Here is a 144179-nt window from a genome sequence, read left to right as displayed (position 1 = left end):
GTAATAAAACCATAAGCGAACAAAAGAATGCACCCCAAATTATTATTGCTAACAATTATTCTTCTAAATGTCTTTTTTTGCTACATAGAAAACAAAATGCAGGGTCTCTCCAAACATCTTTTTAATTGCACATACATGAAAATACACATCCATGGTTATACACAATCCCACTTTTAATACTGTTTGCTCCTGTCAGCATTTTTTGGGTGGACATACCACATCATTTCCTGCTGAAATCATGCAAATGTTTATAACTGAAATGACCCAGGCTTTTTTTTGCCATGCTATAGCACAAAGCCTGGACACCGAGGTCCAGCTCCGAGGGCCTTCTGGCGGTTCCCTCCTTGCGAGAAGTGAGGTTACAGGGAAGGAGGCAGAGGGCCTTGGTAGTGGCGCCCGCCCTGTGGAACGCCCTCCCATCAGATGTCAAGGAAATAAACAACTATCTGACTTTTAGAAGACATCTGAAGGCAGCCCTGTTTATTTTTTTTTATTTATTTATATATATATATATATATATATATATATATATATATATATTATTAAAGTTTTTAAACATAAATGCAAAGATAAAAAACAGTATAACATATATCATAACATACTTTCTTAACTTCTTTGGACTCCCTCACATCTCCCGCTCCCACTTGCATCATTGTCAATTCTTGCCCGCAATTTATCCTCTTGTTTACAATTTTGTGTCACATTCATTTAACTATAATCTGTTAATTCTCCAATAGGTTTATAATTTTTCCTCAACTTACTTGTCATCTTAATTCCATCTAATTTAGTGGTGCACAATTATTTATGATCTAGCATCCTTTCTTAACATTCAACCAAATTACAATGTTTTTTTAAATAAGTCTTAAATTTCTTCCAGTCTTCTTCAACCCTCTCCTCTCCCAGGTCTCGGATTCTGCCAGTCATCTCGGCCAGTTCCATATAGTCCATCAGTTGCATCTGCCACTCTTCCAGTGTGGGTAGATCTTGAGTTTTCCAGTTCTTAGCGATGAGTATCCTTGCTGCCGTTGTTGCATACATAAAAAATGTTCGGTCCTTCTTTAACACCTGTTTAGGGATGTTTTTGATGTTTGATGTTTTATTGTGTTTTTAAGATTCTGTTGGGAGCAACCTAGTCAGATGGGCTGCACACAAATAAAATAATAACAACAACAACCCCTACAGACAGCAAAAATGTGGCACTATTAGGGAGGTATTGCAGAACAATAAAGCAGAATGATGTGTGGAAGATTCAGTTTAAAGAGAGGCATATCTAGAGGTTGGTGAAACTCTACCAGGTGCCCAGGCCTAGTGGGGAAACAAAAAATCACCTCAGAAATTTGTTTCTAGTTATATGTGTTAGTTCATGAGTTTAGACAAGAGCTGGGAGCTGAGCAGTTGGAGAAATGGCAAGTCAGTTTGAAGGTTATGGAAGACTATGGCGTGTATGCAGTGGTTTTCTTTTCTTTTCAGGGGGTACTCAGGGGTATGCAGTACTGGCACCTCTTTTTTGTTGCTAAAAAGTGTGGAACTTACTGTAGCAACTTCATGGTGAGTACCAGCACCTATTTTTCTAGAAAAAAAGCACGGAGTGTCTGGCGTATATGTGTGTGACGCTGCACCGCTGCTGTTGTGGTGAGATTATAAGCAGGAGAAACTTCCTGTCTTTCTTGCACTATGGTACAAAAGCATGTGAATTTGTTCACCCTTCCCTCCTCACCTTGCTTCCACTCTGGATGCTTTGAGTACCTGGGCTGCATAAAATGTAGTACAGTGGTACCTCCGGTTAAGTACTTAATTCGTTCCTGAAACTGTTCTTAACCTGAAACACCACTTTAGCTAATGGGGGCCTCCTGCTGCTGGCTCGCCGCCAGAGCACAATTTCTGTTCTCATCCTGAAGCAAAGTTCTTAACCAGAGGTACTATTTCTGGGTTAGCGGAGTCTGTAACCTGAAGAAGAAGAAGAAGAAGAAGAGTTTGGATTTGATACCCCGCCTTTCACTCCCTTTAAGGAGTCTCAAAGCAGCTAAAATTCTCCTTTCCCTTCCTCCCCCACAACAAACACTGTGAGGTGAGTGAGGCTGAGAGACTTCTTTTTTAAAAAAAATAATTTTTATTAAGATTTTCCAAATTAAAACAAATTAAATCCAATTTATACACTTCTTCCAATAACCAGGACTTCCCCCTCCCCCCCTCTTGTGTTCCAAATCTTCCAAATAAACAATTAAATTCAACAAGTTCTTATCCCCAAATTACACTCATCGTCAATAACCCAATTTTTTCAAATTCCCATCCCCTAAGATCTGTCTTCCCTTCCACGAGTTCCCCCCTTTCAGATATAGTGCAGATGAAAAGAAAATACAAAAAGAAAGAAAAAATAATTTTACAGCCTTTGGATTCCAAATTTCCCTCCCCTCTTTCCCTGTTGCGTTCCTTATATCCCTCCAGTTCTAATATCTTCCTGGTGTTCCCACATTTCACTAAACCCATATCTCTCTGATTCTTTACCAGTCATTTTTAATCACAAGTGTCCAATCTTAGAAGGAGTCTATCTCAAAAAGGGACTCATTTCTTCTATCCAGATTTTTGTATCCAGGAGTAAAAACTCCAATTTTATTTCCATAAGCTTGTCAAATCTGGATATCCCAAATGTCCCCACTTCCAGTTCTGTCCAGTTCTTGTTGTTTCCTTATTCTTGTCGGTCACTCTCCTCCTTCTTGTTTCCCTGTTCTCCCGCAGAAAGGTTCTTTTTCCAAAAGCTTCTAATTCCTCTGCAGAGGCTTGTTATTCAGGAGCAAAACATTACGTCATGTCCCTTTCATTTTCCAACAGATAAATCCATTGTTTCTTGTAGTATGTGGACCTCTGTAGACAAAATAATGTTCCATTTCTGCAGTTTCCCAGGAGGTTGAAAGTTCTATTCAACTGTTCAAGTTTCCTAGCAAAAACACATGCAATATCCCTCAGCTCCTCTAGATGGATTACGGTAACTGAGTTCCCTTCCAGATCACATCCACCAGTCCAAATAGCTTATTAATCCTTATTTGAAACAATTTGTATCCAATTTATATCCAAATGTAACTGGCAAAGTCCTCAAAACACCGTCTCTATTTTGTTCTTCTGTTTTGACAGCTCTTTGACAGCTGTCAAAACCTCCATTACTCTTCTCCAGGTATTCTCGCAGATCGCTCCAGGGATTCCGGGGGGGGGGGGTTGCTTTTTAATGCAAATTCTCCTTTTCTCCTCCAGCTCGAACTTATAATTTTCCCTCGCGAAGTTGTTAGTTCATCAAGATAGGGTTACACTCGATCTTAGTTGTCAAGTCCTTTGTTTTGTCTTTTCTACAATAAAGGGGGGGCTGACTTCCTTTTTCCACCTCCCCCGTTCGTGTCAAATTTTAAAAATTTATCCCTCTTTTTAATCCATAGTCCAATTACTCACGGGTTTTTCTTTTGGATCCAAATTTTCAATAGAAGAAGCTAGCGCTCTCCACCGAATGGCATGCGGCTTCGCTCGGCAGGGGAAGCGGCGGACTCAAAGCACCACCCCCCCCAGGCGCCCGTTCCTTAGCCTTTAAAAAGGCTCTTTCGCGGGCCGGGGAGGGGCGCAAAGGTGCCAGCCGAGTCACCATGTCCATGGGGCTCCGTGCCCATGGCTTTTGAGGGTCCCCGCGTCGCCGGCGCGGTAGAACCCAACCCCTGCCGAGCCGGCTCCCTCCGGAGCACGGAGGGAGCCCGCCATTCGGCGATGGCGCCAACCCGGAAGTCGAGGCTGAGAGACTTCAAAGAGGTGTGACTGGCCCAAGGTCACCCAGAAGCTGCATGTGGAGGAGCGGAGACGCGAACCCAGTTCCCCAGATTACGAGACTACCGCTCTTAACACTACACCACACTGGCTCTCAAAGCATATGTAACCTGAAGTGTATGTAACCCGAGGTACCACTGTAATTTCTAATGCAGCTATTGCAGTAAAGTAATTTCTCTCTCTCAGGGGAGGCACTGATACAGCTCATTGCCAAAGGTGGAAGGGAACCTAGGTACAGCACCACGCAGAATAAGAATAAGAATAAGAACCCACCAGTTTGAAGAGGCTCTCAAGTTCTTGTGAACCGCATATTCTCAAGGGTCTTCCATTTCAAATTTTGTGGATATTATTGAACATTTAATACAATACAGGGAGCTTGTCTCCAGAATTTAGATGTAGATGCAAGTATCTGATGGGTCTAACTTTATCAGATTTTAAAAGTCTTTGATGGTTTTATATCCATTTTCTACTCCTCCCCACCCCCTCCATCCTATATTTGGTTCCTAATTGTTTTGTCCTGATACTAACAATCTGTTGTTATTCACTGAGCCTCTAGTCAAACTTTGGCATTCACTTACACAAGAGCTATTTTGAGAAAAACGTTGAAATGCAGTCCCATCTTTTGTTCTTTAGCAACACTCCTTGTTTTATTCTTAACTGAATTGTTCTCTGCAATGCAACGACTTTATGTGTACCTGTTGTGCATTAATACAGGGAAGGTTGTAAACAGAAAAGGGAAAACAAGAAAGGAACTGCAAAAAAGCACCAAAACACAATCTTCATGCACTCTTTGTAGGTAAAGCACCATAAAATAGGGAGACATTTGGTAATGTTGGAGACAGGAACTAGTTTTAAAGAAAATACACTTTAGAAATTGCCAGTAGAGACTGAATCACATCTGCTGAAAAGGTTAAACTCCCAGTCCCTAAAACCAAGAACAGAAAAATATAAACAATATTCACAGAGCCACAGAGCAACATCTCTCCCAGAAAAGTTACTCATTCATTGCCTAATATAAGTTAATAGAAGCAAAGTTTTCCATTATTTCCTCTCCTTGAAGTCTCCTGGGCCATCCACCCAAAAAGTCTCTTTGGATGGCAGGGTTAGGTGAATCTCTCAGTTTCTCATTTTCCTGGTCTGTTTGCATTTAAAAAAAAAAAAAGAGTAGTCCTCATGAAAATTCATCAGCATTTACTGTGATTTTTTTTCTCAGTGCAACATGTTTCTATCTAATATACACATATCTGCAAACTAATTCTCACTCATATTTCTGTATGTTGTGATTTATTTATTTGCAGCTAACAATTTACCCTAGAGTATATGCATTCTTGTACACCTTACTTGGCTCTGGAACTACACTGCAAAATGGGTGCCACCGTCAAAGGACTGGTGTGTTTCGGTTCCCATATCATTTCAGGAAGTGTGAATTAGGTAAGGTTGCCTTTAAATGGGGGGACGGGACCCATCCCTGCTGGAGGATCAGGGGGCCTCCTGAAGAATGTGGGAGATTGGAAGGCCATGAGGACAGGGATTCAAGCAAATTATTCTTTTATGAATTTCCATACCTTAGGATCCAAGCCATTATGCACAGATGTCTAGTTCCTCTTCTTATTTGCTTGATCAGCCTCATGCTCTTAGTCTGCTATTTCACTTCTGTTGGTTAGCACTCCCTTCCAGCCAGAGTTACTTGTTCTTTTTAGCTTGACAAAAATCCTTTAGTCTTGCAGCCTCTCATATTGGAGTCTTTCTTACAATTCCTGAAAGAGTTGCCACTAACAACTTATCACCTAAGCACTTACAGTTTTGCACCTGTTTCATACCTGCAGTCTTATGGGGGCGGGAGTGGAGCACTTCAAGGATCTCAGCTCCACAAAAGTGGATTCTGGAAAGATCATTGTCTTTGCTTCAGTGGCCCTTTAACCTCTGCCTACAATTCATTTCTGCTGTGATCTTAACACTGGGAGCTTCCTCCCATCTTATGAAGCTCCTTGCAGCCTAGTACTTATTGCATTCTTCTGGTATAGGTATTTTGAACTTTCCCCATCACCTTTCCCCAAAGCATTTCATTATGTTTTGTTCTAATAAGGCCAGCAATTTATTAATGCTGCTTCTTTAGGCACTGGGTTTAAACTAAACCATACCCCAGTTAAAGTATTGTAGAAGCTCAGAAACATTTATTTCAGAGATAGGAGGGAGGAGTTCTTCCAGAGGAGGAGCTGCACTGCTTTGCATCATTTGGAGATCCTTCTGTCTCCAAGTGCTATGTTCTTCATGCCCTTCTTTACCCACAACCTCATTTCCCTCAGTCAGAAAGCTTTCCTTCTACATCATCTGAGTAAACACACTCCTTTCCTTAACCTTGGGACAGAAATCTTCCACGTTAGCAACTTAAATGTCTTTCTTTCTGGCCGGCCTCATTCATGACCTTACTATCAAAAGCTTTGTCTTCCCTGCTAGTTCTATCAAACGTCCTTTTTTATTTCTCAGAACTATTCTACCATCTCCTGGATTTTGTGCCTGAGACAAAGTCTGGACTCTAGTTCCAGGTCTGATCAACTTTACTCACTGGGCTGCATGAAAGTGTATGAAAGGGGCTGAAACTGTGAACACTTTCAGCTTGGGGAATGTAAACTGCGGTGGGGTTCAAGATGCAAAGGGTGCAAAACTAACCACGCCCTTTTGTTTACGTCACTTCTATTGCCTTTGTTTTAGGGCAAAGAATGGTGGCAGATGTACATTTCTGAGCACAATTCAAAGTGTTGGTGCTGGCCTTTAAAGTCCTAAATGGCCTTGACCCTGTATACCTGAAGGAGCGTCTCCACCCCCATCATTCAGCCCAGACACTGAAGTCCAGCTCCGAGGGCCTTCTGACAGTTCCCTCCCTGTGAGAAGTGAGGTTACAGGTAACCTAGCAGAGGGCCTTCTCGGTAGTGGCGCCTGCCCTGTGGAACGTCCTCCCCTCAGATGTCAAACAGATAAACTATTTGCCTTTTAGAAGACATCTGATAGCAGCCCTCTTCAGGGAAGTTTTTAATGGTTGATGTTTTACTGTGTTTTTAATATTTTGTTGGGAGTAATCCAGAGTTGTTGTTGTTGTTGTTAAAACAAGAGTTTGTTCCGAAACCATAAAGCTGCAGTCCTAGGCAGACATACTTGGAACTAACAAAATGGGATGTGTTGCCAGTACACCTCTGTAGACTCGCATGTGCCTAGGATTGTGCTGCTTAAGGGTAAATTATTGCAAGTTTGTTAATGATTAGACTCTTGTGTGCAGTTCCACCACTAGCCCCATCTCACAGTGGGGTGCCTCTCTCCCTGCCTAGGTAAAGACTATATCATGCCCATGCCTGTTCTAATTTGCAAGATGACAAACTGTATGCAAGCTATTTACACAGGGAAAAGCTCAAAGGAGGTCTCAGAACAGAGCTTATGATGTTTCCAAGACCAACTTCAAAACGGTCGACTTACAGCCATTTATAGGAATAAAGTGAAAGATGAAAGTTTCAACATATGCTTAGAAAGCATCCAAAATTCAGCTTAAAACGAACACTTCTCACTACTGATGAAGTAAATTAGCTGATCGGTTTCAGGAAACCCTCCTCAAAACTTTAAAAACAGTTCCACGGCACATTCTTACCATTGCATAATGTTATTTCCCAGGTAAGTGTAAATTTCATTCTTGCATGCTTGCACGCCAAGCCTAGTTCATAGCCAGACTTGCTACTTGCTCAACTGCTCTTATAATTAGGCTGGTTTGAGGTTCTGTGTTCAGAAGAGGACTAGATGGGATGACTGGGTGAAGAACAGTTTGTGCAGGCAATACTCTTTTTTTTCATGTTTGCTCTCTGAATCAAGACTTAAAGCTTTGGGGCTTGCACTTTTGCTTCCTACTTAATTAGACTGTGAATAGGGTAATCATGGAAGGATAAAAGAAGTCAAGACACAATTAATTTAATCATTCAGGAATTATCTTTAGCAACAAGTGCCTTGCAATTCAAGGTAATTATCCACAAATGACTTAGTTACTGATAAGTATTATGGAGGGTGTTGAAGTGTGTGTGTGTGTGTGTGCGCGCACACACACACACACACACACACACTTTTTTTCACTCTGTCACCACTGAAGACAGTATATTAAGAGGTCAGCATTATAAGGCAAGTTTACATGCCAAATCTGTGATCATTCCAATTAATACCACACACAAGCCTCTCAAAGGAAGAATCTTGAGATGACAAATGCAACTCAGAGATTGTAATTACAGTGACTTTTTGTGGTTAGAATCTGATAACTGGAACTCTTCAAGGGAAGATGGAGCCAATTATCATTTGCTACCAATAACCACTCTTTAATGTCTGCTTTTAATCACTATTTTCCAAGGAATATTTCATACTGTTTTATGTAAACCATCAATAGATTTTTTTATTATTATTAAGTGGCATGTAATTCATGTTGAATAAAACAAACAGACAAAAACACATGCAAGTAACTTAGGCAAAGCCCGTGGAACTCCCTCCCAACAGAGATTAGCCATGCACCCTCCTTGCTGAACCTCAGGCAAGCAACAGAGATTATCTGTTAAGGTAGCCCTTGGGTTTATGTTCGATTTTATGATTTATTTATTCATTGTTATTGTTCACTGTCGGGTTCCTTTGTATGCACACTGCTCAGAAATACAAATTATTAAGTGATAAATAAATAATTCTTTCTGAGCGTTTTGAAAGCCCAAAGTGTCATATCTCCTCCATGCCTATCGATATTTTTTTAAAAAAGGCAAACTGCAGTTATCCTATAGGAAGCACCAACATACCGACCATGCAATTAAATATTAACATCAAGCATTCCCAATATATTAAACAAAGGAATTTGTTCTTACCAATGTAATAGCACAACAGCTTCCAAAGCCAGCAAAAATAAGGATGCTTTTTAGCTAAGTAAATATTGGAAGAGAAAAGCTTTCAGCTCTGTGTGTGTGGTGGGAGAGGGATGAGAAAATACGGTGTTACAAGTATACAATAATGTTCCGATTTTCCACTGTGAAATGTTACAGGATATGCGACTTAATTTGTTTTATTTTTTTAAGAAACACGAAGAGTCTCTTATTAATCACACTAGATAAGGGAACGTGCTAGATTGGGGAACAAAAGCAACATTCGATTCAATTACCAAACACTGTGATCATGAAGACAAGGCCTGCTTATTCCCTAACTTGTAAATTGGTGTTGTATTTAAATTTCAGAGGTGATTTATTTTGGTCCTATCCTTATGCCCTAAATACATCGTTGCATATTTAAAATAGTTCGCAGTAACATAACAGGAATCCGAGAAGATGTAGAGGAAACAACCATAGCCACCTCAGAGTCATTTAGACTGCAACGAAAGTACCTGGAAGTAAGCCCTATTGAACTCAGTGTGAATTCAGAATAAAGATGTATAGGATCATACTGTAATATTTTATTTTGATGACACCATCCTTCTGCAGTTGGACTTTTAGCCACCAACTATTCCCAGAAAATCTAGCCAGATAGTCTAAAGGCGAGTTCACACATACTTTCCAACCATGTATAGTAGGGGTGTACAGTGACCACAAGATTCAGCTTGTCTCTGTAGCACTTAGAAGCAGCCCATTCTGTTCCAGAACCCTACTGTGTCATTCCAATTCAAATCATTATTCAGTCCAAATCTGCTCTGTTACAGTAAATCTGAAGCTTTGTTTCACCCCTATTCATTATAAAACAGAATCTAGAAATGGTTAAACCCAGTGCTATTTTTTTTCTAGAAAAAGAGGTGCCATGAACCCTGGTTCTCTTACAGTGGCAATGGTGCCCACCTGAGAGGTGCCGGAACTGAGTTCCAGGGAGTTCCAGCTGGAAAAAAAGTCCTGGATTTTTATCTTTTCATGTAACCGGATGACATTTCCAGGCAGAGAGGATCCTCGAGTGCATGAAGCCTGCCGAAGTTCAGGCAGACACATCCAGGGGTTTTCATACAAGGAACAATGACATTTGATTTAAAAGAAACAGAAAAGGTATTTCTATTTTTGGTTTGGTTTTTTCCTGAGAGAATTGGATGCAAATTGCAGTCATGACTACCCCTTCTGAGGGGATGAAAACTCAGATTGCAGAAAGATAGGTGCAGCTAGTCTCCCTAAGGGCTTCTTCTAGTGTGAGTGGGGAAGCAGAAAAGAGCTCACAGCCCCTCCCCTAGTTTTATTATGCTTAATAACTAAGCAATTCCTGAATGATGAGATTTCTTGTGGTGCACATGTTTACACAACCCATCCTGTACTCTCTTAAGAGCCAGTTTTGTTTTGTTTTGTTTTGTTTTGTTTAAGAAACCTATCGAGAACTTGGCTTGGTACAAGGCCTAGTAGACAAATATTGACAGTTACCAAGATTTCTTTTATTTTAGGCTTATTGTATTTTTAACACTGTTTTCCTTGCAAGCCACCAAGGGCATATTTCCTATATAGCTTTAATAAATAAAGATCCAGAGTTATTCGGGATAGTTAATAGTGTGTGCACTGGTCCATTTTGGGAGGGGGACGATATTTCCATCTACGCAGGTTTTGATTGTGTTTTCCTTGTGTGGCTCCTTGTTGTTGCTTTATGCCATTTACTCTTGGTGCTTGCATGCAGTACCATCATTCCCATTTCCTGTTTCTTCTAGTAATTCAGCAATCCCAGCACCACCACACACAATCTTTCATTTATTTTCAGCACATCTTATTCGCAGTGTCTGATTAGCTTCCTGCTAGGGATTTTAGCCATCTGTGCAACATAGTTGCTGAGGGAGTGAAAACAAGACAGAGGGAGAGAGAGAGAGAGAGAGAGAGAGAGAGAGAGAGAGAGAGAGAGAGAGAAGGAATCAAAGTCATTAACATGGAACAACAATAAAGGATACAAATTTTGTAAGCTCAGATTTTTGCCTACAGTTTATTATTAATCGAGGCAAGTACTTATTGAAAGCTGATTAAGTGTTTTATTTTGGGGTGCCTAAGGGACTCCAGCAGCTTAACACAGACAATAACAGAACACTTCCAAATTCCACAGGCAAGCATAATTTGTTCTCCCATTTGCCGTCAATGGGTGCATCATAGTTGGGAACGGTGAGTCAGCATAAATAATTAGGAGCACTAAAGATTCTGATAAGTCATCTTTGTGATATTTTATTGAACAAAGCTTCCAAAGCTTTGGGTATCCCAAAACCACTAAGATGTGAGAGGGCATCTCATTCAGCTCCCTTGGCCTAAGACAAGACTATCCAAGCACAATGCCTTCCATAAACAACAATGGAACCAGCCCACACAATCCAGATGGCCCAACAGCCCTCCAGGAGGGCCCCCTCAAGCATCTGCAATCATGGGTGCTTGACTTAAGATTCATAGAACTGTAGAGTTGGAAGGAACCATGACGATCATCTACTTACTCCACCCTCCTGCAATGCAGCTGTCCAATTCGGGGACCGACCCTGCAACCTTGGTGTTATCAGCACCATGTTCTAACCAACTGAGCTATCCAAATGCAGTGAATGCAGATACATGGCGGAGGGGGGAATCATCACTGGTCCTGCTGCACTTCACAAGTCGATGACCCCATGGACCAGAGCACGCCAGGCACTCCTGTCTTCCACTGCCTCCCGCAGTTTGGTCAGACTCATGTTTGTAGCTTCGAGAACTGTCCAACCATCTCGTCCTCTGTCGTCCCCTTCTTCTTGTGCCCTCAATCTTTCCCAACATCAGGGTCTTTTCCAGGGAGTCTTCTCTTCTCATGAGGTGGCCAAAGTATTGGAGCCTCAGCTTCAGGATCTGTCCTTCCAGTGAGCACTCAGGGCTGATTTCCTTAAGAATGGATACGTTTGATCTTCTTGCAGTCCATGGGACTCTCGAGAGTCTCCTCCAGCACCATAATTCAAAAGTATCAATTCTTCGGCGATCAGCCTTCTTTATGGTCCAGCTCTCACTTCCATACATCACTACTGGGAAAACCACGGCTTTAACTTTACGGACCTTTGCTGGCAAGGTGATGTCTCTGCTTTTTAAGACGCTGTCTAGGTTTTCCATTGCCTTTCTCCCAAGGAGCAGGTGTCTTTTAATTTTGTGGCTGCTGTCACCATCTGCAGTGATCATGGAGCCCAAGAAAGTAAAATCTCTCACTGCCTCCATTTCTTCCCCTTCTATTTGCCAGGAGGTGAGCTTTGTTTTTTTGATGTTGAGCTTCAGACCATATTTTGCGCTGTCCTCTTTCACCCTCATTAAAAGGTTCTTTAATTCCTCCTCACTTTCTGCCATCAAGGTTGTGCCATCTGCATATCTGAGGTTGTTGATATTTCTTCCGGCGATCTTAATTCCGGCCTGGGATTCATACAGCCCAGACTTTCTCATGATGAATTCAGCAGACTCTACAAGTTACTATATACAAGATACAGACACAGATCTTAAACTCTCTCCCTTAACAAACTCCAAACGACTCTCAGAACTCCACACTGACCAACCAACTATCCAGCCAAGGAAGGTCATGAGTCATCATGCCTATGTGGGGACCTCGACCAATAGCAGTGCTGTATCCAATGTCCCATATCTCTAGTCAGAATAACTCCCTCTGCCCAGTCTTCTTGGCCTTCGGCCAACTCTTAATTGCCTTTGTGTGAAGCTGCATCAAATGGCACGTAGGCATAAAATCCCAACAGAGGCCTCATAGCCTCAGTTTAGGGAGGCTCCACAAAACAGGTGCCCTTCCACTGGTCATTATATTTTCATGTTGTGAACTGTCCTGAAATCTGCAGATGAAGGGTGGTATCAGGCATGGAGAGTCTTCTCCCCCTCAGGTAGCATCAAAGGCAAGAACAGCAAGCAGTTCGTATTTTATAGTCTGTCCTTTTCAGTCATCCGGTTGCAAGACAAGAATCCATTTCTCCACACAAAGAGAGACGTTGGCTACTCTTCCATCCCCAACAACATTCTGAGCGCCAACAGGAAGTCCCAGGAGTCCCACCCATCTGCCTTCTCTGTTCTGGAATGCTGAGGGTCCGATGGGCCCGTGGAGATGGAGAATCTCCCATACTCTCCAGGGAGGTCTCTGCCAGCTGCGCCCTGACCTCCCCTTCCTCCTCCATTATCTCGTAACTCGGCAATTCTTCCTCAAATGGTATAGCAATGATCTCTCTTTCTCCTCCTGAAACTGCTGTAGACAAGGTAGGTAAAGCTTCCCCCTCCTCCTCCTCCTCTTTGGAGGGAAGCTGATCAGACTGAGTGCACACTTCCCAGTCTTCCTGTTCCGACCATTCCCTGACAGGAGGTATACAGATTTAATAAACAATAATTATAATAATAAATAATAATAAACTTGTGGAAGGTGACGTGAATAGTAATGGAGGAATGGAACTAGTACACTGACCACTGGGCCTTTCCTGCATCAGTTGACTTTGCATGCAACTTGAATGCCTCAAGAAGGCTAGTGCCATCATGAGATAATTGCCCCAGCCTATATGGGGCTTCAGATCCTGAAGCTGAGGCTCCAATATTTTGGCCACCTCATGAGAAGAGAAGACTCCCTAGAAAAGACCCTGATGTTGGGAAAGAAGGGGGGCACAAGGAGAAGTGGACGACAGAGGACGAGATGGATGGACAGTGTTCTCGAAGCTACCAGCATGAGTTTGACTAAACTGCGGGAGGCAGTGGAAGACAGGAGTGCCTGGCATGCTCTGGTCCATGGGGTCACAAAGAGTCGGACACGACTAAACGACTAAACAACAACAACATATGAGGCTTACAGAACAATAACACTAGATGACTTGGGAAGGCAAACCCTGCACTGCAGGATTTCCCAGAATAGGTTGGGTTTAGCCTGGATGGCCAACAAAACCCAGACTCCTGAAGTCAGCAAAACAGGATGTTTATTAAGATGTTGCAAGGCCAGTGCAACACAACCTCAAACTGGGCCCCATTGGGTTTCTGTTTGATACTGTAGCTTTCATCTCCTCCATACCATGGAAAGTGCATTGATGAAAATATGCACGCTGGGGTTTATTTTTAACCGTGGAGATTTTTATTTTTAAATGGACTCAGACACACCAAATGTTAGCCTGATGCAAAAGCAATTCAAGTAATGTGTATTGGGAAACAACAAAAAAGCAGCTGTTTCCTCAGTTCTTCCCACCAATTCCCCATTTATGCTTTTCCGCTCCTTAGAAACAGAACTTCTGTAATGCAGGCTGTGATGGGGTCTCTCCAACCCCCCCCCCCCACCTACCCCTGCTTTTTTGAAATGCAAAGTCTGGCAGAAATTCAGTGCAATTTTGAAGTTTTCGAGGAAGACCGCAGGAGAGAAAGGCTGCAACTGAAAGATAACTTCACAGGGTGCAAACAACTCCTTAATAACCATCCAATGGAGTTTCAAAAAACTATGTATAAACTCTCAGTGTTAACTAGCACTTCTGGGTTCTTCTGGGAATTTCATAACGGTACAGTTTCCATTATTTTTGATTACTGCTAAACGAGCAGCATGCTCATCATAAGCCATGATAGTTATGTTCTATATGTTATATAGGGAACAATCTGAAACTCTATATATATGTTCATCAGCAAATTCCTTATCTACGGTAACTTTATTAATTTTGGGGGTTGATATATTGAGGGTGGATTTCTTGTCTGGCACGACAACATGGGAGGAACTTGTTGAGTTTAATGTATCGGTGAACAATAGGACTGAGAATGTTAACTTTGAGATAGATGAAGGTTATTGTAACATCCTACTTAAAAGGACGCGGGTGGCGCTGTGGGTTAAACCACAGAGCCTAGGACTTGCCGATCAGAAGGTTGGCGGTTCAAATCCCTGTGACAGGGTGAGCTCCCATTGCTCGGTCCCTGCTCCTGCCAACCCAGCAGTTCGAAAGCACGTCAAAGTGCAAGTAGATAAATAGGTACCGCTCCAGCGGGAAGGTAAATGGTGTTTCCGTGCGCTGCTCTGGTTCGCCAGAAGAGGCTTAGTCATGCTGGCCACATGACCCGGAAGCTGTACGCCGGCTGCCTCGGCCAATAAAGTGAGATGAGCACAGCAACCCCAGAGTCGGTCACGACTGGACCTAATGGTCAGTGGTCCCTTTACCTTTACCTTTACCTTTACCTTACTTAAAAGGAAGTGGCAAAGCACCACTCAGTATAAGAAAAGTAGAGATTGCAATACACTTCTAAGTTGTGATAGCTCACACCCCAAACGTATTAGAGAAAACATTCATTATAGGAGCCTCAAAAAAATTAATTAATGGTTCAAGTGATACTAATTATAAAACTGAGTCTGAAAAATTGCATCAAGCCACAACATGAGGGGGTATCCAGGAAAATTGTAAAAAAATGACTCCCACCCGAAAAAGTGTGGATAAATTGAACAGAGAATCCCTTTTCACAACAAAACAAAAGACTTTAGATGAGAAAACATTGAGCAGTTTACCTATCTCTTTAAGACAATTCATCAATAAATATTGGTATATGTTAAGCGATATTGTTGGATAGGCACTCTATATAACTTATAAAAAAGGCCAAAAACATAGGTACCATAAGTACCTTTCTTAAAATAAAATAAAAATCACACACTTTGGTTATCAGTTGCACGGTACATGATAACCTGTATTTCCTCTCACAGAATGTTTTTCACACATAGGTCACCAGAGGAGCAATTCCTTTATTTACTGAAACCAACAGAAAAGTACATCCTTCTTGTACCGCCAAGAGTTTCCCAACTTCTATAGCTTCCCTACAAATAGCTGTTGCCCTGACAACACGGGAGAATGAAAATAGAAGATTTTGGGCTGCCATAGCAGCAAGCTCAATGGTTTAAGTCAGTTTTTTTACCAGTGCCAATATTTTTCAACACATGAAATACCAAAGAGGTTTAAACAGCATGTTAAAGCAAATATCACATTGCAACTCTAATGTTTCTATGCAGTGTTATGAAGACTTTAATTTCATATCGCTTTATGTTTAAGTTTGTGACATTAAAAAACCCATCCCTTTGAAGGTGGCATTTTTATCAGTGCCTTTTACCAGCTCGGGCTGATATGCCTACTGCAAATTTACTTGCATTAGCTTGGTTACCTGTTCTTTGGCACCAGAAGCAGCTCTCTGGCTGGGATGGAGCCACTATCCCTGCAATTGAGTTGCTGTTGCTTACTGGGCTGGGGGAGCAGGGCAAAGCAGGGGGAAGCAGAGCAAAAGGGGGAAGCGGGGCAATGTTGGGTTGAAATAACGACAGACAGGTAGCGAGTGTCATCTGGGAGGCATCTCCTGAGCAAGTCTCAAGGAGCCTCTTTTATTGATTATTACAGCATTGCCACATATGTGCTTATTGCTGATTGGTTAACACAAGTACAAAGCAAAGGTTGCATATAGGCATTAATCACCAATAGATTAAAGGCTGGGAAAAGGAGCAAAGACCTAGACAGGCATGAAGACCTCCTTATTAAAATTTTACTAGTGATTGATATAGCATTCATCCGTAGATGTGGTCAACTATGCATTAACAACAGGTCAGAGTACGAACTCAATGTGAACTGAACATTCTAGGAATGTTTCAGCTTAGAACGGTTTGTGCAGCATCATATGCAGAAGCGAAGCTTAGAAGCAAGACTTTCCCATCAGGCCACAGTCATGTGCAGAAGCAAGACTTTCCTTCAGAGCAAAGCAGGGCAAACACACGTGTGGAACCAATCCAGATCTTGTGCTGGAGCACCATCCTCCTTTCTGCCCACTTGACCTCCCAGTGGCATAGCCTGGGTAGCCAGGGACCGGGGCCATGCAGTGTGGATGGATGGGAAGCCGAGTACACATGCACATTCAACTGTCTTAACGTTGTCCATGCTTCCCGGGAGATCACAGCCATGGAGATTAGAAAAGAATAGTTGTGCGGTTGTCTGGAGAGGTCACTTCCTAGTTTGCATGAATCCCAGTTAATTTCTTTGCATCTCTTTCCTTTTCCCAAGCAAAATATGACATTAAATGGGGGCCAATCCCAACAGGAACAGCACACACATGCACACATGTATATGTAAATTTAAAAGTTGCGTACATGATATAAAGAATGGAGTCAGAGCTACTTAGTTTAAACTGTTCTAAACTGACTTTCAAAGTTTTCAAAAACAAATCTTCTGGGGAGAAAAAGCCAATTATGAATGCAGAATTCTGATATTTGAGACATATTAATAATTTAATGTCCTATAATAATTTAATTATTAATGTGTTTGGAGGTGAGGGAACAGGGGGAGGGGGAATTAAATTTCCAATAGCTCCACTTTATTGATATATTAGCCTGTTGGTGCAAACTCTGCTTCATGAATAACAATAACTGTATTAATATTACTATATATAGAAATAACATTTGCTCTTTATTCATCTGATTTCCTGGTTTGTGGCAGGCAGCTATATTGTATATAAATCATTGTACGGTGACATACCAATTTTCATTCCTTCCTAGTGCATGTATAAAGCAAGCTCAGTAGGCAAATGGTGTGTACACATGATGCATAAGAAATCAAAAGAGAGAACTTAACACAGTGATCATTGCTTCTCACTGTTTGTCCCTAGAAAGAAAACTGGGTAAAACTCAACGTTGCATTTTAGTCTCTCAGTTGGAATTGGTTCAGCTGGAATTTTAAAAATGTCACATATTCAATATATATGCCATTTCTCAGCTTTCTACATTGTTCTCTATGTGAGCTATGTGTAAAGTTACAAATAGTGCTTAGCCCCTCCTACTTCCTTTTATAACAGGTTCCACATTTAAACTGCACACTTTTTGTAAGCGTTTTGTACACATTTGCCATGTAAAGTACACAGTTTTATGTAAAGCATGTGCTTCTCAATGCATTCATCAGTAAAATACACACATTCTGATCTTCAGGCAGGTTCCTAAGCATCAGTATGGGGCAGTCTGCTGCAATGGGTGGACCATATCCAAGAAAATAGATAGGGCCACAAATCAGGGGTAGAACATCTCCTTTTCATGCAGAAGATCCTATGTTCAATCCCCTGCATTTCTGAGAGACTCCCTACCTAAAACCCTGGAGATCCACTGCCAATCAGTGGGCACGGTGGGAGTATCTCTGAGTCCTCTCTAGGAAATTTATGAGACTCTTAGCTTCATCTCCTGTTATGTGCCTGTCTATCAAGGATGCATTGTTGGTTTGACTGCATTGTAAATATCCCATAAGTGAAGAGCAAGATAGACCAGTGGTCAGACTCAGCATAAGGCATCTTCCTATGTCCCTTGGTGGCTTCCCAGCTGGTTTCTCAGAAGGCTTGGAACCAACATTGCTACTAATCTGGTCAACCTTAATTAGCTGTCTGTTGACCTTTGCACCCATCAAAGCAACTACACTTGCTATAAGTAAGAAATCTCAAAGTAATGCTTGAACAGCTCTACCTAGTTCTAGCAAGATTCTACGCTTCCTGCCGAGTCAGAAACAGCAGGTGTGTGTGTGTGTGTGTGTGTGTGTATTTCAAGTGTGCTCCTCCCTTGATTTGGATTTGAGAAACCCCTCATGATAATAATTAAGTATGTATGTATGTATGTATGTACAGTGGTACCTCAGGTTACATACACTTCAGATGACATACGCTTCAGGTTACAGACTCCGCTAACCCAGAAATAGGGATTCAGGTTAAGAACTTTGCTTCAGGATGAGAACAGAATTTGTGCTCTGGCGGTGTGGCGGCAGCAGGAGTCCCCATTAGCTAAAGTGGTGCTTCAGGTTAAGAACAGTTTCAGGTTAAGAATGGACCTCTGGAACGAATTAAGTACTTAACCTGAGGTACCACTGTATGTATGTACTGTTTCTTCAGTAGGCCAGACCTGCCCAGAATTCCCCTCCCGCAGCTCCAAATGGTTTCCTAAGCATGGAAACTGGGAACAAGGCAGCGATGGCGACTTTTGGGCCTTCACATTTTGGTGCCCCACCCACCTCTTGCCTTCTGCCCTACATGGTTGCTGTGGCACCCCCTTGGCTCAGTGCCCAGAGTGGGCAAACTAGTCATGCTCACCCAAATCTCCCTCTGTGAGCAGAATTGCAAGGACACTTCAAGGGGAGCACTGTGAGTTCACTGTGGAAAGGGGGAAATTTACCTCGCATTTCATACATTAAAATACGTTTTGTGGAGCCCTGCACACTAGCTGCTACTCTAGGTGGTTGGTATTGTTTGCTTGTTTGTTTGTTTTTAAATATAAATATATAAAGTGGGCAGTCAGACCACCCAGTCATGGACCCCAAAAGGACTGTTGATTCTGAGGTGGGTCCATGATCTAATCTGCACATTTGTCTTGATGGAGCAGATTGGACAAACTCAATCTGCTTTAGAAACTGAGTGCACTTGATATTTCCCTTATCGTAGCCTCAAGCATCTCCTACTCATCTCCTTGCCCCAGAACATGACCACCCAATTTGCCTTCATTCCTTTGGAGCTTTGCCTGCCTTTTCTAGAACTTAGAAGCTGGCCACTGGTCTAGGGGGGGCCTCACCATTTCCTCAAACCCTACTGGGTCAAAAACTAGATGCGATGTGAGGCAACTGTAAATTATACGCTCCCCCCCCCTTTTTTTTTGCAGAGAGAATAAACACACATTTCCTACATAACAAGAGCACACTATATTTCCATTAGCCTGAGGAATTATACATGGCTCGGTTTGTCAACAGGAGGCTCGTGTGTTGACTGCAACCCAAGACAGCTCCTGAGTCATATACGATCTTCCTGCTACAAGTGGGAAAATAATGGGAAAGGTTGTTCAATTTATTCTCTTGCCATTGCTTGCAGGAAACAACACAGGGAAGTATGTGGATGAAAATGAATTTAAGGTTTGAAGTTCTACTTAATTTCATGACAAAACAAAATCTATTTGGGATAAAAGCGTGGGTGGGAGGGTAACTCGGCTAGGCGCAAAAGCTAAAAACAATAAATTACTACTCTGTAATAGCATAAGCAATACCATTTTCATTCTCATCTAAGGTCCATGCTCCGTCTTATTTTTACCCAAATTCCATAAACATAAATGGCTCAAGAAGAAGAAAAACTCCCACATATTTTTGATGCGTTTTGAGAGAAAACATATTAAAAATATGAACTGAAATGTGAACTTTTGTGTGGATTTTTTTAAAAGTGACCTACTAATTAATGTGAAGACAGAATGAACTTCAGGGTGATCACATGTGAAAGTCGCAAAGAAAGTCTAAACTGTTTCCAAATTCTAATAGCAATCCAAAATAATAGAGTGATGATATTGTGATGGTGACATTAGAGAGCAAAGTACCTCCCCCAAGTTATTTCAGAGTATCTTCCTCTTAAAGATTAGGAAGACCAAAGTTGTGAAATGTCATTAATTGCTGAACACCGGGTATCAATTATTGCACCGGGACCCAGGGACTAAAAGTAATCTCAAACAGAACTTTCTTTGAAGCAGCGGGAAGGTCAGAACATCTTTTCTAGTGTAATAGCTTTCCAAGATGGAAAACCACGACCAGAAACTTTACTTGTCCAAGCTGAGTTTCGCTTTGTCTTTAAATACAAAAAAGGAGGAAAAAATACACCCCAGAACACAGCTTACTGAGAAAGCTGATTAGAGGGGGGAGGACTTTTGACACTGAAAGATGAGAGTGGAGGGTAGCTAGGGAGGGAGAGATGAATTCAGTCTAAAGCTGACTGCCTCTGGTGGAACATCGGAAATGGAATACCAGTGTAAAGATGAAAATGAAACAGATACCCTGAGTGCAGTTTACACTTTTGATTGATGGCGTGGAATGAACGTAAAGTTATTAAAGTATTTGATGGTTTAAAAACCATGGTCTCTACAGAGGGCTGGGTGGGGGACTAGCTCATTGTCTGAAATTGGAGATGGACAAGGATTCTGAGGCATTTTTGTGCAAAGAGATAGGACTTTACTTACTGCAAGATCTGAGAATGTACCTCAGAGAATGTCGAACAGCAGTGACTGTTTTGTCTGGGAAGCAATTGCCGCTTGAGCCCAAAATGTGTTTTTTTATAGCATTTGTGTCCCACTCTGTTCCTAGGCAGCTTAGAGCGGCATCATTGGCTTATACAAACATCTCAGGTGTGTTAGCCTGACAGAGGTGAAGTAACCAGGGAGATGTAATGAGCACCTGCAGGGATGTGGATCTGGTTTGTTGACATTCAGCCCATATCATTCAAGCCCAAATCAGGTGGGAATGGTATTCCATGGCCAAAACAGCCATGGAAGATGTTTGTAAGCAGTTTATTTATTTTTTAAGCATTAAATTCATTCAGCATGCGTCTTAGATGAGAAGTAAAAACATTAATTTCATCATTAGGTGTCATGATCCCCATGGTCTAAATGCAAAAGTTTACCCTAAACAGCAGAGTTAATCATCATCATAAAAAAAAATAGAGCCAAAATGAACTGGCTCTTTTACATTGACAAATTGAATTTGAGTGCTTGTCTTCTTCAATGAATATCAAAATTTGGCAACTTAACTCTTGTGAATTCTGCCATATTAATTTTGCCACATCAGGTCTCATATTTTGATGCATTTCTTCATCCCATAAAAGATGGGCAAGCTAGTTACTTAACGGAACAGAGTTTAACCTACATTTAGGAATGCCACTTCATTGGGGGGGGGGGGGCAAATAAATTTTAGCAGAGGATAACGCAGAGTTTAGCAAGTTTTGCTACTGGGTGCACTCAATGATAAGCAGCTAGAAAAGAGTGGACCTTGAGATGGTGGGTGTTTTATTTTTATGCACACACAAGTGCTGTGTCCATTTGCTGTTTTTCACAACGTGCAATTCACATTTACTTAGGGTGCATTCCCTGGGCATCATATGGGCCATAGATAGAACATGTACACCTCTCTGTGGATGGAGAAGGAGGTCTATCTTCTCAGAGAAGTGTTCCAATGACAGATGGGACAAAAATGTTAGGAATATGTTGTCACCATCACCATCATTCTATTAATTATATGATTCATGGATAAAATCAGGGGAGGATTCCAGTGGCGTAGCGTGGGTTGTCAGCACCCGGGGCAAGGCAAGTAATTTGCGCCCCCTAACCCGTGGATTTTAGCACTCAGAGAGCTGCGAGTGCGAGCGTGCCCCCCCCAGATGTTGCGCCCGGTGCGGCCGGCCCCCCCTGCACCCCCACAATACGCCACTGGAGGATTCAGATCCACCAGATCCAAAGGCTTCTCATTTTCTGGTCCCCCTCTCAAAACAGGTGACAATAGACACCTGGAGTTGGTATGCCAATTTACCTTTCTCAATACGAGGGAGCATACCTCTGAAAATCAGCTGCTGGGAATCACAGGTTTGCAGAGTGCTGTTGAGGTCATGTCTTTCTTGGGGTCTTCCCATAGGTATCTGGTTGGCCACTGCTGGAGTAGTGGCCAACTAGGTGCCTACGAAAACATGAGTACAACAGCTCTCTCCTGGCTAGTCATATGGCTTTTAAACTGTATCAGAATTTATTATGTATTACAATAAAGTTGCACATTGCTAATGACTCAGGGCTGCCAATTAACCCTCCATCCCTACGTGCAGTGTCTCCATCGCCCTGCTGCGACATTGCAATGGTGTGGGTTTGTCTACCAGCAACAGCCAATGATATCAAGCAGGGGCAGAAAAGCTTGATGTGATGATGGCAGGACAAGGAGGAGGCAGTACTCATTCTGCAACGCTGTAGTTTCACCATTATAAACTTCTTTTAAAAAACCAACTCTCCAATAACCATTTTAGGCTACGGTTATTATTGTTGTGACAACAGGCCAGGCTGAACAAAATGCACTTTTATAAAGTCTGACATATTTTGTTCCCTAAATTTCAGCAGCAAGTCAATGGCCTGACCTACTTTAACTTGAGCAAGTGCTGAAACTATATTTTTGCCATGCAATTTACCAATGAGTATTATTGTAGTCCAGGCTTCTGCTTCTTCCAGATAGCACTGCAAAATACGCCTAATAACAACGCACAATCTGTTGCTGTGTCAAACTGTCTGGAGCCAAGCAATGGTGCTCTTGTCATTTTGCTTAAATGATTGAGACGAGCATAATTGTTGTTTTTAAAGGGGGACTGTAAGTGCAGAGGTTGGGGACATTTTGAATTGCTGATATGTGCAGAGTCACATATGTAAGGGGGAATTTGCTGAACTTTGCTCCTAAGCTTAAAATGACTGCTTTAGACAGTCAAGATTGAAATCTTTGCTTTGCTATGCTTTTTTAATAGTTTTAATCTGCTCAAGTTACCATCCTTTTGCAGCAATATTCTAACTGGGGTGGTGCACACTGCCACCTTCACCAGTGGCTAAATCATTTTGTAAGGTACCTATGGCTGTAGCCAGGATGACAACCTTGTTTTCATGATTTTTGAAATTAATTTCCTCAAAGAGCTAGCGTCAGTAATGGAAGTGTAATTGAATCGTCGGGAATTTCGATCAGATCTACCAAATTCCTCAGCTGCTAAAGACAGGAAAGGAACTAGCAATTAAATCTCTAGGACAGATTTTCCACATCTCTGTATCATTTTAAAGTACTGTGCTGAGAGTTTTTTTCAGGGTTCCTACATGAGAATGTCTTGCTGATGTGTCTGTTTTCTCTCTCTCACTCACACACACACACCATAAACTGAACATAGCTCAGGAGTCAGGCTTTGTATTCTGCTCTTGTGCCATCAAATAGGGCACCTCACCCTAGTTATATTAAATTTTAAAAAGCTAAATCAAGTTGTTTATGTATGCTGCAACAGCAGCAAGAATTAGCTACGTGCAAAAATGGAAAGAAGAAGAAGTCCCAATGAAAGACGATTAGTTTATGAAGATGATGGAATATGCTGAGATGGCTAGGCTGTTGGAATTAAAGGGCAAAATGAGGAAAAACTTTTTGCAGAATGGATATATTTTGTGAAATATTTGAAAAAATATCATGGTTATGTTAAAACGTATGCAGGATTTGAAGTATAGCAACAGTTGAGAATTGGTAGTTGAGTAAGTTAAAATTAATGTATACAATGGATAAAATATAAGTAATACAGCAGCTTTAAAAGTTATGAAAAGAACATCATGGAAGGCTGGATGGGAAGTGAATGGGTATGAGAGATTTGTTCTGATTATTGTTTAAAAGAATTTGTAAAATTTGAAAATTTAATAAAAAGCTTATTGGGGGGGTGGAGATTAAAGAAGCTAAAATAAACCCTGTAAAAGGTGGTGGGCATGGTCTTATTCCTGCATTTAAATGAAACTGTCTTTTTCTATGCTGGGTGTCCCCCTAGGCCAGCCCAGGAAACTTGCCATCAGAGTATTCCTGATTTCACATGGGATTCTGCCTCACCAAATCAACTTGCTGTCCCTTTCTACACTGAATATCTTTCATTTCTTGAATCCTGAAATTCTGTTGTTACATCCTGTGAAGCTGGGACCAAGCCCCCCAAAATATAGGCTCATAACAACAGATAAGTAGCCCTGCTAGATCAGGCCAGTGGTCCGTCTAGTCCAGCATTGCGTCCTCACCATGGCTCCACTGGATGCCTAGTAATAAAATGGTTAAAAAGCACAGTCTGAAAAGCCAGGATGGGTGTAAATTTGAGACGCGCCTTTATGAAATGAAGATAAATATGTTGTACCTGGGGAAATGGTATCTTCATAGATTATGTCAAAGTTTAAGACATGCGTAATTGATTTAGCTAGCTAAAGACAAATGAGACACACTGGGAATGAGGGAGATAATAGTTTTAGGGAGAAACAATCATGATTACTATAAAACACAGTTTAAAAGCCATGAAGTAACTTCTTATAACTCAAAATTACTGCCATCATGTTATTTTCACTGAACATATGCATGAATCTCTGGGGTAGATAGGTGTAGAACTATATGGGAATTTTCACAATTTTAATTCTTTAGATGTTTCCTTCTGCGATAATATCCTCATTTGCTTCACGCTTCTGCTTTAGGCAACTCTAGTCCTGGGTCTTAAGAACTCTGCCCAAAATGTGGACAGTTTCTTCACTAGTGCAAATCTTCTTAACAGAACCTGCAGTGATGGTGATAAGCAAATGATTCCCACAATGGCATAGCTTGACTAACAAATAATCTCTCTTGGTGTTTGATGTGGGCATCATGAAGGAATATGTGTAATCCCCACAGATAAATTTGCTAGTCCTATGAACAACACAGGGACGCAGGTGGCGCTGTGGGTTAAAGCCTCAGCGCCTAGGACTTGCCGATCGAAAGGTCGGCGGTTCGAATCCCTGCGGCGGGGTGCACTCCCGCTGCTCGGTCCCAGCGCCTGCCAACCTAGCAGTTCGAAAGCACCTCCGGGTGCAAGTAGATAAATAGGGACCGCTTACCAGCGGAAAGGTAAACGGCGTTTCCGTGTGCAGCTCTGGCTCGCCAGAGCAGCGATGTCACGCTGGCCACGTGACCCGGAAGTGTCTCCGGACAGCGCTGGCCCCTGGCCTCTTGAGTGAGATGGGCGCACAACTCCAGAGTCTGTCAAGACTGGCCCGTACGGGCAGGGGTACCTTTACCTTTACCTTTATGAACAACACTGTTGTTGTTGTTGTCTGCCTCAAAATTCCAAAAATGTTTCACACACAAAGCATATAAAAACGGGCAGATTTGCCCATCTCAAATTACTGTAGAGCAAGAAGAGCTCCTACATAGAAGTGGCTTGCCCCAGGAAGTAAACAACGTATGAAGATTCATTCACAAGCAAAACTTTCTGCATCAAAGTCTAGAAGAGCAATCCAAAACCTCAAGGTGTAGTGCTGGAGGGAGTTTGAATGAGGCAGAAATATTCCTCTGCCCAGCCCAGTCTGGATCACCCAGCCTCTAGAAGCAAAGAAGCTACACTGTAAGCAGGAGAAACACACTAACAATAAGCACCCCAGTAGACCACCCCAAATAGTGGTCTCTAGGGCAGGGGCCAACAGAACTCCTCCCCCAACAAGGCATTTCAAGGTCTATGGGATCGTGAGCCAGCCCTGCTGCCATCATGTGAGCTTTTCCCTGTAAGCTCCCTTAAAATAGATAGTATTTGGGAAGCTTACAAAGAGCTAAGTCCCTGATGAAGGCTCGCTCAAGTTGAACTGCATCAGACTATTGCCCAGGCAGGCTCATTATGTGACCCATGAGAGTAGCAAAATAACAATGGTGATGAGAACAAAATCAGACCAAAGCTCTATTGACAGCAGCAGGCAGGGCAAGGATTGGCATGGCATTTGGGTCCGAGGATCAGTGTATCTTTCCACAAGCCACATGTTGATGGAATGGATCCATCAGGTTTGGATCACCCCAAACCTGTTCCATGGGAGTCGGTCAGTGTTGAACCTTGCCATGGTACAAGCCAAGAAAGCAAGGTCTCGCTGGGTGACCAGGGTGCAGATTCCTACCAGGCAAATACCCCAAGCTTGGAGGTGCTGTGGTCAATCCTCCCCTCAGGCCCATTATAGGAGCTCCCCTATACTATGTTGATCCTGATCCAGTGCCGTTTCCACCCTCAGACAAACAAGGTTCTTCACCTAACAAAGGAAGGCGATCATTTCACAGAGGGAAAGGCAAAAAAACCCCCAAAAGCCAATCAAAAAGTGTACTTAACATTCCAAAACAAAGTGTCTAAAAGCACCAGGGTAGGATGGAAGGGCAAAATATGAAGGACATATTGCTAGTGTTGCAGCCTGAGACATGGGAATGGGAATTTGATCTTCCACTATTGATTGAAGAAAGCTTTCAGATCCTACTTTCTCAGCTCATGTTTTCAACTAAGCGAGGTAATTAGAAATCTGATGAGCTTTGTGCTTCATTTGGGAACGAAAGTTTCAAGTTAATGCCTTTGTTGCACGGCTGGTGCAGACAGAATATTGACTACAGTGGGTGAGACATGATATTTATTACAACAAAAGGATTGGCATTTGCCTCTGACCTCGTAAAAACCATACTCTCTAAGGGAAAATCTGTTTTAAAGAGTGGAATCTAGTGATAATCGATACATGGATTTGGAACCACCTCTTAAAGTCTTATGACCTGAAAGATTACATCATATATCTTCATCTTCATAAACTCTCTCTCTCTCTCTCTCTCTCTCTCTCTCTCTCTCTCCCTCTCCCTCTCCCTCTCTCTCTCTCTCTCTCTCTCTCTCTCCCTCTCTGTTACAAACTCAACTCAACCCATATTGTACTCACTGTTGGTGGTGTAGGAATTCCCTATGAAGACTGTACAATGATTCACCAAAAGCATGCAAAATTTGTGATAGAATTATTACTTTTCTTCCAGTTAATGTGGTTCCAGAACTGTTCATTGAATACATATTGACTCAGATGAGGAATAGGAATGGGTGCAGACACATTCAAGGTGCTCATGTCACAGTTGTTTGATCCCATGTGAACTTCAGCCCTGGGATGACTGTTCTGCTGATATTATTATTATCTTAATGTCAAAATAGGCTTCTAAGTGGTTTACAGAGTATATAAACTCATTACACAGACTCTGGTTGTGGGAAGCTGCTGTTGTATAACAACTGCAAATACACACTCAGAAAATTGTCAGGAGGTTCGCCAGTGCTGTTAATCTGGAAATCACTTGCCAGAGATATGAAAACATTGCATAACAGTTGAACAGGGTTCAACTGGGGGGAAATGGTAGGGTTGCCATATATCAAAAAGTAGAAAACAGTCACTCCGAAAGAGCTTTTTTTTAGGAGGACACCAAATTTGTTGAGCTTTCTTTTTTGAAAACCCAGGATCCAGGACAAAGTGCCACCTTTCAGAAGTTCCCGCTGGACATCAATTCTGCCTTTGAAATCTCAGATGTATGGCAGCCCTAGGAAATGGTGACCTTCTAGGTGGCTCTATGTGGTACACTGGTTTGACATCAACTGATAGGAAGTGCCTACAGAGGGTGGTGAATACAGCACAAGATATTATGGGCTGTCCCATGAATCCACTGGATGACATGGCAGAAGAACGTTGCCTCAGGAGAGTGAGGAAAATTCTCAGGGATGATTCACACCTTGGCCGGCACTTTCTTGATCTCCTGCCCTCGATCAGAAGATATAGAAGCATGATTAGTCACACCAACAGGGTAAAGAACAGCTTCTATCCGTGGGCTGTTAGGCTGCTGAATGAAAAGATAACAACAGGGCAACTGACCTTTGGGTTTGGTGGGTGGGTGTCAGTAAACGAGGGGAATTAAGACTAAGAGAGCTGAGTGGGGGGTGCTCGTGTAATCTCACTGTATACAAGTTGTACAAGTGACAATAAAATATTTCCAAAAAAATCTATCTCTTCCTTGGAACTCTCCACAGGCCACACCCCTTTCCCCAAGCCATACTTCTCACTATTCTATACAAAGATGGCTGAAGTTTACATCCATTGCTCCACCCACTTTAGCTTCTGGCCTTGTCCAGCACTGGAATGCAGCCTTTGGGCGGTTGTCCAAAAGGGAATGTGAGCCCTGGGCTGAAAAATATTCCTCATCCCTCCAGCGAACCATTAGTATGTTTGACAAAAAGAGTAATGCAAGAATAATCAGTCTTCCACACCAACAGACATTATTTGATATGAAAATTATGTCCATGAGAATTTTAAATGATACATCAATTATTTAGACATGTTGAGTTCTTTGAAGGGTTTCAGCCTTTTATACTGACAATCTCTCCTTTTTTTTTTTGAAACCATGTTCCATGTATCCATTCCTTTAGAAACTTCCTCCATTTAAAATGAACGGCTCTAATTCATTTCAGATATTAACTCAGCAGGCACTGATGTCTCAAGGAAATGTGCAGTGAAGAAATGCAACATCTTGCTTCATGGAAAACAATCAAAGTACCTTTTTTAGTGTTTTGCAAACACAGTAGGTATTATTGGACCGTGCAGCAGGTAATATTGGAACATTTAAAAAACAACAACTAGGGGGACAGAGAACCATGATTCTGTATGAAAAATAGATAGTTTTATAAAGGAAAACATATGGAGTTGAAGGAGAGAGGAGAAGGAAGCAGAAACCAAGGAGGAATGTAGGAAGCCTTTTGAGATATAGCATGCCCGAGATACTGGGGGCCAGACCAGTGCTGGATTTTTTGTGGGTGCATCCTGGACTTCTACTTTATTAGTTCTTCTATGATGCTTCCCCAAAGGTTATTGCATTATTACCCTCTGGAGGGGTATTGTTGTGCTATAGTGCAATGAAGTGGGACAAAAAATTAAACTGGAGCAGGTGTGCTATAAAAAGTTTCAGGAGCTCTGTAGGAAGGTACAGGACATGTTGATAGCATCCGTCTGTCACAGGAGACAAGGGAATGGAAGTCAAGCCGTTGGAGAACTCTGATTGGAAATGAAACAATATGCCACTCCTGCAAGCGGCAAACAGTACTGAAAAGTGAGATTGTGAATAACCATCCCATCCCATCCCATCCCATCCCGATCACAAATCATCATGAATGCACAATAAAAAGGATGTGTGGAGGATGCCTGGATTTAAAAACCAGATGATTCCATTAGTTTGTGCTTTTCTTCCACCTACTATCTTTCCCTCTTCCATTACCGATAAATTTTCATCTTATTTTAGAGTTGACAAAAATCTGACCCAGTTCTTCTTGATTCATAGCCCATGGTAGCAGTCAACTCTGGTCCCTTCCTTGAGACTTGCATTGGAACCTCCAACTTCCTTTGTTCTAAGCAATGAGATTTATCTGTATGTCAGTGCATCCCCGAAACTGTATTTTTATAGAGGCAATTATAGCTCAAAGTTACTGTTTCCATTTTCATTTCTTGTCTCCCTTGGAAGGAGGAGTGGCTGGTTTTATAATTCTTTCTATCTGCCTTTCGATCTTTGTGGATTTTTCTTTTTTTTCTATTTTAATGTCTGTTTGAGCTTCATGTCAAGCCAAACATGTAAAATAGGATGTTGGGGGGCGGTGTATAAAAATGCTCAGTGCCGTAATTCAGTGTTGGCTAACAGGCCAAAGTCACTTCAGTTTGACTGATGATCAGCAGTAAGCAGTGGAGACAAGGTAGTTCATCTAAGCTATTTTCATAGCCACATCAACAGCAGGCACTGTGCAGAAGCCTTTGTTATTACAAAATCAACTCTGGAAGATCAATGATGTATTTCGTACGCTATAAAATCTGGGTATTTCCTTGTGTAATATTTTGAGCTCACACAATGACTTTTGGAAGTCATCCCTCAAGCACAAGTGCATGGAGAAGATAGTGCTCAAATGAGTCATCTACATATGTTTTTGAGGACTGCAGCTTCAGTGGACAGGCAGAAAGTCCTCTCAAGAAATGGACAACTCCCCTTTTCTCTTAATGATTTGCTAGGCCTGTTTGTGTACAGAGACGGCCCTCTTCTCATATTGTGGAAGGAGATGGGGTTGGTCTTCAAACTGCTGGAGAAGTCTTATGGTGATAAGAATTTTTCTTCTTTCACCAATTCAAAACATGACAGGGCAAGGGCACCCTTTTGGGGCACCACAAACTGCCATTTCCCCAGAACATTTGGTTTCATTTACAGATGCCAGTGAACTTCTTCAAGTTCTAGCTCAGATCAAAACATTGAGCTACAGCATTTTATTTTAAATCAACATTTATTATTCTTGTCACCGTGCTATTCTTAACAATATACTATAGAGCAGGGTTGTCCAACCGGTCTACTGTGATCGACAGGTAGATCCCCTGGAATTCACGGTTGATCGCGGTCAAACGCGGGATCTCCTCATTGAAAAATCTCCTGTAAGAATGTCTCCACCCCTGCCCCCTCGCTCTGTCCCTCCGTCGCCTCAATTGTGCGTTCTTTTGTCATCTTCTTCCAACAATTGTTGAGACGTTAGTTGGCTGTAGTGCTGCACACGTCTGTTATCGTTGTATGTGAGCGTTTACAGCATCCCCCCCCCCAAATAAAGCTCAACAATGTTGCCTTCCCTCTTAAGAAAAGGGCAACTACTCTTGCCTCCCCCCCCAAAAAAGCTAAAGAACCCTGCCCCCCCCTAAAAAAGCTCAACAACTATGGACAATCGTCCCCTTCCACACACCCACGCACGCTCCTCCTCCCTCCAGTGACAATAGATAGATCACTGCCAGTATTTTTATACTGGGAGTAGATCATAGTCACTAGGGTGTTGGACGTGCCTGCTATAGAGCTACTAATTCCCTTTGTAGATGTGTTGCAGCATGACCTCTTCTGGGTTGTAGTTTTTAAATGAGTTGTCCCAGGGACATGCATTTTTAAATTATCTGTGCACTTTGTTACCATAAATACAGTAAGTTAAAAAAGAAAAAAAGGTGCTAAATATACATTTGATTCTAAGTATATACATAATTCCAACCAGGTCACAATATAGGTCACAAAAGACCTGTCTACATAGCTTGAAATCTATATAGCGCTGTGGGTTAAATCACAGAGCCTAGGACTTGCTGATCAGAAGGTCGGCAGTTTGAATCCCCGCAACGGGGTGAGCTCCCGGTGCTCGGTCCCTGCTCCTGCCAACCTAGCAGTTCAAAAGCACGTCAAAGTGCAAGAAGATAAATAGGTACCACTCCGGCGGGAAGGTAAACGGCGTTTCCGTGCGCTGCTCTGGTTTGCCAGAAGCGGCTTAGTCATGCTGGCCACATGACCCGGAAGCTGTACGTCAGCTCCCTCGGCCAATAAAGCGAGATGAGCGCCACAACCCCAGAGTCGGCCACGACTGGACCTAATGGTCAGGGGTCCCTTTACCTTTTATATCTATCATCTATCTATCATCTATCTATCTATCTATCTATCTATCTATCTATCTATCTATCTATCATCATCTATCTATCTATACCTACCTACCTACCTACCTACCTACCTACCTACCTATGGATATACCAGTGTTTATTGTTCTAGTGTGTACATCATGTGATAATTAATAATTTTGTGCCAAAATATTATCCTGCATTTCCCCAACCATTCTCCATGAACTAATGAGATAAGAAAATGCATTAGAAAATTATCAAAGTGAAATAATGTTTCAGGAAATTCTCATGAGTGAGATGCAGGTCCTCCTCCCTGAGATAAGCTTATCTTATCTCAAACAGCCTACCAATTATATTTTAAAAAGAAAGGAACTATAAACAGTGTGTAGCCAAGGATTCCAAGAATACCCCCAAATGCCATTTATAAAAGTGGCTACCAAAATTCTTTTCTTTTTTATCTTCTTTTTTTGTCTTTTAGAAACACTGAATGCTCTATGTTTGCAAGAACTGGTTCCCCATGCATTTGCATGGAAATTATTATTATTATTATTATTATTATTATTATTATTATTAATAATAATAATAATAATACCCCACCCATCTGACTGGGTTTCCCCAGCCACTCTGGGCAGCTTCCAACAAAATATTTAAAATACAATCAAACATCAAATCAAACATCAAACATTAAAAACTTCCCTAAACAGAATTGTAGATATTCAAGTATGATCTTCTTCAGGGCTTTTGAAAGTACTTTGTTGCAGTGGCAGCTTGAAAGCTTTGGGCTTTCAAAATTCAGTGCCCTATGCGTTGCCATAATTCAGTGCCTCTTACCTTCCGTTCTACATCATCATTGTAACGCCCCCTGAGGCACCATCTTGGCTTGTGCTAGTGAGGGCAAACAGGTCACTCTCCTCTAAATCTGCCTTTTATGGCTGTACGCCTCCCCAAAGAATGATTAGCGTGTTGCCAAATGGGCAGCGGGTGGGATTTCACCAAATATTCTCTGGAGGACAAATGAAATTCTCCAAAATTTCACAGAGGAGCTCATTAGCTGTGCTCCAATCACAAGAGAACCATTTCAGAGCCTTTTCATTCTGGACATAGTTTCAATTTTAAATGTGGAATGACAATAGTGCAAAATTAAGAGTGCGCCCACCCACTGCAAAAACTTCCAATTCCCATTTAGTTGAAACATTAACACACACTCACAGTGTGGTGTAGTGGTTAAGAGCGGTAGTCTCCTAATCTGGGGAACCGGGTTCGCGTCTCCGCTCCTCCACATGCAGCTGCTGGGTGACCTTGGGCCAGTCACACTTCTTTGTTTTTTTTTAAAATATTTTTTATTAGTTTTATAAAATACAGAAAGAAGAATAAAGAACGTATTATAAAAGCAATAAAGAAAAGTTACAAATTTTTCTTACCCTTCTTTCCAAATCTGTTGGACTTCCCCACATCCTCCCAACCCTGCATTCTCTGTAATACATAACGTCTGCAATTTGTTAACTTATTTCAATACTTATTGTATCTTCCTTTTTATCATGTTGCCCAATTTCAAATATATTATAACCCAAATCATGTACATTTTCATTTTAACACAATAAAGTTGTTTCATTATTCTATCTCTGACTCCTTGTACCTTAATTTCCATTTCTTAAATTTAACATTACTGAAGCTAGGATTTCCTAAAAGGTGCATTTTTTAACATTCATACAACTTATAATGTTTTTCCAAATAGTCTTTAAATTTTCTCCAACCTTCCTCGAATGTTTCTTCTCCCAAGTCTCGGATTCTGCCAGTCATTTCGGCCAGTTCCATATAGTCCATCAACTGCGTGTGCCATTCCTCCAGTGTGGGTAAATCTTGTGTCTTCCAGTATTTTGCAATCAGAATCCTTGCTGCTGTAGTGGCATACATAAAAAAAGTTCTGTCCTTCTTAAACACTCTCCGGTCCACCATGCCCAGAAGGAAGGCCTCTGGTTTCTTAGGTAAGGTAAATCTCAGTACCTTTTTTAGTTCATTATGAATCATTTCCCAGAAGGCCTTCACTTTCGGACAGGTCCACCAGAGGTGAAAGAATGTCCCTTCCGCCTCTTTACATTTCCAGCATTTATTATCAGACAGGTGATATATCTTAGCAAGCTTGACTGGGGTCATGTACCACCGGTATATCATTTTCATAATGTTTTCCTTCAAGGCACTACATGCCGTAAATTTCATTCCGGTGTTCCATAACCTTTCCCAGTCTTCAAACATAATGTTATGCCCCAAATCCTGCGCCCACTTTATCATGGCGGATTTGACTGTCTCATCCTGAGTATTCCATCTAAGCAGCAGGTTATACATTCTCGAAAGTAGTTTACTTTTTGGTTCTAACAATTCTGTCTCTAGTTTCGATTTTTCCACCTGGAATCCAACCTTCTTATCTACTTTAAAGACCTCTTGAATTTGTGCATAGTGCAGCCAATCTCGCACCTTGTTTTTTAATTTTTCCAAGCTCTGCAACCTCCAATTGTCTCCAATCTTTTCAATAATTTCCCCATATTTAGGCCAATTGGCTTCCATATTAGGTCTCTTACGTGCCTTGGCCTCCACCGGTGAGAGCCACCTCGGAGTCTTACTCTCCAATAAGTCTTTATATTTTGTCCAGACCATTAAAATTGCTCTCCTGACAATGTGGTTTTTAAACAATTTGTGCACTTTAACCTTGCCATACCACAAATATGCGTGTCACCCGAAAGCATTGTCAAACCCTTCCAGATCTAGGACATCAGTGTTTTCCAGTAAAATCCAATCTTTCAACCAGCAGAAGGCTGCAGCTTCATAATATAACCTTAAGTCTGGCAGGGCAAATCCCCCTCTTTCTTTCGCATCAGTTAGTATCTTAAACTTTATTCGGGGCTTTTTGCCCTGCCAAACAAACTTAGAAATATCCCTCTGCCACTTTCCAAAGCATTCCACCTTGTCCACGACCTGTAGGGTCTGAAACAAAAATAGCATTTTTGGCAATACATTCATCTTTATAGCTGCTATTCGGCCCAACAAGGAAAGTTTCAATCTTGACCATGTTTCCAAATCTCTTTTGATTTCTAACCAACATTTCTCGTAGTTGTCCTTGAACAAATTCAAATTTTTGGAGGTCAGATACACCCCTAGGTATTTTACTTTTTTAACCACATTTAATTCTGTTTCTTTCACAAACTCATCTGTTTCTGTATTTGTCAAATTTTTTACTATAACCTTAGTTTTTTGCTTGTTCAGCTTAAATCCCGCCACCCGACCAAAGTCCGAAATTAATTCTAACACTCTTTTAGTACTAGAGACAGGCTCCTGCAGTGTTAATACCAGGTCATCTGCAAATGCTTTCAATTTATATTGTTTCACTCCGACCTCAATTCCCTGTACCAACCGGTCCTTTCTAATCATGTTCAATAGCACCTCCAGGACTGAAATAAATAATAGGGGGGATAGGGGGCACCCCTGCCGTGTCCCTTTTTCAATTTTAAACTCCTCTGTCACCACATTGTTTACTATCAATTTCGCTTTTTGTTCTGAATATATTGCTTCTATTCCATTTTCAAACCCCCGCCCCACTCCCATCCCTTCCAAGTTTTTCTTCATAAACATCCAGGAAATATTGTCAAAGGCTTTCTCCGCATCAATAAAAATTAACACCGCTCTAGTGTTTAGTTTTGTTTGTAGAAGTTCCAAAATGTCGATGATGTTTCTTGTGTTGCCAAACAAATGCCTACCAGGGAGAAAGCCAGCCTGGTCTTTATGGATCACTTCATTAAGCACTTTTTTAAACCTACTTGCCAAAATGTCTGCAAAAATTTTGTAATCCACATTTAGGAGTGAGATGGGGCGGTAGTTCTTCAGCTGGGTCTTTTCAGTTTCTAGTTTGGGTATCAATGTGATGAAGGCTTCTTTCCACGTTTCCGGTGCCTTCCTCCCCTCCATGATCTGGTTACAAACCTCCAACAAAGGCTGTATCAAATAGTCTTTCAAAACCTTATAGTATTTGGAGGTAAGTCCGTCGGGGCCTGGAGATTTGCCTAATTGTAGGTTCTGAATGGCACTTTCAATTTCTTGCTGTGTAATATTACTATTCAGGGTTGTTCTCATTTCCTGAGGTATTTTCTGTAATCCATTGGTTTTAAGAAATTGGTCCACCTCCGAATCTTTCTGTGGCCCTTGTGAATAAAGTTCTTTGAAATATCTCTGGAAGCACTTTCTAATTTCCTCGGGTTTCTGAACCATTCTTCCATCAATTTCTAGATTTGTAACAGTATTAAGTTTTTGTCTCTTTTTCAACTGCCATGCTAGCAGTTTCCCACACTTATTTGCTGATTCAAAAGATCTTTGTTTCATTTGTTTAATTTTCCATTCCACCTCTTGATTTATCAATTTCAAATACTGTGCTTGGAAGAATTTCACTTCTCTCAGCACCTCCTTCGACTTTGGCCTAGATCTTAATTTTTTCTCTCCATCTCTTATCTTTTCCAATATCTTCTCCTTCTTTTCATTCCAGAATTTTTTCTTGATCGTATTTTGTTGTATTAGAAACCCTCTCATGACTGCTTTACTTGCGTCCCAGATTATTCTTTTTTCCACAGTAGTATTTAAATTTATTTCAAAATAGTCCTTCAAAGTTTTTTGGGCCTTCTTAACAATTTTATCGTCCCTTAATAAGGTGTCATTCATTTTCCATCTGAAGGATCCGGTTGTATTTAGTCTCAATTCCATTTTCAAAGCATTATGGTCGGAGCAGGTTTTTGGACAGATTTCCACCTTTCTAGTCTTGGGTGCCAGTCCTCTAGTTATCCATATTTGGTCGATTCGTGTCCATGTCAGATGAGCTTCAGAAAAGAAAGTCCCTTCTTTTCCTAGGGGGTTCTTAACCCTCCATATGTCAATCAAATCCACATTGTCAGTCATTTCAAAAAAAAGTTTTAGGTAGTCTGCCATCTTTCGTTATGTTAGCGCTTTGCGACTTATCCATATTTACAGACACAACCCCATTCATGTCACCCATCATGATGATGTTGTTATAGTCTAAGTAGTCCAGCATAATCTCATGCAGCTTCCTGAAAAATTCCAATTTTCCTTCATTTGGGGCGTATATTCCTAATATCAGAAATTTTTCTCCTTGTGTCTGAATTTCAATCGCCAAAATTCTGCCGTGTTCATCTTTAAATAAGAATTTCGGTGACAGGCTCTCCTTTGCATATATCACCACACCTCTTTTCTTCACTTTATCCGAAGATATAAATTCTTGGCCTAGTCTTTTGTTAATTAACACTTTTCTGTGGAGCCTTGTCACATGCGTTTTTTGCAGGCAAATAATGTCCAAATGTTCTTTTTTCAATATATGAAATACTTTTCTTCTTTTTTCCGGAGAATTTCCGCCATTTATATTCCAACTAAGAAGCTGCAGCGACATCCTGGTCTAATTGGTGGGTCTACAATGGGGTGTCTAGGCTTCCCCCCGATCCCGGAGGTGGTAGTGTTGGTCCAGATCCAGACGGTGTAGGCTTTGGAGATGGTCCCGGTGGTGGTGGAGGCCAAGAAGCTGCAGCTCCTTTCTGGAGGTCCTCCTCGTGGTCGTGTAGGAACTTCTGTTGGTCCTCCGGTGTTTTAATTCTTACTTTCCTTCCTTTGTAAGTAAATGATAGTCCTTGCGGAAACTCCCACCTATAAGGGATTGTGTTATATCTCAACAGTTTGGTCAAATCTATATAAGTAGTCCTAAGGTCCAAAAGGTGTTTAGGTATGTCTCTGTAAATTTCAGCCTTTTTTCCTTCTGTCTCCAAGGATTTTTTAAAATGTAGGCCTAGTATCTTGTCTCTTTCCTCTCTCGATCTCAAAATAACCAAACAGTCTCTGGACTTGTCCTTCTTTATCAATTTTCCCAGTCTAAAGGCAGTCACAATTTTAAAATCCTTATCTTCCTCTATCCCCCAGAATTTGGAGAACAAAAGTGTCAAAAATCCCTGTAGGTTTCCCTCCTCCAATTCTGGGATAGCCCTTAATCTGAGATTATTTTCCTTACTTTTCAATTCAACCAATGACAGGTAGGCTTGTTGTTCCCCTACCTGTCTTTTCAGAGGCCTTACTTCCCCCCTAATCTCATCAACCTTTTTGTTCGCCTGTTCTGCTTTTTGACAAGCTTCCACCGCAAGCTTATAATTTTCAGTAGTTGCCCCTTGTAATTTTTCAATTGCCTGGGTATGATGGGAAACTTGCTCAGATAATTTGGTGATAGAGGATGTAGCTTGGTCAATTTTTGATGATTGATTGTCCACTTTTTGATTTAAAATTCCAAGTTGTTCCAAAATTTGCTTCAGGACTATTTCAGATCCTCCAGTTGCCATATCTTCTGCAGCAGGCTCTGCAGCAGGCTCTTCAAATTCCACCTCCTGTGCTGTTAGCACAGTTGGAACGGATGATCTTCGTTGATGAGATAGGGTTGTTTGGACAAGTTGCCCTGGTTTCTTTTCTTTCTCTTTAGCTTTAGCTGCTCTTGTTCTCCCTGTACCACTCATTCCACACCTGCCTCTGTTCAAGGTCAAATTTTCTTTTGTTTCATAAGTTAGACAAAGTCCAGAGTGTAAACAATTTAACCACAGAGAGTCACAATAAAGTACAGTTCCCAGGCCTCTATATCTCCACAATCCTCTAGGTGGGGGTATTTCAAAGTTTCAAGGAAGGAGAGAGCTCTTATCCGCCATTGAAGTTCTTATATTCCCTATGTTAAGTCTTTGATAGTTCCAGAGCACAAAAGGAAGTTTCCACAGGCTTTCTTTGTCTTAAAGAGAAGCCACAAGGTGTCAAGAAAGGTCCCAGCAACAATGTTTAAACGTTAATGTCTCAGTCTATGTATCAGTTAAGCTCCAATAACAGTATCAGCAGTTTGACAGCTCCCCTTTGCACACTGACAGCCCGATCGCTGGGTTGTCTCTTTTAACTCCACTTAGCTCAAAATTAGGAAGAAGGTCCCAAAAATAAAATCCACAACTTTTACAGAAATTTCCTGCTTGTCTTTTCACTACAAAGTCTGTCAAATACACCCTTGTTTTACTTTTACAGTCCCCTTTCAGCGCTTCAGCACTCTTCTGCGCAATTGCTTTAATCTGGTTAGCAGGGTCGGGAGACGGACTTCCTGTTACTCGCCTCCCATTTTCAGCCGAATTTCAACCAAATTCCCAAATTTTCCGATGTTTAACTCCCCTTACTCACGGGTATGTAACAGCCAATTTTGATGTTTTCAAGAAGAAAGGTCGGCGCTCATCAGCATCAGCAGCGCGGCTTTGCATCCACGAAAAGAGCGATGAACTCACAGCGCCGCTCCCCCTTTCGCGTTCCGGAGCCCCTTACGGAGCCCCTTCTTCGTTTCCGGGGGGGCTTTGGGCGCCCGCCGAGTCCCACGGCCGCAGGCTCGCTCTGCCTGCGGTTTTTCTTGACGGGTCTCCGCTTTGCCGTAGCGGACAACCCTTTTTCGCGGAGCCCCTCTTCACCAGGTAAAGAGGACCGCCATTGCTATTTTGCGCCGCCTCCGGAAGTCCCAGTCACACTTCTTTGAAGTCTCTCAGCCCCACTCACCTCACAGAGTGTTTGTTGTGGGGGAGGAAGGGAAAGGAGAATGTTAGCCGCTTTGAGACTCCTGAAGGGGAGTGAAAGGCGGGATATCAAATCCAAACTCTTCTTCTTCTTCTTCTTCTTCTTCTCTCTCTCTCTCTCTCTCACACACACACACAGAGCACTTTTTCAACAGCATTGGCAACCATCTGTAATCACCAAAGGCTGTTCTCTAAATCCTTCTCTCTCCTCAGTGTCATTGTCTTATACTTCACTCTCTCTTTCCTTATTGCTTTTTGGTCATTCACTTATGACCCATTCCTCCTTTGTTCTCTCTTTATCTTCCTGTACTTATTTTTAGCCTGCCAGCCATATCTTTGTACATCAAATAATTTTAATTTCCTACCAAAAGCATATTTGTGGCTAGTTAAGACTGTTTATCGTTTTGATTTTTGATCCTTTTGGGAAATGTAGCAGAAAAAGCTGTAACTGCGTGTGTGTAGGTGCGCACGTACGCACGCAACAAAATTATATGTTGTAGATGAACATGTGGACTTTAGAGACATCATTTCATTTAAAAGCAACATTTTAAAAAGAAACAGTAGACAATTTCTGAGCAATCCAAAATTAGCCAACATTAAAGTCCTTTAATCTGAATCATTTCTCTGGACTTTCAGATGAAAGAAGCACAACCAAGTCATGCAAGGAACATAAAACTTAACAAAAAATGGAAGGAAATTAAACTTTTAAAATGAACATGTGACTTTCCATTTCTAAAAGACAGTCCATAAACAATTTGTCTGCTGGTTATCTTCAGTAGCAATGTAGTAACTGTTGTCAAATTTTGTATGTTCGATCTATCAGAAGAAGGGGATATTATTTTTCTTATGTGGAATCTGGGATATTGAATTTGGTATCTACCAAGCCAAGTGCCACCAACCAGGCTTATATGACATAGGATTTGGGGGTTTTTCTCGGAGTACAAAAACAAAAGCAATCTTCAGCAAATGGAAAACCTCAACACATGTATATGGGCTGTGTTTGACCCCAGGGACCACAAGATTGTACAAGTCTATTCTATTTTTTTAAAAAGAAAACAAAAAGATTGAACCATAGGCCTGAAGGGGACCTAAATGCTATCTTGTCTAAGGCCTTGGTTATGCCATAGTCTAATATTTGCTTATACATATACAACTCAATAAATGTGATGTGCATAACCTTATGAAATTCAATGTGTGTCTTCTTTAAAATATTCAGGACCAGCAACCAGGAAATTATCAAGCCCCAATGATTTTCAATGGACATCTGCCAGATTTTACATTCTTGTACCTTTTCAGTCTAGATATGAGACAGCTATTTTATATTTGAGCATTTCTACCTGGGATAATCATGCATGCCCTTGCACACACACGAGAGGGGGGGGGGACACCAACCAGTAGATGACACTGAAGTAATATGAAGGAAATAATTTCCCTCCCTGAAAATCATCACGCTAAACTGAAGATGTTCTTGCAATGACAGTGAGGGTGCCTGCTGTTGCAGGACGAACAGTCTCAGTGCTTCATGTTAGATTCAATTTAATTAATAAATGAACCACCCAATAGCAGTTCTGCACACTGCAGTATTACAGAGATAGTAGTACAGATAGCTGTATGAATTCAGTGTGTCCTCGCTAAGAATCAAATGCCTCCTTCCTCATTACAAGGGGTAATGAACTGTAGGAGGGAGACAAAACACTGATGCAAATGCAAAAGTGATTATCAAGTACAGACACAACACAAACAAAGTAGTTGCCATGGAAATTACCATGGGAACAGAATCAGATGAAGCTACCCCAGGGGGGTGGGAAAGGTTAAGTGAGTCTATATCTAGAGACGTGCAAGCTATCAGTCTCATTTCTTTGCTAAATTGTATGCTTTTAATTATGGTGGAGTTATAATTATCCATCTTTACTAACATGTACACGAGTTTATGGGGTTTAAACACCTGTAATGATTTCTCAAGGGCAGCATATCTTCATCATCAACTGATCTTCCCACCCAAAAAGAAGAAACCCACACCCTACATTCAAAGACTGTTCAAAATCTGCCAGGAAGTGTTAATAGCAAAGAAATTCAAGAAATAGGAAATGTGCCATATGTCGTTCCCCCCACTTTCTTCAGTGTTTCCTTGAACTCGCTGCTCATCAGTTTTGCAGAAGTCGCCTCGTCAAAAACTGGCAAAGGAGGGGAGGGACTGCTGCAGTTTCCCATTTGAAGTCAAGAGAGTTATTGACCAAATAAAATTGGAGCTTTTCCAACTTGTTAAAGGTGCTAATGATTCATGCGTGTCATTTTCAAAGGAAGAAATGAGCCTCCGCAGTTTGACTTTTTCTGTCAGAAAGTCAAGCTGTTCTTTGAGTTCTGTAGTACTATCGTCTTTCCGAATATGCAAGGGAAGGAAGGGGGAAAGCGAGAGCAGACAGATCTGGTGACGCATGTGCCATCTTCAAAACAACTTATCCCCTTATATTCTTGGGTAATGTGTCCTTTGAAAAGCTCTAGGCTTCGACTGGAAATCATTTGCGGTGCCTGGCAAAGCATTTCGAAATCCTAACCGTTGTCTAGTAAATGCTCAGCTTAGCACGGCAGAGGACCCAATGTGCTTTTGATACTCTGCTTCAAAAATAGTTTTCGAGGTGATACACGGGTGGAGAAATTTTGAAAAGAGTGTTAAGGGTGCCCTGTCCATACATTGAGTTAACAAGGAACTGCCTAAAAGATTCTATGAATTGAAAGTGGAGATGATAGATGTATGTTTCCCTGTTTATCTGTTAAAAAATATCCTTATATCCTTAATATAAACTAATTTGTGTGTGTGTGTGAGAGAGAGAGAGAGAGAGAGAGAGAGAACTATTGCTTCTGGGGTTGTGGTGGGGAGTATATAACTTTTTACAGTCAGTTTCTCAACACCCTCAAATAAATAGCACAACTGGGTTTTGCTACAATGTAGCAGACAAATTACATTTAGAATTACCACCACAGCATGCACACACCAATATCTACCTCTCTTTATAGCATATTTCAATCAGTAAGCATTCCAGATGTTTTGCGCTGAAAACCTTCTGCAAATGTCTCAAGGAAGGAGTGAGAGAGGAGCAATAACATGGCTCCAACATCTTCTAAAGCTCAGGGGCAGGGGGAGAAATCACGTGGGGCATAATCTTAGCATATTATGAAAGTGCACATATTGACTGTGTGATTGAAAAGAACACCATGCAAAACAGAGGTGAATTAAATCTTCTAGGCATGATGGTTTGATTGGAAAGTTCCTAAAGGAAATGTCACCTAAATAATTAGGAAAGGGTAAATTACGAAGGGAGAGGGAAGAAAACCACACAGAATTGATGCAAAACCAATAAAAAATGGGCAACTTTTTTTTTTAATTCCCATCTCAACAAGTGCATTAATAATACAGAAATGATAATAGATTGCATATTCTCTTCAAATCTCAGGAGTTCAATTTCATCTTTGCTTTTGCTTCCAATAAACTGTCTTCCAGACAGTGTGCTATTTAAGTGTTCACCTGGAAAAAAGAAGTATTCCTCTAAAAATGTTGAATTTCACTCTTTTCAGAAAAAGAGGAAGCTGCAAGGCTAAAAAATAGAAAGGCTCATAATTGCTCAAAAAGATTTTTTTTTAAATCATAGCACAACTGCTTAGTCAATTACTTGCAGGGGTGTAGCATGTGGGGGGGGGGGAGTTCCAGAGGGGCTGTGGCCCCAGGCATGGATTTTTGAGGGTGCGTGAAGCAGGCATTCCCCAGATAAGCGACCACATCCATCCTCTACTTCCTGCTACTTACTCATCCACGATGCTCCTCACCATCACTGGACTGCCGGCCAATGATAACAACCTCCACAAAGATTTGTAACTCCGCCTCCCCTCCCCTCCCCTCCCCCAAAAAATATCTAGCAGCTCTTTCCTACTGGCTATCATATACCCCTAAACAGAAATGTGAGCTTACTTGTGAGCTTAAAATGTTTGCTGACACAGAACATATAGAGCTTGCCTACCATTCATTTCAGATGAAGCCAGGATCTGAGAAATCTACAACTAAGGCCAGTTCATAAGACTTAGTATATTGGATTGGCACCACAACAGAATACACACAATGGCTAATCCTCTTTGCAGATCACAACTGCGCTGCACAAAGAAAATAAAATTATTCAAAGGAGGATTTTCTAAATGAACAGCTGACAATAAGCTGAAGGGGGGAAAATTAGACCATTTTACAATGTTGTTGCTTGAAACAATTGAACATTGCATTATCTAACAAGACAAAGAGAAATGTGGGGAGTAAAATACACACGAGATATGATCCATATATCTGCCTTTCCCTAGATTTGCATTTCACAGTGTCCTTGAAGTTTAGAGTAAGCAGCAAATGCATATTTATGTAGTTCTGTTCCACTCATTTGTCTAGGGCTTCATGGTGGGTGCTATTGTATATGAATGACACCAGTCATCCTTACATGCTTTATTTCATCCATCGATCTGACATCTCTAGCAATGCAATCTCAGGTAAAGGGAATGTCTTTTTTCCATGTTACAGTAGTTTTAAAAAAAACAACCACAAACTTTTTTTAAAAAATGACAGTCTTCCTTCAAGCAACTCAAAACACTATCTATGCAACTCTATGTTGTGGCAAACAGAATACTTTAGTTTTCACATTCCATGAAAAGCATCTAAGGGTGATGTAGTTGAGGGTATGAAAAGGAAAAAAATATGCCACATAAAGAACTCTCATTGTGGCTAAATCTATAAAAACAGAAATCCATGTCTTGATTTTGAATCCACTAGCATCCATCTGCCAGCAAGGCATACACTATTCACCAGGGGATCCCAGACTGTGGTCTGTGGACCACCAGTGGTCCAATAGCTTCACCCACGTGGTTTGTGGTGTGCTGCCATTAAATACGCAGAGTGATTTTTAATTGCATTTTAATTGTTTCTTTTATTTCATTATATTGCATTTTGCTGCCTAACAATTTGAATTCGGTGGAATTCGCACTGTTGTTTCATCACAGGACAAACTCATGAAAGTATGTTGTTTCATCAAAGGACAAAACTCCACACTTGCTTTAGGTAAAAAGCAAATGACAAGCTAGGGGAAGGTAGAATCCCTGCTTGACAAACTGTGCTATTTTATCAAAACTATTTTCCTTGAGGCAGAATACTCAAATACTCTGGGGGGGGGTGTTGTGTTGGGAATTTTCTTTATTATAGGATGGTGTTAGAAACAAAAAATCAGTGAAAGATGGTTCATTAGAGTGGAATGGGGTGCTGCCCACCAGCCTCAATCTGCCCTCAGCCAACCCCCACCTCCTGCCTTCTTACTTACATCCCACCCAGAGGATGGCCCTAGCTGTCACCTTCACCTCCTTCATCTCAAGTACTCTTTGTATAACCTAACAAGAAGGAAGATAAGGACAGAACTAGAATTAGTCAGTTCTGCCTGTCATTAGCCCAGATTCTACCTACAGTTGCCCTCTTTGCCTTCCACCCTACCAGTCCCAAGGGTCACCAGCCATGGAACCTTCAAGTGTCCATATATTCCAAGGATGTCCCTGATTTAGAGAAGCCATCCCGGTTTCTGATTTGATCCCAGAATATCCTGCTTTTTCTTAGGACGTCCCTATTTTCATTGGGGAAATGTTGGATGGCATGGAGTTATCCAACCCCCGAGCCATTTGAAGACAATCCTGTACAGTCCTACCTCAGGTTGAATGTGCTTCAGGTTGAGCGCTTTCGGGTCGCGCTCCGTGGCAACCCGGAAGTAACGGAGCGCGTTACTTCCAGGTTTTACTGCTCGCACATGCACAGACGCTCAAAATTACGTCACACACATGTGTGGAAGCAGCAAAACGCGACCCGCGCCATCACGTCTTACGTTCCATTCAGGATGCGAACCGGACTCCAGAAGAGATCCCGTTTGCATCCCGAGGTACCACTGTATGGGGAAGTTTTTTAATGTTTTATTATGTTTTTATATATGTTGGAAGCCACCCAGAGTGACTGGGGCAACCCAGGAAGATGTGTGGGCTATAAAGAGTAAAATTATCATTATTGAATGGGATGTCCCTATTTTCATCAGATAAAAGTTGGAGAATATGCAGCCGCCACTGCAAAAAGTGGCATCTTCTATTTTTTAATTGTCTTAGGTAGATTGTCAGCTTGCCTGTAGTAGGTATTTCTGAGACTTATTATTTTTTAAAGGAATCATTATCTTCATTTGCATTTTTTTTTTTAAAAAGTCCTGCTGTAGAATAAAAGTTAACATGACCACCAAGCATTAGTATCAGTTTACAGAGATGAGCTTGGCCTACGTAAATGGATTCCGACCTTGGAATGGCTGCCTGTCGCCACTGACAGAATATTTAGGATTGCAGGCCTAGCTATCCATGTGACTTCACGTCTTTGAAGCTGCTCTTTTCTTCATCTCCACATGCCTTCTGATTGTGATAAACGAGGGCAGCCATCCTGTTGAGGGGAATGACAACACTGCCGAGGATGACAGCGTGGCTGGCACAGAGAAGGAGCTGTGAAATTTTCACACACACACACACACAAAATTCCACCAGAATCCGTTGCTGCTGCAAAGGTTTCACACAATTAGCCTTTTGTGTCATTTGTATCAAGGTGAATACTGAACCTGTCTTCCTGCAAAGTTGCAGGAGGAATAAAATGTCTTCCTCTAAAGGTTTAGAACACTAAAAGAAAGTCATTCAGCTTGCCAGTCTCTCATACATTGATATCTTAAGACAGACTTCTCTCACTCTGGGCCACAAGTGATGTAAAATAACATACTCTCCAACATTTCTCCGATGAAAATAGCGACGTCCCATTCCATTACGATAATTTTACTTTATACCCCACACATCTTACTGGGTTGCCCAGCCACTCTGGGATGCTTCCAACATATATAAAAACATAATAAGACATTAAACATTTAAAAACTTCCTTAGTCAGGATTGCCTTCAGACTGCTCGGGCGTCAGATAATGAAAGCATGTCAAAGTGCAAGTAGATAAATAGGTACTGCTCCGGCAGGAAGGTAAACGGCATTTCCATGTGTTGCTCTGGTTTCTCCAGAAGCGGCTTAGTCATGCTGGCCACAACCCAAAAAAACTGTCTGTGGACAAACGTCGGCTCCCTCAGCCAGTAAAGCGAGATGAGCACCGCAACCCCAAAGTCGATCGTGACTGGACTTAACTGTCAGGTCCTTTACCTTTTTAAAAAACAAACAAAACTAACAACAGGTTACGCAATAGCATAAGGTGGGAAGGTTGGAGAAATCACAAATATTCTATTCTGTTGCTGCAGCACAGTTCAGTTTTGAGTTGGTGTGTCCACAACCATCTGTAGGCAGAAACTCAGCTAAGGATGTTGGTCAGGTCTGTCATGTATTCAAAGTTAAAGCTCTGCTTACTCTCAGTGATGCCAGCATCCCTGTCTACTTGCCTAGTCCAACTGAAAAATCCTCTACCCGCATGCAGGAGAGGAAATAAATTATTCAGCCCTATTGAATTTGAAATCCTTCATATAAGTTTGTAAGCTAGCAATATGTCTCAGCAACAAAAGCCAGTCACGGTCAGCAAAATATTTTCCTCAAGGGCCTGTATTCTTTATAGCAAGGAAGTAAAATATAAAAACCCCCACAAAATTATTCCAGTCATGACAAGGAAAGGCCTATATTTCCTGAATTCTCTGTTCTATGCATTTTGAAGCAGCCATGCTCAGTGTTTCATGTTTCACCTGGAAAGGGAAGAGGCATGGTAAAGTGTCCATATTCTACACTAGGTATGGCCCTGTGCTTTTAACAAAAGCCTGGTGCACAACTCTCCTTCTCCTAGGCATAGGTGTGCAATAGTGCAAGCAATTTTACAGGATTAGTTTTTGCATTTCTAGAGATTACTAAAAGGCAACAGAGCTGGGCCAGTAAAGGAGAGAGTCTTAATCTTTGGCGTGCAAGGCCTGCCAAATCAACACATTTTGCTGTTTGAGTCAAAGAGGCAAATGGAGACTTTCTCCAGCTCTGAATTCTATGGAAGTCTTCATATATGCAACTTGTATGCACAAAGGCATTAACCTACACACAGTGGCACCATGGACACAGATGATGAGAAAGTAGTAAGCAACATTAAGCCCACTCCGTGCTCCCAGGTTGCTGAACACAGGAGCAAGGATTGCACAAATAGAGTTTATTTCAGTGTGGCTTTCCTAAGTGCTAAGAATGGAGCCATTGTCACTTTGGGAACGAACTTCTGGCATTCTGCACATGATTAACTGCTCTGTGGTTAGTCGTTCCCTCGCTTGCTCAGCGGCAAAGAGGAATTTCTCCCAGGTGAGTCAGCTGCAGGCATAACACGCATTCCTCCTTGTGTCCAATAGGAATGATATAAATGTCTCTTTAACTGGGGAAAGTGTGGCACATACCTGCCTAAAAATGTCAGGATGAACACTCATTCAGTATCCAAAGGTATTTAAAAAAAAATACTGAGAAAATGGTCCACTCTGCCAGAACTTTTGGTAGTTGTTTCCCACAGTGATGTAAACCTACATAGTGCTTCTCTCGCCTGCCAGATGTCTGAGTGTTCAGAATGTATGTTCCAAGGGCCTAAAACAGTGTATGGCGATTGCACTTGGTGCTTAATTCCACAATGTTTGCCTTCACAACTCATTCTAATTTGTGTTGCTGGAGGATTGTGTTCACTGGCTTTTTCCCTTTCTTTTTTTAACAGTGCAGCTAATTTAACTGAGGCATGTAATTGGCTACAGTAGCTGAGTTGCAAAAGGATAATGGATGATTTCACTTCATATGAAAATAATATGTTCGGCACAATCTCAAGCTGCTGAAGGAAATTTAATGGAAGTGAGTGGTATGCCGTCATGTGCTGGTCATTCAAGTGAATATCTTATCGCGCCTAATGACACCTTTTGCCTATAAAGGAGAAGCATTCTCACAGCACAAGTTATGGTACGGCAGATAGTTTTCACTCATGGGTTTGCATTTTTCTTTCGGATAAATCCAAACCTGACATGGGGCAGGGTGTAAGTGGGTGTCCATTTTTTTAGTGCAAAAGGGGAGCAAGTTCACATATTTGTTTAGTTATAAACCTATTTATATACTGCCAACTTGCATAAACTATCAAGATTGTACACAAAAGTATATATGAAAACAAGAAAACACAAAAATATGATGAAGCAATGCAAAATAATCATTTAAACTGCCCACTCAAGAAAGTTTAAATAGCCACATTTGCCGCTACAGTGGTACCTCGGGTTACATACGCTTCAGGTTACATACGCTTCAGGTTACACACTCCACTAACCCAGAAGCAGCGTGGCGGCAGCAGGAGGCCCCATTAGCTAAAGTGGTGCTTCGGGTTAAGAACAGTTTCAGGTTAAGAACGGACCTCCAGAACGAATTAAGTACTTAACCCGAGGTACCACTGTATTACCTACATGGCAGGTGGTATGGTGGAAGCAGCAGTGGCGGCAGCAGCGGCAGGTATGTTGCTGGTGGCCTTGGTGGCAGTAGCAGAGTGGCACTTCCTGTTTTGCAGAATGGGAGTATCGTCCCCTGGCCCACAGAACCACTATCAGTCACTGTAGACAGTACTGAACTCAATGGGCCTGTGGTCTGACTCAGCATAAAGCGGCTTCCTTTGTTCCCATGATCCACTGCAAAAGTTGACAGTATGTGGACCATTTTGTAAATGGCACCTACCTGACGGCCAGAATGTGTAAATTTGTCCTAAGAATGGTTCCAAAGAGTAACAAGATTAGGATCGCTGTATTTATTTAACCAAAGGCTAAGGCACGTTAATTATCGAAGGACCCACGGTTAAGGTTCTCAAGAAATGTTTCCCTTTCAATAAATGTCATTCATTGCTCATTTCCTATTGCTCTTGAATGCACTTGTTGAATAATGCAACAGCTTCTGGCCTCTGCTGTCTTTTTTTTTTTTTTTTTGCGCAAAGCATCGTATACAAAATGATGTCAAAATCTTACAGCGTTAAGTAGAAGGATGAGAGGAGCAAGACCAAATGTGAGCATATCATGACAGAACTCAGCAGGGATTGCTACAGGGAATGCTACAAAGCATATTTCATTTGAAGCAATGAACTTTTAATAGGAATTTCATTTTACACATGAATGTACATTGCGTGATAATCCTGAGCTTGTATATTCATCAGCCAGAGTTCAGGATTAGAAGGTGAAGATGAAGAAAGTAGAAAAATATATATAGTTCCAGAAGTGCAAGAAAAGAATGCTGTTAACTCAGTTTGGTTATATGAACATTATAATGTTTTAAAATCATCATCAAAATAACACTTCCATCAACCCATTCCCCCCCCCCCCTTTTAGCAATGGGAATGAGAATTTGCGCTCACAGACCTTTGAACCTGAGCAAAAATATTTATTAAAAAACCACATCTCTTAGGATGGATGTCACAGAAATGTGTGATTGATTATTCAGTTGATTAAAGGGAGACCCAGCCACTGCTCCATCTCTTACAATGTATCATGCTGGGCTTCAGACATGGTAGCTTGCACTGAATTCCTAAGTTCTCATGCAGGCTTACTCAGAACTAAGTTCCACTGTTCAGCTGGGTCTACTCCTTAGTAAAATGTTTCACAGGAACATCAGTGAAAGTAAATAACATTCCCTTTTTGCACAAGGGAAGGAGGCGTGAAGCAATATGCTTCTTATAGGCCTGTCTTGATTTTTGTCAGGAAAATCACCATGGTGTACTAAATCAAGACTCATCCATATTGATTCAGCAACGTACAAGATATTCAGGGGGAAAAGAAGAGCACATTGACTGTCCTTATCCCTGAATTTCAGACAATTGCTCAGCATAACTTGACTTTCTATATCTCCAATCTGCCTTTTAAAATGTACTGCTGAATTTCAGCTCTCATAAAAAACTGCGTCAATAATTTTTGTCATTATTGCATCTCCACATCAAGGAATATCCTGAGATCCAAATCAATGTGATTTCATGAATAGCAAATTCAGATGAGAGAGCGATAGCCATCCGCCATACCTTGTCCTGAAATGAGCTTTTTTCTTTCTTTATGAAAGTTGCAAAAATAAATAATATATAGGTTGTGAACAATATTCAGATGGGATACTCCAACCTTCCAAAGACCAGTATCATTTAGTGAATGGTTGATATTTAAGGAAGTCTGCCTTTCCCTTATAAAAAGGTCTCTAACATTCTGAAGATGTATGAATTGTTAAACCACTCTGGAACTTCTACCTCTGGGAGGGGAATAAGGACTTCTTAACAACTCTCAGCACCCTTAACAAACCACAGCTCCCATATTTGGGGGGGAGGGGACCATGGTTGTTTAAAGTAATATCATAGTGCTTTAAATGTATGGTGTGGATGTCCCTTGATAGGAGAAAAAACTGAACATAGGTCAGAAGGGGCATGGAATTGAGTGGCTGGGAAGGAAGGAAGAGACACAGAGAGATATGAAAAAGTGTAGAAAGAACCATCCAATTGGCTGAAGAGATCATTTCTACTGAGAGGCTATTTTAAAATGACAGCTAGACCCAGTAGAGAGCTATCTCTAGATGTCAAAGAAGAAATCCAATATTGCGGTGTAGCTGGGATTGTGCACAAGGGTGTCCATGCAACCTCTGCCGCCATAAAAAAACAAAGCCAAAAGGAGAGGGGTGGAAACATTCCAAAAACAGCCCAAAGAGCACTGACAATGAAATTGAACCAATGATGGGATAGTGTAGATGAAAGGTGGTGCTATGCAGAGAGGACAGAGCTCTAGTGGTGGTGCTCCTCTGATACTCATGGAACAGAGAGCAATTGCCCTTGTAGGGAATTTATGGACAGAGTATGTATGGCTGGTGTGGGGAATCCTTGGCCCTAATATGCTGCTGAACTGCAGCTCCCATCAGCCCCAGCAAGCCTGGCCAATGGCCAGAGATGATGGCCAGAGTTGCAATCCAGCAACACCAGGAAGGCCAATACCTGCTGTATTGTGATTTCAGTCGAAAGATTTCTCAGTCTACAACCTTTCTCACTAACCTCGCCTGTCATTATAACCTGCATTGATACAGCACAATCTGGCTACACAGCCCATTTTTCTAAAATGCAAAGATTACCGACAGTAGTCTCAGTTCTCAGCATATCGTGCTGCAGGAAGCATAAAATCAGACCTTTTTAAAACATGTGGCAGAATATACCTTAATCCATTTTAGGTTTAAGGATTGCACAGCAAACCATGCATTGTAAAATAAAGTTGTTTAAAGAATGAGAATCTAAAGAACACGGTAAAACCCAAGCCTGCTTTTCATCCCTGCCTATTTCCCCTTTGAGCTTATTAAGTACAATTTATCATTCAACTTATTTTTTTTTACTTTTATTGCTTGATAGGTTCCAATCAAATAAATGACTCATTTAAGCACTTTTTAAAGAAAAAAAAATGTACTGTAGTAAAATGCTTTGCTATTCCCTGAAAATTCAGTTGTCCTTAGCTAGAAAATACAGTTGAAATGCTGGGGAAAGGGGCTACTGAATACAGCAAAGTTCATCTAACCAAATGTGAAAACATATGGCCTCACTTGATTGAAATGTATTTAAAATGCAGTGCATAGTTCCAGTGAGACTAGAATGAACTCTCACTTAATGCGCCAGATGTGTCCTAGAAGAGGTTCTCAAAAACTCTCTTCCATTTTCTCCACAATTTCAGAAGTGCCCTGTGAAAAGTCAACTGAGAGCTTTCCCTCTATGCCCTGGAAGCTTATACAGGGTACATAAAGGGCATGTTTTGTTGTTGCTTCCCTTGAGCTAGGTCCTTTGGAGTTAGGGATGGAGGGAATTTCAATTCAGTTTGCATTTAGAGGCAAACTTAGCTAATTTGCACTTTCCAAAACAATGCTCAAACAGATACACAGTCACCTTTCAAAATTTGCATTTCTCTCAGTTTTGTGATGCAGTTCTCCAGCAAAGTGAGGTGTACAAAAATGCATAAACATGGGTAAAGTGTTAGGAGACACTGGCATTAAGATGCTCGTGACGTATTTTAACACTATTTTTATTGATTTTCAATGATACAACAAATGTAACATAAAAACAAAACAAAAGGATTTTAGACAGACTAAGAACAGTAAATAAGATGAAGCAAGATATCAAGCATGAGAGAGCAAGAGCAGCTGATGATGAATCTTCATGAGGACTTAAAAAAAAAAGTCACAAACTAAGAGAAACTCAAATTGAGAGATTACCTCATCCCTGTTCAGGGATGGCTCAGTCTAGTCTTCTTTTCTCTGACTGGTCCAGATATATCAATTTAGGAATTCTTATTCTTATACTTTAGGTATAGACATGCAAAAGATAGACATACAAAAGAAATATAAAAGAATTCAGAAAGGATCTCTCCAAACGAGATGAGTGGACATTAAAATGGCAAATGCAGTTCAATGAAAGCAAATGTAAAATGATGCACTATGAGGCACCTTCCCCCACAATTTCATATTTACTGTGTTGTAGACTCAGCTGACAGTGACTGACCAGGAAAGGGATTTCAGGCTTATGGCAGATAATTTCATGAAAATGTCGACCCAGAGTTTGACTACTTCATGTTGGGAATCATCAGGAAAGGGACTGAAAACTACCACAATCACAACGCATTTAGTTCCAACAGTAAAGGTAAAGGTAAAGGGACCCCTGGCCATTAGGTCCAATCGTGGCCGACTCTGCGGTTGCGGCGCTCATCTCACTTTATTGGCCGAGGGAGCCGGCGTACAGCTTACGGGTCATGTGGCCAGCATGATGAAGCCACTTCTGGCAAACCAGAGCAGCGCACGGAAACGCCATTTAACTTCCCACCAGAGTGGTAGCTATTTATCTACTTGCACTTGACATGCTTTCAAACTGCTAGGTTGGCAAGAGCAGGGACCGAGCAACGGGAACTCACCCCGTCGCGGAGATTTGAACCGCCCACCTTCTGATCAGCAAGTCCTAGGCTCTGTGGTTTAATCCACAGCGCCACCCGCGTCCCTTTAGTTCCAACAGAGTTCTTGGTTAAAAATAAATACTTGAAAATGTGAAGGAGCGTCTCCTCCCCCATCGTTCTGCCCGGACACTGAGGTCCAGCTCCGAGGGCCTTCTGGCGGTTCCCTCACTGCGAGAGGCCAAGTTACAGGGAACCAGGCAGAGGGCCTTCTCGGTAGTGGCACCCGCCCTGTGGAATGCCCTCCCATCAGATGTCAAAGCGATAAACATCTACCTGACATTCAGAAGGCATTCTTGCAGGGAAGTTTTTAATATGTGACATTTTAGTGTATCGTTCATCTTTGTTGGAAGCTGCCCAGAGTGACTGGGGAAACCCAGCCAGATGGGCGGGGTACAAATAAATTATTATTATTATTATTATTATTATTATTATTATTCTCAAAATACGTACTTTAAGTGCAAAACATGTAGAAATAGGTATTTTTGTGACCTGAATGAGTAAAAAAGAGGCAACATGTGGGGTTGAACCAGGGCACATTTAAATCATTCTAGATTAGGGCTGCCACACAGCCAGAATTTCCCAGACATAGCCGGGATCCATCTGTTGAAAATGGTGTCTGGGCAGATTTTTCCAAAAGCGGCTAAAAGGTCCAGGGAAACCTGGGCGTATGGTAGCCTGATTCCCCTTTTTAAAAAAGTAAAAAACTTCGATTTGGGGGGGGGGGAATACTCAACAACTTTTGTGTCCAGATTTTCACTTTTTGAAATATGGCAACAATATTGTAGATCTCAGCAGAGGATAAATGGAATGTGGGAGCAACCATAACTCAGCCAAACTAGAGTGAGCCACTCTGCTTCTGACAAGGGCATAACTCCTTATCTGAGCCCTCGCTGGGAGACTTCTCAGACCCACCACAGGGCCATGCAACCCCTGGTAGGTGAGTCCCCAAGGATTCCTGCGTCCAGTACCACAGGTCACACAGCCAGGAAGAAACACCTCTCAACTCCAAAGCCGACAATGTTACCAATTTGGCCACAGTCATTACCTTACAGCCACTGCATGCAGTAGGTGAAAAAACCTGCATGACCGAGCCAATTTGAGAATGAACAACAACAAAAATCCTACTCAGCCCCACACAAATAGGCACACTAAGATATGTACAACAACCTAGAGTGGTCCAAGTCAGTGCTAGAAATCCAGGACGATGAGAGAAAGCAGGCATGGGTTTAAATAGCCCTCTAAGCCACACACCCCAGATACATACCGCATCACACACCCTGCTGACCGCAAATGAGGCTTCCAGCTGGCAGTTTTGTGCAAAAATGCACATATTCCTGTAGGTTAATGCATAGATGAGAAGGAACAGTTTAAAGAGTGAATACATGTGAAAGTGACAAAGAGCAGAGATAGACCATTTTATCCACCACTAGATCCATCACGATTATTGCAGTGATATCTTGCCACTTCAAATGTAATACAAGCCCATGCATTGTAATACATGCCCTAGCAAACTTATGAAAGACGTTCCCATGATTGATTTCTGTACACCATTTAGACTGCCAGTTGCATGCAAATAGGGTTTTGTTTGTCTCTTTGATACGTCTTTCAGCCAGGAAGAAAAACTTGAAAAGTTTGTCAAAACTAGTCCCGAAGATGAGAATAATGATGATAGAAAAGAAGGCATTACCATATCTGAACGCTAGATTTTCTAAGATGCTTCTTGGGCTAATCTCTGAAATCCTTCTTAGTCATTCTGTATAAGAGAAAACCTTTGCCCAAATATTTCAAGCAGTTGTTCCTTCAGATACATAATGACCGAAGCAGTGATTTAATAATATTCATACATTTCTTGTTCACTGAGTGATGAGTGACAAACGGGGTGGGGGGTGGGGAGGAGAGAGGAACAGGGAACAAAAGTGTGGCCAACTCAGATTATATTCATTTTTCAGTGACTTGCAGCCAGAGAAGGGAGGGTGGGGGACAGCAGATAAGGTGGATGAGAAACATTTTAAAAGCTGATTCCCTAACGTAAAAAAGAAATGTGTTTTAACATTCCATGATGGGTTTTCTCCTGACAGGAGAAAATACATTTGAGAAGTGGCCAAGAAAGAAGTACTGAAACTTAATCTTTCAACTGTTCTGATATTTCACTAGAGATTTCAGGCTTTGGTGCTTCAAACTTTTTGGCCTGTTTCTCCAAGCAGTGAATCCTAAAGCTATAAATTTGCCATCCCCAGCAAAAGCTGCACAAATGAATTTGAGAGCAGGGAGCAAAAGGGAGACCCTGAATTTACCAAATGTTTCTAGACCTGCACTCTAATCCAACTAGAGGCCATCTGTGCAGGGAGGCAAAGCTGCCATGGTCGCCATTTGGGGAATTGGGCATGAATTCCTTAATCTACTCTGCACCAGCACACACCAGGGAGACTTGAGGATTTCTTTTCATCTACATTTTTAACCGAACCAATCTGGTTCACACTTCCAGGTCTAATACACAGATTGAAAAACAGTTATCCTTCAACTTTCACACATCTCTGAATTTTGCAATACATTTATTGGCTCAAAAATGCTGCCAAAATGTATATTTGGGGGTAAACGGTCTGCAAAAATGTGGATTTTTAGAACAAAATGCAGACACAAATGGGTGCCTGGAGAGAGGGAGAGAGAGAGAGAGAGAGAGAGAGAAACATATCCAGAAAAAGAGATTCCTTTTAGAATATATTCAAAATACTGAAAATTTTCATTAAAAAAAATCACAAATAATGCAGACATGGAAAGAAACAGAATTATGTTCCTGGAAGGTAGTGTTTGGCTCAGGTCAATGCCCCTCTCATTTTGGGGAAACATTTCAAGTCAATCAATCAATCAATCAATCAGGGAACATGACAGGCTGCCAGAGTAGTGTTTTCCTTCCAAATACTGCTGTGGTTTACTCCCATTGTGCCTCCCAACACCAAGACATCTGTTGACTGGCATCATTTACAGGGGCCCTGTGCTATATGGATTTGGGTCCTAAAGCATAATAGCACCATTGCTTATAAGAATTTGAGCAGGAATGCCTACACAGTCAAGTAGTAACAGGAAGATGGACTGCCACATTATGTAACTATGAAGACTTGAAGAGTAGCACCACACAAAAAAAAACGAATTGCAGTATTCAATCCTTGATGTTAAAATGGTAAGTTCTAAGCGTCACCTTTTTCTGATGCAAGGACCCTTCTTGCTTTCAGACTCATTTGCTATTTTCTTCTCAGAGAAACTAAGCATACAGATCTCAGGTTCTCCTAAGGTCTTCTTGTGCTACATAATGCCAAAGAGAGTGGCAAAACACTTGTACTAACTCTGCATCACAGAAATGCAGCTGACAGAGATTTCTTGAGTAGTTTTACCACATGGAGAGGTTTATGGAAGGGGCTGGGGAAGAGACAGGTGCTCTATTTTAGAGCACTTTCCACCAATTTGATCCACCAGTTTCATGAACCCAGATGTGCTTTACGGTTCAGTGGGGCACTGATATAATAATTGAACTTAGTGGAAAGGTCGGGGGGCTTTGCAATTTGCTTCTCTGTCATTCAGCCACTATCAGATGTCATTCAGACATCAAATTTTCCAAGAATTACTGAAGCATTACATAACCAGAATCCTAAACTTATTATAATAGAGTGTCAAAGAAAAAGTGAGAATCACCGAGAAAGAGAGAATACATTTTTTAAAAAACAAAACGAAAACAAAGCAACATTTTAAAACAAGCTGTCAGACTACACATTCCTCAGCAGGATTAGGTGTTAACAGCAACATTTGGGAAACATAAAAACACAAAATATTTCAACTTTAAAAAATGTTCTGAACATGCACACCTAGGTTTTTCCTGTTTTAATGCACAGGGCATTATGTCTCTTTCAACCACTGTATTTGGTATTTTGCATCCTTTCCGAAGCTGGCCAAGTGCCAAGTAGGCTTTGGGAAGCAGGCAGGAGGACTCTAGGACCCTATCAAAGCTTTCATGTCTTCTTCCCAAATCCCAGTGTTTCCTAGGCTTTGGGAATGAAATGGAAAGTGGGCCCCTTGGCTCCTGCACCCTGTGCGAGGGAACCAGTCATGCTGCCCTAAATCTGCCTCTGCCATCGCCACCAGTGACAATAGTAGTGGTCGCAGCAGCAACAGAAAGGGAAGTGTAGGAGATAATTGCTTCTACCCTTCATCTCACTACTTCTGCCACCGCCACCACCCACTACAAGCCAGAAGCAGAATGAATGGGAGAAAGATGTGAGGTGGGAAGCAGCAGCATAGCAAGATGGCTGCTGGTGAGCTGTCACAGCCTGGTCTGCCTGGTCCTCTGCAGCTTGCCTAGGCTGCCCACTGTTTGCTCCATCCTGCCTACCTGGGCTGCCTGCCAGCTGTTATTTTTTGCCATGCAAACTGCAGCATGACAACAACCTTACAATCTTATTATATACTCAGACATAGTGTACACCACAGAGAGATTTTTAAAATAGTAAGAGGTTAGAAATGTTGTTAAATAAATAAATAAAATCTGCCTTCTTTGGGAAGAGATTTGCCATAGCAGATTCAAGGTAGGAAGGCAGAGTTTCACAAATAACAGGGAACTGTAGCTTCAAAAAAATAAAAACAAAAACCCCACCATTATTTCATCTACCACATTTTGCAGTGGTAGCATCACAATGAGGAATAATTGCAGGTGGAGTAGCTTGGTGTCTGTGCACATATGAATGCATTCTTCTAACATGGATGCCTAAAATAGGTTTTTTTCACCCCTCAGCATATAGTATATTTCTATTTTGAATACATGTGTATAATCTGCATGAGGCTGGAGCTCCATTAATCAGGAGACTTAATCAGGGTTGCCTGCTAGCTTCTACCAGTGGGAATCAGGCACATCCTATTTTAAACATATATTTTGTGATTGCATATGCAAGATGGTTTGTAATACACTTGTTATTAAACTGCCAAAATTAGGTTTGGGGCTTTGAGCCACATGGTAATTTGGTGGTATTACTCACCCATGAAATGGCTGCCTTGCATTTGCTTGTAACTGACCAATCTGCAATTGAGGGGGGGGGGGATTTTCCAATAAGAGAAGAAGCATGGCTGCATTAATTTGAATATTATACACCATGTGCAGCCTTGAGATTAAAAGTTCCTTCTTAGAGTGAAGCAAACTTCTTTGTTACTACTCAACATTTAGTTGTTTTATAATCTAGTATTGATCGTTTCTCATGCAAACTACCTACGGTTCACTGTTGTAGCTGCATATTCATTGTTAATTTGGTTATTTACTTGTGAGAATTAAAATTCAAGAAAAAGCCATTACATCCCTTCCTCTCCTTACATATCAGAGTACATGAAATTAGTACATGCAGTGAAAGTCTGTGATAACAGCTAGACTAGCACATATGATTCTGGCTCACTGTATTGGCTCCAGAAAGCAAGGAACTTGCACAGATATATTTCCCCCCACCTCCTTATCTGCGTACACTTTAGACTGTACCAAGTGTGGGAGTCTGCGATAACAGAGTGAAAACTTCCATCCCTCTTGCAGCATTTGCAAACTCCTTTCTTTTGAAATATGGATCTGGGCAAAGAGGATATGAATACTAAGAAGAACTTGCAGTCACATAGAACCTTGCCTTAGCTTTATATATATATAAAAAGAGCCAGTGCACACTGATAAGGAAGAAAGTGTGTGTGGAAAGAGAGAGTTAATAATTTAGAGACATTCCCTTACAAGCAACACCGTAAATATTAAGTGAGCAGTAATTTGATGAAATGCCCTAAATTCACAGCTGCCTTCTAGAGGCATGGGAAGTCAAGTCTTACAGCATTTTTTAAGGATCCAGTTCACATGCGTAGCTGAAGGATGTTGCCTAGAATTATGCCAGAGTCAAAAAGGGGTGTTAGGCAGGTAATTTAGGCAGGTATTCCTCCTGCTCCTCCAGTAATTCTCTTAGGCCTAGAAAAGTAATTTCCCCTATTGGTTCTGTATCAGTCTTCTCTCATTTACAGTCAAACTGAGCAGGATTGCCCGGCTGCCAGCATCTTCATTCCGGATACGCAAACTACTAATGGTTGAGAATGATCCAGGACTCCCTGCCTATTGGTCACAGTTAACCCAAATGCCCTTTCAAAATGTTTTGGGCGACTGGGATTAAATCTCAAATTCCAACTGTGCAATTAAAGCTGATTTGCAGTACTTTAAAAACAAACTCAATTTCCCCCCAAATATCAGGCCTACTGTGATAAGAAAAGCAGTGGGGAAATCAACTGGAAAGCGATAATACTTGCTTTGCCCCTCCAGTCACCCCACCCACCACCGCTGGGGTCATGCATTGGCTTCCAGTGATATCTCACAACATCCACGAGCGTTCACCAGAAGCCAGCAATGCCACAGCAGACACGCAACCCCAGTAAGTGAGGTTGGGGGGGGGGCAGCAAGGACGTCACCTTCCTATTTCACATCAGGTGACAAAACAGGACAGGCCACACCCATATTGACAGCTCATCTAACCTCCCAGCAAATAAGCCAGAATGAATGCTCATTAAATAGCTGGCATCTAACTTTGCCACAAACTTAGCGCAAACATAACCGGGTTGAATGCTTGGGAAACAGGTCTTCTAGAAGCTCTCCTAATCTGTTCCTACAACAAAGGAAGGTGTAGCTTCCTCCTTTGACTTCCAAGCACAGAGTCTAGTACAGACCCAAACTCTCTGGTCAAGTAAGTGGTGCTAGAGACTACATTTCCTGTAGTCACTGAGGAGGTTGGGGAAACTGACCAGTGATCTCTGGGAAAGCTGTTTCTCCCTACATCTGAAAACCTCTGCTAATAGCAAAGATTATCTCCTCCTGATTTCTTTTCTTTTCCCTGCATGTCACGTCCTGTTCTTGCTCTGTGCCTCTCCCCATCTTCCCTCTTTCATACTCCATTTTTTATATATATAGTTGCCTCCATTTCCCTCCCTTCTGAGGGACTCCTAGGGGCTATATTATATATATATATATATAGTTGCCTCCATTTCCCTCCCTTCTGAGCTGACTCCTAGGGGCCGAGGTCACTTCACACACACACCCAATTTAAGCATTTGAGGGGGGGCAGTTGATGGGCATTGCCATTCAAAAGGTGTGTATGCTTGTGATTGATTACGCGAGACGGGACTTAACTGGGACTCCTCAATATTTTATTCAAGTTGGCGCCTCTGCTTCTGTCTCCTCCTGACCCAACAGGAGCTCATCTCACCTGTGGGGCTGGGAGACAAGTATGCAGCACAGAAGACTATCATCCCGATGAACCAGGAGCAGGAATGGGAAAACCTGAAAATTTCTATTTTCTCATTTCTCCAGCATTAAGGTCAGGTCACCACATTTTCCCAGTTTGTGGTGTGCGTTTGTTTTTTTAAGCCTTCATGAAAATTCATCCACATTTTAGTGTGAATTTATCATCATATACATGGGTGGCTCTGTGGTGTAAACCACTGAGCCTTGGGCTTGCCAATCAGAAGGCCAGTGGTTTGAATCCCCGTGACGGGGTGAGCTCCCATTGTTTGGTCCCAGCTCCTGCCAACCTAGCAGTTCAAAAGCACGTCAAAGTGCAAGTAGATAAATAGGTAAACAGTGTTTCTGTGTGCTGCTCTGGTTTCGCCAGAAGCAGCTTAGTCATGCTGGCCACATGACCCAGAAAAACTGTCTGCAGACAAACGTCAGCTCCCTCGGCCTGTAAAACGAGATGAGTGTCGCAACCCCAGAGTCATTTGAGACTGGACTTAACTGTCAGGGGTCCTTTACCTTTACATATTTTTTGCAAAGCAGTTTTGTCTAATGTGATTAATGTGTGCATGTTGTTTTCATGAGATTGAAGTGACCTGCATGAGAGTGGGAGCTGAACTGGGGTCTGAATGGGGCAGCAAGACTCTTTAAAATGTTGGCGCTAGTAGGACTGGGGTACCATTTCAGCCCTGTTTCAGACAAAAGAATACATAAGGGAGACACTGCCAGAGACAGGTGGAGGAGACTTTATATAGAAAAGAAGATCCTAGCTCTAGGCCATGATGGTTTCTCCAGCTTCAGTAAATTCTTACCTTAGTATTAGTGTTTTGCTAATAGCAATAAGTTTTTGAATCAGCCCTTCTGTCTCCAGAGTGCTGGTGGAGCACACAGTAATCAGCACAGCAAATATCCATATAAAAAGTACTAGCCAGCCACCTGCTGGATTTAAATTTCAAGTTGAATTGTCATAAGAATTCTGTAACAGATCTGAAACGTAACAGCTGCTTGAAAGGCCCGTAGATATATGCAGTCATTCCTTTGACGGAGTCTTGCAGGATGACTTAAAAAAAAATCTGCAAAGGAATCTCCCAAAGGACATGAGACAGATAGCATACACAATAAGTGTATTCCCGCCTTGGGGCCTTGTGATTGCAGAATTCTGTCTGTGTCTCATAAAGCCTAGGGAGGCAGTTCAAGCAGGAAATAAATGATACTGTTTTGAGGGGTGCTGGTGGTAATTCTTTGCGTGGACAGGCGGAGTCCCCAGATCCCGAGCGGTCCCCCCCCCCCGTCATGTGGAATAACGACTCAAGACAACGTGCTATGGGATTAAATTGGCCACAACTTTATTAAATTTCAAATGTGGGTAGATCTTGGCTCAGGCATTGGACGTTCTCCCTCCCCAGTCCCCAGCCGGGGACCTAGGGAGCATCAGGGTTATCCAGTGTGTGGGGGGGGTGGGCCGGCTCTGGAGAACATATGTTCAAGCAGAGATAGCCGTCCCCGTTACACCGCCGCCACAGGGGAGAGCAATGACGACCTTTCGGCGTATGGTCAAAGCCTCCCTTCAAAAACCCCTTCAATGGGGAACCCTGGTATCGCCGCCGCAAAGAGGAAGATGGACTAAAGGATTCTGCCCAAGGCCTGATACCGCCAAAGTTGTGACATTTTGCTACGGGAAAGGCGAAACCTGCCAATGCAGGGAAATTCCTTTCCGGACCTTTAACAGCGACCTTAGCGTAGCAGCGCCCACATACCTGTGAAGAAAAGTTAACCTGAAAAACCTATGAAGAAAAGTTAAACTGCAAAAGAAGACATTAACTGAGGGTGGGTAGGGTGGGAGAAGCTCTGGAGCCAAGTGAGGATTCCCAGGTAAGATCCTCCCTCTATTGTGTGGTCAGGTAACCTCTCCCCTGCCTGGTCTCCTTGGCAACGCTTCCCCCAGGTGGGATTGGACAACTGACTGAGGTAGGCGGAGACCTCCAGGTATCCCACCTGAGGGAAGGCAAAGCCTATGCTTATGGGGCCACTCCAGATCCAGGGCTGCACGCGTCCCCGCAAAGGGTGCCCCCCGTTTTAAGCAGGGAGCGGTCATTACCTAGCATGCACAGATGCATCGTAACTGTGTGAGACAGTAGGTCAGCCTCTTCAAGTTCCCAGTTGATCCCATGCTGCTGGTGTATAGTCTTAAACTGTAGGGGCTGTTGCTGTTCCAGCTTCAATTTGTTGCACACAAAATGGATGCACTCTGAAAACCATTGCACTGGGCTTGAGTAAACCATATTAAATAGTCACGCTCTGAATAATATTTTCTTCAGCAATGTTAAACTAAAGAAATGGAGATTAAGGCACAAGAAGTCAGAGGTAGAATAATGAAACAACTTTATTGTGTTTAAATGAAAATGTACATGATTTGGGTTATAACACATTTGAAACTGGGTAACATGATAAAATGAAGGATACAACAAGTGTTGAAACAAGTTAACAAATTGCTGATGTTCTGTATTACAGAGAATGCAGGGTTAGGAGGATGCGGGGAAGTCCAGTAGATTTGGAAAAAAGAACATGAAAATTTGTAATCTTTTTACTTTATTCTTATAATCTGTTCTTTATTCTTTTTTCTGTATTCCATAAACTCAATAAAAAAATGAATAATATTTTTCTAAATAATGACTTGGATCCAGAGATATTTTGTATTGGTGAAAAACTACTTTCACTTCTACAAGACATTTACACATCCTGTTGCAGCTATTCCAGATGCAATTCCAGAGGGTCCCTTGATCTTGGCAGTGAGTTGAAGGGCACAGGTGGCTTCAATGATGGTCAGAGAAACCCCATTGTGCAAGTGGAACCTCACTTGCCTATCTCTGGTTCTGAACAAATATTTACTTTCCAATGCTAATATTGACTTGTTTTATTGATTGTATGAAAATGATATATTGTTGGTATCTAACACCGAGTAAATTGGCAAAAATGTATAAATCTAAATCAAACAGGTGTTGGAAATGTAAAGAGAAAGAAGGTTCTTTTCATCATATGTGGTGGTCTTGCGGTAAGGTTAAAGTTTACTGGGAAACGATATACAATGAATTGAAAAGGATGTTCGAAATAACTTTTATTAAAAAAACAGCAACCAGAAGCTTTTCTTTTTGGAATTACAAGAACAGAACTACCTAAATTGTATAGAAAATTATTTATGTATGCTACTACAGGAGCAAGAATGCTACTTGCCCAAAAGTGGAAAGAAGCAGAAGTCCCAGCAAAGGAAGAATGGATACAAAAATTTATGGAATATGCAGAAATGGTGAAACTTACCGGAAGAATAAGAAATCAAATAACTTTTTATAAAAGAATGGAATGGTTTATTGAATATTTACCGATAAATTGCAAACAGAAAGAAACAGTAGCAGGATTATTGTAATAACCTGCAGTTTCGTAAGAGTATATATTTAAAGTAGATAATTAAATGAGCAAATTAAATGAATTTGCATATGCAGAAGATATAAAAAAATAAATTTAAGGAAACGAAGAAAGAGAGGGAAGGAAGTCAAACTTTGAAATGTTAACTTGATTGTAAAACTAATGAAATGTATAAACTTGAAAAGTATAAATAAAAGCTTTAAAAAAAATTGTATGTCTTTAAGATATAACGTAAGGTTCAGTGCTTAGCCAAAAGTCCTATTTTGCCCTGTTTTTGAATTGTTGATATATAGAAATCTCTCCAAAACCTAACAGAGCTAAGGTGTGGAAATGGAGACTGGAAAGATAATAGCCACAATTTAATATAATGTTTCTCTTGGAGTAGATCCTGGCCACCTGTTAGTTAATGAAAGCACCACCAACTCTACAATATCCCTTCTGAGGGGAGGCAAGAGTTCAAGTGGGGAGAGTGCTGTTTTGCTCAGGTCCTGCTTGCAGGCCTCCCATATGGATCTGGTTGACTACTTTGAGAACACAATGCTGGGTTAGATGGACTTTTGAGCCCCCCGGGCTCTTCTTATTTTCTTACTATTCAGCAATGCTCCATGGCCAAAATCCTCCTACATGTTTCGTAGCTTGAGTTCATAACTGCTACAAAAGCTTTGCAGTTTGCACGTTTGTTGAATTTCATTGCTTCTTGTTGATTCTGGTTTGGGGATTACAGCTTAAAGTCGTTCTTTTTCAGGTGACAACCCCACAGATTAATAATGGATAGCATGGGGAAGAGAAAATTGTTGTCCTTATTTAGCAGCTAATACCCTGCCTCTCGTGGATGTGGTGTCATATCACTAAACAGCAAACTACTCTACCATTCAAGGTAGGGTGTGGGTGTGGGTGGGTGTGCGTGAGAGAGAGAGAGAGAGAGAGAGAGAGAGAGAGAGAGAGAGAGAGAGATAATTTCATAATTTCATATTTTCATATACAGTGATGTGGTGGATACTGGGGGGGGGGGGGTGCTTAAACTCTAGGGGGGGAACTCCAGCCGACTGTACAGATTAGGTCTATGCCAAGGAAGTGCAACTTTCAAGATAGAACATGTGAAAATCTCAAGATGTACTTTCCTACTATAACATGAAACTATAACCTGCCTTGACCTTAAAAATAATATGGAGGAAGGAGATGACTTGGGAGGCTCAAGGAACATTCCTTTTTTTTGCAGGGGGGGCGGAGGAGCTGCACACAGTATTGTGAAGTCAGTTGCCAAGCCAAATGCAAGGCAACAATTCGCAGCTAGATATCTTGGAAAGCTGGAGAGAGGAAACACATAGCCACTTAAAAACAACATGCAAATTGAAGTAAACATGCCAAACTCCACGCTGATTAATACTAAACAAAGTCTACTGAAAGAGTGACCAAGGGGGTGGCTGGGAGTAGGAAACAGCAAGTACTAATAGGAGTTCTGAATCCAGCAGGATAGCAAGCACGGTATATTTCCTATGTATGATCCAGATGCTGCAAAATTAAAAACGATTTCACAGATACATATATTAGTGGCATGCAAGGTTTGTTTCAGTTTGTTATTCCATTAGTTTTCTTATAAAGATCGTCTTTCGTTTTGTTCTTCACTTTTTAGGCATTGGTTGTGTTACATTCATTTTTCCTGGGCTTTTTATTGATTCTGTGGGTACTTTTGCTAACAGCAGCACAGCTGATTTCTGTGGCTGCTCCTGATGGCCACAACCCAACCCCCTCCAATGCTCCAAACTTTGCTTTGTTCCAGAGAATTCTATCATTGCAGACCCCAATGGTGGCTGGATTTTTTTTGTGGTGGGTGCCATTCCCCACCCCACCCCACCCTCCAAAGATCAGAATGATTGTTAACAGATGAGTTCCTTATATGTTATAGCAATGGGTAAGTGAAAGAGGAGTTGGAAAAGGGTGTGGTATGTATGATTAAAAAATGAAATCTTCAATAACATGTTAGTTTAGAATATCTTGTCATTTGACAGCAGCTCCTCTGTAGTCCCAACTCTCCTGCCGAAACCTCAAATGGTATCCCACATGGAGTAAATATAAAATGAAAGGGGATGATTGTCTGAGAGCACCTGTAAGTTAAATGTCTCAGCAGCATGCAAATAGTTAATTAAGCGATCCAATGTGGCACTGCGTCTGCGAAAGCCCTCATGTGTCCTCGTAGCTATGTGTTTGCACAGCTGGCAAATTTAAAGCAGCAATTACCAGTCCATTTCAGAAAGTTTGGGGGACTCTAAACAGCTTTCAAGAAGAAATATTAATTAGAACAAGTATGATTCAAATGTCTTATAGGGCTCTGAGGTACTAATGAACTTAATTATGAGCAATAATCAGGTCTAGACATTGAAAACAGTGGATTAGATATCATGGAATAAGGAGTCTATTTGGTGTCATTTCTTTAAGGTTATTTATCCTCTTGATGCCACAAACTTAATTTCATTTCTTATTAACACCATATTGAAGCATGGATGCTTTTTAGAGGTATCAGATCAATTTTCTTGAAAGCCTACAATGAGGATGGGGAGTGTATAGCCCTCCAGATGTTTCTAGACTACAGCTCCCATCATTCCTAGCCGTTGGCCATGCTGGCAGGGGCTGGTGGGAGTTGTAGCTCAACAAATGGAGGAGCACAGTTTCCTCACTCATGGGCTACAAGAACAAATATTTAAGTCACCCCAGGCTGGTAGGTAGGCTTGTGAAAAATTGTTGTCAGCAATGAGCATCAGCTTCCTGCAGCACTGTTTTTCATACTAAGCACCCTGCCACTTATTATGAAAAATAAGTGATGTCAGGACAGCTGGGGCAGAGCCTAATCCAGCAGCAATATGGCAGCAGCATGGCTTCAATGGCCGTGGGGCTTCCTGCTGCTGCTGCCACCACCAGCAGCAATCAAGGGCTGCTTTCCCACTCCTTCCCCTCTGCAGCAGCAGAAGCAGCAGGAGATGGAGATGGCCACTGAAGCAATGCCATGCTCAACTCCACCCTTGGCCTTGTCCACCCCTTTGAACATTGGGTGGGGCTTTTCCCTCCTCCCAAAAATATTGGGGGCCCCAAAAGGTCTGAGCCCCTAGGAGATGGCACCCCTGCGCACTGGACTGAACCCTGCCATTCTGCAAATTCCACCCCACTCTTATCTTCAGTTCCAAATTTTGCATGCAAGCCTAGATGCTTTGCCCCGGTTTTGAGCATCTCACATTTTATTAAAGAAACTTAATGAAAAGCAATAAAACTGCCTGATGGAAGACTATCATTTTTTAATCAAATGCAAAAGAAATTGCCAAAGGTGCATACAAAAACTATAAAAATCAATAGCCAGCAGGCACGCAAAGATTTTAATAAGGATCCCCCCCCCCCTTCTGTAGCCTTCAAAAGGAGATTTCAGCAGCACTTCACTGTTATGGCCATGCTGTTTAATGTTTACCTTTGAATAAAGCTTTAGTAGAGAGGAAATATAGATTCCACCCCCACCCCCACCCACCCCTGTCTACCGTGAAAGTTATTATTATACACAGATGCTAGGGCTTGAGAACGTGGGCTTCATAATCTGCACTATGAACACAGCAAACAGCAAGGCGGAAACATGTGGGTGAAACTCTACAATATTGCAAAAAGGGGGGGGGGACAGAATAACTTCAATAGGCCTTGAAAGCAATGAGATAGGTGGAAAATGAGTGTTAATGAATGACAAATTACATATACTCCAGCACACCTATAATGTTATGTGCTGCATTGCTTCCTTTTAAAGGAACAACATGAATATTAATTTACACTAATTGCTTCTTTTTAAATAGGGGGAGTGTTTTAATAGTTATGACTCAATCATTTGCTTACATAATCAATTATCACAAGGCGAGAACAACTTATTGAACCCATGCTTAGATTTGTGTGCACTGCAGGACACTATGGGTCACCAGATAGGTTCCAGTAAATTGGTGTTCCTCAGCCTACGCTACCGTCTGAGGTGAGCGAATCAGTCCTACACTTTTCTGTCCATTGCAGAGCCAGCTTCAATGTACTGTAAAAACTAACCCAAGCATACATTCCCACCACTTCTAAAAATAACCTAAGCACCAAACTAGACAGGATGTCAGGGGATCCATGTTAAAAGTTGTTACAATTATTAATTTAATTTAATTTAATTTAATTTATAGACCACTTCATAGCATAAAGTCATTAAAGTTGTGTACAAGTTCTTGAGGGTTGGTGGGCAGGGAGTCCTGAATTGGATCAGGGTTACAGTACTGAAGGGAAAACATCACTTTATGGTGGGGGGTGGGATTTAGACCAGGAAAATGGCACAAGGAAGGGGGAAAGTTAGCCCACCTGCCACAGTATCATTGACTCATCAGATGAGTATCTTTGCCCATCAGATATCTAGACATTCATTGAATATACATAATAAATTGGGGACAGGACAGGAGATGCTGCAATACATTCACCCCTTGTGTAATAACCGAATGCAGTCAGCAGTCAGGGAAGAAAACAGAATCCTCAATATACCAAAACAGACTAATTAAAAACTGAGTTGTATAAAATGTGTTATCTTCCTTTCTAGTCATACAAAGAAAAGGGCAAATTAGTCACAGTTACACAAAGAAAACCACTTCTGTGTTAAACAGTTGAGAACAGCATTGACTTTCAGTTATAAAGTTGGCATCAGATTATTGCTAAATAGGACCAAACAAAAATGGCTTCTCAGATTTCTCCATGCTATTTGTCGTTTTGCCAAATTCTCCCCTCATATCACTTGATATGAAACCCTATTGTCATCACCTCATATAGGTGGGTGAGGGAAATGATGGGTTAAGAGAGGAAGAGTGGAAGGAGCAGAAACCAAGCCCATTGCTTTCTTCAACAATTTGAAAAATATGATTAGGTAGGGTTGCCATATTTCAAAAAGTGAAAATCTGAACACAAAAGTTGTTGAGATTTGCAAGAAGAAGAAGAAGAAGAAGAAGAAGAAGAAGAAGAAGAAGAAGAAGAAGAAGAAGAAGAAGAAGAAGAAGAAGAATTATTTTTGAGCTATTTTTAAGGAAATTTGCCAAAATCTACACTTCTTTTTTTCTGGACATTTAAGCGATTTCTGCCCAGACACTGCCTCCGACAGGCAAATCCCAGCAATATCTGGGAAATTCCGGACGTATGACAACCCTATATTAAGCAATGTTAAAGCAGGATTGACTGTTGGGCCCCCATTTCATGGGTGGTGAAATTGGGGAGGCCATCTTGCCAAACTCTTCCACTAATTCAGGAAGAATTAAAAAAGAGAAAATACTCAAAATGTTTGACAGAAAATTCTTCTCTGGAAGAATTTCACCTCAGATTTGTTGCTTAATGAGAGTTGGCTGTTAAAGCCAAATGAATACCTCTACCCATATGATTCTATGATTGCTGTCAAGTTCAATGACAGTCTAAGGTAAGGGTTACACATAGATTTGCCTGCTTCTTGCCTATGGCAATAAGGACCTGATTGATGGTTTCCGGTGAAGGGCCAGAGCCTGCCTAACATTCCAGTTTTGAAGTGCAATGAATAATTTGGGCTCAAAATGTACAGTCCTTAGAAACAGGACATCCTACCGTTCTCACAATAGCAGAGCTTGGAGACACTGAATGAAGATGAATCTTGGAACATTCAGGACAGATAAAATAAAGTACTTCTTCACACAGCACATAGTTAAACTATGAGTTTTGCTCCCACAAGAGGCCATGTTGGCCTCCAATCTGGATGCTTTTAGAAGAGGTTCAGACAAATTCATGGAGGACAAGTCTATCAGTGGCTATGCTCTGCCTTCATGGACTGTGGAGACAGTATGCTTCTGAATAGCAGCTACTGGACCTCAGAAGGTAAGGATGCTGTTGTGCTCAGGTCCTGCTTGTAGGCTGGCCATGGGCATTTGGTTGGTCACTGCTGGACTAGATGGGCCACTGGCCTTCTCCTGCAGGGCTATTCTTACGTTCCTATATAGAAAACATTCTGGCAACTGCTTTCAAATGCTAGTCTGTTATTAGTTCTACTTCATGTCCTGATGGTAGCTTACAGCCTAGAAACTCTTACGTTGTTGTTTAAAGTCACCAGAATCACTCTTCTTCTTTTAATGACACAGAGTGGGGACCGAATTTCCTATTACATGGGGAATCCATTGGGCCTCCCAGTGTGTTTTTCTTCTCGTAAAAGCTGAAGTGGGGGAATTGACGGCCACTGCAGAAGGAGGGGGTCACTCACTGTGTCTCCACCTCAGTCAAGCTCCAATCAGCCCCAGCCAGCTGGGCCAAAGGACTACCTCTGCTGTATCGGAAGCTATGGGGGAGGAATTTGCACTGGAGAATCAGTGTGATGAGAGGGAATTTTATCACCTTTCCCTGTGCTGTGAGAGCAATGAATTGTCTTATCTACATGCCTGCTTTTTTTTAAAAAAAAGGGGGCAAAAATACTACTATGTAACATGGGTCTTCACCTACAGTTGACTCAGATTTTTATTTTTATTTTTGCTAGCTTTTATCTTCCTGGGTATTTCCCTAAATATAGGGTTTGGGGGTTTTTAAAGAAAATGCAATCATTAAAAGTTAATAATTGAAAAACTGCTACAGATCCATAAATTTGGAACATTTAAGAAGCAATCACTATTCGTCCATATGAAAACTAAAGCAGAGCTCAGCTTTTAAATTATATTTTGCATGCAACACATAATTTGTGCTTGTGTGATCAGATTCAAAAAGCAACAGCACTATTGGGAGAGTGTTAGGGGGTTTTCTTTAGACTGGAAAGCTTGCATGTCTCTACCAACATAGTCACCCCTATAAAAGCTGGAGTGTGCATCAACAGTTTCATAGACCAACATGTTCCTGGCCTGATCTGCATTCAGAGGGGTTGTTTTTCCCCATTCTGCGCTCTGAGCAATTGAAGAATGTTTCCTGAGTGTGAGGGTGAATCCTGGTGCATGCAGCATTACTCTTTATAGGGGCCTCGGACAGCTTCTGTATGGGGATGGATTGGTCAGTAACTACAAGGTCTAACAATAACGGCAAAACCAGATGTTTACAAGCTAAATTACACATGGAGCAATCAAGCCATAAGTTGCATAATTAAGGAAGCAACAACATAATACTGCCATCTCATGGCAAAATCGTATGGTGGTTTTGCTCAAATCTATAAACTGAGACTTTTTGCTGGCCACAAACCTATTTTAGGATTTTCTCAAAACAACTTGGAATATAAATCTCCCTGTCTCCTTCTACAACAGTACCCTCATTCAGCTTCCTTCTTCTTATAGCAAAGAACATGAGTATTTTATTTACCTGTTGGTATGGGTAATAGTTACCTTCTTTATAAACACACACACCATGAAAGCCATTTTTCTCCTACCTGTGAACTTTGCTATTCTGTGCATACTATGCATGTTTCCTAAAAAGTCAGCCCTGTTGGGTAACTCCCAGACAAGTGAGTATAGAACTGCAGCCTTTAGGATTCTACACAGTTCACTGCATTTCATTGATTTATGATAACGTGACATTATCTGCATCAGGAATCAAGCCATAGCATTCTTAAAGAACACCTCTTTTGTGTTTTAACCCTGAATGGGCCCATGTCTTAGGACTTTCCTCTTCCCATAAAAGCCTGAAAAAAGCAGCCATAGTTGGTAAGGTTGCTGAACTTTATATTGTTATGAGTTTATGGGGGCAGAGGAAGTAGGCTCTATGGGAGATCCTTCTAACCCCTGGCTCCGGCAAGTGTTAAAATATAAGCCAGGCTAGCTTCCTATAGCCTGGGCAATGGTCCATTAAGGGAAACAAAGGAAACGGGCTCTGTGTGTGATGGCAAATGAGTGGGGCAGCTTACGGTTAGTTAGAAGGAAGCAGCAGAGTTTAGAGTTGGGTTGCAGTGATGTGACAAGCTGGACGGGGAGTCAGAGCAACATTTGAGAGCAATGTCTGATTTCTGTTTGAATCCAAGGCTGGGAGGAACAAGACCTTTTTGGAACATTAATGCTGTGAACCCCTCCCTCATAGGCTCAGTTTGTGTGTGTGTGTGTGTGTGTGTGTGTGTGTGTGTATACTGTATATTCACAGTCACCACTGTGTCTCATATCTAAAAGGAAACACAATCCTGGGTAAGTACATGGAACCCCTGGAATCTCATACTGCTTGGAGATTGGGGTGGCGCAATACTCACATGGCAGTCAGTATATAAATTAGTCCATCTTACAGAGCTTGATTGTGCGATAATTAGAGCAACATTCTTCCCATGTAGCTTGTTGGTGGCTCAGAATGCTAAAAGACATTCTGCACATGAGCATTAAGTAGACCAGGTACTCGAGGATAGTAAATCTGTAGAAGCCACATGTGCAGAATTAACCCTCATATTTGAAGGCTTGTTATTTGCTGTGAAACTGCATGGACTGGAAATCTAGTCACTCTGTAGGTAAATGCTTACTCTCCAAGAAACTATCGTCGTTTCCTGTGAACCATGTGACTAGACCACTTGACCAACCAGTTGGTGAGCATCTTCTCTGTTTGTGTTTTTGATGTGGAGCAAACATGTTAACATTGTTGTTGTCCCAGATGTGCATCTAAAGCCCTATCTTCTTCCAGGGGAAATTGAATTTCCGAACACCTTCCATTTGTGATATAAAAAGTTACAGGATATCAACAGAAAGTTACAGGACATGCATTGACTGGAAATGAAGCAGTATTCTCAGCCTGAAACTTTTGCAAATGAAAGCCGTCCTGAATGCAGTATAACCACCTCCAAACCATCATGAACACAAACAATAAATAAAAAACACATCTGGAGGGGCCGCAACATTGGATACAATCAAGTAAGTGCTGTTGTGGAATAATTGTGTGTGATATATTTAGTGAAAAGCAATAAATGTGCTATATGTTCTCATTCCATGAGAGAGATACACTGCAGTGAAGGATGCTGGGGGAATTAAGTACAGCAATGATTACATCGGTTCAGTACTGAAGATTCTGAATCCAGAGAGAGCATCGTAGAAAGGCATCCAGGAGGGCAAAGTAGTCAGTCAGAAATCTGTTTGGGAAATCTGTCACTGCAACAACAGACTTTCCAACCAGCAAGCACAGCAGTCGACAATGTAGGCAGCCAAGAGAGCAAATGAGGTCAGGAAAGAAACAGCCAACACAGACCAAAACACGGCTAGAAGAAATAATAATACATGAAACAGAACAACAGTGTTTAAATAACACTCAGGTCATGGCGAAAAGCTGGCTGAGGCTACTAAATGGAAATCGGAGGCCGGTGTTTCAGCTCAGCTCAGTTCAAGCTACAAACAAACTATTTATGTGCAATTTGGTGTCTTTGAGATGGAGGCAATATTGATTGTGGGCTGTGATTCCCCCACCCTGCTTTTCAGTAAGTTTTATTTGGGAACAAAAGCAGTGAAAACACCCAATACCAGAACCACTGAATCAAGAGCAGATTGCAAACTTGTGGCAGAGGGTGTCATGGTGGGGCTGTGCTACTTACTTGACACACACGCACCCCTGCCAAGTCAATGCTGCATCCTGGGATGGATAAGGGGAGAGGAGGCACATTGCAAATGCACCAGAGAGCCAATGCAGTGCTCCTGCCAGCATGTCTGCAGCACTCCGACCTCACCTCTCTTCCTATCCATCCCAATATGCAGCTGTGCCTAGGCCAGAGGGAAGTCAGAGAAGTTTTACAGCCCCAGCTCCTACAAACACAGCTCTCTGTAAAACCTATGGGCAGCAGGATATCCAGATTGTGTTGTCTCTAATGCTTCTCGCCAACCTTAGACCACACCTGACAACTGCACATTGAAATGTCACAGTAGAATAGGGATCTAGGTGCATTGTGTCCAATGTGCTTAGGTCTGATCCACACAATCACCACCATTTCTGGAGCAACAATTGCATTGCTTGAGTCTTTATGCACTTCGGCATCTATTAGACTGTGGATTCATCACACAAACATAAGGCAGAATCAGGGATTTGGCATGTGGGCTAGATGTTCAGGAACAGCATCCTGACCCTGCCACCACCATTGTTGCATCTTTCCCCTTTTGTGTCTTTCTTTATCTCTCTTTTTATTACAGTCACATATCCCAACAGTAATTGCATGTGGAAACATATCTTTAAAGTAAGCTATGTTCTGGTAAGAAACAGAATTCTTTAGTTGTTTCTCCTGAGAAACCATCATATAACTCAGTGACAAAACACATGTTAGCACGTAGTCCCAGGTTCAGTCCCTGGCATCTCTACATCTCTATAGTGATTGTCCTCTGTCTAAAACCCTGGGGAGCTGGTGGCAGTCAGTGTAGAAAATTTGGAGCCAGATAGACCTAGTATAAGAAGAAGAAGAGTTTGGCTTTGACATCCCACTTTATCACTACCCTCAGGAGTCTCAAAGCGGCTAACATTCTCCGTTCCCTTCCTGCCCCACAACAAACACTCTGTGAGGTGAGTGGGGCTGAGAGACTTCAGAGAAGTGTGACTGGCCCAAGGTCACCCAGCAGCTGCATGTGGAGGAGCAGAGAGGCGAACCCAGTTCACCAGATTACGAGTCTACCGCTCTTAACCACTACACCACACTCCAGACAGCTTTCTATGTACCTATGTATCATGGAGCAAAAGAAGGAAATAGAGAATCTCCATTTTACTATCTATCATTAGAGTTTGATTTAAGGCAGCCTTCCCAATCTATAAGCTGGCACATCTAATGGGAATTCTGAAGACCAAACTATCTGGAGGGCACCAGGTTGGGGAAGGTACACTGGGGAATATGCTAAATTGGATGAACTGAGTTCTTCATGACAGAATATATATAACCCCCTGTGATGGGTCTGGAAGCCTTTCTCAAGGAATACCTCTGCTCACTCAGAGATATATTTACAGTCTTTATTTACATACATATTTACAAGGTACAGAACATAGCTTCATGCGTCCGAATCCTCGGTAGCAGATCCAGGAAGTGGGAGCTTTCGGCTCCTCTGCCAGCAGAAGAGCTTGGGAAGCCCCAAGCGCCTCCTTTGTTCCCTACATTTTAACCCCCACCTGTCCTGTGCTGAAGGAATACGCATTGAATCTCCCTCTGTCCCTGAACTGGTCGAGTGGTATTGCAGCATCCGGGAGCATCCTTGCCACTTAAGTTCCTTCCGCTTGCTTGTCCTCCTCTTCCTCTCCTGTCTTTTCTAAAGGCAACTGTTCTTCCCCCTCCCTCAGCTCCGGGGCATTCCCTGGCAGCCCCATGACACACACACACACACACACACCCAGTTTAAAAACCTGAGCCGAACAATTCCTAAATGCCCACAGGCCATTAAGAAAGACTGGTTGTGGTAAACAGCACAGTAATTATAAAAGCAACATGGATAAAAACAGTATACATTCCACCAAGAGCTTTATGAAAGTATAATGCAACTATAAATCACACATTATTTTATATTTATTATTTCAAAGGCCTTTTAAAATATATGACAATGGATGTAATTGATGAAAGGCTGTTGTTTCATAAACAACAAAATATGACTTTCTGTTTGGCTGATCTTTGTTCCTGACATTTGTCAGTAGTGAAGAATACCCTATGGAGAGACTGTTAAATAGATGGCAATTTGTCTCTATTAACCTGATGGCATGAACCAGCTGATCACTCTGTTAAATGCTTAGGCAAACAGCATAACTTCAGTTGTTAACAGAAGTATTGTATCAACACTTCTCCCTTCCTACAGTTCTCTTTCCCTGTCCTTTTTGCATTCCCCATTTTATTTATGACGGGTGTTCAGCAACCATATGAGTCACCTTGTATCTCTATCTGCAGCAGGCCTGTGCAGAGGTGGGGGCAGTTGGGTACATTTGCCCTGAGCCCCGGAGGGCTAAGCCGGATGGTAGGGCCCACCAGCTTTTTTTGTTTGAGTTTATAACTTTATGCTAACAAGACTCCTGCCCTGAGCCTCAGACAAGCTCTGCACTGGCCTGATATGCAGCATCCAGAAGCAGCCCAATTTCTTTTGGATCTATTCTATATCATTCCGATTTGATTCATTATTCAGGTCCAAATAATGAAAATCCAAAGATTTGTTTCATCCTTACTGCCTATAATGGAGAATCTAAAAATATAACTTTGTTTGCACAAAAGCGAATGAAATTTGCAGGCAGAAGAATTGCTGTGGAATAGATTAAGCCAGCAAAATTTTAGGCAGAAAACTCCAGGAGTTTTCATGTAGGAAGCATTTAATGTGTGTGTTTCTTAAGTCTCTTTTTTATTTTTTGCAAGAATTGGATATAAATTGTTATCACGGCTGCCGCTTCTGAGAGGATAAAGCCTGCCAAATTTCAGAAAGATAAGAACAAAAGTTCTGCCACAAGGACAGATTTTACCCTTTTCGGGTGGGAAAATAGAAATGGCTTTCCCTCCCATGTCTTTTGTGAGCAATCAGTTTGAAAGCTAGGGACCCTGGGTAGGAAACTTGCCTTTGTAGAACTTTTATGAAAACATTGTCTTAAGAATTTGGTTTTTATTAGTTTTAATAATATAATATAATAATATAATTTAGCACAATGAGAAAATAGATACTGCCTATTAATTTTCAAAACATGGTAGGGGGTCATTTACAAACACGTTGTGGGCCAGTGCTATTACCATGATAAGTAATATGGGGAAAATTCATTTGTGAAAAGTGAATGAACAAACACCATTTCTTATGTATCTACATATGAATTTTAATGCAGGCATCCACTGAATTTTGCAATTGATATGCAGATAATATCACCATTTATATTTATGAACTACAAGCATTCCATAAATACAGGAAATATGAAATTATCACATCGTTGCATGATTAACTTTCAAACTTATATAAATAACAATTATGAATGGAACATATTCAGTTTTCACAAATGCAAATTAGAGAACCATTATTTCATGCATAAATTAGTCTTTCAGATTTGCAATCTACATAATCCTTGTGATAGGAAAGAAGGCTAAAACCCATTGCTTCCTATACTTGATCGACAAGGTGAACAATTGACCCTCATCTTTAGATGCCCTATTTACATGTTTAAAAATATATTCCTTTCTTCCTTTCTCTGGACTAAACATTCAACCTTTATAAATGATTTCTGTTTTGGATCACTTAATCCTCCTTCAGTGAAATATAGAAAAGCAAAACCCAACTCAGTGATTAGATTCAAGATGAGAACAGAAATAATAATAACAGTAATGATATATTAATAATTCATTATTAATTGTCAATTATTGTTTGCAGTCTGGGTAGGCTACTGAATTCAAAAATGATGTGTTTGTTAAGTGACTGAGAAGGATATCCAAAGCCTTCCTGTTTCTGAAGCATTCCATCCTGTTCATTTTCACAACAAGACTAAATGAGAGCCAGCTGGCATGAATGACATACCTATATTAGCAGAACATGAAAGCTTTGCTGTATTATTAATTTCCCATATTAGTCCTCATTTCACTGATGTAATCTAGGAGAAGCTAAATGGTTTAACATTAGGTTGCTTACTAGCAATAAGATTATGCTTAATAACCTAAATAGGGACAGCCATATAAAAAGACGGCAAACTGTACTCAGAGGAGCCAATGGGCCAGAAATGGCCCTGACTCTTTAACAAAAAAGGAACAAATATCACTTAGGGAGGCACATGAAGGCAATCCCCACATAGAAGAAAAAGTGGAAATTTTTGCCCTTGCAGAGGCCCATTTGCCCATCAGACATGGCTTACAGCTGCTATCCAGGGCTGGCATTGAGGCTCTGAAGGAAAAAACCCACTCCATGGATAGAGATGCTTATTTATTCTTTTTATGTAGACAATTTTCTACCCCATGGTTATAACATATCTACAGTGGTGGCTGGTACCCATTGGAACTGGTGGAAGGCAGGGGGCCCTATACCCACCCACCTCATTTATTCCCATTTTAGCCAAATCATGCCACAGTAGTCTCCTAAAAAGAGCAGCTATGAGTCACAATGGGTTCCAAGGCCATGGCTCTCTCTGCTCCCTAGAATTTGAGGACTGACACATTGTGCTATAGGGAAGCCTTGTTTTGACATGTTTGTTTATCATGGACTTTGACTGTGATTCATGACCATCATAGTCTGAAGCGAGGTACAACAAATAAAACATGGGTGCTGAGTTCATTAGCATTTAATGAATAACAAATTGGCTCGCTTCTGCTAGTAATCTGAACTTGTCATCCTCCGGAGTGTTTTTCCCTCCTCTTCGTTTACATTATCTCCTTTCATGCAAATGGAAGGACTACACAAACAAAATTAGATGTGGCAGCTTTCTCCGTAACCAACAACTGGAAGAGGATCAGCAAAATGAAATTGCAGAGCTTTCTGTTCCTCTCCATAGTAATGATCAAAGAGGAATTTTGGTAGGCTCTGGTACTCTTTAGCTTTCAATCTATCAACTTGGCCAGGATTCAACTCTTAGGGGAAAGTTGAATTTTAAGCTTATGGTTACACAAGTAGTCAACAATTGCAGGGAAAATTCAGCATGAGCTCAGAATGGTGAGAGTTTAAAAATAATTTCTAAAAGGTTTCTTCAGCTATGTTTGAAGCAAGAGGAAGGACAAACAGGAGATCCTCTGTGTGGAGATGGATAAATGCTATTGGGTGACAGAGAGAAGGCAGAGAGAATGAAGAACTGCTCCACTTCTACTTTGCCTGTGTCTTCACCCAAAACGAAAGCAGTGTTCAACCTGGTGATAACAGAATAAATGATGCACAGAAGGAGCTGCAGCCCAAGAGGCGGTGAGGGAACACCTAGCTGCTTTAAATGAATTCATATCTCCAGGGCCTCATGAGCTGCACCCAAGGGTATTAAAGGAGATATTTACTTTATGTAGGTCTTGCTGATATCAATGGCACTTTCTTATGAGTAAACAGGCTTTGGAGCAAGGTCAAAATATGAACACACTATACACTGCACTGTTTCCACACAAAAACAACATAGGACCTCAAACTCAGCTGAAGCAACATGAACATTATGGCTGCCATACTTCAGCACACATAGCTAGCTGTGTATTTGAATGATATGTCTGTCTCACTGAAACAGAATAATCGGAATAAGTGCAATTGACAACACTGGTGCGTAAAGTAAACTGCAGAAGTTTCTCATGCACTGCTACACACCCGTAGATGAAATCTACAGCTTGCTTTTCCCCAGAAGTAACATCACTACAGAGCAGACAAGTTCAAGGTAAAAATCTCACCTGGCTTGTGGTTTCACACTGCAGACATAAAACATGATTATTTCTTCTTGCAGTTGGGCCAGCCTAGGCATAACATAGAAAATCTGATCACAGGTCAGTTAATGGCTTTGATCTTCTTTTTTCTTTTTTAGACTTAAAGGCAAACTGAATCAGAGTCATGGCACTGGGGAGAAGTGATTCAGCCTTTCATCCCAATCTTTCCCCCCCAATTTAAATCATCCTCTCCCCCCAATCTGCTATTAGCCACTTGGAGGGGGCGGAGAAGTTTAAAATATATATCAGCTTCCCTGCTTCCCATATGTATGTTGTATAAATCAAAAAAATGGCTAAGCTTACCTTTTGATTCTGCTAGAACATATACTGCCTACTGTATACATGAGAGGTGGTGATGTTTCTTGACCGGAGGGGATCACATGTCAAGGTATTTCCACCTAGACACTGCTTCTGATGGCCAATTGCCAGCTATGTTCCAGACGTATGGCAACCCCACTAAATACAAGTGGGCAGGGTCAGAGTGAAAATATGGCTGTGACCCATTGTCAAGGACAAATGTGGGGGGGGTTTGCTGGAGACACAAAAATATTTTGGCATGACAGAGGGTTGACATGGGAGCAGTCAGTAAAAAGAAATATTATTTTCAATTAAAAAATTACCTTATTTATTTGATAAATAAGGTTTAACCTAATTTTGAATCTATTTTTCTACACTGCCTTGTGTTGTTTTTACATGACAGGTGGTACAGAAATAGTTTTAACAAATAAATGATGTTTTGCATTACCCTTTGTATTAACTTTAAAAGTGTTCAGTGGGTATATTTTTCTGAGGACAAACTTGTGAAGCCTATCAACTATGTGATTTACCATCTTCCTGCTGGTGTTTTAGAATTTCTATCAGGAGACCCCCCCCCCTCCATTTGGTTAGCCATTGATTCACCACACAGATCTGATGATTATATTGTTATAAAAGTTGGGTGTCTCCCCCTCTCTCTGCCTAGCAGTGGCAAGAACCCATGGGGTTCCAGGCACTCACCCAGGATTTGTGTTCCTTTGGAGCAGGCATAGGCAAACTCAGCCCTCCAGATGTTTTGGGACTACAACTCCCATCATCCCTGACCACTGGTCCTGTTAGCTAGGGGTGATGGGAGTTGTAGTCCCAAAACATCTGGAGGGCTGAGTTTGCCTATGCCTGCTTTGGTGAATTGAGACACGACAGAGACTGCCGTGGCTTTAAGAAATACAATTTATTCATCTATTTACACCTTCAGTCTGTATGGAGGGAGTCCAGATCTTACAGCACAGTCCTTGTACTCCACAGCAGTGTAACCCTGGAATCCGAGTCATCACCCCCAGCCAGCAAGCAGCCAGCCTGCCCAAGATGGACCCCAGTCTTTCTTCCTTGTTCTTCTTACCAGAACATCTTGCTAAAAGACTCTTTTTCTGTCACCTCACATCTAGTTACCCTGGCAAGCTTCCAACCCCCCAGACTCTGTTCATACCTTAGGACAAGGGGGAAGGACAGTTCTCCTGCACTGCCAATGGTTCTCAATGGCGCCATATTGTTTCTTAATGGTCCTAGGTTGGCCAGGTCATTTTGCATAGGCTAGCTCAGGAATTTCTCTGCAGCTGGTATTTATCCCTTCTCATCCCAAATATCCTGCCATTTATTAATTTCTAGGGTCTAGGGGGGTTCCTAGATGTTCCTTGGGACGCAGGTGGCGCTGTGGGTTAAAGCCTCAGCGCCTAGGACTTGCCGATCGAAAGGTCGCGGTTCGAATCCCTGCGGCGGGGTGCGCTCCCGCTGCTCGGTCCCAGCGCCTGCCAACCTAGCAGTTCAAAAGCACCTCCGGGTGCAAGTAGATAAATAGGGACCGCTTACCAGCGGGAAGGTAAACGGCGTTTCCGTGTGCGGCTCTGGCTCGCCAGATGCAGCTTTGTCACGCTGGCCACGTGACCCGGAAGTGTCTCCGGACAGCGCTGGCCCCTGGCCTCTTGAGTGAGATGGGCGCACAACCCCAGAGTCTGTCAAGACTGGCCCGTACGGGCAGGGGTACCTTTACCTTTACCTTTAGGGGGGTTCCCCCAAAAAACTAATATAAACATGTCTGTGTCATGTGACAAAGACACATGAGAGCAGAAGCAGCAAAGCAAGTGCTGGGAAGTGCTGGGACTGCACAATCATTTGGGCCTACTGAAGTTGTTCAGGCCTAACCGCTAACTGTTGAGTCACTCTGACATGTGACTTAGCAGCCAGTTTCACTTTGTGCTCTCTGTAAGATTTCAGGCACAGTCTGTCTGCTTCAGTTGTGAACAGAGTCAGTATGTAATCTCAGTCAAACTGTTTGGAACCATGTTTATGAAGAAGTTTATTTTAATCCAGTAAAGCTTTTATTCTTTAAAACCCTGCATTATTAATTTACGCTGCGCGTCAGTGCGTACATGAGTATCTGCATTTCTGTTGCACTGATAAGATGAAAAAATCTGCACGGTTAGCAAAAATATAATGTGAACCCTTCACTTGTATGGAGCTGCATTTCTGCAACTCTTAAAGGTGAAGCAGCCCTCCAATTAAAAACCTTACTTGGATTTCAATAGGCAATTTTTAACCTCATAGGTAGAGGAAACAATAGAATCAAATGGCAATGTGCTTCTGTAGCAAGTGATCAAGTGTTGTTCTTATTGTATTATCTCATTTTCTTTTTTATGCTGAACCAAAACATATGTGAGATGCAGCGATCAGGTCATTTGCTTTTTGCAGAAAGAGCAGTGCCTTGGCCCTCTAATGCAATCAAGAGCTTCTCACACACATTTCTCTGATCCTTTCAAGCTTGCAAATGGCTTAAGCAAAAGGAAAAAGGGATTTTCAAGTCTGGAGTCATTAGTACAAGATTCCAATTGTAAATGATTACCAACAGGAGGAAAAGTTTTTTGTTTTTTTTAAAGGCTTTTAAAGTGTAAATTAAGGCAGCCACTAGTAGTAGAAATGCCACCTGGAGACATTTGTGTGTTTAAAATTAATGGTAACATGTTGGCTTGAAACTGGAAGACCAAAGGATTAACACACTAATAAAGATATTGTAGTAATGATGATATATAGAATAGACAAATTAAAATAAGAAGGCAAACTGTAAAAACAAGACAAGACAAAAAATGGTAGGACATGCAAAAGTAATTCCATAGACACAACACACTGGAGTGTTGACTCAATGTAGTAAATGAGATGAAGAATCACTTCATTAATCCCAAACTAGGCTCTGCCCTTCATGGATCACTGTCTTGCCGTGGCGAAGGGGCTTGAAGAACTCAGAGAAGCTATGAACTATGCCGAGCAGGGCACCCAAGATGAACAGGTCATAGTGGAGAGTTTTGACCAAACGTGATCCACCTGGAGGAGGAACTGGCAAGCCACTCCAGTATCCCTGCCAAGAAAACTCCATGGACAAAGACAACAGGCATATAAAAGTTATGACGCTGGAAGATGAGCCCCTCAGGTTGGAAGGCGTCCAACATGCTACTGGGGAAGAGCGGAGGGCAAGTACAAGTAGATCCAGAGCTGATGAAGCGGCTGGGCCAAAGCCGAAAGGACGCTCAGTTGCAGATATGCCTGGAAGTGAAAGGAAAGTCCAATGCTGTAAAGAAAAATATTGCATAGGAACCTGGAATGTAAGAACCATGAACCTGGGTAAGTTGGAGGTGGTCAAAAATGAGATGGCAAGAATAAATATTGACATCCTGGGCATCAGTGAACTAAAATGGACGGGAATGGGTGAATTCAGTTTGGATGACCATCATATCTACTACTGTGGGCAAGAAACCCATAAAAGAAATGGAGTGGCCCTCATAGTCAACAAAAGAGTGGAGAAAGCTGTACTGGGATGCAATCTCAAAAATGATAGAATGATCTCGATACGAATCCAAGGCAGACCTTTTAACATCACAGTAATCCAAGTTTATGCACCAACTACTGGTGCTGAAGAAACTGAAATTGACCAATTCTATGAAGACTTACACAACATGGCTATGTGTAGGCACTGGAAACTGCAGAACACTCAGGAGACAGTGCCTTTGTATTGGCAATGCCATCCTAGTGAGTGTCCTATTCTCACAGGGCACCAGAGTGAACAGAGGACTTGCCAAGAACAACAAGGGGACAGCAAGGGGCAGGTCCCAACAGGGAGGGGAGGTGGAATTGAGACTGCAAGAGAGACTCAGCTGGCTGGGGACTGGAGATCTGGATCCCAGGAAGGACCAAATGAGCTGTCAAAAAAGAGTCCCAACCCTATGACACCTGACACCCTAGTCCAATGCTTTCAACCATGGAGCCACCTCTGATGCTGCCTCCTATCACCAAGGGGCCTTCCCCTTCAAGGAAGGTTGCAGAGAGCAAGTCTGAAGAGCCTTTGATTCAGGGATAGGGAACACGTCACTTTCTGGATGTTGTTGGACTCAGCCCCAGTCAGTATGGCCAACAATCAGTGATGTTGGGGGTTGTGGTCCAGCAAGATCTGTGAAATCACAGGTGCCCCATCCCTGCTTTAAGTTGAGATGCCAACAATTGTACCAGCAACAACACAACACATCTGATTTTAACACAGAGCTCTGGATAATCGTGCTCATCTGAATACATAGTGAATTCAAGGTGCCAACTGCCATTAGGGCTCCCCATGTGACAATTGCTAATTGTCATGAAGGAGTCTCTTCTGCAACTTCAGTTATCCAAGGTTTCCTCGCTTATGAACTCAAAAGCCCCCACCCAACTCAGCAGCACTCTCAGTTGCATTTTGTAAATCAATGTCTGTTTAGGACGCAGCAAATGAATTGCACTTGCTGCTGTGTGTCATATGGTTTGAACTGCAATAGCTCATGCATTACAGCATGAGACTCTTAATTTCAAGATCATGGGTTCAAGCCCCAGGTTGAGTGAAAGATTCCTGCATTGCAGGTGGCTGGAGCAGACAGTCCTCGTTGTTCCTTCCAACTCTACAATTCTGTGATTCTGTGATAAAGTCTATGGAAAGATATGGAACACTCCTCAGCAGTGCTTAAAGAATTGACGATCAGAGTACTGAATCTCGAAACTAACACTGATACAGATACAGATACAATATGGCATTAACACCAAGTCCCTAGATTTAAAATGTGACACTTCTGAGCATCATAGTCTTCTTTAGAAGAAGCATATCACTAAACAGAATGATTGCATCTTGTCTGTTACTAAAACCCAGTGAAGTACAATATGTCATTTTGCCTTTAAAAGTCTTAGCATTCCAAGTGTTACACCTGAGAAGGATGAAATGAGGGCATGGGAAGAGAAAGGAAGATTCTAGGACCTGGAACCTAAGTTTATAAAGCTATCTGAAAAATATTTACAAGCTAATATCCTTTTGTTAATCGTGCTTATTATTTTCCAACTGTGTATTTAAAAGTAATTCAGGTCACCTGCAATTCTCAGGGTTTGGTGTTCTGTTTATAATTCTGCTCTTAATTATTACAAAATTTATTTCTCAATAAATTACATGCTGATGGATTTTCAAGTAATGAGTAGGGCTTCTAAATTCACTGGGGGCTTCACATATAAAACAGCTGGAAAATGGGCTAAACAGAGAACAGCATAAACATACCACAGGGCCCTGAATGTGAGAAAAAGGACATCTGAGAATGTTCCTGTAATAAATATGATGCTAACAGAGAATAATGAGTTTAAGGAAGATTGTTCAAGAGGGTCTGCTTCCATACTAACTGTAAAACAACACACATTTCTAGTTGTAATGAAACCAGACATTGTTTGCAGCTTTAGCAACATATTTATACCAAGTTTAAATTCAGTAATATTCAGTAGTGAGTTTAAATTCTATCTTTTTCTGTTCCAGTTATGGTTCATTTACTGTTGTGCCCTGGAGATGTTTGTCTTCTAATTTTTGCCATATTTGATAAAGAGATCACATTGTTTTGAATTGCCTTTTATTGCATTTCCATCTGATTTGCTTCTTCCAGTATTTGGTAGTGCATATTTAAATAAAAAAGGAAAAGAAAATCCCTGAAGGGCTACCAGATGGTGCAACTACTGTCAAGCCAGTTTATACTTAAAGCGTGCAGCAAAGTTTTAAATTAGCATTTTCAAAGAGGAACAAACATTCTACCACTCTGTGTATGTGTGCATGTGTGTGTGCATGCGCAAGGGCAATTCAGATATACACACACATGTGCATGTAATGAATGTACATTGTTGCTGTGTGTGCACTGTATGTTTGCAAACTGGTAACAGTGTTGTGTAACCCTTTAAGTTTCACACTTGAAAACTCCCTTACATTTCCTTTTCCACCATTCATATATCCTTCATGGGCAGTCTGCTGTTCTGAAGCAGCTCAGTTTGGCTGGATGTCTGCACATGCCCTGAGATTATAGGCCTGGATTTTCTCTGAGCCAAGATTGCATGAATAATCAGAGGAAGCTATGTATCATATATTCAGGGAAAGTCCTCGAAGTTCCTGCCAACCCTCACAGCACCCCCACCATATTGGTGGTTGTATAGGGGGATTTCCCTGCGGTGACCTAAAACTTAGACCTTCACATGGGCCATGACATTTAATGCATGCCTAATTAATCTCCCAGAACAAATGCAAAAATCTAATGCAGGTGACACCTCTCATCCAGCTATTATCCCTTGAACGTAATGAATTTCCTCTAGTAAGCATGTTTTGTCCCTATTAATCATCAATCATTTTATTTGTATGCCACCTTTCCAAAGTTAAAACCATGCCCAAGTCAGCTTACAACATATTTAAAAAATTGCAAAATTACGAACATAACAAAAGTCGTAATAAACAAGAAACAAACCATTGAATTGTACACAACCAAACCACATAAATCAGAAGATCCAAAAGGAAGATCCAAAAAATTAACATAAACAACAGCAGGTCTTCCAGGACTCACAGCCAAGATTGGTTGTTGTTTTTTGCTAAGACACCCATCACCCTTAGACATTCTGCTGCAGTTCTGCAACAAGAAAACTTAAGTGCTATGACAAATGACAGCTCACTATCCATCTTCTGTTGTGTGGTATTTACCCACCCAACATTGCCCTTAACAAAATCACCTTCTATATCAAAGTCCATGCCCATGAGGAAGGACATTCCCTATAACTGGAAACCAGCATTTCTGGCATTGGCTGCTCCACCAGAGGCAAGTGAACTACCCAACATGTTGTTGGAAGCATCAAAGGCCATTTAGCTTTCTTGGAATATGATCGTCTATTCTGTCAGTATAAACAGCCCAAATTAACTCTCCCCACAGGGATTTCTAACTGCCACATTGGGATGTACAACTAATTTTCCCCCAACCAACTGGGACAACAGTAATGAGTGCTGTACATTTATGTATAACAACAGATGTTCTCAGATGGACAGATTCATCTGCATCAATTTGAGTTTCAGTCCATCCCATCCCAGAGGAACAGGGTAATATATTAAAATCACAAAATACATAGCACTTACTATATGGCTTAGGTCTAAGTTACCTTCCTCCTCCAATTCCATCATGCCTGCTCCTCAAGAGACCTTATCTAAATTCTAGTTAGGCTGAGAGGGACAAGAGAGGGTCACATCCATAATACAGACAACCTTGCTCCATATGATATGTTTGCAGGGAGATGAAATGATATTGGCTATTTAATTATCATTTGGTCTCATTTGTTTGTGGGAAGGTTAGATGACACCATGTTAAAACAAGTGTTATCTCACACTTTACAGTGAATTGCCACCATCCTCTCCTTATCACAAAGTCTGAGATTTTGTGGGTGTGGGCTTCTTGCACAAGACCTCTTAATCATCTAATTGTGCAATACGCATTTCCCAGCATGGAACTGGATTCCACCTGAAAATAGCAAATGCTACCAACTCAGCTACATCCTAAGTAATTTAAGCCAATCACCACCCCATTAATTTCAAATTCTCACCCTGCACACTAATCTTCAGAGGAGATGCCTGTTCATCTCTATTAGAGCTCCTCATCATACATTTACCCTCTATGATATCATTAACTCTAAGCATCAAAAACATCTTCGTTGTCTTAGCAGGGTACAGCCTTTCCCCTGCTCCAAAATAATACACCAGGCTCACATTCTTCCAAAACAGAGATAAAAGGGGACTGAGCATGTCTTCAGGTTTTGAATGGCAATGCCATTTTGAAAGCAGATCCTCCCCAAGTCATTTAGAAAATCTTCCAAGGCACAGTATTTTGTATAGCATCTACAGTCTGACCTATCAAATGACACCCAATATATATTAAAGCAAACTGAAATCTCTCAGTGTTCAGATGGTATACTCTGAATAGATGCAAAACCATTCTCAACTATCTACAGGAGTGCACAATGGGTACATGTTTGAATACAAATTTCATCAATTGTCTTCCGTACAATAATAACAAAAAAAGAGACACAATAGGAGGACACTTCAGCAAAGTCAATTTGAATGAGATGCCCATTTTTCTTTAAAGAGGAAAGATGTTACATTAAAGTGGTCATTCATGATGTAGAAGCAGACACAATAGGACTGGGAGGGAAAGTATGTACAGTTATTTTAGGAAAGTGGAAAGAAATTGTTGCTACATGCGATAAGATAAGCTTATCAAAGTACAGCTTGTCTCTCCACCAATGGGTGCAGTAATCATGATGATAAGACTCTAATCTATAAATGGTTTCAGGTGTTCATGGGAAGCCGCGAGAGAAGTGTGGGTTATGCTTCTTCTCATATTTCCAGTAGTAACTTATTTATTTGAGTCATTTTTGAGTCACTTTGAGTAAAATGACAAAGTGACTTACAAACACAGTAAGCAGAGCCATATGGAATATTAGTTAAGTAGCAGGAAACAGTAGGAATAAATGGACTGTTCTTCAAATGGAGGCATGTAGAAAGTAGACCCACAAGGATGAATATTGGGATCTGTGCTTTTTAACTGGTTACTAAATTAACTAGAGTTAGGGGTGAGCAGTGAGGTAGTCCAGGTTTTTGAACCTTAATAGTTATTGATGTTTAAAACAAAAAGAGATGGCAAAGAGCTCCAAAAGAACCTAACCAAACTGAGGAAAGGGTAGTAAAATGACAGAAGCAATTCAATGTTGCATGTCAAGGCAAATATATATATATATATATGAATGATTGACTAGCAATGAGATATTGGGGTTCTGGTAGTTAGCTCACTGAAGATGTCAACTCGGTGTATGACAACTGTGAAAAAGATGAATTCCACACTAGGGATCATTAGGAAAGGAATGGAAAATTAAACTAATATCATAATGCTGTTAAACCTATGGTACAACCACATTTGGAATACTGTGTACAGTTCTGGTCACCCTCCCTTAAAAACAAAAAATTGCAGAGTGACAATAAAAGGGCAACCAAAATTATAAAGGGAAGAAGCAACTTCTCTGTGAAAAAGTAGCTTCACCCCCTTGACAAAGGAAGAGAGAGTGCTCTTGTGTTCAGGTTCAGCTTACAGGTTTCCCAGAGGGAACTGATTGGTCGCTGTGAGACTCAGATGCTGAACTAGTTGGGCCATTGGTTCAGTTCAGCAGGCTCTCCTGCTGTTCTTATGCAATTTGAAGCTCTAAAGAAAGTGACCTCTCAAATGGTGAGATTTCAATAAATGGAGCAGCATTCCCAATTGCCACCAGCACTTCCCATGTTGTTCTTCTGTTCTCTCCAGCTGCAAGTGGAAACCCAAAGCAGAAATGAAACGCTGTGCTCATGAAATGAGCACTATATCTGTTACAGAAACAAACCCTTCCCTTTTTCGATACAGCTGGTTTAATTAGTGATAGTTTAGCAGCACTTTAGCATAGCTTTTTTGTGGAAAATTGATTAAATGTATGGTCTTTTTTGGGACAAATTAACAAAAGAAAATCTCTAGGAATGCGTAATGAGCTTTTTCAGTGCCGTGTTAATCTCAGTTACCAACAAATGCAAAGCGGCTGAAGAAAAATTAGGCATTTTGTAGTGTATTGGGCTTCAACTAATGATGATGATTTGGTGATGTAAAATTAATGCATTTTTAATCAACATATTATTAGAACATCCATTTACATGCAATTATTTTCATGAAGATTTAAGTGCAAAGGGAAAAAAATGTTGCTGTGCCCGAGACGCAGAAGTGTGGAAATAGGATCTGTAACAGGGGGAAATAACCTCACAACTGTCACACTTCCAAGTTCATTTTCTTCAATAAAAGGACAAAAAGAATTAAGAGCCAAGCTATGCTTTTGCGATGGGGATTTCCTGCCTCCTCCTTCCGCCCTGCAGCCCATTGTGATCACTCAAAGCAGCTGCTCCTGAGGGTTAGGACACACAAACACATGCACAATGACACAGGATGTGGTTTGGAGGGCTGCATATGGAGATGCATCAGAAATTGCCTTATACTGAGTTGGATATTGTCTCCATCAAGACTGGCAGCAGCTCTGCAAGGTTTGAGACAAGGGCCTCTCCCAGTCCAACCTTCCACATGCAAGCAGTGCTTTTTTTTCCAGCCAGAGTGTGCCAGAACACAGTTCCAGCACCTCTCAGGTGGGTGCCATCATGGGCGCCCCAAATGAACATTTCAGGTCAGAGCAGTAGCTGGCCAGCGTGCATGAGTCCTACACTTCTTAAAAAGACCTATGACTCCAGCCCGCTCCTAGCAACGATTGGCCAAGCTATGGTGCGAGGCCAACTTGTATTTCCTTTTCTTCCATCCTTTTCTCACACACAACTTTGTGTAAGGACCCTTCTGAGTTGCCCTCGTCGTCCACCTGAATCTAAGAAAGAGGGAGGTGGGGCGCATTTATTTGACCTGCACCAGAACCAGGGAGCGACCCCCAAAACCAGCTTGCTGTGATTTTTAGCACCTGCGTGAGTGGTGAATGCAGCCATCGTCAAACCGGCATCTGTTCAGGGCTGCCCAGAATCTCCTGGTGACCAGTGGTGTAGCGTGGGTTGTCAGCACCCGGGGCAAGGCAAGTAATTTGCGCCCCCTAAGCCTAATCCCCAGATATTGCGCCCGGTGCAGCCGGGCCCCCCTGCACCCCCCACGCTACGCCACTGCTGATGACTTACTGTAAGAGCTTTGTGGTGAGTTCTGGCACCTATTTTTCTTGGGGGGAAAGCACTGCATACAAGTCACATGCTCCACCACCTAATCCGTGAGAAGCAGCAGCAGTAGCAGGAGACTCCAAGTGTGAGTTGGAGTGGCTTTCATACGTATAAAAGGCTCTTTGGATCCTGCCCAGTGAATGCGAAATATCTGGTCCTTTCCTACTCACCCTGCAGCTGGACACACAACAGCTCTAACACAAAAACAGACTGGGAAATATTTCTACATAAAGGGCACATTGAAAAAGGAAGGTTGTGGACTACAGCTCCCATCAGCCCCAGTGAAGTTAGCCAGTAGCCCAGGGTGATGGGAAATGTAGTCCACAACAACAGGAGGGACCCAAATATTCATAGATCATAGAACCAGAAGGAATCTTGAGGATCATCTAGCCCAACTCCCTGCAATGCAGAAATCTGCAGCTTTTTTTTTATTTATAATATTTATAAAGAATTTTTTAATACAATGAATAAAGCCAAACAATGAAACATATTTCTTAACATGATTTCAGCACTTCTTTGGGCTTCCTCACATCCCCCGCTCCTACTTCCATTCCAATAAAATTTTTCCAGCAATTTATCAACTTAATTAACCAAATCTTAATGCTTTAAATATTATCTAATAGTTGTTCAAAAAAAAATTTTAAGTTCTCCTTAAATAGCTTATCCTCATTACTCCATCTAATTTAGTGGTGCCAAATTCTTTATAGTGATCTAGCATCCTTCTTAACATTCAACCAAATTACAATACTTTTGCAAATAAGTCTTAAATTTCTTCCAGTCTTCTTCCATCCTTTCCTGTCCCAGGTCTCGGATTCTGCCGGTCATCTCAGCCAGTTCCATGTAGCCTATCAGTTGCGTCTGTCATTCTTCCAGTGTGGGTAAATCTTGGGTCTTCCAGTATTTAGCAATGAGTATCCTTGCTGCCGTTGTTGCATACAGAAAAAAAGTTCGGTCTTTCTTTGTCACCCTCTGATCGACAATGCCCAAGAGGAATGCCTCTGGTTTCTTAAGAAAGGTATACTTGAATACCTTTTTCAGCTCATTATATATCATTTCCCAGAAGGCCTTCACTTTAGGACAGGTCCACCAGAGGTGAAAGAATGTTCCTTCATTCTCTTTACATTTCCAACATTTATTATCAGACAAATGGTATATTTTTGCAAGTTTGACTGGGGTCATGTACCATCTATATATCATTTTCATAACATTTTCTTTCAAAGCATTACATGCAGTGAAATTCAATGCAGAAATCTGCAGCTATCCCTTACGGGGATCGAACCTGCAACCATGGTGTTATCAGCACCACACTCTAGTAGACTGAGCTATCTCCTGTAACTACTTTCCTGTAAAAATAATTAAATCAGCCACTCACCAGGTGGTATTTTGAGGCATTTTAAGATAAGCAATTTTGTCATTTTAGAAGATTTTATTATTGAACTGCTTATAAAAAGAGTAATTAGACACCTGGGCAGAAAGTAAAACTGAATCATGCTCCCTGTTTTCATGCTGCTTTGACATGTCTGAAATGAAGGCTCACACATGGCCCCTGTGGGAAGCTCCCATTTTGAAGAAGCACAAAGATGGGAAGAACAAGCCCTCTCTGCTCAAAATTTCCCCATTCATTAAATGGATTATATTGCTGCATGCCACCCCAATCTCCGAGCGGTGAAAGATTCCAGGGGTTCATATTTCCCTTTGGAATGAGGCACAGCAGAGACTGTGGTGTCTTTATAACACATGGTTTATTTATATGCAACCTGAGCCTATGACAGAGGGGTTCACAGAATCAACAGCCCAAAGCAGTATTTTCTCCCATAGCCTTGGATTCAAGCATAAATCAGGTATGGCTCTGTCGCTATGGCTTTCCAGCCCCCCTCCTCTCTTTGACTGTCTATCAGCCCGTTGATGGAGGAGGCCCACCCATTTTGCCTCTGATGCTGAACCTCTTCATTTGTTCCAGTAATGGCTCATTACCTAGGCTATCACCTTACCAGGAAGCTAACTTGGCTATTCCAAGAATTAGAAAGGGGGCCAAGAATTCAGCCTAACACCCTCCCCCCCGAAAACTCATAACAATATTTACTATCACTGAAGGTTGCCATGAGGAATGATATTTGTACAGTTCTGTGTGAATATGAAACACAGACACTACACAAGTCTCTTGTTTTCTCAAATTAACATTCCTTCGCTTTTCACCATTGTTTATAACCTAACCCCTCAGGGACATACATATGGGACTTAGCTACATTAGTCAAAAACCAGCATTTTGAATGAGTTATAAACATGCAACACCAGATGGCACTGGAGAGCGAAAAAATTCTATGCAATTTTCCATAGTGTTCCCCCCCCCCCTTTTGTTATAACAGTTTAATTTCTGTCTTATTTATAGTGTCATTGTTTTTTGCCTTTGTGTGGATCCACCCACGGAGACTTCATCAACTTGTCCCATGATATTCTTTGTCTGGTTGTATTGTTAGGAGGATTAAATCTGAACACTACATTTCTCAGATCAGTGAGAAAGCTACCTGAACATTCCCTACTTGTGGAAGACTCTTGAGTGTGTATATAGACTGCAGCTATAGTCCTTCCTTTGCAACAATGCTTCCATATCCTCCCTCACAAGAGTCACCTCCTAGGGTGACTCCCCCCCAAGAAAATATTTTGCACTCCCCCAATAAAATATTCATGGGGACCCCCACCCCTACAAAGTTGATGGGCATTGCCATTCAAATGGTATGTGTGTCCCGTGTCATGAGATTGATTATGTGGAGCAGGGCTTACGTGGCCCCTTCCAAATATTTTATTCAAGTTGGAACCCCTGTCCTCCCTTATGTACCAACTTGAAAAGTCTTCTGAAAACTTTTGTATTCTACCAAAAAACAGAATCAGCACATATTTGATGGAACATGAAGTTTACAGGGGGAATATTGTAGTAACGATACAGAAGGGAGAATTTTCGTCCCTTTGCTTTCATACACTCACTGTCAATCTCTGTACAGGGAGGAGATTTACCACAAAGAATGCAAAGACTGCTCAGAACCTTTCAACCTAGCATGCAAATTAATTTGTACAAAGACTAATTTTCTGACACTAAAGTTCATCCAATTTATTTACTTAAATTACATTAATTCACCCTCCTGACCTTTCAAACAGCTTATATTGTCTCGGCTGACAACTGCATAACAGTACTTAGCTTTTTCTTAATCAGCGCACCATTTACTTAACTCTGAAAGCTAATATGAAAAAGCCTCATGTGTTCGGATCACCCCTTCAATTTTTATAGTCCCACAACTCCCTTCCCTTTGCATGGGACTCAAACACATATCATTCAGAATCACACTAAACTGAGTAGTTAAAATTAGATAAAATAAAAACATATGCTCAAATCTCACATCCATTTAAAAGCTCAACTGGGTAGCAAAATCCACCCCAAACAGAAGCATATTCTATAGTAATAGCCACCCCACTTATCTGCAAGCAAGCAAATTTACCTGTCCTTCTGAACAGCTTTACCATCCCAAGCACAAGTTAATCTGAAACAAACAGAAGGATGGAGGGTAACACAGGAGAATTTGAGGATGAAGTCATTGAAATAGGAAATGAACACAGCATTGCAACTCCATACTAAATGCCTACTGGGAAAGCAACCCATAACTATCCCACAAAACTTTTAAACCAACAAAAACATTGAGGTGGAATAGAGTCAGACTTAAGACCTCGTGAAGAACCGTGTAAGAGCTCGTCCACACTTTCGCTTGACCCGGATTTTGTGTACTGATTAATTCCCCCAGGTTTGAGAGCATCTCTTGTTGTTCTGCAGTTGTGGCTAGTGAAACTCCGATCTTACCCACTGAATTGGATCTTATAAGATGCGCAGGAAATCCAAATAAATATTTTGCTTAACTGAGCTTTGCTTCAGCAGGTAAGACTGAATTTTCACAAGGCACAGCCACAGAACAATGAAGAAAGAACTTGGACCTGGGTGGCTTAATCTGTATACAATGTAATCAAAAATTCAGGTCAAGCAAAAGTGTAGGTGGTTCAGTATTTCCTGGGAACAGAAGCAGCTCTCATCAAAGCTCTGTTTCAGAGTTCTCACTCGCACGGGTGACAATCCTATGAATCTGCTTCATGCAGACTCCATTGTAGGCTCATTCCCTTCACATGATTGATAACTGGCCGGTAGTTATTTAGATTTTCTGAGTCCAAGGAAAATTTCTTGAGGAGTGGTCTTACCACTGCCTCCTTCAATCAGGCAGGGACTGCCCCCCCTCTTGCAAGGAGGCATTAATCACCTCCCTGGCCCAGCCAGCCGTCCCCGACCTGCTAGTTTTTATCAGCCAAGATGGGCAACGGTCCAGAGTGCAAGTGATTGCCCTAACCAATCCAAGCACTTTGTCCACATCCTCAAGCCTTACTAACTGAAACTCATCCAGCATAACAGGACTAGACAGTGCTCTGGACACCTCTCAAGATTCATCTGCTCTAACAGTACAGTGGTACCTCAGGTTAAGTACTTAATTGGTTCTGGAAGTCTGTACTTAAACTGAAGCGTTCTTAACCTGAAGCGGACTTTCCCACTGAAAGTAATGGAAAGTGGATTGATCCATTCCAGACGATGAAAAACACCCCCTAAAGCAGCAATTTAACATGAATATTACTGTTTCACAAGACCATTGATCCATAAAATGAAGGCAATAATCAATGTACTGTACTATAAAATAAATAAGACAGTATTTTAGATGAAAAATAATAATATTTATTTCCAAACTCACTGTTTGGAGGGCTCAGGGTCCTCTTCCACAATCACAATCGGCTTGGCTCCCTGCATTTGTGGAGGCCTCAGAGAGCTCCTGCGGCTGGAGCCTAGTCACAGAGCCTCTGCAGGCACCGTGGATGCCGGGGCTTGGCTCCCAACATCCGTGGAGCCCTGCAGGCACCGCAGATGCCAGAGCTAGGCTCCCGGCATTCATGGAGCCCTGCAGGCACACCGGATGTCGGGGCGTGGTTCCCGGCATTCGTGGAGCCGCTCTAGGCACCGCGGATATCGGGGCTTGGCATTCACGGAGCCACTCTAGGCACTGCGGATATCGGGGCTTGGCTCCCGGCATTCGCAGAGGCCTCAGAGAGCTCTGGGTTTGCCTCCAGGCAGCGGCAAGGCCTCCAAGAGCTTACTTCCAGGTTACCTTCGGATTAAGTCCGCAACTAGAGGTACCGCTGTAGAGCCAAGGTCCCAGTGGATGCAAGCAATTTTATCCCCCAGATATTTTGCAAACAAGTCACAGCGGGCCACCGTTGATTTTACCACCTCTCTTGGGCCAGACTGTAAAAGGCCCCATACTACCCAAAAAAGCCCTGCCAGGTGGCATGGTGAGGATGCAATGGAGCCAGGAGTCTCCAAATAGCAGGAGTGGGGAACTGACAGGGAATGAGGACATATCTGCTTGTGAGTCACAGATCGAAAAACAAGAGTAGTCAGAGACTGGTAGATCAGAATCCTTGACAGGTTCAAGGGTAGAGACAACTTCTTCCAACAAGGGGTAGTTGCTCGCTGAGATCTAATATAGTCCCTCAGCCTGACTGCCCTCCCAGGTTCTGCCCTCTTACTGGAGAATGGAGATCATTAAAGAGATGAGCTTCTGGAATGAAGCCTGGCACCATGTTGTTTCTCTATTGCCCCCTGCCTGCAGTGGAAAGACTTTGCACATGTGACCTTTTGGGGAAAGGATGATCTGAAGGCTCAGATGCTGAAGTCTCTGGGGGCCTTGACTTCCAGACTTAAGTTAGAAGTCTCAGATTCCTGGTCCAGAATGTGGTGGCACTACTGACTTAGTTAGCCCCTCTCCCAATCAAATCACTGTTTGTAGGCTGGGTTGTAACACAGACTTGATGGAGCCGACAGTCTTTTTAAAGGGCAATCATACATGAGAGACTAGTATGTTGACTGTCAGTCACTATGATGCATATTTATTATGGCTTTCAAAATATATCAGCAAAATCGCAACAGCACTTTGGAGATAGCAAGGAACTGAGAAGTAGCCCACACAATTTCTTGTTCCACTGGGAATACACTTGATTACTTGTTCACACCCCATAGTTAAAAGGAATAAAGAGAAAAATCATAAAATGTTAGTGACTGAGGCAGAGTGAGAGTTACTCAGTATTATCCTCTTCACACTAGGAGGGGAGCAAGGTTTTTTTCAGTTCAAGGGTCACATGGTGGCCACCTGCTGGTGGTGGGTGGGATGAGGGGCAAGTGGGTGGGAACAGATGTCACTACATTCAAGTCACGCAAGAAGTCAAGGAGTAGGTCCTTTGTGGCGTCTGGCCTGAGAAGAATGCAGGGCCTTTAAAGAGCCTGGGGGGCAAATTTGGTCCATGGCCCCTGATATACACCATCTCCAGAACATGCTCTTCCTGATTTGAAAAGTCAGCAAGGAAGATTCCACAGCTTCTGTTGCCCAACGATTCTTCCTGATAGCAAGGAGAGAGAATTTCCTTCCAATCCTAAGTTTATCTTAGGTCTGTGAACTTGACATGCACAACTTTTGAGGAGTTCCCATATATATCAGCTCTCCTGTGTAGCAACGTCAGAGAATTTCAACAGAAATGGAAATGAGAGCATGTTTAGTTCCACCCTAACTCACCTTTAGAAAAAAATAATAAAAGGTGGTTGTCAATGTTCCTTCTAATTTATTGCTATGCAGTTCAAAGTTTGCAAAGATATACTGTGTACTAACAGACAAAACTTTAAAACACTGTTAAATGTCCAAGTGTTGGAAAGGCATGTAGTTTAAAGTTATATTTCTTTTTGAATTCAGCTGACTGTCCTTGGCTTGTAAATGACTCACCATGACAATCGTGTTTGGGGTGCTGCTGAGTCAAGGCGGTCATAGGAGTCAGTTTTGCTTATCTTGTCAGCACAGCTCCCTATATAAAGTTTACCCATCCTTCAACGCAGTAGGAGCCTCTGCAGTAATCCTTTACATTTCCAGCACATGGAGGAGAAGGAAAGTTAAGTGAGGGCAAGTAAGTTTGGGGAGGGATCCATCTTGTTTCTCCATTGTTAACCAACATCTTGGCGGTTTGTGAAAAAGAAAGCTTCATTTTTTGGTCCCACAATTGATGCCCCCTTCCACAAAATGCAGAGAAAAATGTACAATTGCATCATGTAAATCCACAAGAGAGTGCAAGCTGAGCAAAATAAGATATTTTAATTATAGATGAGGTATTGCACTAAGCAGGGGTGTTTCTAGATGCTTAAAAGAATTTGGGCACTGACCCACGAGTGACATAAATTTGCACAAAATAGGCATATGCTAATTTGTATGTGTAGATACAACTTTAGGATGACTTTCAAAAAGGACAAATACAAACTTGGTGTTTGTTGTTGGGGGTTTACTATGCAGCGGCGTAGCGTGGGTTATCAGCACCCGGGGCAAGGCAAGTAATTTGCGCCCCCTAACCCGGGGCAAGGCAAGTAATTTGCGCCCCCTAACCCGGGGCAAGGCAAGTACAGTAATTTACTCTCCCAAACAGCAGCAGCGAGGCTTCTCTTTCCCCCGCGCTCTCCCGGAGCTGCCTCTTTTCTTTCCTTTTTCCCCTTTCTCCAAGGCTTTTCGCTTTCTCTCCTTAATTGATTCCCCCTCCACACCGCGGCGTTTCCTGGCTGCTCCCCCCCCTTCCCCTCTCTCTCCTCCTCGCTCTGCTTGCCTTGCCCTGCCCTGCCTGAGGGCGCCCCTGAGGAGACTCCGCTCTCCTTTCTGACCAGGCGAGGTGGAAAAAAGGGGGGAAAGTCTCTTCCCGCCCCCTCGCCAGACTCCCTGCTCGGCGTGGCCAGTGGAGAGAGAGCCGCAATTACCATAAAGCTCCTCTCCCTCCACTTCGCCAAGCTGTCAAAGCCCGGCAGCAGCGGCAACGGCAGCAGCAGGCGCAGCCAGACCCCCGCCAGCCAGCCAGCCAGCCCGCCCGGCTTCCTCTCCTTTTTTTGCCCGCGCCAGAAGGCTTTGCTCTCCCCCTTCTGCGACCTCCTCGCCAAGCCGAGCGAGCGCGGGCTCCCTAACCCGTGGATTTTAGTAGGGGCAGAGAGCTGCTAGTGCGAGTGCGCCCCCCGCCCAAGTTGCGCCCGGTGCAGCCGGCACCCCTGGCACCCCCCACGCTACGCCACTGTTACTATGAACTGTGGTATGGAGATAGAATTTTCTGGGTCCAGAATGTCTTAGGGTGATTTTTCAAAAAACCTGAACAACTATTTGGGTCCGGATTCTTACTTCTTGAATTATAGCAACCCTAAGCACTTGCATATACTTACAAGCCCCTTGTCACCAGTCCATACCATCCACACATTATAACCAACAACCAAAGAACAACACAATCTGTACAACAAATAGAAAAGAAGAAACTCTCCCGTGTGCATAGCAGAAAACTCAAGCAAGTTAGTCAAGACACACATGATATGCATTATCAAGAAAATAAGCATGCAGAATTGTCAGCAAGCGTGTCCATTTTAGGGATCAGAAGCTTGTGAGATGCACAAAAATTTTGTTGATTGGTTAAAAAATAAACACCAAAAAACAACCTGAAAGATTGTATTTCTCAATTCCAGGTTGTGGAGGCAAACAAATGATTTTATATTTCTGTCCCACTCAAATTTCCAAGAGACATTTTACTTATTGGGTTTTGGTACAGTAGAAAAGACTCGAGCTACCCCCTAAAACAATGCCATGGGCACTGAAACTATATAAGATGAGAATTCAGGATGGAAGAGAAGAAACTGAACCTTGTTTTTCCTATAGGCAGATTCGCCCTCACTTCCTCCTTTTTTCTGATCCTAAGCTAGAAATATAAAGCACAAGAGAAGAGAGAGGGATTTTTCTTCTCCTATTGTAGTCTTTGTATCACTAAAATCTATGATCGCTTAGCTCAGTGGAGGTTAGATATTTCTAAGGCCCCTGGTTTTATTCTTCCCCCATTGTTCCGAATTGTGCTGGCAATTCATCAACAGGACAGGATTCTTCCCCAGCGGTGTCAGCACGAGAAAAGTGCAAACTCTTTAAGGCTTGCCCTTATTTAAATGCTCTACAATGAGAGAGTTTAAAAGGGAACACAGGCAATATATTCATGAGATGCTTTATTTGACAAATCCCCCTGAAAGTGCATAATGTTTTCTTGTTATATATCATCCATTGGCCAGCCTGAACACCTTTTTCATTTCAGAGCTGTCACATCAAACTGCATTTGACTAAAATAAACCTTGGGAATCAAATGTTGATATACACTAAAGCCCGTTCTGTGGCCCATAAATCATTGGGCTATTTGACTACAGATCCCTTTTTCATTTGGATGAGCTTTCATTCCATTCTGACTTGGCAGTTATAACTCATAGCCATATTTATTTATTACCTCTGTCCTATAATGCTGCCCAACAGCAATAAACATGAGTCTAATGATAACAGAGGTTCGAGATGGATGGGGAGACACCCAGTAGGAGCTGAATCAGCCTTGCGTAGCTTTCATGCCCCTAAGAGCCTCCTACTCTTCCACTGGAATATAGATGGAAGAATTCAATGCTGCTCTAAGATGAAAGTTCCACCACCATAAGCATTTCAGCTTGGCTGATGAAGCATTCTCCCCTCCCCTCTCCGTGTGGTGTTCTGGGGGTTCTCCTACCACCCCCCACTCCTGAGCCAATTTTGGGGTGGCACAGGGGAAGGAGAGGTGATATAGTGCAACGAATTAGTTGAATCTACCCCAAAGGGGAAATGCATTAAAAGTAATACTAATACTAATTTCGATGCAGTTTTTTTTAAAAAGAAAGATTGTCCCAAACCCCTGGCCTACCTGGCGGCAAGACGCTATGCCAAATCCAAAGTTCAAAGTCCAGGGGTCAATCCATTTAAGCAAAGTCCAAAATCCAAAGTCTGGAGGTCAGGAAATGCAGTACAAGGCCAATCCAAGTAGCCAAGTCTGAAGTCTAGCAGTCAACATACAGTGCAGAGTCAAATCCAAAGCACAGTCCCATAGAGCATCCAAGTCAAGGTCCATCAACATGGGCAACTAAGTAAACACAGCACCCCAGCTCTGCTTCCTTTTGTACTGTGTATGCTGACTACAGCATCTGGGCTTGACGAGGCAGGTGACCCTTACTTGCTCCAAGCCTACTCCAGCTGAGGAATCACACACCTCTTCCTAGAGCTAGTGAGTCCCACCTGGCCAGCTAGCAAGCTGGGCTGTGGGCCCTTGCCTGCCTCAGCCTCCTAGAGCACCACTCCCACTGCTCCCTATGCCTCAGAGTCCACTGTGCTCGTGGAGACTGGGGCCCTTCTGGTGATGGGTCCTGCTGCTCTGGTTCCTCTGCATTGACCCCCATCCCCTTGTCATCCTCCATCACCCTGTGAGTACTTCCTTCCCCATCCCCAGTTTGCCCTGGTGTGTCCCAGGGATCCTCTTCCTCCTCCACATCATCCTGCCAGTTCATGACACAGATTGATGGAAAGGACATATAAATAAACATAAGCAAAGAAATAGGCTCCTCTGTCCATCTCTAACCTCTGGGACCTGGTTGAATTGTAAAAGTGCTCTCACCAGCATGTTGTTCCTAACGTTCAGCTGAAAGCTACCTTCCTGTAACTTAGATTAGATCCAGACGTGGCCCCTGGGTCAGCAGGGAAAACATCTTTGCCCTTTTCTACATGCATGTTCATACGTGATATTCAACAAATGTACAGTCTGTACCTGTATACACCCTTGTACAGCTGTTCACATGTAATATTCAATGAGCGCACAGCCAGTGTACACAGTAGCTAAGCTGCACAAATCAAAAATTGCCAACTCTTTCATAAAAACACTTGTACATGTGTAGAGACAGTTTGTGAACTGTGTTAAGCATAATGTAAGGAGAAGCCGTATGTGACATTCCTTCAGGAGTCTGATGAGTGTTCTCCTGTCCACTCATCTTCAGTTTAAATGCTCCAATCAACAGACTGGCATCATTAAGAGAAAACTGCAAATGCTACATTTGCATGTACTGCTTCACATTGCCACGTATAACATGGCTCTCCTGTTATTTACAAGTTTAGGCCAGTGAGCCTAAATTGGATGTCTGCAACTATAACAATACATTTAAATCTAAACATGCCAAGGACTTGGAGTGGGAAACAGTAATTATATGAGAAGGATTGATCCTTGCCTGTGGAGGTCTCTCAAGGTCTCACACGAAGGCCCAAGTCAAAGAAGGTCTAACAAATTATCAGATGAGCCATCTGCTTAGTTAAATGTCAGCTGCCAAACTTACTCATCATTGATCTATTGCAGTCTTTTTTTTCTTGGCGGACAAAAAAAGGTGAAGCTGTGAGTATAATTGATTCTGTCTATTTATTTGTCATAATTTAAATGCTTAGAGCAAAAATGTACTGCTATGAGTTTGTGGGGGTGGCCTAGACCTCCCTTCTAATTCCTGGGTGCCAGACACTGGATTTAGCATGTTAAAGCACAAACCAGGCTGGGGTCTTGTGTCCAGGGAATTGCCCAGGAAAGGGCTTAGGCTGAATTATTACCCCTTCCCCACTTCTAATTCCTGGATCCAGGAATTCAATTGCTGAAATAGCCAGGCTGCCCTGGTAATGACCCACTAAAAATGGGTTGTTAGGGGCACAAAGAGAGTGGCTCTGTGGCATAGGGCAAATGGGAGGAGCCCCTCCCTCAACTCAGAATTAGATAGAAAGACAATGACCGCTCCCCGCTTAAAACGGGGGGCGCCCTTTGCGTGGACGCATGCAGCCCCTAGATCTGGAGCGGCTCCAACAGCATAGGCTTGGCTTTGCCTTCCCTCAAGTGGGATACCTGGAGGTCTCCGCCTACCTCAGTCAGTTGTCCAATCCCACCTGGGGGAAGAGTTGCCAAGGAGACCAGGCCAGGTAGGGGAGGGATTACCTGCCCACACAAAGGAGAGAGGATCTTACCTGGGAATTCTCACTTGGCTCCAGAGCTTCTCCCACCCTACCCACCCTCAGTCAATGTCTTATTTTGCTGGTTAATTTTTCCTCACAGGTTTTGCAGGTTAACTTTTCTTCACAGGTATGCGGGCGCTGCTACGTTAAGGTCGCTGTTAAAGGGCCGGAAAGGAATTTCCCTGCATTGGCAGGTTTCGCCTTTCCCGTAGCAAAACGTCACAACTTTGGTGGTATCAGGCCTTGGGCGGAATCCTTTTGTCCATCTTCCTCTTTGCGGCGGCGATACCAGGGTTCCCCGTTAAAGGGGTTTCTGAAGGGAGGCTTTAACCGTACGCCGAAAGGTCGTCATTGCTCTCCCCTGCGGCGGCGGCGTTACGGGGGCGGCTATCTCTGCTTGAACATATGTTCTCCAGAGCTGGCCCATCCCCCCACACACACTGGATAACCCTGATGCTCCCTAGGTCCCCGGCTGGGGACTGGGAAGGGAGAACGCCCAATGCCTGAGCCAAGGTCTACCCACATTTGAAATTTAATAAAGTTGTGACCAATTTAATCACATAGCACGTTGTCTTGAGTCGTTATTCCACATGATGGGGGGGACCGCGCGGGATCTGGGGACACCGCCTGTCCACGCAAAAGCCTTTGAAGCAGAGTTTTAGAGTTTGCTGTGATGTGAGCTAGAGAGGAAAAGTGGGAGTCTGTAAAATGCAGCAAGCTAGAGAGAGGGTCAAAGGGGGGAAGAGGACTCTCTTCTGCAAAAGCTTTTACTTCTTTAAGCAGATATAGTATTTTTGAATTTTTGGGTGGGGGTAGCAGGGAGCAAAACAGTAACAAACCTAGGATTTTATTTATTGGTTATTTGTATTTATTAAAACATTTCTGTACTGCCTTTCACACTGGATGTTTAGGTGGTATAAAACAGCATTTCAAACATTGGAAATGCAATACAAGTGAAACAGAGCTAATAACCCTGAGCAAGGTTAAAATCACGAGCAAACCGTTAGTATTAGATATTAAAAGGATTTTCCCAGTCTTTTCTGGATAAGTGCCAAAATGCAAGTAATGTTGGTGTTTACCTAAGCTGATGGAAGAGGAGGATGTTGGGACACTACTCAAATAAAGGTCAATGCGATCAATTTAAGTTACATTCAGCATGACATCTCTCTTTCTACTTACTTTCAAGTTATCCAGATTCTTTTTTAAAAAGTTTCAAGATAGGTGAACTGATCAGGTAAAGCACATTTTAAGAAGAAAGGTGGAGTGCAGGGGGAGTTAGTAAACTTTTGCTCCAGAAAGCTGCATTCTGACAAATAGGAAATCAGGTAGATCTAACTATTCTCAGGATTCCATGCTTTTTCTCCCACCAACCAAATATTGTAATAGATCAATGGTGATTTAGTTTGGTGTGCAGCCTGTAACTAAGTGTGTCACTTATCTCACCATTTCAAAACTGTATTCTGAAATGGTAAACTTCCAGGAAAGGTGCACTGTGTGCCTTTTTTCATATACAGATTTGCTCCAAGCATCCAGCGCACAGGCAAAGCCAACCCAGCAGTCCTGTTAGTACATTTGCACCAGCCAGCCTCCCTGTTGCCTCTTCCCAATAAGCAACAATGACCACCACCAAGCTGCTTCTTCTGTCAGCATTCTGAGCTGACAGAGTCACAGGCCAAGGCAGTATTCAGGACCAAGGGACAAACCAGGAGGTATGAGCAAAGAATAGCCAAGGATACAGGAGCACACCAGAGCTCAGGACAACCTTGTTCTTCAAGCAAGGTTAAACTGAAATAGGAAATAGTTAATAGTCCTCACCGCTGAGGAAGATCATACGCTTCAACATTTCTCGGATGAAAACAGGAATGTTGTATTCCATCATCAACATCATTTTACTATTTATAACCCACCCATCTGACTGGGTTGCCCCAGCCACTCAGGGAAGCTTCAAACATACATAAAAACATACCAAAACATTAAACATTTTAAAACTTCTCTATACAGGGCTGCCTGCAGATGGCTCGGGGGTTGGATAACTCCATGCCCTCCAACATTTCTCCGATTAAATTAGGGACATCCTAAGGAAAACTGAGACATTCCGTTATCAAATCAGAAACCAGGACAGCTTGGAGGGTCTGGAAGTTCCAATTGGCACATTGATTGGACGAGGTCAGTCTAAGGCCTGAAGGTACCTTCCCCTGAGAACCTGCCTCCAGAAGTTCACTGATTTGCAAGCAGCGCTTGAGAGGAACATATATACGTATAGGCATCAATTCTCAGGACTAGCGATGCAATCTTTTTCAAAACACATACATTTTGTAATGAAAGCTAAGGGAGAATTATTTCACTCAGTTCCATATTGGGTGAGGGCGGGGAGAGACAGTAGCTGTGGTCAAAACGTTTTTCTGTCACCTTCTATGCAGTTCTCAGTCAGACTCCAGACCTTGTTTGCACAGGGTTAAATGTCGCCGTGGATGTGAGGAAGACGGGTCTCCTGAATGCCAATTTAGAACTGTCTGCAAAACAGAATTGTGACCTTCTGTGTTTTGCTTGCAGCACAGATTCAATAGCTGCTGCTCACTGTAAAGCTGTTTTAATTTTCATGGCAGGTAAACTGGGGATTGTTTCAGAGCCCTGACTTTCTAAGTGTGAAATGAGCCTTCAGAAGCAGTTGGTAGGGGAAGTGTACATTTGCACATAATGTCATCCCAAGCCAGTATGTGAGTGTTCACTAAAGGAGGTGTCTTACAACTCTGCGGTCTATGTGTCCTCCCATATTCTAGGCTTTTGTGATCCTGACAAAGGCGGGGGGGGGGCTCCTCTTTTGCAAGGGATTTTGTAAGCGTGCAATTTTTCAGGGATAAAATGACCTTGCACCCTTTGCAATCCTATTCCACTGAATAGCAATCTAAATTTGCATAGGATTCCTCTGATGATGAGTTAGCGCTAATCAATCAGAATGTATTCAGTGGACATGCATATATGGGCATGAGGGGTGACATCACAGTGGCAAGTTCCACCCAAACTTACGTGGCTTAACTGGTACTTGTAGAGAGCCCCCTCATGCATGCACACATACTGTTCATGTGGGAACCTTGCAATTGTAAGTCAATACCTTACAGCCTATTTGGTCAGATGCAGCTAAATCATTTCAATAGCAGGAGCCAGTGCAATGAGTTCCCACTAATGCAGTGGGGCATTCTCCCCTCCTCTTCCCCTATGCATGCACCCGCTGTGCCCTTCACAAATCTGTTTGGGATAGGAGAACCCCCAGAACAATGGGGCACTGGGGGCACAACATCTGTTCTGCCTGCCAAGCAAAAATGCTTGTGCTGATGGAACGATTCCTCTCTAAATATTCTGTATGGGTACATTTGTTGAATTCCACCCTAAATATTCTGTTAGGGTCAGATTACCAGCTGACTTGGGGATGGGATTGGAGCTCAATCTACTCCTTTCCCTTTAAAAGTTGCTTGATTGGGAAAATTAGCAGGTAAATAAACATTATACCCTGCTAAATATTTTTTAAAAAAATATACTGTTGAAGACACAGATACAAAAATAAAGTTAACAATCCTGTGTTAGTTTTCGGTAAACTATCAGGCGCCTTTGGTTAGATGCAAGCCAATATTTCTGCAGCCTTGCACAACATTGTCTTTTTCGTAAGGTTTCCTTAGGGATTAGTTGAATTGAACATTTTTGTTCAATCCCCGAATGTCACTGCAAGATAAAGAAAACACCAAAAATGTAAGGTTTCTTCCCCCTTTCATTTAGAGCCGGCCGCTATATTGTGCTAAGAGGTCCATTTCCATTTAAATTATTTCATTCAAGCAGAGGTCAAAGGCTGCAGAAAAATCATAAAATATCTAAGGGATGACTAATTTGCCGCTTTCACTACGCTGTTCAAACCTCTTGTACATGTCCAGCTTTCATTTGGTGGTCACATTCTCAAGGACGGCAACATCTGAACAGGCATGTCTACTGGAGGTGAATGTTAACTGATTAAAGCAATATTGCTTTCTTACCACACAGTCCTGAACACATCATTTCGAGAATCAATTTCATTGAGGGTTTTTTGCTTAGTGGTAAGTACAGTATGCTTATAATTGCAACCTTAGATGTGTCTATAGTTTTCTAGCATTGGCCCTTTAAACTATTTCAGGAGCACAGCAATATTGCCTCATCAGAGATGCTCCCTGCCAAGTCATCACCTCCACAGCAATACACTTAACAAATCCCTGTCCTATTTAGCAGTGCAAAGGTAAGCAAAAGCAAACTGTTGACATAATATTTGTCAACAGCTTGGAGAATGCCCAGAGATCTACCAAGGTCAGATCTAAAAAGCACTTGAGATCCCCACACTGCAAAGAATCTCATTTTTCAAAACATAAATTCAGTTCTCCACATTTCCACATCAGTTTGCATTAAAAAAAAAGTCTCTATCGAGATTCATCCACATTTTACTGCAGATTTTTCCTGATACACACATTTTTACAAGGCAAATTTCCAAATATATGCATTTTTATGCACACTTTAGCCTAGTAGATGCATTCTGTACATGTTCCTTGGCTGGATAACTTCATTGCAAGAGACAGAGAAGTGTGGATTTTGAAGGATGGCTGTGTTCCCCTTTGTATATTGTTTTTGAAAGTGCAGATTGGTTAGATGTGCCTTTAAATGTGAACTGAATTGAATTTCTCTGCCATTCCTAATCATTTTACTAAAAGAGTGCAGAGCCAGAGAAGAAAACTAATTTCTATTATCCAGTTGGATGCCTGTTAATTTTAGTCCAGTTCTCTCACCAGAACTAAAACTTGAATGCTCTTTTTTTAAAAAAAAAAAAAACCCACTATCCTATTCCACAGGATTGATCAAGACCCAAAGGCCATCTTCATTTTTAAAAATCCGGTTGTAACTTAGATTAGAGAGACGGCGGCCCTCAACCCCCCTGTCCCATGTGCAGCCTCATTTCTCCAGAGCGAGCAATCCGAGGATTGCCATTATAAATCCTTCACACAAATCACAGATGAATGCTGGCAGTCTGCACATAATCCGCTTTCTTGTTCTGTTAAAAACTGTCGTTTTTCCGCTTGACAACAGTGAGGCTTTTGTAAAAACATTGGAAGTTAGGAGCATTACCATATTTTGAGGCTGTCTATTGTATAGAATGTGTCATAGAAATAATCCTCATGCATTTTAAGAGCTTTCCTGCCTGTTCCCCAAAGCAGCGTGTTTTCCAACAAAAAAAAAGGGGGGAGCTATAACCACCATATATTGAGAAAGAGAGAGAGCGCCTGGGGAAAATCTCTTACACCCACAGTTAAATCAAAATATCATCTGCTAAGTCTGCCTAGTACTAAAATGAAATAAAAAAAAGACACTGTGTGGTTGGCTTCCACTTCAACCATCCTAACCCTCTAAATGGGTTCTGATGGTGCATACCCAAGCAACAGACCCTCCAAGTGTCCCTATTTTCCAGGGACAGTCCCAGATTTACAGAAGCCATCCCAATTTTTTATTTGATCTCAGAAAGCCCAACTTTTCCTCAGGACATCCCTATTTTCATTGAAGAAATGTTGGCAGGTATGGAGTTATGCAACCCCCGAGACAAGGAGATAAGTAACTACACAACCCTTAGAAGACATCTGAAGGCAGCCCTGTACAGGGAAGTTTTAAAATGCTTAATGTTTTGTTATGTTTTTATATATGTTGGAAGCTACCCAGAGTGGCTGGGACAATTCAGTCAAATGGGTGGGGTATAAATAAAATTATTGTTATTGTTATTATTGAATAGGACATTCCTATTTTCATCAGATAAATGTTGGGAGGGTACAAAGTAAAGCTTCTTTTTGGTCACCTTGCCTCTATAAGAATGCAACATAGGAAGCTGCCTTGGGCTGAGCAGAACCATTGGTGCATATGGCTCTGTATTGTCTACACTGAAGGAGCATCTCCACTCCCATCATTCAGCTCGGACACTGAGATCCAGCTCTGAGGGCCTTCTGGCGGTTCCCTCACTGTGAGAAGTGAGGTTACAGGGAACCAAGCAGAGGGCCTTCTCAGTAGTGGCACCCGCCCTGTGGAACACCCTCCCAACAGATGTCAAGGAAATAAGCAGCTATCCTATTTTTCAAAGACATCTGAAGGCGGCCCAGTTTAGGGAAGTTTTTAATATTTAATGCTATATTGTTTTTAACACTCGATTGGGAGCCGCCCAGAGTGACTGGGGCAACTCAGCCAGATGGGCGGGGTATAAATAATAAATTATTATTATATTATTCTTATTTAAGGCTTCAGACAGAGCCTTTCCCATGCCTACCTGGGCATGCCAGGGGTATAAACCCTGGGTGCCTTAGAATGCAAGGTGGGTGCTCTTTCATAGAACTACCCCCCTTCCCAGTTGTGATTTGCAGTCCCAGGCCCAGTGAGCCCACCAGCAATGGGGGCTCAAGCATGAGAGATGTGAGAAACACAGGACAAACATCTTGGGGTTAACAAACCCACAACTTGGTTGATTACAGATGTGAATAGGCTTTGGCGTAGGCATTGGGTGTGTATCCTGAATCATCTAACCCATCTGCTGGCTGATTGCTTGGCAGGGTCAATCCTGGGTTAAGGTTCAGTTTATGACATCTATCAAATCAGGGTGACTTTTCCAAGATCAACACCTGGGTGGGAGGAGGCAGAATTAAGGTCTGGGCATTTGGAAAGGGTGGCGCTGTGGGTTAAACCACAGAGCCTAGGACTTGCTGATCAGAAGGTTGGCAGTTTGAATCCCCGCGACGGGGTGAGCTCCTGTTGCTCGGTCCCAGCTCCTGCCAACCTAGCAGTTTGAAAGTATGTCAAAGTGCAAGTAGATAAATAGGTACTGCTCCAACGGGAAGGTAAACAGTGTTTCCGTGCGCTGCTCTGGTTCACCAGAAGTGGCTTAGTCTTGCTGGGCACATGACCTGGAAGCTGTATGCCAGTTCCCTTGGCCAATAAAGCGAGATGAGCGGCGCAACCCCAGAGTCGGTCACGACTGGACCTAATGGTCAGGGGTCCTTTACCTTACATCCATAGATTATTATTTTTCTGGAATCAAATAGCAGCGCAATGAGCACTAAACATGAGCTATATTCAATTAGTTTTTCAGAAGTTGTTTTTACAGTATGTCATGTGAAAGCTCAAACATAATGTGGAAATTTACAGTCAGGGAAACATTAGGGAAAAGGGATAAACTGCCATGGGAACACAGTTCTAGTCTCCAGGGTGGAGAGTAAAATACAAACATTGGCTTATCTGTTGGATTTTTTTTTAAAAGGGATTGTATGTTGCCTTCGGTGCTATGTGATTGGAAACATGTTTAAGAAGGAATACCAACAGTAATAGATTGGATCCAGATTTAGTCGTGCTTAAGAGTAGATCCATGGAAATCAGTGTTTATGTTTCGTCTGGATCCAGTCCAATAAATTATACATGCCCGATCTTGGTGCATTTGGCTGTTTGCATGCACAAATATCCCTGACCCATAGCTGCAGAGAAAATTCTCATGCATCTGCAGAATTATCTGTATTATTATTATTATTATTAAAAAAATAAAAAACCAGCATGATGCTTCACACAATGAAAGGGGCTGCCAATGTCGCATGGACTCTTGGAAATGTATTTATGTTCCCAGAGGGAAATTGCCCACACTCTCCCTTTCACTTTTATATTTGATAATTATTTATTTTGTTCCTTAATTGGCTAATTATGCCTGCATTGTGGCATCTTGGAAGCAAACCGTTCAATATAATTGCTAATGAGTAGGTTTTGTATTTTGTTGCAGAGAATTCATAAGTATTCTCTGCCTGGTGTTAAGAGGTTTGTAATGGGTTTAGTGTGCTAATTATTAGTTATTTTGGCATAGTGCGAAAATTCTAAGAATACGGGAAAGCTAGACTTTGGACTGGAAATTAACAATGTGCCAGAAATACTCCAAGCTCCTTAACTAACTGTGCAAAGTTAGCACCTCAATCATATTCTTTTTTTCCCCCTTTTCTTCTTTTTTTCCCTTTTTCTTTTCTTCTTTTTTTGGTTATAGAATACAAGGAATCATAGCTGCTTCTGGTATTATAGAATCATAGAATGAATCATAGAACTGTAGAGTTGTAAGGGACCCAGAGAATCGTCTAGTCTAACCCTCTGCAATGCAGGAAAATGCAGCTGGATTAAACCCACAAATTTGCTATTATCAGAACAATGCTCTAACCAACTGAGCCACCTTCAGGCCATCATAGTGGTGTCTGCATAGTGACATATGTGCATTGACAGTAGCCCCCAATCACACACACACACACACACACACACACACACACAAACACACCAGGCATTGGAAGACAAGTATGCTTGATTAAATTCAGCAGACTAGGTAGGTTTGTGACCCTTTTGCATTTGTTCATGGAGGCAATTTCAAGCCACTCTTCTAGAAAAGGTCTTGATCAATCGCAATCTGTTTATCTGTTCCCAAGCAGTAAAAGTGTAAACAGAATTTCATAGGTGGTTTGCTAACAACAATGGTAAACCCTAACGTTCCAGAGCACGGCGTCAATTCAAACAAAAGAGGGTTTTGTTTGCATGGTTGCTGCCGATACGATATATGTGCTTATATGCAATACTGTATGTGGTTACTCAGAAGTAAATTGCAGCTGAATTCAACTGAACTTTTTCTCTCATGTACCCGTGTGCAAGATCAGAGCTTTTAGGTTCTTCTAAATCTAGTGGAGCTTTAGGCATCAGCAGAGGCCAGAAGCACTTTACACTGCCATGTGTATGATGAGAAGACTCTGGCTCTTTCCTTTGAGATTTTGTTGTGGCAACTTACATACCATCTCCTTTGAAGCCTTGAGGCTGGACTAGTGTTAATAAGCCATGCTTCAGGCTGCCCTTGATAACTTGCTGGAAGTTGCAAATGATTTGAAGAGTGGGGGGAATAGGCCGCCCATCTCTTAATAGGAATGATTTCTGGAGCACATTTCTCCTTGACTTCAGGGTCTGCACTTCAAATAGATTCCAGTAGCCTTCTGGCCACCATTTCCAGACATTGGCTTTGACCTATGAAATTCCAAGTGGTTTGCAGCGCACATACCTAACCATTTTCTCCTGTCTTTGTTTTCCAATACAATCTCAAAAAAAAATTATCAAAAATCTGAGCCCTTAGTATTTCAGTATGTATGTGCCTATCCACAGATGGGAATCAACAAAGGTTGCTTCCCGCCTTCCCCCATGCTGAAATAGAAATGCAGGGAAGCAGTGCTTAAACTCTAAAAAGGATCTGTCTTCATAGTGCAACATCAGTCACTTGGCCCATGAACCAGGCAGCAATGGCAGGAGCAGGGGTGCTTCTGCACCATAATTTCCACCATCTCTATCATTAACCATGTTGGCTGGGACTGATGGAAGTCCAACAACAGCCAGAGGGCCACAGTTTCCCCTCCCTGATTTAGAGAGAAGGCAGTCATCCTCCTCCAGCTGCCTGGACTCTCTTTTTCATCAGTAGAGATCCCTAAGGGATTCTATCCTATTGCACAACTACTGGTTTCTAATAAAGAGCCACACCATTCCTGCTTGCTTTCTCCCTCATCCCCAAACCTCATAACAATTCACTGTAGTCATTCAGGCAAACAATACTCTTAACACCTGGAGAATCTTCTGCTGTTCTTGAATGATCTCCTCTCACCTGCCCTCATGCCAGTCCACCTGTATTCTACTCCTGTATTCTACTCCTGCCCCTCCACAAATCCATGCTACTATTTTTGGGGGACTTACTGTAAATGATACTAAAACCCACAAAAGATTTCAAGGGGGGTGGAATCAATCAAATCTGTTTGGGAGGGAATAGGATTGGAGGAGGAATCCCCCACAGAAAGTTAGTTCCAAAAATCTGTCCCTTATGTCATTTTTTGTGCCTAGTTACTGAAGCATCTGCTACTAATTTCAGCATAACTATATTTGAATCACTGGTCTCATCTAAAATGGCATTTTTTACTTTTCCAGTGAGGAACCAGAGATTTAGCAGATAAAGTTCAAGTTTCGCATATCTACAGACTTTCTTAGGACAGTTATCTATGCATTAGCTTAATTCAACACAGCAGAGCTCCAATCAGCACTTTTGCAGATAAAGAAAAGAACAAATATCACATGGTAAAACTCAGCCACAGATGTTACTCCCTGGACCACAAAACAGAAAACAACCTTAAGAACATAATGGTGAAAGTGAAGTGGAATTCTGAACTGAAACATTAACATATAAGCACCAGTGAAATTGGTCACTTGGGGTAGATCTAGACACAGGGGGAAAACACACTATAAATAAGTCAGAAATTAGATTGTTATAACAAAAAAAAAAAGAAATCCCTATGGAAAACCGTGTTTTAAAATTTCCTGCTCCATGGTGCCTTCTAGTGTTGCATGTTTATAGTGCATTCAAATCACTGTTTCTTTACTAATGGAGCTGCGTCCCTGGTTCTAAATGGAATCCTAGACATCTTAGTAGCACAAACACATCAGAAATTAAGAATTACCTACTTTCTTTGATAGATCTGAGGCACAAGAAGGATAATTTAGAACAACATCACTCTACTCAAAATGAAGAGGTGTACAATGTAGATGTTAGCTTAATGAACATGGGTGATCATAAAAAAATAAAAGAGAGAAAATATATATTCCTAGGGGGCTGTGTCCCTGTCTGTGTCACTCATCAACCCCCCTGCCATTCCCCAACGTCAACTCCCTAGAGCCTCCCCTTCATGCAACTACTAAGCTCACTTTTCACCTTCCTAACCCCATTGCTGGTACTTTCTGCATGCAAAGCAGGTGTTCTACTACTGAGCTAAGCACCTGCACCACAGCATCTCTCAAAGCTATATTCCATGCAGAACCAGCAAAACATATGTATCCCACCTTTCTGCTACCTTTCCACAGTAGCAGAAAGCTTTATCAGTTCTTAACCAAACTCAGAAACAAGCTGATCTTTTTAAATCTAATGCCCATTAGTATTATAATGGAATTGTGAACTTTGAATTACCTGTGTTACTTCAGGAACTCTCTTAATACTTGACTTCATCCATTGATTTTTCACCTTTTACAGCTACAATACCTGTGCCCTGCAAAGAAATAAAATATGGCAAGGGCTTAAACAGTAGAGTGTTTTAAATATTTAAAAGTAATTTGAATAGGCATTATTCATATTAATAGCTCTAGTTTTGAGGACGAGTCAGAACGGGAAGTTTTCACATGACAAATGTTACCATTAAAATTCAGTAATGAATGCATTTTTAATAAGGCAGTGATCTTGTTAGCTTTAGAGGTGATTTGTTGTTTTTCTCTTTTCTTTTAGAACACCTAAAATCTGAGTAAGCCTCATCAGATAATTAACCAGCATTAATTACTTCCTACGAGAAAGACTTCTTGTTTTATAATTAGGGGATGTGCTGTCGTTATTTTCATTATTTTTCCCCCCTTTGCAGCAGGTGTCTTTTATGTAAAGGGTGCTCCAGAAATTGTTAACGTGTGGCGGTATGCTAATAAGAAAAAAATTAGACAGCTCTTTCTACAAAGATACTGGGGCTCTTAAGTCAATGGTTCCTGATTATACATAGAATTACTTACTTTCCTACCACATGCAAGCTCCCCCTCTTGAAGTCTTAACTAGATTATTTGGGGAGGGGCATGCCATGTTAGCCTTGAGATTTTAATTTATCATATTTATATCCCACCATTCCCCTAATGATCTCAAGGTGGCATGTATTCCCTTTTCATTGTATCCTCACAACAACCCTGTGAGGCAGGTTAGACTAAGATAGGAATGCCTCTGAATGGGAATGTCTTTTGCTTTTTCACAAATAAGCCTGGGCACCTATACAGACACCTGAGATTTGGGTCAGGTGTGGCAAGTCAGAGGATGTGGCTTAAAGGTTGCTTGGAGCCCTGGCATCTCACTTCAGAAATTAACTACCGTCTCCTCCCCTCCTTGAGCTTTGCAAGATAAGTCTCAAAGACAGCCCAATTATTAAATGACCTTCTTGGAAACCATTAGGAACCCTGCTTATCTACAAAATTCCTTGCAAAATGAAAATTGCTTGACCTTTACTCTACTAATATGCAAGATATACTGCACAAGGCCCAGCTCTCATAAACGGTAAACAATACACTGAAACAATATTTGCTGAATAGTCAATTTCTACCATTTATAAGGCTACCTTTGCGCTCCTTCTCTCCCTCTCACTCTCAGTTTTGCTTCCAAAATTACCACTAGTTCATGTTTAATATCTAGATTCCATAATCTTCATTAAAAGAATTTCAGTAAGACTAACTGGAATATGTAGAACTTCAAAGTAACATTTATAACAAGCCAACACATTATCTATTAAAGGCATGTTATCGAACTGCTAAAACCTCTGTGCTGAAACTTGCCTAGCACAAGATTCTTCATTGCTTATAGGCTAGATTAAGATAGTATATGCAAAAAGATACCAAGGCACTTGGCAGGAGTATAAATAAACTGCATGAAATAATAAAAACACATAAGTTTGCCCTCTCTGCAGCAAATGTTGTGGACAAATGTAATTCCAGATATAGTAACTTTTGCTAGTTATATAACAAGGCCATGAAAGGTTGTTTCACCAGCTTGTTGAAGAGATGTAGCAGATGTGAAAACGCCACCAAATTAAACAAAAGAGAGAAAATAGATGTTGCAGGAAATTAATTTTGCCATGTAAAGAGTAATTTCAGCCAGCAGCAGTCACGAGAGAGGACAAAATACCTAGTATCACACCAAGCATGATGCAACATGCTCGCCCTCTGTGTTATTCCCTCCTAGAGAACTGTGTTGAAGAAATGGACCATGTAATAACATCAAATGTACAGTGGTGCCTCGCAAGACGAAATTAATTCGTTCCGCAAGTCTTTTCGTCTTGCGATTTTTTTCGTCTTGCGAAGCACGGTTTCCCATAGGAATGCATTGAAAATCAATCAATGCGTTCCTATGGAAACCGCCTTCAGACCAGGTCCGGGGACAGTCTGTCCCCCGACCTCTTCTGAAGACCGGCGGGGGGCGAAAGTCTTTGCTCCCCTCCACCTGCCTTCAAAAGCCGTCCGGGAGAGCGGAGAATCGCAGCGCGTTTCTCCACTCTCCCGGGAAGGCAGGCAGGGGGGAGCAAAGACTTTTGCCCCCCGCCGGCGTTCAGAAGAGGTCCAGGACCTCTTCTGAAGGCCGGCGGGGGGCGAAAGTCTTTGCTCCCCCCCCCCCCCGCCTGCCTTCAAAAGCCGTCCGGGAGAGCGGAGAATCCCGGGAAGGCAGGCAGGGGGGAGCAAAGACTTTCGCCCCCCGAAGCAAGTCCATAGGGAAAATTGTCTAGCGAAGCGACGCAAAAACCGAAAAACCCTTTCGTCTTGCGGGTTTTTCGTCTTGCGAGGCATTCATCTTGCGGGGCACCACTGTATAATAAGACGACTACTACTACTACTTATTATTGTTGTTGCTGCTGCTGCTGCTGCTGAAATTTGTATACTGCCTTTCATCCAAAGACTACAAGATGGTCCACAACATAAAAATACAAAATGATAACACAAATACATTTAAAAACAAGAACAGAAACAATCCAATAACCCTCCTCCCACAAACACATTTAAAAGGACACAGGATGTTGATCAGTCAAAGGCCTGGTTAAAAGAAAAACATTTTTGCCTGGCTCCTGAAGGTATGTAATGAAGCTGCCAGGCGAGCCTCTCTGGGGAGAGCATTCCTCAAACAGACAGCCACCGCAGAAAAGGCCACTAACTTCTCATGGAGATGTCATACATAGGAGGGCCTCAGATGATGATCGCAAGGTCCAAGTCATTTCTTATGGGGAGAGGCGGTCCTTGAGGTATTGCAGTCCTCAGCTATCTAAGGCTTTATAGGTCCAAACCAGCACTTTGAATTGACTCTGGAAACTAACTGGCTGCCGGGATCAGTGTAATATGCCCAACCCGCCTTGCCCCAGTGGTCACCAAATTTTGCTTCAGTTGAACCAACTCTAGAGGCTGCCCTACATATAACACATTGCAGTAATCTAACCTTGAAGGTAGCAGACACTGACAATAAAAGTTGAGAGGAAATATTGGGGGGAAATGAGTAACTGAGAGAAACTGAAATCGACACATTCACCTATCCCTAGATAACACTATGTCATTCATTACCAGCAAGAAATGAGAAAGGGACGCACAATGGCAGCAGTTTTGTGACTCTCATAGCATCCAGAAACTGGGTTTACAACATGGGAGGTTTTGAAGAGCTGAGATCATGTGAAGGAAGAATATATATTTTAAAATAGGAAAAACTAGAATGATACCAGCAATATACGCAAACACATTTATAGGGATGAGACATAACAAACATTTGGTAATAGTTTTGTTTAATATCATATATATATAATTTTCCAAACTAGAAGCTGCAGCTGCTGCAAAAGAAGGATGGTTTAGTATCACATTATTTTTCCTATTATCTATTCTCCTTTTATTTTAGACCTTATTTTGCTTACTAACATTTTTATTATGTGTGTTTCATAGAGATGCATTTCAGTTTTGCTCTCTTCCGCTGTGATCTGTTATAGCTCTCATGTCAGCTGAAACATTAAGAGTCAACATACAATGGTTCTTTTTTTATGTAGGAAACGGTGTTTTCTTCCCTGTTGAAAACATGTTTAAGCATGTTCTAGATATTGTATAATCATCAACCTGATCATTTTTGAATACTATTGTGAATGAGGTTAGCTACTACGTGTGGGACTTTAGCGTTGAAATGGGATGTGTGTTGCATCCTAGAAGTGGGACCTTGGATCCCCTAAATGAATACATCTCACATTTGAACATATTGGCTCATCCCGAGATTCTCTCTTGCTATGATGAAATTATGTTTAATATTGCATAAAATGTGGTATATTTTAAATGCATTGTATCCAAGTTACTGTAAAGAATGTTTAAATACATTATTAGTATTTTAAATACATTCAATACATTATTGGTATTGGTTTGTCTCTGGAGGCTGTGGACTCTCTTTCCTTGGAAGTTTTTAAGCAGAGGTTGGACAGCCACCTGTCTTGTATGCTTTAGCTTAGATTTCTGAATTGCAAGGGGTTGTACCAGGTCACCCTTGGGGTCCCTTTCAACTCAAAAATTCTATGATTCTATGCTTCCATGGAGCTGGTATTTTATCTGGATAGCTATATTTTCTTCTGTAAAGGTTTTTGAAGTCATCACGCTGGGATCAGTGTACAGGGACTTTGTAAGATGAAGACAAATGTAAGAGATTTATTGTTTTTGTAAGCGAATTTCTGCAAGTAAAGCTTTAGAACTTATTCTTCTTGCATTGAAGAATTTATTTCTACATAAGGACCTAGTTGGCACCCGTGTCTCAAGAGACAATGGAGTGCCCTCCAGGGATGAAGTCAAACCACTGTGTTAGTGGCAACAAAGTGACCTCCCCAAGGTGGAAGCCTGGGAAGGATATATGGAGGTCCTGGGCTGCCCAGATCCCCGCCCCCCAATGTGGTCCAAAGGAAAGCAGAACAATACATTTGGCAACAACTTGGCTGCAGGAATTGTCAGAAGGAGATGTACAAGGTGCCATACAACTGTCTTAGAGACTCCACTCCAGATTTGTGTAGGGTTTACTCCAAGGCCTTTTCTTCTCCTGAAGACATTCCACGATTCAGTGGAGGTTTAGGACCAGAGTTTTCCTTCTCCTAGATGGGCTACCTTCCCAGGTTGAAGAGCCCCATCTGCTCCTCGCTTCCTTCTTCAGCACGTGCAGAAACCACCTTCTTGACCATGGGACCCACTCTTAGTCTTGTCTCCTGTCTTTGCATGCAGGGGAATGCCCTAACTCACGAGGGTTTGTTACAAATTGACTACCCTCACCTGGTTTAGCCGGCCACTCAAAGCTGTTACCGGTGTCTCTGCTGCTGAATGCTGACAGCTTCTAGGAGACACGGGTGAGAGCTGAGGGCAGGGTGGTGTCCAAAGGTGGGCAAGCTACCCCAGAAGGAGCATGGTATGGCCCACACCAGAGGTTCTATGCCTCTCCTAACTCCCCACACACCCCAACGCAAGGACCAGAGCAGAAAGAAATATTCCACTAGCAATATCTATCAACCCAGTCCTTTAAACTGAGAAGAGGGCATCCCTAACAGCAGGGTGAAGGATCTTTCTTCACCCCAAGTAAAACAACCTTCCAGGGGCCACATGCAAAAATGGACAGAGCAACAAACGCAATGTTTACCTTTGTGCAATTGGTTAGTTTCTAGATACGTACCTCTCTTTTCTCCATCCAAGCAACTAAAAACATTATCCAAGTTCAAGGACACATTCCAGCAAGGCAAAACCTATCACGGAGAGTGCAAAGCAGGCTGGTGAGGGAGAAAGAGGTGACTGTGGAAAGTATATGGTGTGGGAAGAATCCTGTGGGTCAGATACAGAGGCTTAGAGGGACATACAGTGGTACCTCGGGTTACATATGCTTCAGGTTACATACGCTTCAGGTTACAGACTCCACTAACCCAGAAATATTACCTCGGGTTAAGAACTTTGCTTCAGGATGAGAACAGAAATTGCGCCGCCGCGGCGGGAGACCCCATTAGCTAAAGTGGTGCTTCAGGTTAAGAACAGTTTCAGGTTAAGAACAGACCTCCAGAACAAATTAAGTACTTAACCAGAGGTACCACTGTATTTAGCCTCTGGGACTTTTCTTTTGCTGGGAATCCATGCAATATCTTCTTTTTTAAAAAAAAAATTCTAACTATCCGGCATCTTCTTAAATGACAAACACTCCCTAGTCCACCACACGGATGTCTCCAGCAGACATAATTTTAAAAAAGAGACAAGAAAGCACAAGGCAGAATTGAAGAAGTGAATTGAAAAGGTAAGTCAAAGAAACAGGGTGGCCAGCTGCACGTTTCAGGTGTGCCAAGTTTTATCTCTTGGCAGGGTAGAAATTAGGGAGTATTTAATACTGGCAGCATCACATGAAAGACATACCCAGCCACACACACACAGCCACTTGCTGTACTTGAGAGCATGTTGCACAAATGCTAACAATATGCATGAAAAGAGAGGAACTGTACAGAGGAAACATATGCCGTGCTCGAGTGGAATGTCTGAGAAACTGAGAAGCAAAGGAATTAGGGATTCTGATGAATGGCTTGCACATAAGTGTATAGCAGCCTGCGGAAGCTCTGGTGGGACAACAGGGAGTTTCTATCCCATTAGTGCCTGGATTTTATCGAGAACTGTGGCCCTGGTGCTTTCTGACCCAACTAATTTTGCCACCACTTTAAACCTTCAACTAAACCAAATACATGGTTTCTTTATCATTTTCTGCTCCCCTACCACCATTTATTTTAAGACACTTTTATTTACCTCTTACCATTTTTTCCCAAATACAGTGACTGGCTGTAGGCATGGGACAAAAGAAACTGGAGTTTCCTGCTCAACAATGATGTCAAGCTTTATTTTGTAAACAAAACATAACAAGTGTACTTGCAGGTAAGTTGTAAAATCAAGTTGGCTTACTATTAGAAACAATATGTTATTATTACTTAAAAAGACAATATGCAACATGCAAGTAATGTGTTATTGTTGCTTTAAAGAGAGGTTACTATTGTTACCGTTGCTTTGAGATGACAGCAACTATTTACTCTATCTCCTTTACCTTTATTGACCTTAGCCATTTACCCTTTCACATCCTTTTCCTTTTGGTGGAGGCAGGAAGAGGAGGAGCCACCAGCATTGCCAGTCATGAAAGCCGAGCTCCCGCACAACGCCCAGATGTTGTGTGCAACAATGCTGTTTCTAATGTCCGGGCATCATGATGTTGTATGCAACACTCAGATACGTCATGATATTGTGGCATCGTGCTGGACATCAGCCCTGTTATTCCTACCCAAGTCGGTATGCCTGGTAGAGGTGAACCTGGAGAACATTGTTCATCCCCACCACCACCACCCCATCCCACCCCACTGCTATAGTTTCACCCCTTGGCCATAAGAACATCAGAACCTTGCTGGATCACTCCAAGTCATCTTTGGTCCAGCATTTTGTTCTCACAGTGGACAACCAGATGCCTATGGGAAGCCTGCAAGCCTGACATGAGTCCGTAAGCAATCTCCTAATTATGGCTGCCAGCAACTGGTCCTGAAAAAGAAAGCACTTGAAATTGGAAATCTCATACATGAGGTTTGCAAAGATAAGGTGGATAAAAATGTAGCAATTGCATGAATAGATCTTTCCCTTTCTGCCTATTTACATATTCCCATCCTTTTTCCTTGTCACACTGGAAGATTAGAGAAAAACTCCTTTGTAAAAAGCATTATAGATGGTAACAGCAACATGTTAGTGCTGTATTAAGAAAATAAGAGGAAATGTATAATAGCTTTAATTTGTTAAAGTGGAGCTATTGCTAGATGACGTGGGTTTGGTGTGGTGTGATTTTTGTGTGTGCAGATGTGTGCATGCAAGACGTAATTATCCAAAATATCCTTTCCTGCATCAGAACCCCAAGGAGCTCCCCTCTCTGTCCACACACAAAGAACTAAGTCACTGGTAAACTAGCATTTCATGCTGTCTAGGAAAAATACAACCACACTCCCCATATTCAGATGGAAAGCTTTGCATGCATGTATAGGCATCATGCTATGTATCATAGTGATTCAGAATTGTTATTTGCACTAAGAAGGCACTGGGTGATTATAGCATATATCTATCTATATCTTTTTTCAAATCACTGCACAAAGAATTTACAACCCTCTGTTCCTCAAACCGTGCCTATTTATATTTCTGTGATTGCTCCCCCCCCCCCGCCACTTCTGAGGGAATGTTTCATCAGCTGTCCAAGGTTTGCAATTTTAAACCCAATTAAGGAACCATTGTTTTATCATCTAATGAGTTAATAAGTAACAAGTAGCCAAATCTGTGAAATTTCATATAAATCATTAATGGTGCTAAATAACATTGTAGCTTCACAGTTTGCAAATATCTCCCTGAATAGCCTACCAGCTGTCCAAATATTAGCAAATTAAGGCTATGAATCCCCAAATACAAAGAAGCATATTTCTTAAATTCAGTCCTCCTATCATTTTGTGCATGCTGAAAACTAAATTGAAAAGTAAAATATTACTGTGTATATCATGAAACTGACCCTGGGTCACTTTAGTCCTTGGTGCTTGGAGCAAGTTCATGAGCAGATATAATATAATATAAGCAGATAAATCTTCATCCAGGTGCTTATATTTAGTGTGGGGTAATTGGGAACAAACATTTAAATGACCATTCATTTATTCCATGTTAATGGCATTTGTGGGGTGGTTCAGTGTGGTTTCATTCATTAGGGCATATCAGTGGTTTAATATAAAACATTTTATTCCACTCCTTATCAAAAAGACAAAGTGGTCTACAAGATAATCCCTTGCCCTCAGGTTTGCAATCTAAAAGACAGCACAAAATCAATAAGGAATCGGGAGGGGAGAGAAGGGAGAAAGCAAGTCGGAGCACCAATTGTTAAAGTGGCATGGTTTTCAAATTTCCTATTATCAAGAGCAGTGAATCTGACAAGGAGGAGTGGATGGCGCAGTGGGGTGAAGCCACTCATTTTGGCCGCTGGTGCATTTGCCCCACACCTCCCTCACCTGTTCCCCTCTGCCTCCCCATAAGCAGCAGTAATCCAAATGGCCAGAGGTCGGGTGAGCAGCCTCACTCCACCCCTCTGCCTGCTACTGCTGACAAGGAATCCTTGCATGTCTGACACAGAACCACAGCACATTAGCAAAGGACTATGAGGCATGCTCCAAAAGGGTTACACAACTTGTTCCATGTAAAGTGTGTCGGGTTTCACCGCTGAGCTGCTTGAGTTGGAAGTCTTTCCGAGAATTCTTCCCACACTCCATGCATGCCTTGCTGGATGCAGACTGCAAGAGAAGAAGAGGTGGTGACCTCAGTTGCAGGGAAGCTTGTTTGCCACTGCTACTATTCTCTATGAAGGACTCCAGTAACATTCAAAGGGACCGCGGGGTATCCTGGAACACTGTTTGTACTTCCTGCTTCTCTGCAGTAAGGAAGATGTTCAGGTTTAACTCCAAATGCATCCAGTTTGTTCCAGGAGCTATCCACGTGCTACATTATTGTTATTAGTTACTTGATTTGAAACTTTCATTCAGCCATAAATGAAGCATTTGTACATTTGAATGCTTCCATGCATCCTTGTTTGGGATGGAACATATGCTTGCTTGTTTTCAAAGTTGGCACAGATGTCTGTTCATATTATCCTGGTGGCAGGGAAAGGAGGAGGGGGAAATCACTTGACTGGAAGCATGAAAGCAGTAGGTCCAGATGGGCTAAGTTCTGCGAAGAAAGGACGACACAGTGATGCTTTGCACAAACAAAGCCTTGAAGATGTCTCATGGAGCTCATCTCCACTACAAATATTGCACCGTCTGGAAGGTGGGCCAGAAATGAAAGTTGTTGTATGTTTCTGAAGGGCTCCACTTCTATTTTAATATTTCATGGATGTGTAGATACAGATATGAAGGTTATGTGTAGGAAGGAATGTGGGACTTAGACTGCATCGAACCACTGAGTCCTGTTTACAGCTAGGAATGGGGGAGAAATTTGGTGGTTTGCACTTAAAGAGAAACCCGCCTAACTTGCACCTTCCAAAACAATGCATTTCTCTGAATTTTATGGTGCAGTTCTCGTTTGTAAATATTCTTATTGAAAGTTTTCAACACAGCATACAATAAAAGCCAAAGTCATCTAAAGAAAAAGAAAAAAAGAAAAACCTAAATAATAATAAAAAAGGAAAGTAGAGAGGCAGAAGAACAAACACAAAGATAAAAATGAATACAAAAGACCTCTTCCCCCCCCCCCATACAATCCATTTTTTCCATACACGAAAAAGTAGACCCTCTCACCAGGGAGCTTATCTTTCTTCCCCTAGTTCATCTTCTCCCCCAAACCTATGTTATTTGTCTCCCTGCCCACTATGGTGAAATTATATAACTTATGTAATTATGGAAAGTACATTTCCATTGCTTTATTCCACCCCATTCATTTCATTGCAAAGGAAACTCAGTGCAATGGGGAAGCATAATAAATTGTGCCACCCCAATCTCCCAGGGTTCATGCTTCCTTTTGGAATGAGGCACAGTCGAGGCTTGTTGAATCTGAGAGGAGGTCAGAAATTTGAGCAATATGTTAAGAGTGAAATAAATAAATATTAGTTTAAGAGAAAGAAAACTACTGATACTGGGGGGTTGGGGGGATGCAGAAATTATTCAGTTTGGATTTATGAAAGAACACATGTGAAATAAACACAGACTGCAAACAGACCGATCTGTTCATCACTTGGGTATTATCTATATTTTGTAATATCACTTTGTACACTGCAGGAAAACTGCAGTGGAGCTCAATACTTTGAAAAGTGGAGCTCAATACTTTGATGCAGCTGTCTTCATGATCAAGGAGTCACACACCCCCCCCCCAACTTCATATTCCTTGCAAGCAACGCTTTAAGCATTCTGTTTGCCTGAAACCTAATGTTTTTCTCATGTCTTTTTATACCCAGTAATTTTATTACAGGAGGTTTTTTTTCTAAGGGGAAACTGAACAAAACCATTCAAAAGCACTCAAAGGAGTCATGAGCTACAGTGAATTTGGGTAGATGGATGAGTGCTTTATCTTCGTTCCACTATTTATTTAGTTAGTGGAAATCAGAATGATGTCTTTTCACAGAAATATATGGTATTCAAGTTTCCTGCATTTTCTACTGTAAAGCAGCAATTACGGCTGCCCTGATTAAGTGCACACTCAGAAGGGAATTTATCCATGCCTACCACTTATTAGGAAGACAAGGAGAAATAATTATGTCCTTAAGTTTCAGAGTTTGCATGATGACAAATTCATTGCATTACTGCTTATAGTAGAAAGCTTTCTTAGTTTTAACTCCTCTGCCTACTTATCATTTGTTAAAGTTCCCTAAATACACTACAGTATGTTAGAATATTTTTTCATAATTTTAGGGGGAGGGAAACAAACACCTGTCCTTCATGGTAGATTTGAGGCAGTGGTTTTCAAACTTTCTACATTCAGGAACACCTTCTCAACCCATCTGTTGAGAAACATGTATGTCTACTATAGATCCTTCCAGAGGATTCTGGGATATGCTCTGAAGCATACAGAGAGAGTTCATAGTTTGGGAAGGGTTGTAGCTCGATGGGAGAGCGCCTACTTTACACATAGAAGGTTCAACCCATCACATCTCCAGGTAGAGTGGAAAGCTTCCAGTCCCTATGGAATACTTTTCTAGATGGTCTGACTTGGTTGGAAGCAGCTGTCCCATACATGACACAGGCTTCGCCTGTTGTACCAGACCGTCAACCCACATGGACTGCAAGCCCACACTGGAACTTGCCGAACCCTCCTTTCTCGCTCTGGATCACAGAGGAAAAGATGTAGTGGCAGGCAAACTGTCTTCCAGAAAAGTTTGTCCATTATGATTTATTCTCTCATTGAGAATCCTTGACGACCTTCTGAGAAAAGGTACAAACTGCACAAGATGGTGGAACAGACTGCCTAGGTAGGTGGCAAGATCTACTTCATTAGAGGTTCTTGAGCAGAGGCAGGATGGTCACCCACCAGGGATGCTGTAAGCAGTGAATTTGCTACATTGTGAAGTGATGCATGGAAACGGAGTACAACCACCTAGCACTCTAGTGCAGGAATGGCTCCCGTGGAAGCCTCCAGATGTTGTTGAATTACAACTCCCATCATTCTTGATGATTGGCCATGCTGCTTGGGGCTGATGGGAGCTGTAGTCCATATCATCATCTTCAGGGTCACAGGATCCCTTTCCATGCTCTCCTACTGTATAGGTCAGGGTTTCCCAAACTTGGGTCTCTTGCTGCTTTTGGACTACGATTCCCATCATCCCTGGCCAGTGGCCAGGCAGCTTGAGATGATGGGAGTTGTAGTCCAACAACAGCTGGAGACCCAAATTTTGGAAACCCTGGTAAAGGTGCTTATTACACTATTCAAACATGTATACTGACTTTTACTTAACAACGTATCTATATTTACTTCTAAAAACAAGCAGCAGGCATCTGGTTCTGACAAATAAATAAATGAATAAATCTGGCAACAGAATTCTGGCAAAACAAACTCAGCTAGATCCATTATTGTTTTGGTCAATCAGCAGTCCTAGTAGAATATCTGACATACTTGTCTTCAGAATCTTACCATTCTAAGGCAAAGGTTCTTACCAGGAGGGAGAGGGAGAGGGGAAAGAAAATGGGGAGCTCAGTGCCAATTTTCTGGAGTTATGCTCTTTGGGTGAGAGATGGGATGAGACAATGAAACCAGGAGAACTGGTGCGACCTTGCTGCTGCCTCACCCTGTCCCATCCCCATGAATTCAGTGGCTCCACCAGGAAGACACAGCTGCCTCTGCCCTGCTCTCAACAAGCCGATGCTGTACATAGGAGTTAAAGTGCCTTGCCCCCTAATATGTGAACATGTTCTTAACAAAGATGAGGGGGGAAATAGCCTAGGATGAAAGGGACATGTAAAAGGTTCAGTCAATAAAATTAGTGTCTTGGTACATAATCAATGTAGTAGGTTTGACTATTAAAAGAGCTTAAAATCAAGCGTAAGCCAAGATGGCAAAGTCATTAAAGGTTAACATTTATCGAAAATTATTTTTGCAGAAATTATACCAACCACACACATGATTCTTTGCTGCTCTACTCAAAGTGTTGCCACTACTGTTTGGACCGATTCATCAAAGGAAAATCTCCACTTTATTTAAGCCACCTCCACACCGTCAAAACCAGATTCTGCTATGGGAGCTTCTAGATGTTGGATGGATAACCTATGGGCTTCTAGATGTTATTGGACCTCAACTCCCAACAGCCCCGGACAGGATGGTCAGTGGTGAGAATTGGGAGGGTCTGTGGTCCAGCAACACCTGAGGGGTCTGTTTTGATCCCTTCAAAACAATGTTGTTGGCCACATTTGAAATGAGGGGGGAATAAGAATTTCATAGGTGTGGGTTATGCCAGATGCACACAGAGATGAAAGTTGTCTCACACAATAGTAAGCCCAGAATAGAGAGCTGGGCCATCAATTTGTTTCATGACTAATATCCTTTGAGGTGCAAGGGGAATTTAAGTGTTACAATAATTGGAGTGCAAAAGAAGGGAGCACACTTGATCAAATAATAATATGACAACTTAATAAAGCAGAGACAATGAGAATGAAAAGCGAATGATGGAAATAATGGGAAACAGCAACTGCGAATATTAGAAAAGCGGGGTAGGAGGAATGTTTTTATAGGAAAGACAAGGTACAAAATCCAGATAATGGCATTTCAACAAGGGGCTGTAGATATCCAAGGAATCTTTGAGATATTGCTACTATAGCGTCTGAGGGGAAATAGTCCTATCAAATCAAGCATGTGACCAAAGATTAAATAAGCAGCAGAAAAAGAGACTTGAGAAACAATCTTGCCACAAGTCCCTTATGTCTGTCCCCCTTTTACTCTCAATACTTTTCACCCCCTTTCTGCCCTGGCAGGACCCCTGTGCCCCAACAGGCTTAAATTCAACAGGTGAACATGCAAAGCTACATCTCTGTAGCTTTGCATGTTCACATGCAGCTATTGAGAGAATGGAAGAAGTCACTGGAAGTCCATTTGCTGGAGGTCCATAAGCTCATTCTGGCCCACCTGACTTTTTCCCAGTGACTGCTGATTACTTGTATATATACCTCCTCCAGAACATGAAACCGAACCTTTATTGTCATTGGCCCAATCCTGTGAAATGCTCTTTCAACAGATATTGACTGAAAATAAAATATACGGTATGCTACCAGACTTATGCAGACAATTACGAAAATGTATTTCTGTAAGAGGTAGTTGATGTTGTGGTTCGAGGACCCGACCCCCGCAATGTGGAAAGAATACACACGGACACGTGATATAAGGTTAATGGGCAAGGAAAGGCCACAACTTTATTGATTACAGCAGTGAAAAGGTATTGGCTTAGGCATTGGATTTCTTGAACAAGTGGGTTTATTCACCAGTAGGTGGAGCCTGTTGATGCCGATCCAACTATAGGCTCACCCCTAATGTCACCGAGGGTCGTGCCATGGCCTCCCGCCAAGCAGGCATCGGACAGAATACACGACCGCCAGATTCCTTTAACGGAATACCCCTAAAAATTGAAGGCATAGGCGATGGCCATACCTAGCTCTTCGACACAGCACAACACATTATTCCAATGCCTAACCTACCCACCAATACCACAAAAAGTTGTGACGATTGCTACGAGGTAGGCGAAAAAACCAAAAAGGCCTAATGCCAAATGGAAAAACTCCTACCAGGCCCCCTAGACAACCAGGGCGACCAACCTAAGGTCCATAGCAAGGCCAGTGACCTAAGCCCTAACTAAAAGGGAGTGGAGGGTGGGTGACTCGTGGCGAGAGGACGAAGAATGAGGCTGGGCAAAGGCTGTCGCCGCAGCAAAAGGCTGCTGAACACGCCCCCCCTCAGGCACCTGGTTGGATGCCTGCTGAGGGGCGTGGGCGCCAGCCAGGTGAGGTGGAGGCAGGGGGCAAATGCCCCCTGCTAGGGGCGGAGCTTGGGCTCCCGCCCACAACCACTCCCCTCTCTTGCAGGGAGGAGAGTCTATCTCAGATTTTATTTTTTGCATGCAGTTTTTATAATATGGTTTGTTCTGTGGTTCTTGTAAACTGCTGTGTGTGGTTTTTTGTTTTTTTTAGGAGACAGCAGGATGCAGGTTTTTTAATAAATAAAAAAGAGCCATAGCTGCCAAAGTGCTCAACCACCCTGATGACATGGGAGGAAAATGGTAGCCTCTTTCAAAGCGAGAGAAAGCTGTTGAGGACAAGTTTTGGCACAGCACTGGATAGCACACAGAGAAGCATATCTTAGGGAAGAGGCTGCTGCTTATATGCTCCCTCTCCCATCAGTGGACTGAGCACAATATTGAACACCAACCAAAGGTTCCATATATTTTTTCAAAGATGTAGTTTACATTACAGGAGCTTTGCCTTAGGGTTACAAAAACTTGGACAATAGTGTGATAGGTACAAACAAACAAAAAGCCATTGCCATTTTATGAGGCAGTGAAACACTTCTGGCTATGAAGGAACAGTGATGGATTTAAGAGAACCAGAAGACTGATCGGGAGAATTGGGCAATGCGTTTCAATGGATGTCTCGGACAGAGTCTTAACTTCATTAAAGCCAGTGACAAAATACCCATCAAAATCGATAGACTCCAAAACACAAGCAATGTCTTGAAAGACTCTCAGGTAGATTCCTTCCCACCTCTTCATCTCATTTTTTCAACAAATGCCAGTACTGCCACATAGTGAGGTTAAAGTGCCACACTGCAAGTGATAAAGATGATGGATTTTCAGTGTTCCATCACCTTAGTCCTCCACCTCTGAAAACTGTTTGCCTCTTCTGCTTTGCAGACTCACCTGCAAATCTCGCTCGTGCTTGCATGAACATAAGAATGTACAATGATCTAATTGCAATATGAACACCTATTGCATACTGAGTCATACTGAGTCAGCCTCATACTTGTTCAATATTGTCTACACTGACTGGCAGAAGCTCTCCAAGGTTTCAGACAGGGGGTTTCAGACAGCCCTACCTAGGGATGTCAGGGATTGAAACTGGAACCATCTGCATACAAAGCACTTCAGGTACAGTTTGCATAAAACTGAATATGTTACTGAAAATAATGTACCCCCAAAAATGCAACATAGTAAGAGAAATTGCAAGGGAAAATACATATAATGGAGAAGATGTGCCTAAAATGTAAATGAATGTTTGTGAGGAATTCTTTTTTTAAAAAAAAGTGATCGAGAAATGTGGAAAAGACTGGAAAATCTAGAAACTAGAGAAACCGAAATGATCCCTACCCTGAGTACAGATTAGCTCTAGCCAGTGCATGAGTGAAACACCCTCCAAAGCCTGCACGTTTCCGGAAATACTAAAAACAATTTCAAATGGCCACAAAAGGGTTAATGATGGAGGCGAGTAAAAGCAAGTTACCAGACATGAATCCTTCTGGAAACATGGAAGAAAACTGGAAAAGATTCAAGCAACGCTTCACCCTGTATGTTCCTGCAATATGTGCCAGTGGAAAAGACAGCTGCTCTCGCAGCATCTACAAGAGACATCTTGCGAGGGAGATTAGGGGGGTGGAGAGTGCTAGGTTTCGACTCCAGACCCACTGCTAAGTATGGGAAGGGATCCATTTGCAATATGCTGTAGAATTACAGATGAACTTAACAAACAAACCATGATCCTTCATACTTTAGACTCCAAGGAGTTGCCAATTCAGAAGGTGGGGGGATGGCCTTTTGAAATTGTGTCAACTGCATCAGGGCCCCTGCAGTCCTAGCAACTTAATGACTCCTGGGTATTTGGTTGTGTGTGTGTGTTTCTTCTGCAGTGTAGAACACGCAGACCCACTCCCCTTCTCTCTCTTAATCATTATATCCTCATCAATCACCTTCATTTTCTGACTGTAACCTTTTTAAAAATTGAAAGCCTGTTGAACAGATGAGTGCAGAGTGCCTTAATAACTGCATAATTGTTCAGATAATTATTAAAATAATAAATCCTTCAGATCCGATTTAAATAATTCATACAAGCCTTTTAATGCACTGAGCTTATTGCTCTGCTGTAAGCATTGTTCTGCTCATGAGCTTGGGATTGCATTTTTTTGTGCACGCGAAATAAACTTCACATTGTCGTTCTCAAACAAAGAGCATCTGTGTCAGTCGACTGATTTCTCTATCAATAAAAATAGCACAATCCAAATGGGGAATATGGGGCATCTGTGGACATATCAGCACCACAGGCTTGAAGAAGTTTACTAGGGAACCCAAGAAACTCTAGTTCAGAAAGAAAAACTAGATATCTCTAATAGAATTATTGGCACTTTCACTCAAACAAAAATTCCCAGGACTCTTGGGGTGAGGGGGACAGCCATGACAGTGGATATATGTTTAGATATGCTCCATGGATTCTCCCTATTCAGTTGCCACCTTTTTTGTGTAGGGGGCAAACTTTTTTATCCAGTTTGATGGCTTTTGTCCAAGGTTATATGCCAAATTGGAAACAGTGTTTTAGGAGATTAGTTATTGAAGAGCAGAACGAAGGGCTGAGCTATAAACAGGCATTTGTATCCAGGTCAGGCCAGGCTGATCTTCCTTCCCTTGCTAGCGTTTTTGCTTTTAAATTGGTTAGTGGCTCTCTTCCTTTTGACAAATGGATGGGGGTCTGGGAGCCCTTTCCCCCCTTGCTTCTGCAGGCTCAATACAACTGGCTTATGGAGCAGATTGCAGAAGTGGGGTGGAGTCACTACACTAGCTTCCTGGAAGGTGGATCACTGTTGCTTGCTGGGACTGAGAAGGCGGTCAGGTGGTGAGGAGGTTGGCATAGTGCAAAAGCAACAGCAGGGTGCCATATTGATTCCGCATGTGGGTTTGCACAGCAGTGACCACCTCATCCAGGGGCATAGCGTGGGTTGCTGGCACCCGGGGAGGGGCAGGGTTTGCATGCGCACACACACACCCCAGATGGACAGGGCAGCAGACAGTCCCTTCGTTGGCCAGCATAAAAGAATGTCTCTCCTTGCAAGCTAGCCCCAAACTGGGAGCAGATATAAGGCAGACAAACGCGAAACCAGGCGTGCCGCTGTGTCTCCCCGCCCTCCTGTCCTGACAGCAAGGCACTCTGTCAACACACATGACTCTGGCAACACACATGACTCTAGCAATGCTTTCTTGCTTTCCTCTTTTTCCCTCAGTGGGCGGCGGCAGTGCCTCTCACCCTCCTTCCCTCTCAACCGCCCCAGGCATGAGGGTGTCCCTTCATCAACCACAAGGAGAAGTGGGTGCTGCCAATGCTCCAGCCCCAAAGGCCCAGCCCAGGCGGGACTTGCCTTCCCACAGCTCCGGCTTTGATGAGGGAACTTGTTGTGGGGGTGTGTGGTTGGGCCCCTCAGGAATCTGTGCTCGGGCCCACAGCCCCCCTGGCCCCTGTATTCTACATCACTGTCCCCACCACTTGATCTTTCCCAGAACTGAACAGCAACCCACCTACATGGAAGCTGGATTAGCAGCTCTGCCCCATGTAATGAGCCATTTCTGGCAGTGTGTTCTTTCTGGAAGCAAAGTCACTTCATCTGGTCCTCATTGGCCAATGGATGGGATCAGATTGATCTGCCTTTTGCCATGATGCTCTTCCAGGGAGACAGGAAAAACCATTCTTCCAGTGGCCCCTGGCCCCTGGCTGATGGTAGAGTCCAGAGTGTGGAATATGTACCATGGTGAAGCTTTTATAAACCTCTTAATGCAACTCAGTTTCTACACAGACAGATAGACAAACTTTGTGGTTAGCAAAATTTCCCTAAGTTGTCTCTGCAGCTGAATGAGCAATTTCTACCAACTCATTATATTTAATCTGTTTTTTCTGCTCGGGGAATATTATCTATGCACTAATTACAATTTCCTACAATGCAATCATTATTTGGATTGAAGCCCTTCAAAATAACAACAAGCAGGAAACAGAACTTTTCTAGAGATGTCAATCCTTCATCGGATTGAATTCCAAGAAAGTCACAAAAAGACCTCCAAGGCAGTGCTATGTATGCATTCAGTAATAAATCCCATTGATTTCAATGCTGCTTCCTAAGAAACATGCATAGGATTGTGCAACCTTACAGTGCAAAAGTCTACTCAGATGTAAATCCCACTGAGTGCAATGGGGCTTACTCCCAGATAAGTGTGCATAGAGACTGCAGTTTTAATGCCTTAGCAAAAAACCACTATCAGCACTAAGATCAGGACTCTCTGAACCAGCAACTAAACTCAGCCTTCCTTGTTTTCTGAACCGGCAAAATGGCGGCCAGACTCAAAGTGAAAATGTGAACAGAATTACCAGTAGGTGAAATAGCATCTGGCCAGCTGGTTGCAGTGCTTACACTTGTTACAAATCTTATCAAGTAATAGTTTACCTCAGTGTGATGCTCGTCTGTAAGGTTTTCTGCAGAGTTGAAGAGAATTTAATCACATGCTTGTATTTATTCAAACATTTATCTGCATCTAGATTGGTAAAGTTCTTCCCACTTGACTTGACCAGAGAACCAAACTACCTCAGCAACAGCTCTCTCACTTTACCATAGATTAGCCACCAGTATCACTATGCAACATGGTGTATTGTCATACTTGAAAAGTTGGTTTCAATAAAGGATGTAGCAGAATGTGCCATTAAATTGTTGTCTGTATTCACCCAGCCAGTGGTAAGTGTCTAACACTTACATTTGCACTGTAGTACTTTATCCAATCATCATAATGTTCAAAATCAGGATAAACCTTTTTTTTCCCTGTCATATAAGGTAGGCATGTGGCTGTGACACCAAACCATGGTTTGTCCTAACCACAGTTTAGCAACAACAAACTATGGCTTCAATTCCAAACAGAGGTGCCAAATTAGGGGGGCTGGGGGCCAAGGGCCTCAACAAAATTTTCAAGGAGGGGGCCTGGCCCCCTCAAAATTCCACGGCAGCCATGTGCATACACCGTGCAACATACTTACTCACATCCAGCATGTGGTGTGCTCACGTCATGGGGTGGGGGGCAAGTCGGCACGCTTGGTTCCAAAAGTGCAACAGAAAACTGGGCTTTAAGGCCCTTTTCTGAGTTTCATGCTTTCTAGCATAGAAATACAAATCCCTCAGCAGGTCTCTGTTTGAGCTGAGGTTAACACCCAGGACCTGGGAGAAAAAGACAACCAAATAAGTGACATGTTAAGTCAACACGATTTAGCGCAACCAACATTATGAGTCAATTTGGAACCCTCGGTGGGGGAGGAAAGAGAGCAGAAAGCAAGAATGTTCTGAGAGTTCTCAACAAAAAGTAATACTTGCAATTGATTACCCATTTTCAAATCAAGCTGAGAAGAGTTTTCCCATCAGTAATTTGGATTTGTTTTGATAAACATATTCCTTGCCTACGAGGCATCCTTTGACATGGGAAACATTGTTCCTTCATTTTGAAAGTGGCATGCTATAATCTGATAATGGCACACTATTATCTGGCTCATTTTGTATACAGTGTGTGTGTGTGTGTGTGTGTGTGTGTGTGTGCACGCACACACACACACACACACACACACAATACACACTACTGCATTTCTTTCCCATCCTTCCTGCATGGAACTAGAGTCAACAAAATCAGTCTCACCCTCCGCATATTATACCCTCAACAGCTCTGTAAGGAAGATTATGATGAGAGATCACTAGTGAGCCTTCTGGCTAGGTGGGGATTTGAACCCCAGCTTGCCCAGTCTAACCCTGTCAGAAAAGTTAGGCTGTGAGATGGTGAGATAGGTAACCCCAGAAAGTTCCACATCTGAGCAAGAATTCACGTTTTGTTCTTTTTGGTCCAAGTCACTGTTGAGTAAGGAAATGGAACTGATAACTATGACTCTCTTGATTGAGACTATATCATTCGGAAACCTGGAAATTTTGAGCAGCCTCAGATTAAACCCTGTGGAGGCCCCTTGGCAGTCAAAATCTTGGGGGAGGGAGGCTTGCAAATTATCTCCTAAAACTTTTTTTTGTAATTTTCTTTCAAGATCAAATCAATATTATTTTGATCCATTGTCACTGCCCAGCAGTAGTCCTGTTAGGTGTGATGGTAACACACTGCAATATTTAGTTGCTTTTCCCTCTTGTAAGTGCCTAAGGAACATCTTACACTGAAACAATAAATGTATCATAGTTATAAAGTTTAAAACAAAGTATAGCAAGTACCAGAAAAACTCGATTACAGTTGGCAATCTTGCTTTGGATGCCTTTTATTAAGTGGTTTCTATAATTTAACAGTAAGAATTGATTTGTAACCACTAATCATTTTGCTTCCAAATTGTCAACTGCATCTCATCTCTTGCAGAATCTAATTATTAATCGTATACAAAGGGAGATGACAAACATGCTGCTATAATCACGTTGATTATATCATGGCAAAATTGAAACATTTTCACTTGATCTATTAATCAATATGGTTAGCAGTGTTGCTCAGAGCTCATTAAATGTTCATTGCAGCTCAGGGAAAAAAAGATTAACTATAAATATTTCAGCAAAATAGAATTTTTTACATGAGAACAAGAGGGCATTGTTAATCTCTTATTTATTATAGTTAACACTCTATAAACTCTTCCTTGGTGACAAATGGAAATGGAGCCCTTCTTGGGCTTGATATTTTGGGATTGGAATTAACAAACAGGAACAATGGGGAGAAACAATAGCTTTGAAAACAGCTGTGCTCCACATCTGCACAGGGAAAATTTTTGGAAATAAAGAAAAATGTTCAGAGTTGTTTTTCCCCCTCACTGCTTAGCAGTGAAAATTCTCTCTGCCTACTTCACAATCTATATTGTTGATGGTTTACTAGCAGTACATGTGAAAAGGATATAGGGGTCCTGATGGACCACAAGCTTAACATGAGTCATCAGAAAAAAAGCAAAAAAAAAAAAAAAGCAAATGCTATTCTAGGCTGCATCAACAGAAGTATAGTGTCCAGATCAAGGTAAGTAATAGTATCACTCTATTCTGCTTCGGTAAGACCACACCTGGAATACTGTGTCCAATTCTGGGCACCACAATTTAAGAAGGGGATTGACAAGCTGGAACGTGTGCAGAGGAGGGCAACCAAGATGATCAAGGGTCTGGAAACCAATCCTTATGAGGGAATTGGGCATGTTTAGCCTGGAAAAGAGGAGACTGAGAGGAGGCATGATAGCCAAGAACTGTCAAATGGAAGCGGGAACAAGCTTGTTTTCTCCTGCTCCCTCAACTACCTGGCAGTTAGAAAGACAAAGAGCAGAGCTGAGGTGTGGGCTAGACCCTAAAAGCAGGCTGGGAAGCCAGAGAGACAGAGGCATGCCTGATCTCTGCTTGAATCCAAGGCTGCAGCTAGGGGAAACGCAATATCCTCTTGGAGGGTTCATGCTGTGAGCCCCTCCATTGTAGGTTCAGGTTGTCTACATGTGTAAATAAATCATATATCATAAAAACACCAGTCTCCACTGTTCATCATTCAAAGGAAACCAAACCCTGGGGAAGAGCCTGGAACCTCTGACAGCTCAGAGAGAGGGGTGGGGTGCAACAACACAATCCATGCGGTCTGAAGGGGGCTTCAGTTGAACACATTTGGAAGCCTCCCCGACAATTGGTAAATCCATATTATCAGGGTTTCCAATCAGACAGATGTTTCTCTAAGCACTCTGATGCATTCACTTCAAACTCCTCTTTAGAGCTTTGGTTAGAAGTAAAGCCAGTGAGGCTAGAAATGCGGGGCTGCACCAGCACTCCTCCACCACCACTTAAGTTGATTTTAAAAAACTGAATAGGGGTGCTTATTCTTAAAGATGAGGACTGGGCTACATACACACTATATACTTTTAAAGTGAATTCAAAGCACATTCCTTCCCTCAGAGAACATTTATTTATTTATTTATTTATTTATTCATACATACATACATACATACATACATACATACATACATACCCCACCCATCTGGCTGGGTTTCTCCAGCCACTCTGGGCAGCTTCCAACAAAACACTAAAATACAATAACCTGTTAAACATTAAAAGCTTCCCTAAACATTCTGAGCACTGCAGCTTTATCCCTCACAGAGTTAAAATTTCCTTGACAAACTACACTACCCAGAATTCCCTGTGGGAGGGAATGTGCTTTGAATGTGCTTTACAGGTATAGCGTGTAGGCAGCCTAATTCTCATCCTTAAGAATAAGCAATCCTATTCTAGGGTTGCCATACATCCGGAATTTCCAGGACATTGCCTGGATTTGGCCGTCGAAAACAGTGACCAGGCAGAAATCGCTTAAATGTCTGGGGAAACCCAGATGTATGGCAAACCATGTCGGAAGTGTGTCCGGATTTTCACTTATTGAAATATGGCAACCCTATCCTATTCAGCTTTTCAGGAATCCATACTAGAACCATCATTTAAAGCAGGACATGGGGTGTTAAGATTTACAGAATGGACCCAGAACTTTCTGTTTTCTAGAGGTTCCTGAGCCAGCACCACAAATGAATACAGACCTGTTGGGCAGGATGGAGTACCATTGTTTTGTTCCCTTCCTCATTTGGAACATGAAGGTTCCACCTAGTTTCAATGACTTGTGGGCATCCATAGACCTGTCCTCCATGGTTTTATCTAGCCCATGGATGGGAAAGCTGTGGCCCCCTAGATGGGGCAAGACTACAGATCCTTCCTGACCATTGGCCATACTGGGTGGGGCTGATGGGAGTTGGGGTCCAATAACATCTGGAGGGGGCACAGCTTCCCCATCCCTGAACTAACACCATTTTGAAGAAGAAGAAGAAGAAGAAGAAGAAGAAGAAGAAGAAGAAGAAGAAGAAGAAGAAGAAGAAGAAGAAGAAGAAGAAGCAGCAGCAGCAGCAGCAGCAGCACTCAAGCTAGTGGACATTGCAACATTTCATGGTAGTGGATTCCATTCATTAATGATGTCTTGACAAATGAAAGAAATGTTTCTTCAGACAAGGTTCTGCACCATTTTGCATTCTTATCCCGGAATGTGCGTTGCAAGAGAAACCTGGGTAATTGAAAAGTGCAGTGAATTTGACTCACGCTGCCTGGAGCCCTGGCAACAACTATTTAACTCAAGTGTTTGAAAAAGATTGGAGGAAAAAAATGGTCAAAACAAAACAAAACAAAAACAAAAGTACACACGGAAAGAAAGAGAAAATGCTTGTTCTCATTGAAGATTCAGGACAAGTGCTTGCAGGTCTCTAAGTAAAGCCAGCAATCCATCTGTGAATATTGCCTCTAATAAGCCCGTGGTACAGACTCGGAACGATTGGGTGCAGAGAGAAATGGAACTCATTTTAATAGTTACTTTTCTATAACAAAGGAGGAGAACGGGGCCAACGAGAATTTCACCATGGGGATGACTTAGCAGCACAGTGTGGGATATGCAAATAAGAGTGTGTGTTAGGCATCACCTTAATTTCAGGGTCCCGCTACCTGCCACAGTTGCCTGCAGCATGGCTTTATCTAAATGCGCAGAACAGCTGAGCTTGGAATGGAGGGTGAGAGCAAAGAATACCGTGAGGGACAGCTGCAGTAATGTGTTTACAGGTTCTGTAAAGCAGTATCTCGCCTGTGCAGCTGTTTAAAATCCTGATAGCCTTTGCTGAGCACAGTACCTTTGGGAGCACATCAGCCTGTGATGTCTACCGCAGCCAGTTCATTTTGCATTATTAGACCCTCAGCTAAAGAAACTAGACACTAGGAATGTAGCTAATTCTCTAATCCTTCGCTGGCACTCCCTACAGGACCAGTGAGAGACCAGTGGCGCGAACTTCGGAGGGTCACATTACGCTTTAATCAGAGCTGCTTCTCATATTAACCTCTGCAGAAATGAGATGCTTATCGTGCCCCACTCCCACTGCCGTCTCACACAAAGAACATGGACGCATAATATGCAGCTGGTGTTTTAACAGACCCAAGAACAGCCAGGTTGAATGTGGAAGGTCTATAGCTCTGTGGTAAAGGGCTCTGTGCTTTCCATGCAGAAAAGAAAGATTTGGTTCCAATCAGTTCTTTTTTTCTTAAAAAAAAATGTTTAGGGGTACTCTCATTTTCCTACTCATATTGAAATACTGCCCCTCAATGAGGCCAAACTTAGATTCACAAAATGTTTAGGGGTATGCGTCCCTCTGCGTCCCTCCAGAAAAAAGGACTGGTTCCAAGTATCTCCAAGTCAGACTTAGAATGTCTCCTGTCTGAAATCATGGAGAGCCACTGATGCTCAACATAGACAATATTGAGCTAGACCAGTGTTTCCCAAACTTGGGTGTCCAGCTGGACTACAGTTCCCATCATCCCTGACCACTGGCCCTGCTAGCTAGGGGTGATGGGAGTTGTAGTCCAAAAATAGCTGGAGACCCAAGCTTGGGAAACCCTGAGCTTGATGGACCAATGGTTTGGCTCAGTAGAAAGCAGCTTCTAACATTCCCACAGATGGAGGCAGAGCACCAACAGCATGTCAGGATGCTGGCAGTTGTATGCCAGGCTGTAATGAAATTGCAGTGATAATAATAATTGATTTGGGGTGTCCAGGTTTTTACTTTTTGAAATATGGCAACCCTAATATATGCAAAATATTTAATCATTGTGACTCACTTTTTGGTGAAATGTAATATACCTTTCTTTCCTACTCATAAGTAAAGAGGAGTCTTCTACATCATTTCCTCAGAGTAAGAATTTTAGGCCTGCAACCAATTCCTCCCTCCCCCCCCCCCTCTCTCTGATCCATTACCACTGCAATGTCTTCTATTCTGAAGCTTTCAAGGTCTCAGTAGACAATTACAGCAAAAAGGCACCCCTGCACATAGCAATTTTTCTTTCACAGCATGGAGGCCATGTAGTTTGAAATAAGGAAGTTATAGTAACAGGCATTGAGGTTGCAGGTGAAGAAGGGAGGATAAAATGCCAAATAATATCTGTTTCACCACACATTATCGTCATCATCTTTCTTTATAGATATATAGCTAGATCTAGAAGGACAACACTTTTTCTTTCATCTAAAAATAATTCCTATTCCCCCTGATGTATAAGTAATTAGCAGAGATGAATATGCAAGCTTTAAATGGACTGCTTCTCCCTCAGGCTTTCCCCCTTCTGACCCCATATTCGAGAAAGCAGACAAAACTTGGCAACATGGATCATATCCATCATCTTCATTGGCTCCTGTCCAGATAACCTTGCATGCAGCGCTGTGCTCTGTGCAGAGCAGATGGTTGGCACCGTCAAAGATGACAGCGCCAATCACCTGTTAGAGGTGGAGGAGAGCGAGGGAGATGGAATCCTGCTTCCCCTCCCCTTCCTCTCTCAAACAGGTGCACCAACACTGCCCAAAGTCACACCAAGCCGAGTGTTCGGCAATGGTACCAGATCTAGTAAATCAAGCAAAGCCCTTTGAGTGGAGGCTAGCCCATTTGTAGAAATAGGTTCTCCTATGCCCTGAACTTGGTACAGAAACCTTTGCTCTTCCAGATGTTGCTGTACTACAACTCAACAGCCCCAGCAAGCATGGCCAACAGCCAGGATTGATGGGAGTTGTAGGTCTGGAGCTCCCCACACCTGTCCTAAATAAAAAAAGAAAGATTTCAATATATTAAGTTACTGGGGGTTTTGTGTGTGTGTGTGTGTGTGTGTGTGTGTTCTAATAAGTGGTCTTGTAGGTGCAGATCTGAAACAAGATCATGTTGTTTATACACCCTGAAAACTGTTCTGCCAATCTTTCCCAGCTGCTAATGATAGTGTTCCTGGCTGATGTTTTTCCTAGAACTATAGACTCATAGAATTGTAGATATGAAAGGGACCCCAAGGGTCATCTAGTCCAGCCCCCTGCAATGCAGAAATCTCAGCTAAAGCATCCATGACAGATGGCCATCCAACCTCTGCTTAAAAACCTCCAAGGAAAGGAATGGCTCTCTGGTGCTTTATTTGTTGTTGTTGTTGTTAATGGCTGCTGCTGCTACTGTGTGTATTTTTAATAGACACATGGCATTTGAAATATACTCGGAGTCGAGAGTGGATTTCATGCTCTTTATTCAGCTCATAGCGGTGAGGAGGAATGAATGCTCCCCCAAAATATCTGCTTTATATACATTATTTACACAATGGGTCACACGTGATTGGCTAATTCTGGGATTCACCTGTAGGCCAATCAGGTTGCAGATTCACTTCCACCTGGAGCTGGATTGGGTGGCTCCTGCAGACCAATCATACTGCTGCATTGTTCTAGGACCAATCATACTGCTGCATTCTGTTTTTGTTTTTTTTAATAGTATTTTTATTAAGTTTATGAAATACAGAAAAAAAGAATAGAAGACAGATATAAGAAATAAAAATAAAAAAGTTACAAATTTCCATGTTCTTTTTTTCCAGCAAATCTAGTGGACTTCCCCGCATCCTCCAAACCCTGCATTCTCTGTGATACAGAACATCAGCAATTTGTTAACTTGTTTCAATACTTATTGTATCCTTCATTTTATCATGTTACCTAATTTCAAAGATGTTATAACCCAAATCTTATACATTTTCGTTTAAACACAATAAAGTTATTTCATTATTCTACCTCTGGCTTCTTGTACCTTAATTTCCATTTCATTAATTTACAATTGCTGAAGCTAGAATTTCCTAGAGGGTGCATTTTTTAACATTCATACAGCTTATAATGTTTTTTCAAATAGTCCTTAAATTTTTTCCAGTCCTCCTCAATTGTTTCTTCTCCCAAGTCTCGGATTCTGCCAGTCATTTCGGCCAGTTCCATGTAGTCCATCAACTGCGTGTGCCATTCCTCCAGCGTGGGTAGATCTTGTGTCTTCCAATGCTTTGCAATCAGGATCCTTGCTGCTGTAGTGGCATACATAAAAAAAGTTCTATCTTTCTTAAACACTCTCTGGTCCACCATGCCCAGAAGAAAGGCCTCCGGTTTCTTAGGTAAGGTAAATCTAAGTACCTTTTTTAGTTCATTATGAATCATCTCCCAAAAGGCCTTCACTTTCGGGCAAGTCCACCAGAGGTGAAAGAATGTCCCTTCCGCCTCTTTACATTTCCAACATTTATTGTCAGACAGGTGATATATCTTAGCAAGCTTGACTGGGGTCATGTACCACCGGTATACCATTTTCATAATGTTTTCCTTCAAGGCACTACATGCCGTAAATTTCATTCCGGTGTTCCATAACCTTTCCCAGTCTTCAAACATAATGTTATGCCCCAAATCCTGCGCCCATTTTATCATGGCGGATTTGACTGTCTCATCCTGAGTATTCCATTTAAGCAGCAAGTTATACATTCTCGAAAGTAGTTTATTTTTTGGCTCTAACAGTTCTGTCTCTAGTTTCGATTTTTCCACCTGGAATCCAACCTTCTTGTCCACTTTAAAAACCTCCTGAATTTGTGCATAGTGCAACCAATCTCGCACCTTGTTTTTTAGTTTTTCCAAGCTCTGCAACCTCCAATTGTCTCCATTTTTTTCAATTATTTCCCAATATTTAGGCCAGTGGGCCTCCATGTTAAGTCTCTTACGTGCCTTGGCCTCCACCGGTGAGAGCCACCTCGGAGTCTTACTCTCCAATAAGTCTTTATATTTTGTCCAGACCATCAAAATTGCTCTTCTGACATTCTGCATACTGCTGCATTCTGAATCCTATTGTTCTAGGACCAATCAGACTGCTACATTTTGGATCCTATTCAACTCAGTACATAACAGCATCAAAAATCTAATTTAAATGAACTAGAATTAATGGTAACTCATTAACTTGCTTTGGTATGCATACATAATTTAAGATGACATGTGGTTTCCTTTCTATCATTTTCATTTGCCCTCTACTTTCATACGTATTTCAAGATGGCCATTTTAGCAAGTCATTTTGTTTGCTTGAAGGGGTATTCTAGTTTCTATTCTAGACTGGAGACATCCTCATGTGCCCCAAATGCAATGAAAGCATATGTGCATACAGCTTCCCACACTTCTCCTAACCAAGCAAACGTATGAAACAAAACACAATACCATCCAGATCAACAGGAAGCACTGGGCCCTTGTTGTTGTTTAGTCACTTAGTCGTGTCCGACTCTTCGTGACCCCATGGACCAGAGCACACCAGGCACTCCTGTCTTCCACTGCCTCCCGCAGTTTGGTCAGACTCATACTGGTAGCCTCGAGAACACTGTCCAACCATCTCGTCCTCTGTCGTCCCCTTCTCCTTATGCGCTCCATCTTTCCCAACATCAGGGTCTTTTCCAGGGAGTCTCTTCTCATGAGGTGGCCAAAGTATTGGAGTCTCAGCTTCAGGAGCTGTCCTTCCAGTGAGCACTCAGGGCTGATTTCCTTCAGAATGGAGAGGTTTGGTCTTCTTGCAGTCCATGGGACTCTCAAGAGTCTCCTCCAGCACCATAATTCAAAAGCATCAATTCTTCGGCGATCAGCCTTCTTTATGGTCCAGCTCTCACATACACAAATATTTCATTCTGCTTTTCCTTCCTCTCCTTTTACAGTGTAATCTTTCCATCATTCCATCCATTTGGCCATCAAACCAACATCAAACAAGTGTATTTAGTCCTTTTTGACAAGAGTGCTTCCAGGGAACTAGCCAGCCAAACCCTTCAAGCAGTGTTTTCCACTTACCAAGCATGCAGGCATCTCTTCTGTTGCTTTTCAGAAACCTGGGGTGGATCTACACACGGGGGGGGGGGGGAGCCGCTATAAGTAAGTCAGAAATTAAGTTGTTATAACAAAAGAAAGAAAATGCTATGGGAAATCACGAAGATTTTTTTTGCTCTCTAGAGCCATCTGGTGTTGCATGTTTATAACCAAGTGCTGTGGCTGGGTTGTTTTTTTTACTAATTTAGCTGAGTCCCCTGTTTTAGTTTTATATCCATCTGCACTCACTACTTAAGTTCACTATTAGCAGGAGCAATGCATTGTCTTAATTTATAGTGTTGACCAAGACAGAAACAGCAGCACTCCCAGCTTAATCATGGTGTCTTCTAGCAATTTTCCTTAGGCCAGATTTTGCCCACAAAATGTAGCAACTGTCCCCCACTTCCCCCAACATAAACTTAGTAAAAACTATCAAATACTGTGAAATACTATCTACCACTGCAGGCCACCCATCAGAGGTTGTCAAATCCTAAACACTTATTACAGTGAAATGGAAAAATGTTATATTAAATATCAGTGGGTCTAAAATACTGGTGCTGAATATTCAAGTTTTACAAGAGAGATTCCTGAGGAAAGTTTATGGGATGCATTTGTTTAAGCTCTAGATCTTTCTTATCCTCATTGGAATAAGCAAAAAAGTAAGCAAGTTATTGTTATGCTTATCTCTGCTTGCAAATTGCAATGAAAGTTTAAAGCTTTTGCTTCATATTTTTGAATTCCAATTCCCATGTCTACTGTTATGGGAAAGTATACCATGTTTTACTTTTGTCTCTCATGCAGCAAAGGAACTGGCAAAGAGGTTGTAAAAAATTACTCTGGTGTCTGTTTTTTTGTAGTTCAGTGAGCTATCATTTCCCTCAGTGGTGCCTCAGGCAGTAATCTGGGACAAAGCTTTGGCAGAACTTCAAAACCCAGAGAAATCAGAAAAGAAAAATTAATGATCACAGTTTTGTTGCGAAGCCTTATCTCAATTATGAGACCTGGTTACCATCCTAGCTGTTAATATTCAATGCAGAATGATCAGGGCAGTGGCTATTTATACACCTGACAATAGCTCTTGCTTTTGCAGGAGATCAACTGATGACAGCATAACTACCTAATTGTGAGTGAATGATTTTGTGCTATACTTTAGTGGTCTTTAAGATCACAGTCGTAGGCCGCGACTCTGCACATACCTACTTGGGAGTAAGGCCCATTTCACATACAGTGGTACCTCTGACTACATAATTCGTTCCAGAGGTCCGTTCTTAACCTGAAACTGTTCTTAACCTGAAGCACCAATTTAGTTAATGGGACCTCCTGCTGCTGCTGCGCTGCCACTGCACAATTTCTGTTCTAATCCTGAAGCAAAGTTCTTAACCCAATGTAATATTTCTGGGTTAGCAGAGTCTGTAACCTGAAGCATATGTAACCTGAAGCGTATGTAACCCGAGGTACCACTGTAATGGGACTGGCTTCTGAGTCAACCTGATTAGGGCTGCACTGCATGAACATCAGCCATACTCATGGCTTGATACGAAACTAAAGGGCATGGTAGCACTTCCAACAAGCCTCAGCCTTATCATCGCCTTATCATCCTGCCCTGCCTGATTGCCTGCCACCGTCCTGCATAGCTTATACTGATTTCTCCTCTCCAATAGTGGGAAAGACCCCCATGAATTCTCCTGTTAAGCT

General features: G+C 42.1%; 1 protein-coding gene across 1 annotated transcript; it reads right to left on the bottom strand.

Annotated features, from left to right (window-relative positions):
• Positions 1-39863: 39863 nt before the first annotated feature.
• LOC310851781 (uncharacterized protein) lies at positions 39864-142533 on the bottom strand (the record flags this gene model as incomplete). The annotated part of the gene is made up of 6 exons (XM_083754464.1): positions 142470-142533; positions 113178-113256; positions 79067-79129; positions 44474-44540; positions 42545-42654; positions 39864-39947 (listed from the first exon to the last, which is right to left on the bottom strand). The coding sequence occupies exons 2-6, from the start codon at positions 113214-113216 to the stop codon at positions 39864-39866; spliced, it is 363 nt and encodes a 120-aa protein (XP_083610590.1). The 5' UTR covers positions 113217-113256; positions 142470-142533.
• Positions 142534-144179: the final 1646 nt, after the last annotated feature.

Source organism: Podarcis gaigeae, assembly GCF_964106915.1.
Source record: "Podarcis gaigeae genome assembly, chromosome: 1".
NCBI lineage: Eukaryota > Metazoa > Chordata > Lepidosauria > Squamata > Lacertidae > Podarcis > Podarcis gaigeae.
The sequence above is the reverse complement of the archived record's forward strand: the minus strand, read 5'-3'. Positions and strand labels throughout refer to the sequence as shown.